The sequence below is a fragment of the Aquarana catesbeiana genome, linkage group LG13 (genome assembly GCF_042186555.1).
Source record: "Aquarana catesbeiana isolate 2022-GZ linkage group LG13, ASM4218655v1, whole genome shotgun sequence".
NCBI lineage: Eukaryota > Metazoa > Chordata > Amphibia > Anura > Ranidae > Aquarana > Aquarana catesbeiana.
This window is the reverse complement of record NC_133336.1, coordinates 171,251,149-171,395,327: the sequence shown is the minus strand read 5'-3', so window position 1 is coordinate 171,395,327 and position 144,179 is coordinate 171,251,149. Positions and strand designations below refer to the sequence as shown.

Below are 144,179 nucleotides of genomic sequence, written 5' to 3'. Positions count from 1 at the left end.
GCAGGGGCAGCAGGTTTTGGAGCCTTTTTTCAGGGTAAGTGGAGCGCGGGGCCATGGCCACAGTCATGGAAGGAGGCAGGTCTGCTGAAGAACATGCTCCTGTTGGAACTGTTCCCGGTGGTGTTAGCTGTGGAGTTATGGGGCGAGTGGTTCAGGAATTTAAAAGTTAGGTTTCATGGTGACAACTTGGGAGTGGTACAGGTGATTAATAAAGTATCGGCAGCGTCACCGCCGGTGATTAGGTTACTTAGACACCTGGTTCTGAGATGCTTACAGCTAAATGTTTTTATATACGCGGTACACCTCCCAGGAGTTGAAAACGTGGTGGCTGATGCTCTGTCTCGCTTTCAGTGGGACAGGTTCCGGGAATTGGCACCTGGGGCGGAGGAGGAAGGTGTCCCGTGTCCAGACTGGCTGTGGAAGATTGCCTTGGAGGACTAACAGACTGGATAAAACGGTCGGTGAGCGATACGACGTGGGCTGCATACAACAGGGTATGGCAGGAATGGGTATCTCTGCTGAGACAGGTACAGGTAGGGAATGCAGAACGGGATCTTCGGTTGTTAGTTTTATACTTTGTGTCCAGGAACTTAGAAGATGGGTTGTCTGTGTCGGGTATGGAGAAGAAGTTGGCAGGTTTGGCGTTTTGGTTGAAATTTCAAGGTTTGCCGGACTTTACGAAAGATTTTTGGGTCAGGCAGGGTATGAAGGGTTATAGGCGGGCCAAGCCGGGGAGGGACTCCAGGCGGCCTGTTTCGTTCCAGTTGTTGGGTCAGTTAGTTGGATGTTTAAACAATGTTTGCTCGACAGGATATGAAGCGGTGTTGTTCAGGGCGGCATTCGCCTTGGCGTTCTTTGGTGCATTTCGGATCAGTGAGTTGGTTAGCCCCTCAAAAAGAGAAAAAGGGGGGTTGGGGGAGTCAGACGTCCGATGTGGGGAGGACAGGTTGGCCATATTGATTAGAAAGTCAAAAACAGATCAGCGGGGCAAGGGTAAGACCGTGCAGGTTTTTGCGTTGCCCGGCTCTCCCTTGTGCCCAGTTAAATTGGTGAGTGAGTTTATAGCTATACGCCCGGGGGGGGGGGAAGTCCCCTTTTTAAGACACCAGGATGGCTCGTTTCTATCACGATTTCAGTTTAATGCAATTTTCAAAAGATGTTTGGGGGTATTAGGTCTAGAGGGTGAAAAGTTTTCATCACATTCATTTAGGATAGGGGCAGCTACGGAAGCGGTACGGTGGGGATTGGATGATGCAGCGGTAAAGAGGATTGGGAGATGGGAATCCAGGCGGTTTAGGTCCTATGTTCGCCCACAGTTAGTGATTGGGTAAAAAGTAAAAAAAAAAAAAAAAAAAAAAAAAAGTGTGAATAATATATATTAAATAATACTGTTATGGGACTGACTGTTAATATGTTTGGACGTAATGCGGATATATTGTGATAGGTGATAATTGTTGTTAATTTATGGGAGTTATTGATGCATTAGGTGTACTTTTTGTTTTGTTTTTTTTTTTTTGTTTGCTTTTCTTTGCAGGTCGTCAGCAATGCCTGGTGTGGATAGTGGGCCACTCGTACGTGTGTTGGGGGGCCAGGAGAGGTGATGCCAGACGGGATGGGAGACAATTGGGGTTTTCCAGGCAGGAAGTGTGTCTTAGGTGGTTTGGGGTGCCAGGCATGCTGTGGGGTAGGACAGTAGCAGAAGTTAATAAGTTCGCACGCCTGGACAGAGCGCCGGATGTGTTGTTGTTACATGTAGGGGGTAATGACCTAGGGCTACGGTCAATGTTGGACTTGGTAAAAGACATCAAGTTCGATTTTTGGCAGCTCAGGATGTCTTTTCCACATATGCTTATTGTGTGGTCGGACATTGTGGCGCGTACAAATTGGAGATTGGCCAGGTCGGTCGCTAAGATCAACCGGGCCAGAAAGAAGGTCAACAAAGAGGTTAGTAGTTTCGTGGTGAGGAATGGAGGGTTGGCTATACGTCACATGGAATTAGAGGTGGATACATGGAGATATTTGAAGGATGATGGAGTACACCTGAACGATGTGGGGATTGATTTGTGGTCATTAGGCCTGCAGGATGGGATACAACGAGCTTTGAGGGTGTGGCAGGGCACACAAGGGTAAGGTTTTACCCTGTGTGTGCTGTGGCGTGATGTTGGTCTTTGCGGGGAAGGATTAAACCCCAGATATTTAAGAGATCGGGACCCATCGCTAGTATGAGGCCCGTTGGTGAGATTTCAGCTAACAAGGGTTTTAGCTTGAATGGGTTATTGGGGCACTGCGGGCTATTTGTTGTTTGTCTCCGAGCTAGCTTGTCAGCTGGAGGCCTAATTTTGGTATAGTACCGCAGTGCCTGAGTGTTTGGGAGTTTTTAAGTTTGGTGGGTTTTTCCCTGCAAAGACCAACGGGATTTAAGGATGTTTTCAGGTGTTTTACAGGATTATGTTACTGTTGAGTTAAATTATTATTATTATTATTGGTTTATATTTTGAATAAAGATTATTGGCTGCTACGGCCAATATTTTACTCCATAAGGTTGTGGTCTCGATTATTGGGGTGAAGGTTGGGTATGCAGTGATGGGAGAAGTTGATAAAAGGGGTAAGCAAGTCTCATCGGTTATACAATAGTCAAGTAAGCCCGGAGCAAGAGACAGAAAGAATAGGCGTAGGGCGGGCATGACAGGGTTAACAGGGGAACTTGGTGATGAGGAGTTAGTTGTTAGGGGGTGTGTGATTGGACACTTTAGTGTAGGGGTGGAGCAGAGGTATTAGCTGGGTGAGAGATCCCGCCCCAGCTCAGTTGCGTGGAGAGGAGCAAGCGTCCCACCCTCCCTCCCTTAACATGTGGTATGATCTGTTATGTAAAGGTTTGTAGTTGGTCATGATTTTATGGTATAGCAAAAAGTCGTGGCAGTGGCGTGATGTTGGTCTTTGCGGGGAAGGATTAAACCCCAGATATTTAAGAGATCGGGACCCATCGCTAGTATGAGGCCCGTTGGTGAGATTTCAGCTAACAAGGGTTTTAGCTTGAATGGGTTATTGGGGCACTGCGGGCTATTTGTTGTTTGTCTCCGAGCTAGCTTGTCAGCTGGAGGCCTAATTTTGGTATAGTACCGCAGTGCCTGAGTGTTTGGGAGTTTTTAAGTTTGGTGGGTTTTTCCCTGCAAAGACCAACGGGATTTAAGGATGTTTTCAGGTGTTTTACAGGATTATGTTACTGTTGAGTTAAATTATTATTATTATTATTGGTTTATATTTTGAATAAAGATTATTGGCTGCTACGGCCAATATTTTACTCCATAAGGTTGTGGTCTCGATTATTGGGGTGAAGGTTGGGTATGCAGTGATGGGAGAAGTTGATAAAAGGGGTAAGCAAGTCTCATCGGTTATACAATAGTCACTGCACAAAATGACATTTTTAAAGGAATAAAAGTAATTTAAAACTGCCTGCGGCTTTAATGTAATGTCGGGTCCCTGGCAATATGGATGAAAATCAGACAAACGGCATGGGTACCCCCCCCCAGTCCATTACCAGACCCTTTGGGTCTTGTATGGATATTAAGGGGAACCCTGCACCCAAATTAAAAAAAGGAAAGGCGTGGGCCCCCAGGCCCTATATACTCTGAACAGCAGTGTACAGGCGGTGCAAACAAGACAGGGACTGTAGGTTTGTGGTTAAGTAGAATCTGCTTGTAATTTGGAACTGGTACATTTTTAAAGTGTATCTCCAGCCAAAAAAATTTATTTTTATGCATTTTGGAAAATATAGGGAAGGGTTATCACCCCTGTGACATTTGTTTTGCTGTCTGTGCACCTCTTCAGAAAATTTCACCTCACTTTTTGTCCCAATGACAAATGTTTTTGGACAATTTGGGGTTTTTAGTGGATCTAGGATTGGTGATAAGCATCAGTGAAAAGGAGAAACGTTTTTCCCATATTAACTCTTACAGGAGAGAATTTCCCTTCCTAGGGGTAGTTTTCATCTCACTTCCTGTTGTCTGCTTCCGTTTGCAAGTAGGAGTCATTTGTAAGTTGGATGTTTGAAAGTAGGGGCCTGCCCTATATACTCTGCAGAAATTGGGGCCTTAGGTGTTAGTGTTGCCACAACACTGTAAGCCCTCACAGTTACTCTTGGTGGGAGCTGGAACGGGCCCTGCTGTGAAATATTAGATCAAGAATTGTAATTACATGCACCTGTTGAACAGGGGCAAAAAAATTGGGCCTTTGGCGGTGGTGGTGCTGGTGCCACAACACTGTAAGTCCTCACATTTACTCTTGGTGGGCGCAGAAACGGGCCCTGCTGTGAAATATTAGATCAAGAATTGTAATTACATGTCCCTGTTGAACAGGGGCAGAAAAATTGGGCCTTAGGCACTGGTGCCACAACACTGCAACCCCTCACAGATACTCTAGTTGAGCGCAGCAACGAACCCTCCTTGCAAAATATTACATCAAAACTTGTAATTACACGCCCCTGTCAAACAGGGGCTGAAAAATTGGGCCTTAGCCACTGGTGGTGGCGCCCAGAACCAGAAATATTCTTATAAGCTATCAGCATGATCACTGAGGAGGAAGAGGATTGTCACTCAGCATAACAGGATAGTCATTCAGCATCAGCATAGGCAGTCTTGAAGGGATCTGATATTTCAAAAAAAATTATTTGGTTACATCAGCATCAGGTGCTTGGTAGCTGGTGGTGATCCAAGACTGATTCATTTTTATGAAGGTCAGTCGATCGACCGAGTCGGTGGACAGGCGCACCCTGAGATCGGTTACAAAGCCTCCTGCAGCACTGAATGTGCGTCCCGAAAGAACGCTGGATGCAGGACAGGCCAGTAGCTCAATTGAATACTGTGCAAGCTCTGGCCAGTGATCCATCCTCAAGACCCAGTAACCCAGAGGATTTTCGGTGGGAAAGGTGTCCAAGTCAGATCTTGCGCCTAGGTATTTCTGCAGCAGTTGGCTCGAAAGCTGGGACCGTCCAATTTGCCCCATGAGAGGACAGGATTCGGGAGAACATCTACAGTGGTTGTCGGCTGGCTCGTTATCTGGCAAGGAGTCCTGACGCACCGGTCCATCTGTGTCCCCTGGAGTATCCCTGTAGCGTTCCCTCCATATCTGCTAAGCCTGTTTTGACCCCCCTGAATAAGGGCGGTCACAGGCTTTCTGGTAAGCCTTTTATTCATCTATTCGGTGGTGGGCAACATTGATTATTGAAGATGTACCCCTGAAATCTACATTGCATCAAATACATTGCTTTAGACTTTTATGTACCTTCAAAAGTTTTCATTTACAGGAACTTTTTCTCACTTTTCTTAATTCATATGTTCACGTTTAAAAATAATTTATAATTTATACATATAGATCACCACTTTATATATTGATTTTGATTAATCTTCACTATTTTATCAACTGGTTTAGCAAATTTCACTATTCACTTCACATGTCCAGCGCTGCACTTTCTATATTATATTTTGTTTTTTGTGCCCTTATATCGGGGTTACAGTGCACAGCAGCAGGAATTTTTTTCATCTTATCACAATTTTTATGCACCTAGCGCAATTTCTTTTTCTTTAACATTCCTGCACCATGTAAAACAGACGCTGGCGATGGTTGCTGGAACCGATCATACCTTGGGGCTGCAGACTAAAAAATTGTCTGAACGCATCAGTCAGACGGCCACCTTCTCCACCGCACCGAAGCCTCAGCAACACGTTGTCTCCCAGTCTCTGGGAACGCGTTGCACAGACCTTTCTGCAAGGCCTCCGGAAGATGTTTCATCCTCTGCTCCCTCTGCGACGGCAAGATAAGGTCTGCAACCTTACCCTTGTAACGTGGATCAAGGAGGGTTGCCAGTCAGTATTGATCCCTCTCCTTGATACCACGAATACGAGGATCCTTCTGCAGGCTTTGCAGGATCAGGGAGGCCATGCAGCATAGGTTTGCTGAGGCATTCGGTCCGGAGTCCTCTGGGTCACTAAGGACGACATGAACCGCAGCCACCTCCTCCCAGCCACGTACAAGTCCATGGGTTTCTTGGGACTGTAAATGATCCCTTAAAGACTGCTGCTGATGCTGAGTGTCCATGCTGACACAATCCTCCTCTTCCCCCTCCTCCTCCTCATTCTCTTCCTGTGTGATCGGCGGGCATGCAGGAACACTGTCTGGATAAAGGGGGCCTTGAGAGCTAAGAAAGTCCTCCTCTTCCTGCCTCTGTTCTGCCTCAAGTGCCCTGTCCATTATTCCACGCAACGTGAGCTCCAACAGGTGGACAAGGGGGACAGTGTCACTGATGCATGCACTGTCACTGCTCATCGTGGCCTCCTCAAATGGTGACAGGACAGTGCATGCATCCCTGATCATGGCCCACTGGCGTCGGGAAAAAAAAACAAGCTCCCCTGACCCCATAGTCACACAGGAACTCATCGATGGCCCTCTGCTGCGTGTGCACCCGCCGCAGCATAACCAACGTTGAGTTCCACCTGGTGGGCATGTCACAGATTAGGCGGTTCTTGGGCAGGTTAAATTCCTTTTGGAGGTCAGCCAGCCGAGCACTGGCATTATATGACCTGCAGAAATGCACACAGACTTTCCTGGCCTGCCTCAGGACATCCTGTAAGCCCGGGTGTAAGTGGAAGTGTCCTTCGCGCTAATAGCGAGAAATAGTGAAAATGAGTGATTGTATTAATAAACGTGGTGTGATGATGTCTTATATAGACTGCGGCAAAATCAAAAAGTGTTCACATTACACTTCAATAAAAGATAAAAGTAAAAAGATCTTGTGCATAAAATCTATCACACATGTGATATTGAATAGTGACAAATAAATACAATAATTAAAAATCATGTGAAAAAATGAAAAAACAATTACACACTGATCAAAATAAATGGATACCCTAATAACGTGATTAGTGTTTAGGTAACTATGTATCCAGAAAAATATCAATTTAAAAGTGTAAAGTTCATATAGTGAACAAATGATGAATAAAACTTGACTAAGTGACAGGGTGAGTGAGCTGGGATCAAATATATAGGGTAGATGAATAAAAGAAGGGGAAAGAGAAAGAGGCCTGTTCCTGTTCTAGCAAATGCAGATACTACTCGTTGATCTCCCCAGCAATGCAGTGTCCTTGTCACTTCCTGTGAGCCCGGGCACAGCTGGGATCCTCCAGGCTGGACACTGCCCCCGCCTTCCCTCTCTCTCTCTCTCTCTCTCTCTCTCTCTCCCCTTCTTTATTCCACTGGGCTTGTTGAGCTTTGGTGGAAATTGTTTTAATAGGTATATCCTTACATGAAAAATGGGAAGGCAAAGAATTCAGCCACTATTAGATGAGAAAGCCTGATTACTACTACGATACACCATACAGTTCCAATAAAAGACACCTATTGATGCCTGAATAAATTCTTTTTGAGGTGAGAGTTCTGAGAGCTTGATAGTATCGGGACTTTCTACATGAAGATTATTATGAACTTTTATTCATCTACTCTATATATTTGATGCCAGCTCACTCACCCTGTCATTTAGTCACGTTTTATTCATCATTTGTTCACTATATGAACTTTACACTTTTAAATTGATACTTTTCTGGATACATAATCACGTTATTAGGGTATCCATTTATTTTGATAAGTGTGTAATTGTTTTTTCATTTTTTCACATGATTTTTAATTATTGTATTTATTTGTCACTATTCAATATCACATGTGTGATAGATTTTATGCGCGAGATCTTTTTACTTTTATCTTTTATCTGTAAGCCCGGGTACCTGCCCAAGAACCACTGCACCACCAAGTTAAGGACGTGAGCCAAACAGGGCACATGGGTCAGTTGTCCCTGTCGGAGGGCGGAGAGGAGGTTGGTGTCATTGTCGCAAACCACCATTCCTGCCTTAAGCTGGCGTGGCGTCAACCACCTCTGAACCTGCCCGTGCAGAGCTGACAGAATCTCTGCCCCGTGTGGCTCCTGTCCCCCAAGCACACCAGCTCAAGCACCGCATGACATCTTTTTGCCTGCGTGCTTGCGTAGCCCCTTGAACGCCTATGGAGCACCGCTGGTTCCAAAGACAAATCAGCACAGGAAGAGGCCATGGAGGAAGAAGAAGAGGAGGGGGTGGAGGAGAGAGGTGTGGCAAAATCACCACTAGTAGTATTTTGGAGGTGTGGTAGCAGAACAACCTCCAACACTACTGCACCCTGTCCTGCATCCTTCCCAGCTGCCAGAAGAGTCAGCCAGTGTGCAGTGAAAGATAAGTAACAACCCTGTCCATGCCTGCTGGACCATGAGTCAGCGGGAATATGCACCTTACCGCTGACCGCCCTGTCCAGCAAGGCCAAGACATTGCCTTCCACATGCCGGTAGAGAGCCGGAATCGCCTTCCATGAGAAAAAGTGGCGTTTGGGAACCTGCCACTGAGGAACCGCACATTCCACAAACTCACGGAAGGGGGGCAGAGTCTACCAACTGAAAAGGCAGCAGTTGAAGTGCTAGCAATTTAGCCAAGCTAGCATTCAACCGCTGGGCATGTGGATGGCTGGGAGCGAACTTCTTCCGCGGTACAGCAGCTGGGGCAGGGAAATTTGCCTGGTACAATCTGACGTCGGTGTACCAATAGCAGATTGCCCCCAAGTACTTGGCTGTGACACACCTAATTCTACACCTTCATTCCTCTCAGTGCAGGTCCCAGAGAGGACTGAAGGTATAGTGGGGTTGGTGATCCCAGCTGATGAGGAGGAAGGAGAGGTCCTCTTTGTTATTTGAGTGGGTCTTTTAGGTGCCAATGCCAATGAACTGCATGGCAGGTCGACACATGTCTGGTCAAGCATGTGGTGCCCAAGCGAGTGATGTTTTGGCCATGCGAGATACGCTTGAGACATATGTTGCAAATAGCAGCAGTGGGATCTGATGCACTAGTCGCAAAAAAGCCCTTAAGCTGGCCCCTGGAGGGCATCCTGCCTCGTTGGTGATGTGCCTCCTCCTCCTCCTTCTCCTCCTTCTCTCTCCTATCAGGCACCCATGTGGAGTCAGTGACCTCATCAACCCCTCCCTCCTCATCACTGGAGCAAAGCTGGCAGTATGCTTCAGCTGGGGGAACATGACTGCCAGATTGCTGTCCTTCTTGGGCACCCCCTCTCTCTGGGCTCACGTTACTGCCTTCCTCTAGCTGGGTACCATCATCGAAGCCTTCAAAACGCTGGGCATCCTCCTGGAGCATGTACCCAACAATGTGGTCAAACAGTTCAGGGGACTCCTCAGGAGGACATGTTGGGGCTAGGGAAGGAGTGACTAATGCCATTGAGCTGAGGGAAGAGGCCGCGTTGGCAGCTGCTTTGCCAGACAAAGTACCCCGAGCCTAGGTGAGAGAGGATGAGGAGGATGAGGACGGCTTGGTCATCCACTCTACCAAGTCTTCCGCATGTTGCGGCTCAATGCGGCCAACTGCCGAAAAAAAGGACAAGCATGTCCCACGGCCACGTGCTGATGAGGATGCACCATCTCCACGACCAGCACTGTTGCCTCTAGACACAGAGCCTGCTTGCCTCTTTTATTGGCTTGTGACTGTCTGCCTCTCCTTGTTGGCCTTCCAGACATACAAATGGCCTGCAGTGAGATGTAGCTGCACAAAGCTGGGATGTATATATATATATATATATATATACTGATACTGCAGCTAGCAGAATCAACTGCCTGCCTTTAGTATTATTAGTATGAGAACACCAGCAATTGTCTTCAGGTAGCTTTAGGTGCATACTGTGCAGAGGACACAGTACACTAACTGTAAATACTGTAGCTGCCTGCCTGTGGTATTAATAGGAGCAGAACAACAGCAATTATCTTCAGGAAGCTTTAAGTGCATACTGTGCAGAGGACGCAGTACACTAACTGTAAATACTGTAGCTGCCTGCCTGTGGTATTAATAGGATCAGAAGAACACCACCAATTTTATTCAGGTAGCTTTAGGTGCACACTGTGCAGAGGACACAGTGCACTAACTGTAAATACTGTAGCTGCCTGTCTGTGGTATTAATAGGAGCAGAACAACAGCAATTGTCTTCAGGTAGCTTTAGGTGCACACTGTTCAGAGGACACAGCACACTAACTGTAAATACTGTAGCTGCCTGTCTGTGGTATTAATAGGAGCAAAACAACAGCAATTGTCTTCAAGTAGCTTTAGGTGCACACTGTGCAGAGGACGCAGTACACTAACTGTAAATACTGTAGCTGCCTGCCTGTGGTATTAATTGGATCAGAAGAACACCACCAATTTTATTCAGGTAGCTTTAGGTGCACACTGTGCAGAGGACACAGTACACTAACTGTAAATACTGTAGCTGCCTGTCTGTGGTATTAATAGGAGCAGAACAAAAGCAATTGTCTTCAGGTAGCTTTAGGTGCACACTGTGCAGAGGGCGCAGTACACTAACTATAAATACTGTAGCTGCCTGCCTGTGGTATTAATATATGATCAGAACACCACCAATTTTATTCAGGTAGCTTTAGGTGCACACTGTGCAGAGGACACAGTACACTAACTGTAAATACTGTAGCTGCCTGCCTGTGGTATTAATAGGAGCAGAACAACAGCAATTGTCTCCAGGTAGCTTTAGGTGCACACTGTGCAGAGGACGCAGTACACTAACTATAAATACTGTAGCTGCCTGCGGTACTAATAGGATCAGAAGAACACCACCAATTTTCTTCAGGTAGCTTTAGGTGCACACTGTGCAGAGGACGCACTACACTAATTTGTAAATACTGCAGCTGCTTGCAGTACTGTACTAATAGGATCAGAAGAAAACCACTAATTTACTTCAGGTGGCTTTAGGTGCACACTGTGCAGAGGACGCACTACACTAACTTGTAAATACTAAAGCTGCCTGCGATACTAATAGGATCAGAAGAACACCACCAATTTTCTTCAGGTATCTTTAGGTGCACACTGTGCAGAGGACGCACTACACTAATTTGTAAATACTGCAGCTGCCTGCAGTACTGTACTAATAGGATCAGAAGAACACCACCAATTTTATTCAGGTAGCTTTAGGTGCACACTGTGCAGAGGACGCACTACACTAATTTGTAATTACTACAGCTGCCTGCGGTACTAATAGGATCAGAAGAACACCACTCATTTTCTTCAGGTAGCTTTATGTGCACACTGTGCAGAGGACGCACTACACTAACTTGTAAATACTACAGCTGCCTGCTATACTAATAGGATCAGAAGAACACCACTAATTTTCTTCAGGTAGCTTTAGGTGCACACTGTGCAGAGGACGCACTACACTAACTGTAAATACTGTAGCTAATAGGACTGATAGGATCAGAAGAACACCAGCAATTTTCTTCAGGTAGCTGTAAATACTGTAAAAACACTTGCCTGCCTGTCAGTAGGAAGAGAATAACAGGAACAGATCTAGCTAAACTGAATACAGTGTATATATATATATATATATATATATATATATACACACACAACACCTAGGATGTATATATATATATATACACAATACACTGTAAGTGCAGCTAACTGACTAGCCTGCCTACTCTATCTAACTTAAATCAAATGATACTGTCTCTCTCTCTGCCGCAGCAACACACTACACAAGGCCGCCAAGGAGAAGGAGAAGGGGAAAGGAAAAGGAGAGGGGAAAGAGAAGGGAAGAGAAGGGAAGGAAGAGGAAGGAGAAGGAAGGAAGGAAAGAGGAAGGAGGGAAAGGAAGGGAAAAAAAGGAAAAAAGAAAACATTTTTTTTTATCCTGCCATTAATTGAATCCCCCCCCCCCCTTTTTTTTTTAATACTGCCAAAAATTGCATCCCTCTTTTTTCATCAATTGTATCTTTTTTCTTTGTTCCTGCTATAAACTGAATCCCTCTTTTTTGATCCTGTTATAAATTGAATCCCTCTTTTCTGATTCTGTCACAAATGTATCCCCCCCTTTTTTTTGATCCTGCCATTATTGCATCCCTATTTTTTCATGAATTGCATCTCTGTTTTTTGATCCTGCCATAAAATCAATCCCCCTTTTTTGCGATTCTGCCATAAATGTAATCCCCCTCTTTTTTGATCCTGCCATAAATTGCATCCCTCTTCTTTGATCCTGCCATAAATTGCATCCCTCTTTTTTCATTAATTGTATCTTTTTCGATCCTGCCATAGATTCAATCCCCTTTTTTGTGATCCTGCCATAAATTTAATCCCCCTCTTTTTTGATCCTGCCATAAATTGCATCCTTCTTTTTTGATCCCGCCATAAATTGAATTCCCCCCTCCTTTTTTTTCTTTTGATCCTGCCATTAATCTTGACTTTAGATTTTGTTGCTACCACAAAGTATTTTATTTGAACATTTTGAACATTTTCCCTTCTTTTAAGGAATATATTTCTCCCTTGGAGTAATAATGTCCTAACACTTCTTTTTGGCTCAACAAAATAACTTTTTATATTGCCTTTCTTTCCTCTCCCTCTTCTCATGCTGGCTAAAAAGAGGTGTAGTCACTAACCACTTGAATATTTGGTGGTATCAATCAAATATGTTAATTTTCTGTGACACTAACCTGATAGGCCAATTTTGTAGAGATGGAGTTTGCATGTGTGTATGTGTGTATATATATATTTTGCCATATCTGCTTCAAACTAGCTACGACTAAGGCTATAGCCGAAACGCGTCAGTTTATTGTTTTATTGTCACTCTGTTGTACCAATAAACGACACTTCAAGGATTACAGTTTTGCCGACCCTCCTTATTACTGTTGCATTGGAGTGTGTTGGGACACATCGAGCCTCGGCACCTGTGCGTGGACCTGGTGTATGAATTGAGTTGTCCCTGCAGAGAGCGCTGTTGCCTTTCTTCTTTTCCATGCTTATATAGTGTGGGGCGTGTACTAAACCCCCTGAGCCATAATTGGCCAAAGCCACAGTGGCTTTGGCCAATTACGGCTCTCTGTACAGACGGCGCTGTGATTGGCCAAGCATGCAGGTCATAGTGCATGCTTGGCCAATCATTAGCCAGCAATGCACTGCGATGCCGCAGTGAATTATGGGCCATGAAGCGCCATTTGAATTTGGCGCGAATGGCCCATATCATTCGTAATTCGGTGAACATACGATGTTCGAGTCGAACATGGGTTTGACTCGAACACAAAGCTCATCCCTACTTCTTACTGTATTTGCAATGCTGAGGACAGCATCTGTCATAGGTGGGGGGGAGGTTGTAGCCAGGTGCCGTCTCTTTTCTCCACTGCAGGTGGCACTCAAACTGCGGCGTCATTGCAGGGGAGGGAGAGGAAGTCAGGAGGAGCCAGGCCACCTACTCTGTTCTATATTACTATACAGAACTGTGAGTGTTACTAGTCGGGGACCATTCCGTTGGGTCGTTTGTATTTTTTGGCTGTTACCTCAATACAGATTTTGTTATTTGCAGCTGGATCCAATGTATTTACTGCCACCACATCAGGTTGCACCCACCCACATGTCAGTCATGAGCACTACAGTGTATGTCCTAATAGGATAATGGTGTTGTGGTTGAAGTAGCCTGCAGTGAGGGCGTGTTAAACAACAAAGAGAAGCTGTTTTTGCTCCGAAAGTGTGCAGCACCCCTTATTTTTATCATATCCCCAAGGTGCATAAATCCTTGGATACTCCAGGTAGGCCAATTTTTGCCAGTACCAATAGATTCACCAGTGGCCTGTCAGTTTATATAGATCATTTACTACAGTCTATGGTCTGCCAATTGGCATCTAACATATCAAAGATTCTAGTCATATTATCGACACCTTACAAGGCTATTCCTGGCAGGATGGGTATCTGTGGGCCTCTTTGGATGTTGCTTCATTGTACACATCCATACCCCATGAGGTCAGAATCACTGCTGTACAATACTTTCTCACCAAGAATGGTGGGATGAATTCCAGACAATCTGAGTTTTTGCTCAATAGTATAGATTTTTGTTTACGGCACAATTATTTCACTTTTTTAGATCAGTTTTACCTCCAACGCAAGGGGGTATCTATGGGGGCTAATTTTGCCCCAGTGTACGCTATTCTCACTATGAGGTACTGGGAGGACATACACTTCTGGGCCAATAACCCCTTCTCTGAGCACATCCTCTTTTATGGTCGTTACATCGATGATTTCTTGCTCATTTGGAGTGGTGGCCCAGACCTATTTTCCTCCTTTGTTACCTATTGTAATAACAACACACTGGGATTATCGTTCACACATGTGCTAGATCCGAAAAAAAATAGTTTTCCTTGATCTGGTCCTATCTCATGACCAACAGAACATTATTACCAGTAATCACATTAAACCTACATGTGGTAATTCATATCTTCGTTTCAATAGTTGCCATCACCCAACGTGAAAGAAAAATATTCCCAATGGTAAATTTCATAGACTAAGAAGAAATTGCACAAAAATGGAAGATTACACCACACAGGGTGAACATATGCAGAGAAAGTTTGAGGAAAAGGGGTACCCCAGAGATTTGGTTATGAATGCTTTCCTTTTAAATAAGAATAAACAATCCAAAAACAGAGATAACACCTCCAAAGAAATGGAAAATACAGCTAGATTTGTGTCGACTTTCAATACTAAATATAGGGCTATATCAAAAATAATCTACAAACATTATAATATTTTAAAATTAGATCATTATTTAGTTCCTTTGCTTCCTCCCAAGCCCCAAATAACTTTTAGAAGATCACGCACTGTAAAAAACAATCGCTCCGATCAAGGTGGAAAAAATTGAAGAAAAGACCTCTGCTCGACATTGGGGCCTATTTCGACAACAGGACAGATATTTTTCAATGTCGAAAAAGAGGTTGTCTGACTTGCCAAATCAATTCTCATGGTTGTTCGAAGGTTGATCTGAAATTAAATGCCTTTACTGGTAACAAACAGTTTATTACACGCTCAACTGAATTTGTCATCTACGTTCTGCGGTGCCCATGCAGTCTCCTGTATGTGGGTCGTACGATACATACCCTGCGCACAAGAGTGGGTGAGCACCGTAGGCTTATTAAAAAGGGTTGTGTCAAACTGAGTATCCCACGCCACTTCCAGGTGCATAATAAAGATTTTGGATGCCTGGAGGTTTTTGCGATTGAGGCTATCCCCCAAGGGTACACTTACCGACAATGAGAGGATTTCCCTCCTGTGTAGGAGGGAAACTTTTTGGATTTATTTACTGGGCTCCCCTTGGCCCAGTACTTGATGTTCTTAGCATTATGTGACATCATATTGTAAGCATCTCTAGTCTTTTGGTCCTATGGCTATATTGATAGCATTATAGTACCACATGAATTGTATTGTTACTTCACAGCTATATGTGTGAATATGTACATGTGAGGGAATTAGCCGGGTGAATGTATTCACACATGGAGTTTTTTCATTGTACATTTGTTTGTCTATAATCCAGAGTTACTCTCATAACACATAATCAATTGGCGGCTTTATCTGGAGGAGTTGTCACAGGATGGTGTCCAGAGTTTTATTGCCTATATTTTTTTATTTATTTATTTTCCCTCTTATTTTCCCTTCCCAATTTTTATTCCAATTTTCATTATTTTTTATTTTTATTCAATCATCCTGTTATTATCTACAATTTCATTTATTGTTTATTTGTTCCTACCAATGTTATTGATTCGACTTAATTTATGTATTTCTCATTATCAGCTCATTACTATTACTATACAATTTATCTAGTATTCAGTTGAACATTCTGCAGGCTTTGTTCAAGTTGCAGGGTTGAGTGAGGGGTTAACATCACACTTGAAGCTTGTTTTCTCCACCCCCTCCCTATCCCCTGCAAAGTGTTTAAATTCCGCTTTTGCCGCTATTCCCCTGACCTTGAAAAAGCGCATGCATGCAAAACAAGCCATGGTGGACCTAGAGCTTGCGGTCCACCCCGACATATTGACATCCTGGTCACCTTCACTTCCTGCGTGACGTCCATGTCGTTCCAGCCAGCCTGCTCGGCTCTTGGTTCCATTCCCCAGCGGTGGATACTACACTACACCTCCCACAGCACAGCGGGGTTCACACCCACGATCAGCTATCGAGCTGACAGCTGCATATCCGGATTCTCCGCCATTGCGGTCCATCTTGGATACCGGTTTAGTCTGACCACTGGTTTAAGTTAGAAGCTGATCGGTTGATGTTAATCCCTCTTCACCCGGATGTCACAGTGGTACCGTGCCTTTTCTTTTACATTTATATCTACATTGACTACTTGCTTTTTATGATTGCCTCTGCAACCCCTGCAAGTTTTTAGCGTTAACAGTTGTTTATCTCTCAAATGTGCAACAAATAAATTTACTTTTTACTTGGCCAAAGTTCTGCAAGTTTTCATGCTTCACCCATAGAGCGCTGCTTCTTTGTTTTATTGGTGTTCTGAAATGTCTGTTGTGCTTGCAGTGGCAGTTGGGTTCAGGTAGCTTTTAATAGCCTATACCAACCCTTATTATAAAAATCAGTTAAAAATATCTGACCAGAACTTGTAATGCGGACTTTCCACAGACATGGATCAACAAAATTTTGGGTCAACAAAATGACAAAAGAATTAGCCAGTAAAGAGAATAGCTGTATACATACCTATTTGTTGGCCCCCTTTTGGTAAAATATCATGCTATCACAGTTGTCCAATTTTACACTTCCATCTGACTGGAATAGTGTGTCCCCCTCTGGCTGCTGTGGTTCCTTCCAACTGTGTCAGCAGGAGGAACCAGAGTGGCCAATAAGGGAACCCACTCTTCTACCAGCCTGAGGAGTCAAATTGGATCAGCATGGGATCTCTGCTACAGAGTTAAACCCCGTTAGGGTTGCCACCTTTTCTTCAAGCCAAACCCGAACATTTTAGTGGTGCACGGCACTGCGCTTACTTACCTCAACCCATTCACCTGAATGGGGCTGCGCTACAACCGCGTGCAATGCACATGGCTACAGCACAGTGGCATGGGGTTTTTAGGGATTTAAAACAGGTGGTGAGGAGGCAACATAACTCTTCTTCACCACCTGTCAAATACCTTCAAAACATGATCCACTATGGATCACTCTTCAGAGTGCCCTGTTACTCCATTTACACTTGTGGTTGGGGGAAAGTAAAAATTAGAGGCTGAGCTTTGTTTTGACTGCTACCCAACCATTCCCCTTAAGCTGAAAAGGCAGCAGAGGGGGATGTACACTTGCCACAGCCAAAATGTTTTGCATCACAGTGCGGCAAAACATGTCTGCACTGTTGGGTTCAGTGAGCAGTATTGCCTGCCAAATGTGGACCATTCAAGTGAATGGGGGCTTCCTGCATCCATGTGCAATACATTACATTGCGGGGCGATGCTGTGGGGTTTAAACAGGTGGTGAGGAGGTGATATAACACATCTTCCCTGCCTGTCAAATGTCCTCTGAAAAACAAGTCAAATGTGGATTGCTCTTCAAAGGACACCACAGCCATTCCAGTATATTCTGTGGAATCAGCTGGGGGCCAGGGGAAGGAACAGGACTATTTAACCCCTGGGCTCAAGCAGTTACCTTCTGTGTTTCTCTGCACTGTTCCATGTTTATCAGGCACCAGTGGTCTAATGCTTTTGAAGCGGTTCAGACACTTTAATCAGAGACCCAACGTCCACTTCATAAGGCAAAGTGACATGGAGGGGACAGGCAGAGTGACATGGAGGGGACAGGCAGAGTGACATGGAGGGGACAGGCAGAGTGACATGGAGGGGGCAGGCAGGATGACAGGGAGGGGGGCAGGATGACAGGGAGGGGGGCAGGCAGAGTGACATGGAGGAGACAGGCAGGATGACAGGGAGGAGGGGAGGGAGAGTGACATGGAGGGGGACAGGCAGAGTGACATGGAGGGGGACAGGCAGAGTGACATGGAGGGGGGCAGGCAGAGTGACAGGGAGGGGGAGTGGGACAGGCAGAGTGACATGGAGGGGACAGGCAGAGTGACATGGAGGGGACAGGCAGAGTGACATGGAGGGGGCAGAGTGACACAGAGGGGGACAGGCAGAGTGACATGGAGGGGACAGGCAGAGTGACATGGAGGGGACAGGCAGAGTGACATGGAGGGGGCAGAGTGATAGGGAAGGGGACAGGCAGAGTGACATGGAGGGGGGCAGGATGACAGGGAGGGGGACAGGCAGAGTGACTTGGAGGGGACAGGCAGAGTGACATGGAGGGGGCAGAGTGATAGGGAAGGGGACAGGCAGAGTGACATGGAGGGGGGCAGGATGACAGGGAGGGGGACAGGCAGAGTGACATGGAGGGGGGCAGGCAGAGTGACATGGAGGGGGACAGGATGACAGGGAGGGGGACAGGCAGAGTGACATGGAGGGGGGCAGGATGACAGGGAGGGGGACAGGCAGAGTGACACGGAGGGGGGCAGGCAGAGTGACACGGAGGGGGGCAGGCAGAGTGACATGGAGGGGACAGGCAGAGTGACATGGAGGGGACAGGCAGAGTGACACGGAGGGGACAGGCAGAGTGACACGGAGGGGACAGGCAGAGTGACATGAAGGGGGGCAGGCAGAGTGACATGGAGGGGGGCAGGCAGAGTGACAGGGAGGGTGCAGAGTGACATGGAGGGGGACAGGCAGAGTGACAGGGAGGGGACAGGCAGAGTGACATAGAGGGGACAGGCAGAGTGACATAGAGGGGGACAGGCAGGGTGACGAGGGGGCAGAGTGACATGGAGGGGGGCAGGCAGAGTGACATGGAGGGGGGCAGGCAGAGTGACATGGAGGGGGGCAGGCAGAGTGACATGGAGGGGGACAGGCAGAGTGACATGGAGGGGGACAGGCAGAGTGACATGGAGGGGGACAGGCAGAGTGACATGGAGGGGGACAGGCAGAATGACATGGAGGGGGACAGGCAGAGTGACATGGAGGGGACAGGCAGAGTGGCATGGAGGGGACAGGCAGAGTGACATAGAGGGGGACAGGCAGGGTGACAACGAGGGGGCAGAGTGACATGGAGGGGGGCAGGATGATAGGGAGGGGGACAGGCAGAGTGACATGGAGGGCGGAAGGCAGAGTGACATGGAGGGGACAGGCAGAGTGACAGGGAGGAGGGCAGGCAGAGTGACAGGGAGGGTGCAGAGTGGCATGGAGGGGGGCAGGCACAGTGACAGGAAGGGGGAGTGGGACAGGCAGTGTGACATGGAGGGGACAGGCAGAGTGACATGGAGGGGGCAGAGTGACAGGGAAGGGGACAGGCAGAGTGACATGGAGGGGGGCAGGATGACAGGGAGGGGGACAGGCAGAGTGACACGGAGGGGGGGCAGGCAGAGTGACATGGAGGGGACAGGCAGAGTGACATGGAGGGGACAGGCAGAGTGACATGGAGGGGGGCAGGCAGAGTGACAGGGAGGGTGCAGAGTGGCATGGAGGGGGGCAAGCAGAGTGACATGGAGGGGGACAGGCAGAATGACAGGGAGGGGACAGGCAGAGTGACATAGAGGGGGACAGGCAGGGTGACAACGAGCGGGCAGAGTGACATGGAGGGGGGCGGGCAGAGTGACATGGAGGGGACAGGCAGAGTGAGATGCAGGGGACAGGCAGAGTGACATGGAGGGGACAGGCAGAGTGACATGGAGGGGACAGGCAGAGTGACATGGAGGGGACAGGCAGAGTGACATGGAGGGGGGCAGGCAGAGTGACAGGGAGGGTGCAGAGTGGCATGGAGGGGGGCAAGCAGAGTGACATGGAGGGGGACAGGCAGAATGACAGGGAGGGGACAGGCAGAGTGACATAGAGGGGGACAGGCAGGGTGACAACGAGGGGGCAGAGTGACATGCAGGGGGGCAGGCAGAGTGACATGGAGGGGGACAGGCAGAGTGACATGGAGGGGGACAGGCAGAGTGACATGGAGGGGACAGGCAGAGTGACATGGAGGGGACAGGCAGAGTGACAACGAGGGGGCAGAGTGACATAAAGGGGGGCAGGATGATAGGGAGGGGGACAGGCAGAGTGACATGGAGGGGGGCAGGCAGAGTGACAGGGAGGAGGGCAGGCAGAGTGACAGGGAGGGTGCAGAGTGGCATGGAGGGGGGCAGGCAGAGTGACAGGGAGGGGGAGTGGGACAGGCAGAGTGACATGGAGGGGGCAGAGTGACAGGGAAGGAGACAGGCAGAGTGACATGGAGGGGGCAGGATGACACGGAGGGGGGGCAGGCAGAGTGACACGGAAGGGGGCAGGCAGAGTGACATGGAGGGGGCAGGCAGAGTGACATGGAGGGGACAGGCAGAGTGACATGGAGGGGACAGGCAGAGTGACATGGAGGGGGGCAGGCAGAGTGACAGGGAGGGTGCAGAGTGGCATGGAGGGGGGCAAGCAGAGTGACATGGAGGGGGACAGGCAGAATGACAGGGAGGGGACAAGCAGAGTGACATAGAGGGGGACAGGCAGGGTGACAACGAGGGGGCAGAGTGACATGGAGGGGGGCAGGCAGAGTGACAGGGAGGGTGCAGAGTGGCATGGAGGGGGGCAGGCACAGTGACAGGAAGGGGGAGTGGGACAGGCAGTGTGACATGGAGGGGACAGGCAGAGTGACATGGAGGGGGCAGAGTGACAGGGAAGGGGACAGGCAGAGTGACATGGAGGGGGGCAGGATGACAGGGAGGGGGACAGGCAGAGTGACATGGAGGGGGGGCAGGATGACAGGGAGGGGGACAGGCAGAGTGACATGGAGGGGACAGGCAGAGTGACATGGAGGGGGGCAGGCAGAGTGACAGGGAGGGGGGCAAGCAGAGTGACAGGGAGGGGGACAGGCAGAATGACATGGAGGGGACAGGCAGAGTGACATGGAGGGGACAGGCAGAGTGACATGGAGGGGGGCAGGCAGAGTGACAGGGAGGGTGCAGAGTGGCATGGAGGGGGGCAAGCAGAGTGACATGGAGGGGGGCAAGCAGAGTGACATGGAGGGGGACAGGCAGAATGACAGGGAGGGGACAGGCAGAGTGACATAGATGGGGACAGGCAGGGTGACAACGAGGGGGCAGAGTGACATGGAGGGGGGCAGGCAGAGTGACATGGAGGGGGGCAGGCAGAGTGACATGGAGGGGACAGGCAGAGTGACATGGAGGGGACAGGCAGAGTGACATGGAGGGGACAGGCAGAGTGACAGTGAGGGGGCAGAGTGACATAAAGGGGGGCAGGATGATAGGGAGGGGGGCAGGCAGAGTGACAGGGAGGAGGGCAGGCAGAGTGACAGGGAGGGTGCAGAGTGGCATGGAGGGGGGCAGGCAGAGTGACAGGGAGGGGGAGTGGGACAGGCAGAGTGACATGGAGGGGGCAGAGTGACAGGGAAGGGGACAGGCAGAGTGACATGGAGGGGGGCAGGATGACAGGGAGGGGGACAGGCAGAGTGACATGGAGGGGGGGCAGGATGACAGGGAGGGGGACAGGCAGAGTGACATGGAGGGGACAGGCAGAGTGACATGGAGGGGACAGGCAGAGTGACATGGAGGGGACAGGCAGAGTGACATGGAGGGGGGCAGGCAGAGTGACAGGGAGGGGGGCAAGCAGAGTGACATGGAGGGGGACAGGCAGAATGACATGGAGGGGACAGGCAGAGTGACATGGAGGGGGGCAGGCAGAGTGACAGGGAGGGTGCAGAGTGGCATGGAGGGGGGCAAGCAGAGTGACATGGAGGGGGACAGGCAGAATGACAGGGAGGGGACAGGCAGAGTGACATAGAGGGGGACAGGCAGGGTGACAACGAGGGGACAGAGTGACATGGAGGGGGGCAGGCAGAGTGACATGGAGGGGACAGGCAGAGTGACATGGAGGGGACAGGCAGAGTGACATGGAGGGGACAGGCAGAGTGACATGGAGGGGACAGGCCGAGTGACAGTGAGGGGGCAGAGTGACATAAAGGGGGGCAGGATGATAGGGAGGGGGACAGGCAGAGTGACATGGAGGGGGGCAGGCAGAGTGACAGGGAGGAGGGCAGGCAGAGTGACAGGGAGGGTGCAGAGTGGCATGGAGGGGGGCAGGCAGAGTGACAGGGAGGGGGAGTGGGACAGGCAGAGTGACATGGAGGGGGCAGAGTGACAGGGAAGGAGACAGGCAGAGTGACATGGAGCGGGCAGGATGACACGGAGGGGGGCAGGCAGAGTGACACGGAGGGGGGGCAGGCAGAGTGACATGGAGGGGACAGGCAGAGTGACATGGAGGGGACAGGCAGAGTGACATGGAGGGGACAGGCAGAGTGACATGGAGGGGACAGGCAGAGTGACATGGAGGGGGGCAGGCAGAGTGACAGGGAGGCGGGCAAGCAGAGTGACATGGAGGGGGACAGGCAGAATGACATGGAGGGGACAGGCAGAGTGACATGGAGGGGACAGGCAGAGTGACATGGAGGGGACAGGCAGAGTGACATGGAGGGGACAGGCAGAGTGAAATAGAGGGAGACAGGCAGGGTGACAACGAGGGGGCAGAGTGACATGGAGAGGGGCAGGATGATAGGGAGGGGGCAGGCATAGTGACATGGAGGGGGGCAGGCAGAGTGACATGGAGGGGACAGGCAGAGTGACATGGAGGGGACAGGCAGAGTGACAGGGAGGGTGCAGAGTGGCATGGAGGGGACAGGCAGAGTGACATGGAGGGGACAGGCAGAGTGACAGGGAAGGGGGCAGGCAGAGTGACATGGAGGGGGGCAGGATGACAGGGAGTGGGACAGGCAGAGTGACACGGAGGGGGGCAGGCAGAGTGACACGGAGGGGGGCAGGCAGAGTGACATGGATGGGGCAGAGTGACAGGGAAGGAGACAGGCAGAGTGACATGGAGGGGGGCAGGATGACAGGGAGTGGGACAGGCAGAGTGGCATGGAGGGGACAGGCAGAGTGACATGGAGGGGACAGGCAGAGTGACAGGGAAGGGGGCAGGCAGAGTGACATGGAGGGGGGCAGGATGACAGGGAGTGGGACAGGCAGAGTGACACGGAGGGGGGCAGGCAGAGTGACACGGAGGGGGGCAGGCAGAGTGACATGGATGGGGCAGAGTGACAGGGAAGGAGACAGGCAGAGTGACATGGAGGGGGGCAGGATGACAGGGAGTGGGACAGGCAGAGTGACACGGAGGGGGGCAGGCAGAGTGACACGGAGGGGACAGGCAGAGTGACATAGAGGGGGCAGGCAGAGTGACATGGAGGGGGCAGAGTGACATGGAGGGGCAGAGTGACAGGGAAAGGGACAGGCAGAGTGACATGGAGGGGGGCAGGATGACAGGGAGGGGGACAGGCAGAGTGACATGGAGGGGGACAGAGTGACAGGGAGGGGGGCAGGCAGAGTGACAGGGAGCGGGGCAGGCAGACAGGGAGGGGACAGGCAGAGTGACATGGAGGGGACAGGCAGAGTGACATGGAGGGGACAGGCAGAGTGACATGGAGGGGACAGGCAGAGTGACATGGAGGGGACAGACAGAGTGACATGGAGGGGGCAGACAGAGTGACATGGAGGGGACAGGATGACAGGGAGGGGGACAGGCAGAGTGACAGGGAGGGGACAGGCAGAGTGATATGGAGGGGGCAGAGTGACATGGAGGGGGCAGAGTGACATGGAGGGGCAGAGTGACAGGGAAAGGGACAGGCAGAGTGACATGGAGGGGGGCAGGATGACAGGGAGGGGGACAGGCAGAGTGACATGGAGGGGGACAGAGTGACAGGGAGGGGGGCAGGCAGAGTGACAGGGAGCGGGGCAGGCAGACAGGGAGGGGACAGGCAGAGTGACATGGAGGGGACAGGCAGAGTGACATGGAGGGGACAGGCAGAGTGACATGGAGGGGACAGGCAGAGTGACATGGAGGGGACAGACAGAGTGACATGGAGGGGGCAGACAGAGTGACATGGAGGGGACAGGATGACAGGGAGGGGGACAGGCAGAGTGACAGGGAGGGGACAGGCAGAGTGATATGGAGGGGGCAGAGTGACATGGAGGGGACAGGCAGAGAGACATGGAGGGGGGCAGGATGACAGGGAGGGGGACAGGCAGAGTGACATGGAGGGGGACAGGCAGAGTGACATGGAGCGGGGCAGGATGAAAGGGAGGGGGACAGGCAGAGTGACAGGGAGGGGGGCAGGATGACAGGGAGGGGGACAGGCAGAGTGACAGGGAGGGGGGCAGGATGACAGGGAGGGGGACAGGCAGAGTGACATGGAGGGGGGCAGGCAGACAGGAAGGGGGACAGGCAGAGTGACAGGGAGGGGGGCAGGATGACAGGGAGGGGGACAGGCAGAGTGACAGGGAGGGGGGCAGGATGACAGGGAGGGGGACAGGCAGAGTGACATGGAGGGGGGCAGGATGACAGGAAGGGGGACAGGCAGAGTGACAGGGAGGGGGACAGGATGACAGGGAGGGGGACAGGCAGAGTGACATGGAGGGGGTAGAGCTGCACAATTAATCGTTAAAAAATCGTGATCTCGATTCATCTCCCCTGACGATCTCTCCTGCAGAGGTTGCCGATTTTTTCATATAACAAGTGGAGAGACTATCTGCTCACTCAGCTGTCAAAAGAAAGCATCCAGGCCAATACATTTTAACCAAACTTCCTTCTTAGATCAAAGGGAAAGAACTTCTGTGTAAATAAATAAGCAGTCTGCCAAGTTTTCAACAACCTGTAAATGCAGGAAGTTTACCACTTAAAGTCTAAATCTTTTTCTGACACTTCTTTCTTAAGTTAAAATCAGTATTTTTTGCTAGAAAATTACTTGGAACACCCAAACATTATATATATATTAGCAGAGACCCTAGGGAATAAAATGGCAATTGCTGCAATATTTTATGTCACACTGTATTTGCCCAGTGGTCTTTCAAATGCAATTTTTTGGGAAAAAATACACTTCAATGAATGAAAAAAAAAACAAAAAAAAAACGAAACAGTAAAGTTAGCCCAGTTTTTTTGTTTTAATGTGAAAGATGATGTTACGCCGTGAGAATCGTGCGACAATCGTGATCTATCCTCTAAGCAAAAAATTGTGATTCTCATGTTAGCCAGAATCGTGCAGCTCTAGGAGGGGGAAGGATGACAGGGAGGGGACAGGCAGAGTGACATGGAGGGGGGAGGGGGGGGCAGGTAGAGTGACATGGAGGGGACAGGCAGGATGACATGGAGGGGGAAGAGTGACATGGAGGGGGCAGAGTGACATGGAGGGGGCAGAGTGACATGGAGGGGGGCAGACAGAGTGACAGGGAGATTGACAGAGTGACAGGGAGGGGGACAAGCAGAGTGACAGGAGGACATATGTTCTCGCTCATATACAGGACACTGTGGGGTTGATTTACTAAAGGGAAAAAGACTGTGCACTTTGCAAAGTGCAGTTGCCCTCTTCAAGAGCAGTTGCTCCAGAGCTTGGTAAATGAGCAGAAGCTCTGCTGACTTCTATTATCCAATCATGTGCAAGCAAAAATGCAGTTTTTTTAATTTTCCTTGCACGGGATTGGGTACTCTTTGCAAAGTGAAGCCTTACCTCATTTACTAAGCTCTGGAGCAATTGCACTTGCAGAGGGCAACTGCTCTCTGCAAAGTGCACAGTTTTTTTGCCTTTAGTAAATCAACCCCTGTGTGTTATGCTGGCACCAGCCCTGACTCCCAATAATCACAACACAGAGGTGATAGAAAAGAATCTGAAGAATTCCCCCCTCTCCCTCCCTCCTCAGATCAGTGTTTTTCTTCCCCAGCCCAGTATTGTAGATGTAGCTGATCCTGTGGCTGGTCTCCTACACTATCTGTCAGCTGTCTGTGTAATAAACTACATACTGTAGATGCTGATCGACCGATCATGGAGCTCCTATCCCCGATCCAGTGCGCTGTCCTCCAGTTCTCCACTGACATCCAAACACTGACAGGGCACTGCTGGCCAGACTTTATTCTATAGCGGTCTCCTCTGTAAAGTTGTCCAGGGTTCAAGTGCCCTCAGTGTCTGCCGGACACCTCTTCTCCTCCTGTAGGATCCTGTGCGTTGTCTGAGAAAGTCATGTGAGCTGTGCTTCCTGGCGGATATAGAAGTGGGGTCGGGACTGATTCAATTGTCCTAACAGCTGTATTAGCATAAGAACCTGTAGTAATGTTCCTGCCCGGCCCCCAGCTGAACAGATGGAGCTCTGAGCCACAGTGCGGTCTGGATCATGTGTCCGGGTTCCAGGCGGCAGGAGCCCCGGACATGTGATTTAAAATTACTCTAAACCCGTACTGTCTGGGTATATCCCGGACAGGTGGCAACCCTAAACCCCGTACACACGGGCTGAATGTTCACACTCTGGCTTTTCTCCTCACACATGCACATCATGTCTCATAGCAGGTCTCTGTGCAATATCACCAGGTAACTATCCCTGTGACTTCCTCTCTATCACCAAGACTGCACACCTCTTTGTTTTTCTTCACCCTTTCCCCTTTGGGGTATTGCATGATTTTCATGCGATTTTTCACTTTTTATTTTCTTTTCTCTTTGTGATATATGATTCCCTTCACTTTGTGTCTACTACGCTTTTCACTTTTTCAGGCAATAATGGGTGTTGGTTTATTACTTCATGAATTCTGTATGTATATACTGGTACTATTCACACATATTGGTCCAATATCATTTACTCTACAGACACACAGTATTTGAATTTGCATAACCTTTGCCTATTATGTTTGGAGGGTGTTCCTGGGGAAAAATTAATTAACAGAAAGGAGTTTAACTTCTTACGTATATCTCAGTTTAATATACCCACCTTTTACATCATTCCAAAACTTCATAAATCCTTACAAAATCCGCCCGGCAGACCCATCGTCTCTGCGGTGAATGGCCCTCTTGAAAAAACGGGCAAATTCATTGATGCATTAATCAAGGAGGTGGTTTATGAATTGCCCTCCTATGTGCAGGACACTGGTGATGTACTGTCCCAACTAAATGCCATGGTTCTGCCGGAAGGATCCCTTATGGTAGGTATAGATGTCGAATCTCTATATACATCAATTCCCCACCAATGGGGCCTAAAAGCTGTTCAATTTTTTCTTGATAAAAAATTCCCACTCCTAGGACATCAAAATGAGTTCATAGGTGATGTACTTGCTTTCCTGCTGGAACATAATTGTTTCCAGTTTATGGGGATTTACTACCAGCAAATCAGAGGTACCGCGATGGGGGCACCTTGGGCTCCCTCGTATGCCTGCCTACATCTGGGCATGTGGGAGGAGGAATCTGTCTATCAGTCACCAATGTACCTCCGCCACAGTCTTCTGTGGCTGAGGTACATTGATGACGTGCTTATGATCTGGGGGGGCACTGAGCAGGAGTAAGCGTCATTCATGGATGAACTTAATACCAACGACCGTAACATTAGGCTTACCTATACTGTCCATCAACATACCCTTCCATTTTTGGATTTGACTTTGTCTGCTGACAATGGGAAGATCAGTACAAAAACCTACAGGAAGCCAACGGCAGCGAACACACTCCTCCTGGCCACTAGCGACCATCCAAGATCCCTAATAAAAGGTATACCCGTAGGCCAATTCCTCCGAATTCGCAGAAACTGCTCTAGACAACAAGATTTTGACACGGAGGCTAGGGACCTGTACGGAAGATTTAGGGATAGAGGCTACTCCCACTCATCTATTAGAATAGCCAAAAAAAGAGCCCTCCAGACCGACCGCCAGCAACTTTTTACTAGGAGGAACCCTACGGTTCCCAAAGATAGACATGAACCCCCCAGAATTATTACCAAATACGGTGCCCAATGGAAACAAGTTAGGACCATTCTTAACAATCATTGGCATATTCTCTCTGGTTCCCCTGCTCTTGGTGAGATAGTGGGAGAACGTCCCCTTCTCACCGCTCGACGCTCTCGGAATCTAAGGGATCATTTGATCCACTCCGAATATCAAAGATCTCCTACCCAAAACTGGCTTACCCAACTTCCCCCTCTAAAAGGTATGTTCAAGTGTGGTAGATGTGCTATTTGCAAGTATGTCGAATGCACGGACGTGTTCACCGATTCTGACGGTAAGAGACAGTTTAAAATCTACAATTTTATCAACTGCAATACCACACGAGTAGTGTATATGCTCACATGCCCTTGTGGCAAAAAATATGTGGGTAAGACAAAAAGGAAACTAAAGGTCAGAATCGGTGAACACGTCCAAAGCATTCTTAGCAAAGATGACGAGCGTCCCATCCCTCTACATTTCCTCAATTTCCATGGGGGAGATCCCACTGGGCTTACTGTCAAGGGTATCTACAGGTTAAATCTTCCCCTCAGAAGGGGTGACTTCGACAGAATTCTCTGCCAGAAAGAGAAAATGTGGATATATACCCTTGACAGTATGTCCCCCCATGGGTTAAATAATGAGTGTAACCTGTCAGTGTTCCTCACTCCTTAGTTCCCCGTTAAGATTTATTACCCCCCCTTTCTTATCTCCATATATGTAATACATTTATTTAGAAACATATATGCCCGTTCCCTTTCTTTAATCACACTTTTTATTTCCTTATTCCAGCACTGTTTCTTTCTTTATTCTAATTTTTCTTTCTTTTTCTTTCTCCTTATTTTTTTATTTTTATATTTTTTTTTTTCTTATAGTAGTTTTTGTAATTTATAGAGGTGGTGCACCCACGGACCGGCCTGTCCTATCTATTTACTTAATGTTTGTTGTCTTCCGGTTTGAATGGCAGTCTATTCGTTACGCTGTTGCCAGGCCAACAGATAGCTGATGTAACTACGTTTGTAAGTGGGAGGGCTATATAAGTTGTTCGCTCTGGCAACGGCTCATGCTCTGAGGAAATCCCTGTGACGGATGAAACGCGTCAGCATGACGCCATCACGCTCCATCTAGCGTACACACAGACCCACCCACCAGCCCTGGGTATCCCGTCCGCCTTTGTAAGCTTTGTTGTACGGAACCAGGAAGCTGACGCTGATTCACGCCGCATTCAGGCGGCACGTCTTCACACGCCTCCGCTCCTCATTATGTCTGCTGGAAACTGAGTACACAGATCTACGAAGCCTTATTCAGTTGGCCTGATCTGGATGCAGCTGTTCCGCACTACCCTAGATGGTCTAAGTAGGACTGGAATGATCTGCATGCCTGCTGAACCTCGGTATCCCCGGATTGGTGAGACTGTATCTGTTCATGTTCAATCGTGACTGCTGTCACTATAGCTACACAGATGTCTCCCACCTACTGTTCAGTTTAGATGCTGTGACCACAACCGATGCAGGCATATCCATAGTTTCATATATGCACAGTCTCTACATTACCACCTACCCACCTCACTAGCATTGTACCATACTCAGCTGCCAGTGCCTTAACCAGCTATCCTCACGTGACACACCATAAGGCTTATTTAAGGCCTGCCACTGGCATCCTGTAAGGCGGACTCTCCTTAATTATACGGCTGCACACACCTACTTCCCAGCCTTGACCAACAATTTTGTTGAGACACTCATGAGACTTTTTTGTTATGAAATGCTCCATCTATTAATCAAGCTGGACGTTTTTGTGTGTGTTTAGTGGTGGCCATCTGTGTGTTGTTCTGTTCTTAGACAACGTTGTCTATTTTATTTTCTTAGTGGTGGTCTTTGGTTCACTTAATGTCATATTTTTTGATTTTGTGTTTGGTGTATATGTGGAATTTTTCAATTTCTATAATAAATTATTCATATTTTTGCTAATTTGCTGGTTCCTTGTTGACAAATTGTTTTTCCCTGGGTGGTACTGGTACCCATCCCGTCCCTCCCCCTTGGGTTCCCCTCTTTTTGTGATATGCCCCCAATTCAGAGGAACACACCCGGTCACCTTCATTAGACCCTATGGGTGTTTTGCAATTAGCTCCATCTACATACAGATGTTACTAGGATACTTCCCTCATCTGTTATTTTCAATACTGAATTAAGCAAAGTCTTTCGGATCATAGATTCTCCCTCCCTTTTTTTGTTCCTGGGGTGTGTTGGTGAGCTCGCTTCTTCCTTGGGTTCATTCCCTCACCTCCTGGGACAGACTTGCCTCGCAGATCCTGACTTGCAACACTGCTTATTTAGAACAATTTATACGTAATTATTCCAGGGCGATACACATCTTGTTTCCCCTTGCCCCTACCTTCTTTCTTACTATCTGGGCAAAACATTAGATCCTATTTGGTACTTTTTAAAATTTTTTTCAGATACGCAATGCGTTTGATCCTGATGAGTGGTAACTGGCCAGGAAACGCGTCGAGCCTATCAATGTCATCATATTCACAACTCATAGCTTGACCTCAACTGTGATTCATTTGTATCCTATAACCCATTTGTATCCATTACTCAATAAGCATTTGGCTTTTTATACTAGTTACTTCCATGGGATACTATGGGATTTCAGATGCCATCACCTTGTATATAGATAAAAATACTCATGTTCAACCATGCATCACATGTTTATGAGGTATGCTTTGTTTATGTGCCAATTAAACAGTTTTACAATTTCTCCTACCACGTGTCTTGTGCCTCACTCAAAATCCCCCAAAAAAACTTTCTTATGGGCTGAATGTCATGCAACATAATAAAAACTGGCCGTCATTCGGCCCATGTGTATGGGACCCGGTTTGACAGCAGCCGGCCAAACTGTCAGACGAGCATGCAGGAAAACTAGCAGTTGACCGGCTCCCGATTAGCGCTTTCAGCCAACGCCAGTTCTGGCGTGGTGGTGGGGGGGCAGTCTCCTGGTCAGAACACAACAGCTCAGCGGGGGGAGGTCACTGTACTAACATCATATTGTTAGTACAGCGGCTGCGTCAGGAGCTGTCAGGTTAATAATAGTGTGTACCAGGCATTACGTTTTAGCACACAGACAAGTAAAAAGTATATATAAAGTTGTTTTCTTCACTGGTTATTTCTTTTGTGATTTTAATGATTCTCTGTCATTTCAATAACAGAAACAGTCTCGTATCATGAAAAGATGTATTTATTTAACCGCTGGGCGGCTCTCGTTCTGGTGGACGTTATATGACGGCCCTCAAGAACGACCGCTCTTGCGCGCCCATGACACACCGCTACACCAGTCTCGGTAAAGAGCCTCTGACAGAGGCTCTTTACCATGTGATCAGCCTTGTCCAATCACGGCTGATCACGATGTAAACAGGAAGAGCCGTTGATCGGCTTTTCCTCCATCACGTCTGACAGACACGAGTAGAGGAGAGCCGATCGGCTGCTCTCCTGACAGGGGGGGGGTCTGTGCTGATTGTTTATCAGTGCAGCCCCCCTCGGGTGCCCACCCAGGACCACCAGGATGCTACCAGGACCACCAGGGATGCCACCACACTGGACTACCAGGTATGCCACCCTAGACCACCAGGGAAATGAAAAAAATGCCCAGGCAGCTGCCAATCAGTGCCCATCCCCAATGCCTACCAGTGCCAGTAGCGATGCCTATCAATGCCATCTATCAGTGCCGCATATCAGTGCCCAGCAGTGCCGCCTATCAGTGCCCAGCAGTGCCACCCATGAGTGCCCATCAGTGCTGCCTATCAATGCCCATCAGTGCTGCATATTAGTGCCACCCATCAGTGCTGCCTACCAGTGCCCATCATCAGTGCCACCTCATTGGTGCCGCCTTATCAGTGCCCGTTAGTGCCGCCTTATCAGTACCCATCAGTGAAGGAGAAAATGTACTTATTTACAAAATTTTATAACAGAAACAAAATAAAAAAATAAAAAAATGCAGAGGTGATCAAATACCACCAAAAGAAAGCTCTATTTGTGGGAACAAAATGATAACAATTCTGTTAGGGTACAGTGTAGCATGACCGCACAATTGTCATTTAAACAGCGACAGCGCTGAAAGCTGAAAATTGGCTTGGGCAGAAAAGGAGTGTAAGTACACTGTATTGAAGTAGTTAAAAATCTTTATAAAAAGATACAGCAGTAATCATAATGTATCAGCTTGCAGAAAGTAAATATATAGTAGTAAAAAGTTTAGAAAAAAAGGTAAACTTGGTATGCATCTTTTTCAGTTGCTAAATAAGTAGCTAAGGTACATACATATATTGAAGAAGACATATCCTTAGGATGTACTGTAGGTACAAGCACTCATTCCATGCACAAGTCCACCACAGTTAAAGTAGAACTATGGTCTCTCATTAAAACAATCTGTACTCCAGCACTCAATTAAAAGTACATTTGCATCTCTTTGGCAGAAGTGGCCAGCTATGCCAAGGTTTTAGCACCCCCCAGCTGCCGTCACAGCTGGAGGAGGTAGTTCACATGTTGTGCCTGCTTGCACTGTAGTGGGATAATGTTTTTGGGAGGGAATGGGGAATAAGGGTAGCGGTGGGGGTGACGGAAGTGAAGTGGCTAGCAGCACATAATAAGGGGTTTTAAATAATAGTAATAGGCTTACCCAATTTGAATTGAGCAGGGTGTGGTAGGGTCTGGCAAGGTGGGACAGGGTGGGGTCAACGGTGGTCTAGACAGAGAGGGGGAGTTGACTGAGGGTCAGTTGGAGTCGGGCAGACGAAAAGAAACTTTTGCCTCCCTCCCCTAAGGTTAAAATTTGTCGTCTCACCCCTCTCTTTTTTGGTGGCCTTCCCTATTGAAGCTTGGAAAGGGGTGGTGTACGTTAGTTGCGATAGTATTTTGTGATGGGATCTGATGGAGTCATAGTAGTGGGCAGGGGTCTCAGGGTTTTGAAGGTGGGCATGGCCAAAATTGTCTGTGGAGACTGAAGGGAGGGGCCCATCTTTGGTATGGGTACCTTCCCGAATAAGTGACGTCAGTAAGGCGATATGGGTATTGGGGCTGTATCAGGTGGTAATGTAGTAACTAATTGTCCCCAAGTCTGTGTATTTGCATATGGGGACCATGGAATGGAACTGGTGCTTGATACAGCTGATTCGGTAGACCATGCTTGCCTCCAAATACCTGCACTAAGTGTACATTAGTGGGGCGAAGTTTTATCTTCATGGAATGTGATAAAAGATGTATTGTTAATGGTGTTTTTTGTTAATAGAAGACTGCTATGGCCGTTTAAATCAATTCTACAGTGGTCGTGTCTTATTCATATAAGGTGGGAAGTCAAGTGTGGTCACGACAGCTGGTACCTCAGCAATACACCAGTCATGTTGCTGCAACCCTCCTACTGTGAGCTCTGCAGTGCCTGGGAAGGGGGGGTGTGTGAGACATAAATTAGCGAAGATTTGGCTCAGTTAGGGAGGGTAAAATAATTTTTTGTTCACTTTACCAGACTTGTGCATCATATTGCATGGATTTGGGGTTTGTTTGGGCTGTCATACAGAAGCCTTTAATTGTACTTAAAGTTTACTCTCAAGAAGTCTTGCCAGTTCCTTGTAACCATATAGGCTACATGTTCTCGTATAATGCATCAATGCCGGTGAAAAGGGCCCACGTTAGCAGGAACTGCCAGTGCTCTCATCAACGAAGGGTGGTGACGGTTCATGAGCTGCAGTAATGTCCTGCAGCTTTCGTTTCCCTGCTTCATAATCATTCTTAGTGTCTCTCTGATTTGCTCCTGCACCACGCCGGAGCTTCGTACATGGGCCACTTGCTCGTCTGTAAAAATACTTTGTGAAACAAGCTCATCCAAAATATAGTTCCATTCAGGTTTTGCTTTAATGATTGCAGCAAAATGTATTCTAAGAAACCCTGGAAAAAATAGATAAGAATGTGTTATGGTTGGACGTTCATAAAACTCATGATACATATTTAGTTTTTTAAGGCAGAAATATTGGCAGCTAAAATCAATACCTGATTGTGATACGTTTTATCTGCCAAAAATGATGTGCTTTTCTTCCTGGCACTGTGAGCCACAATGACACCAATATTTAAAGCTTCAACTTTACAGCTTCCTGTATCATCTGTCTGCTCATTTGACAATACATATATACAATACGATATTTACAATACATATATTTTCTTCTTATTAGAAGGCTTTGATCCTAGGTGAACGGCTTCCCCTGAGGAAGCCCAGTTTCAGGGTAAAACATGTTGGGATTCACACAAATGCCACTCTGAACATGAGGAATGTACCATATGAGTATGTGTTTTTATGAGGATATAATACCTTTAATTGATGTTTGAAAATAAAAATTTGAATACTTTTAATAGAGTCTATTGGATTCATTTTTAAACCACAGCTAAAAAAATCCCATAAACCTGCAACCATATCATTGGACAATACAAGACTCATTACAAAAGTGGCTTAGTGGTTAGCATTCCTGCCTTGCAGTCCTCAAGTTCAAATCCCACCAGGACACTACCTTCCTGGAGTTTGCATGTTCTCTCTGTACTTGTGGGGGTGCCCTCTGCCACTCCAATGACACGGTGGTAGGTTAATTCACTCCTGTCCAAATTGGCCCTAGTATATGTATCTATGTGATATAGGGATCTTAGAGCGTAAGCTTCTTGACGGCAGGGACTGATGTGAATGCACAGTGTGTAAAGTGCTGGGTAAATTGTCGGCACTATGCCTGTAATAAATAAAACTGCAGAATGAAATAATGGCATTGCCTATTTGGCTATGCAGTGTGGCAGAGGTGTGTGAATTACAGAACGGGCTGAGTAGAATTACTAATACTGTAAGTGCTGCAACTGTAGCTGACTATAGATCTGCTTTAAAAAAATCTAGTTTGGAATATCGTGATGAGGAGTTAGAACCTAAGTCAGGTTTTTATTTCTGTCTGTGTCCCCGCTAGGGAGCGTCAGCCTCGTGGTGTCAGGCTCGGTTCACACTACTGGAACTTGAAAGTCGTGCGACTTCCAGTGGGACTCTGCAATGTGACTTCATGCGACTTTCATGTTATGCAACTTTGGCTTTGGCTTAGGGTTGCACCGATACCACTTCATTAAGAATGAGTACAAGTACCGATACGTTTTTTCAAGTACTCGCCGATACCAATTACCAATACTTTTTTTTTTATGTCAAGTGACAGTGGCACTAATATGCACTGATGACATGTGGACTGTGTCAGAAGTTTTTTACTTTATTTATTTTTTTTACAATTGTATTATTTTAATAATTTTTACAATTTTTTACATTTTTTAAAAATGCTTTCTTTTTTTGAGTTAGTGTGTGTGTGTGTGTGGGGGGGGGGTGCGGTGTCAGTGTTTTTTTTTTTTTTATTTATTTTACAATTTAACCTTCTAAATATTTATTTATTACAATTCTTTATTTTATTATTTTTCAGTTTTTTATCAGCCCCGTTGGGGGGCTTTGGTGAGCTATCTCCCTTTTGAGACAGGGAAAGGGACTGAGGACACAGATTCCCCAGTCCCTTTCTCTGCAGCCTCAGTTGTACTGGAGAGGAATGGACAGGAGACAGAAGCTCCTCTCCATTCATAAACTGAAGCATCGTAGACACAGTTTACAATACTGAGTTATGAATGGACAGTCAGTGATCACTGACTCTGTTCATTCGGAAAAGGAAGGAGCCAGTAAATGACAGATTTACTGGCTCCTTCCTCTGCTCTCCATCTTCACAGATCTAGGACAATGGGGGCAGAGGAGCACAGAGGGGGATCGGAGCGTAGCAAGGGGGGGGACCGGAGCGGAGCAAGGGGAGGACCGGAGCGGAGCAAGGGGGGGACCGGAGCACGGAGGGGGACCAGAGTGGAGCACGGAGGGGGACAGGAACGGAGCACGGAGGGGGTCCAGAGTGGAGCACAGAGGGGGTCCAGAGTGGAGCACGGAGGGGGACAGGAGCTGAGCACGGAGGGGGTCCAGAGTGGAGCACGGAGAGGGTCCAGAACAGAGCACAGAGGGGGACAGGAGCGGAGAACAGAGGGGGTCCAGAGCGGAGCACGGAGGGGGACCAGAGCGGAGCACGGAGGGGGACAGGAGCAGAGCACGGAGGGGGACAGGAGCAGAGCACGGAGGGGGACAGGAGCGTAGCACGGAGGGGGACAGGAGCGTAGCACGGAGGGGGACAGGAGCGTAGCACGGAGGGGGTCCTGAGCGGAGCACGGAGGGGGTCCTGAGCGGAGCACGGAGGGGGACAGGAGCGGAGCACGGAGGGGGACAGGAGCGGAGCACAGAGGGGGTCTAGAGCGGAGCACAGAGGGGGTCTAGAGCGGAGCACAGAGGGGGTCTAGAGCGGAGCACGGAGGGGGACAGGAGCGGAGCACGGAGGGGAACAGGAGCGGAGCACGGAGGGGAACAGGAGCGGAGCACGGAGGGGAACAGGAGCGGAGCACGGAGGGGAACAGGAGTGGAGCACGAAGGGGGACAGGAGCGGAGCACAGAGGGGGTCTAGAGCGGAGCACAGAGGGGGTCTAGAGCGGAGCACGGAGGGGGACAGGAGCGGAGCACGGAGGGGGACAGGAGTGGAGCACGGAGGGGGACAGGAGCGGAGCACAGAGGGGGTCTAGAGCGGAGCACAGAGGGGGTCTAGAGCGGAGCACAGAGGGGGTCTAGAGCGGAGCACGGAGGGGGACAGGAGCGGAGCACGGAGGGGAACAGGAGCGGAGCACGGAGGGGAACAGGAGCGGAGCACGGAGGGGAACAGGAGTGGAGCACGAAGGGGGACAGGAGTGGAGCACGGAGGGGGACAGGAGAGGAGCACGGGGGGGACAGAAGCGGAGCACGGAGGGGGACAGGAGCGGAGCACACAGTGGCTGACAGGAGCACTGAGGGGGACAGGAGCATGGAGGGGGACATGAGCACGGAGGGGGACAGGAGCATGGAGAGGGACAGGAGCACAGAGGGGGGCAGGAGGAGCCTGGAGGAGCACGGAGGAGGATATGGGGACAGTAAGGGGTGATCGGAGCGTGGGGGTGGGGGGTGGGGTTTACAAGCACCGATCCCCCTGTATAGATTTCAATAAAGCTGCAGGAGGGAGAGGAGGAGAAGCGGCTGTCAGTTGCATTATTGAAATCTATACAGGGAGATCAGTGCTTGTAACTGCCCCCACCAATTACCCTTGACTGCCCAGGTATCAGATCAAGCATCGGAGCATTTGCCGAGTACAGGTACTCGGGCAAATGCTCGGTATCGGTGCAACCCTACTTTGTTTAAAAACCCTCTGAAGTTGGATAGTGTTGCATAAAAGTCGCATAGATTACAACAATGCTTGTGATTTTAACATTGCAGTCTATGGCACTACTGAAGTTACACCAAAGACACAAAAAGAAGTTCCTGCACTACTTTTCTAAGTCGCTGTGACTTGAGTCGCATTGATTAAGATGGCACCCATTAAAATGAATATGTTTTGACTTATCATGTGACTTTATGTGACTTTATGTGTCTCAAGTCGCATGATACGTTGCATCAGTGTGAATCCGGGCTCAGGGAGACAGAAAGTGAAATCAAATCCAAAATGTTAACGTCACAGAACAGGAAGTGAGGGGAAATGTTCTTATGAGGAACCCCGTTTGGGTGGCAATTGGCTATAAGAGAAATTCCCCTCACTTTTGAGATATTTCCTCTCGCTTCCTGTTGCATCTTTGGAACAGGATATCAATCCAAATCCCCCAGTGGCATACAGACAGCAATAGATAAACTGACAGGGCTTTTAAACCATTCCTATTTTATTCAAAAGGAAAAGATAATCCCCATCTAAGGCCAGCTATACAAGGGTTGCAGGAAAGAAATTTATATGATTCCCCCATCAACACAGACGGTGCTGACAGGGGAATCGGGTAAACTGTCCCCGCCGGAAGAAGACAGTGATTATCGTTAGCAGCCACTTGTGATAATTGGTAGTAAATCCAGCAGGCTGGTTGTACCCAAGTTGATCAATCGATCAATTCGGTACATTCAGCCTGCCCACTAACGGCTCCTACTGAACCGGCCAAGATTTGAACCTTATATGGCTGGCCTAAGAGCAGATCCCACCAGGGGAATGGTATTTCTCTTGGCTAAAACGACTCTTCTGCTTTCTGGATCTGGTTTGAATATGACTTTGGGATCAAGTCCCATCCACCTATCATCCCCTCTCAAGTGAAAGTTACCCTGTGGCTAAGGGTCTTCCCAAAATCTAGGGTGGGTAGGGCATAGTTCAAAGCTGGGAAAGTTAAGCCCTTAGGCTTCTTTCAGATGGTTTGATTGTCTTTTGGAGGGCGGTTGATAGGGAGCTGGGAGGCAATATGTCACCTCTTCAATACCTGTTTTAACCCTTATAGTAGAACTATAGGCAAAACTTTTTATTTCATTTTGCATAGAACAAGGAAGAGTTATAACCCCTGTCAGATCATCCTATTGTGGAGATTTACCTTCACTTCCTGTCCCATAGCCAAACAGGAAGTGAGAGGAAATCCCTCCAAATAAAAGGGAATCCCTTGGGGACCCCCAAGTCAACAGAACTAGTGTCCCCATTGGAAGATTTCCTCTATTACTTTTCTGGGGACAACCCAATATTTGGGATTTTCTTTTACTTTCACTTTCAATGCTAATGGTAAACAGGACAAGTAGAGAGAGTGACGGGGAACAGACAGCAATAAAAACGGACAAGCATTCTAATCCCTCTGCCATCTATCCAAAAAAAAAAAAAGCTTTGCCTTTAGTTGTGCTTCAAAAGGTTCAATCACCGTGTCACAATTGCCTGCATTGCAGTCGGTTACAGGGCAGTTGCAGCACCCATTTTACTGCTCCTTGGCCACCTATGTGAACTCCTTAGTAAGTCCTTAGTAATTAGGTGGTCTAGTTTTAGAGGAGACTTTTTTGGCTAATAAAATAGTAGCACCTCGTGGTGTATGTGTTAAAGCGGAGTTCCACACAAAAATGGAACTTCCGCTTTTCGGAACACTCCCCCCCTCCGGTGTCACATTTGGCACCTTTCAGGGGGGAGGGGGGTGCAGATACCTGTCTAAGACAGGTATTTGCACCCACTTCCGGCATAGACTCCCATGGGAGTCTATGCCTCTTTCCGTCCCGACCGCGCTGTCTGCTGGGAACATACAGCTCCCAGGAGAGAGCGGGGACCACTGGGGACGCGCAGCGCGACTCGCGCATGCGCAGTAGGGAACCGGGAAGTGAAGCCGCAACGCTTCACTTCCTGATTCCCTCACCTAGGATGGCGGCGGCAGCTGCCGAGAACCGAGCGGGTTCTCGGCGTCCCCTGCCGACATCGCTGGACCCTGGGACAGGTAAGTGGCAATGTATTAAAAGTCAGCAGCTGCAGTATTTGTAGCTGCTGGCTTTTAATATTTTTTTTTTTTGGCGGTGTGGGTGAACCCCCGCTTTAAATAAAACTTTTAAATTAGTGAAGCGGCTGACAGCTTTACTTTAAGAACCAGATAAAAAATAAATAAAAGAAACTTACTTTCAGCATCCTCAAAGACAATTGTTTCAACTGTAACACCATCCATAGTTGTGTCCTACGGAGAATAAAAAGATTTAGATAAATCTGTCAAAATTTGGTCAATGAAAAAGAGTCAGGCACAAACATATTCTGGGGTTTCACTGTATAAGGCTCTGTTTCCACTAGTGTGCCTTGTTGTGTGTCTTTGGACACATAAAGTCGCATGACAAGTCACAGCCCATTGATTTCAATGGCACCAGTTCCAATCTATACAAATTAACCTTGCAGCGACTTTGAAAAGGTCCCTGCACTACTTTGATGTGACTTTTGATACAACTTTGTCTCAGCGAGTGTAAAGTCAGATCAAAATTGCATCAAACTGGAACTCCAAAGTCGCACTTTAAATCGCGCGACTTTGGAGGCACACTAGTGGAAATGTAGCCTTATTCCCTCCCTTGCCAACATGTGCGGTATCTTCCTGACAAGCATTGGAACTGAAGAAGTAGCTTGGTGATATATGGATTGTCTCCAACATTACAGAACAAGTTCTATTGTTCTTTTTTTATTGATTTTTTTGGATATTGTAGTTTCTAATGAAATATTTACATATTGAGTGTTTTACATTTATTGTTAGATTTTTTTTTTTTGTGATAAATTTATAATTTTTTTGAAGTTGGGTTTAACCAATCTGTTAACAAAGTTTCCAACAACTAGATGGCACTATGAGCTTTACCTATCATGGGTTTATATTGGCGGTGTCACGTAAGGAAAAGATGTCTTAATTACCGGTAATACTCAACACCAGCGCTATTCTTTTTAGGCTAGTCATTTTTCATTTTAGCCATCTCAGTGTGATTAGATTGACTGCTTTTCTTTTCTATTGATAGGCAGTCTTTATCAGTAAATTGTTGAAACACTCCACTTCTTCCGGGTGGAATGCAGATGCGTAATTTCTTGTCTGACACTGGTGGTTTTAACTTCCGGTTTCCGTTGTTAATTGTTTCTAAATCAATTTCTAGCTTGTAGTATATATATGGCGACTCTCGTATACATGACCATGCCCCTGATGATGTCTGTTTGTGATGAAACTCGGTGGGAGGAGTGAGGTCATGTGACATTTTCAAGCTCAGCAGTTGGCCATCTTACTGGTTGGAAACATTGATCGCGTCTATTGGATTTACATGCGCTTAATTACTATGATGTTTGTGAGTATTTCTGGCTTGTCAGTAATAATTACTTGTCAGTAATACAGTGCAATTATGTTTTTTATGCCTATTTCCATGATGATCTGATGCGATGATAGCTTGTCCAAGGAGGATCCTACTGGTGTTCACACAATTTATCTCTCCATGTGTATGGTGATATCGAAGTGGATCATTTTTAAGCGCTGTTGACAGCTTTTGACTAAGTGGTCCATTCGTTGGGGTAAGAGTCAGTGTGAATTTTTCCCTCTTGGTGACGGATCCTTCCCAGTTCTTCTTTGTGTGGACTTGCACCCTTTGGACTGTTTTTATATGGAAATGCTTCATCTTTCTAGTATTGGGACTTTAAACTAGTGTTCAACGCTGCACTTGTGATTTATGTCACCATGATGATAACGTTGTCTTCCTTCCTTTAGTACAACATATAAGGAAGTATATCTACAGTACTTCTATCAAATAGCCTTGGATGCATTTCTATGTTTGTTCATGGTAACATTCTCAAAAGCTGAGCCTTTTATAGGACAGCTATCAAAAAACATGACTTTTGTTAAACTTCATATGGGTATACTACCAGCAAGTTTGCACCTAAACAATACAGGTGAACAGAAGTGTGACAGAGTCAGGCTAACATGATCAGAAGACCACTGAGAATCGTCTTGGAGATATTGCAGATGGACTGGACCACAAGACTAAGATGGTATGGTAAGCAGATCCTATCCTTGTGCTTTGGACCAGTAGCTTGTTTGTGCTGAAGACCGTGCTGGACTGACTGGATCAGTCACTGGTCGTGGGTGGGTTATTGTGTGGCTAAGTAAGATGTCCCTCCATTGTTGTGCCCAATGGTGGATACTGGCAGTGAACCCTCTTAGGGCTTGGGCTGCTGCCTTTCTGGTATGGCCTTAAGGGCGTTTCCACATGTAGACTAGGAATAATAGGAAAGGAGGTGTGCCCGATGTTTAAAAGAATGCAAATTCAATGGTAAATTAGGAGGTGTTTATTAAGAATAGCGACAAGTATATCAAGCTAATGCGTTTCAAGAGAAAAGGGCTCTCCCTTCTTCATAGCTGTTGCTGCACGCTATTAAATGGGAATAATTCCCATGCAGGTTGCCCCTGGAACCTCAGTCACTTTGTCAATTTTACCTCCGAAACCTTGCAAATATATAACTGTGTGGGAATCATTCCCATTTAATAGCGTGCAGCAACAGCTCTGAAGAAGGGAGAGCCCCTTTCTCACGAAACACGTTGGCTTTATATACTTGTCACTATTCTTAATAAACGCCTCTTTACTTACCATCGAGCTTGCATTCTTTTGCACATCAGGCACGCCTCCTTTCCTATTATTCCAAGTCTACTCGTGCTTTGGACAAGAATTTCTTTTACCATACATTTTTTTGCAAACAAGCAAATATCTGAGGAAATAAATGACATTATAAATGAAAATGGTGAAAACATGTGGGACCCATGGGCCCAATGTATCCAGAACTGAGTACATTCTCCAACTTGAATAGATCTAGCGCCAGGTGAGGACATCCAGACCTAATTCTCTTTATGTTTCCTTTCCCTTCTTTGGTTCTTTTTTTCTTTGCCTTTATTTTCTCACTATTTGTTTCTTCTTGATCATTGCCTTGCTTGATAAAGAGGCTTGAGTGGCCTTGAAATGCTTAGCTCTGCCCTCGGACATCCCAATGACATCACTTCTCCACCATCTTGTTGGTTTCCACTTCCTCATCTAAGCTGTCATTCAGCCTGATGTCCGTACTTTCCAGGCTGCAAGTTGTAGGAAGAGGCTTCCCATCCCAGATGCATGAGCTGACCACTTACGGATTACATACAAAAAGTGCCAGTTCTTCTTTCCATGAGAGTTTCTAATTTACTAGTGTTTCTTAGTAAATTTAATGTTGCACTTATTTTGGTACCCCCTGGTATGTTCTCTTGGTCCTGCAGGTGTATCCATCTACCCTGGTCTGAGGTTCCCTGTTGTCGTGAGATTGTCCACCAGAAACCCTTACTATGTGATGAGCCTGATTTTATATGAGTTGCCATTTATCCTTTCAATACAATAAATCTGTTAATATACTACACTCAGATTGCACACTGCTGCTTTTATCTAATGTGTATATTCATGTATGACTGACTGAAACCATTACTTGTGTTTCATAATATGTTGCATAACTTTTTTGAAATAGGCTTTCCTTGATTAATTGGCTACTACGGTGTCGTCTGATGCCTTATGGAAACTGAGCATTTCATATGTAGATTGTTATTATTCATTTGTCTATATTGAACTCCCTGCTAATGTCTCTTGCTGTTTATGCAAAACGTTTGTATCTTGTATATACTTTGACATTTTGAATAAAAAACATATTGAAACTAAAAAAAAAAACCCTTTAAAAATATTACTGTCAACATTTCAGGCAAATGAAGTTTAATAAAAACCATGTTCATTATGAAATCATTTAATAGATAGGTACTGTTATAAATACTGTTGGAATACCCAGCCTACTGCTGTTGGACTTACCCTTCTGGAGTTGTTGATAAACTGTTCTATCCTGGAAGCCTTGATGTCTAAAACAGAACAAAAAAGTTACAATACGTTTTCCATTAACATGTAAAATAACTAAGACATAAACCTGCAGTTCAGTAGTTTCATTGCAACATAGTGTAAGCAGGGACAGGCCAAATTTTGATCCATCTATGGCCATTTCTGTTCCAAAGAAGTCAATCTAATCATCAACTTCTCTAGAACTGGCTTGTTGGAAAATGTTCCTTTGATCAGCACGGCAGCCAATTGGCTATTCTAACAGTGGAGGAGTCCCTGCTATCAGAATACAGTAACACAGTTGGAAGAATTCCTTTATCCACCTCGCTTGTGTGGATGGTGGAATCCATTCAGTTTTTTTTTAAAACAGCCATCTGACTCATCTAAAAAAATGATTCATGTATGGCCTGCCTAAATTCAGCTTTACTGCCCTAAAACTATGATGTGGTATGTGCTTTGAGGTATAGCTTTTACCTAGAAAAGAGGTTTCTTAAAGGTGGAATGCCCTTAAAAGACATTTCTGGCTTAAAGAACTTGGAGAAAAAGTCAGTCTGGAATTTATTGGTCAATCATTATTGTGCCACTGAAATAATGGGAACAATATAGTCACTTATACACTGAATGACTTTGGTAAGATCATGCAACAACTGCTTCTATCGATGCAAGCAGGGCAAACATCCCTGGTAATAATTTTAGAGGAATAGTTGTCAAGGTGTATTTTTTAGCCAATCACTGTTGATTCCCCAAGATGAAGCCAATATCTTTGGTGTCTACTCCTTCTCTACTCTGTGTAATCTTGTGTTTATTGACTAGCTTAATGCAAAATTAAACTACAACAAATTTACTCAACGGCTACTGAGAATGTAATTATGCAAATATTGACTTCAGGTCAGAAAGTCAAGCTCTGTAATGCCCTATTCCATCTCCAGTGTTTTGCTATTGAACCGTGAAGTCCTCATCACACCAAATTATTGATATTGAGGTGCAGGAGGAGGAAGTGGGCAAAAGCCCAGGAATTTGACCATGTGACCTCAGCTGTAGAGGTTCAGGAAAATGATGTTCTGACAGTGAGCCGATAAGTGATTAGACTTGAACTTTCACCCTTCCCTTCACCTTAGCTTATGACCAAATGTCTGTGCATTTGGATGCATAGCTGGTTGACATGGGGGAACCACAGCAGCATTTTCTGAGAGCCAGGTAAACACGTTTTTGTTTTACAGATAACAGGGCTTTTATACTGCTTAATGGTGTAAATATGGCAGAATAGAGGTGGTAATATTGCTACAGACCTGCACTGTGACTTAAGTGTATGCAAACCACGATTTTTTTTTTTAATAGAGTATGGAAATGGCTTTTTCTGTGTCTATCCCAATTCTGATATTTCGCTTCACTTTTTGTCTCAGAGACACAAAAGGAAGAGATATACCCTTCAAAGCCAGCCGTAGACAGCTCAAACTATGATCGATTCCTGCTGAATCAAGTAAAATGTGAACTGTGGATGACTGGCCCTGTTGGCACCACCTGGCTTGACAAAAGTCACTTTGTAAATCGACTGAGCTCGGTGAAAAATCCAGCCAAACAGATGCAGTCACTGTTCATGTATTCATGCAGCTGAGAAAAATGCCGCGGCTGAGTAAATACAGTAGGCGGCTTAAAGATTCCTCCATCCATCCTGTTTAGCGTGGATTGGAGAATCTACACATGCATAGCCATGCTAGCCTTAGGCATTCACTGGAACAGGTTTAATCATCTCTTGTTCCTGTGACATTTATGACATTTTGGATTTCTTAGCACTTTACTAGAGAGTTTGGTATCCGGGACCAATAGTGAGGATGGATCTCCCAAGAAAGAGCATATTGTATGAATGACAGGCCACTCAGTGCCCAATCTGTGTTCAAAGGCAAATAAAATGTTCAACATCTATCTATTCTTTCTTCAAATTTCAAGGAGGCCAGCTTAAAATAAAGCTGGCTAATCTAAGTACTGTAGCTGTTGGAGTGCCTTTTCAGCCCCTAAAACCCAGGGTAACACTAATATGCAACTTCTGAATTTGACATAGAAAATCTATTTCAGTCCACCCTTTGTCCACTCATGCCTCACTATTGGTATCTCGGAGTAATAAGTGGCCACACTGACTAATAGTAAAGCACTTATGGGCTTTCAGCACCCGCTGCTGGTTTAATTGGTTTACTAGTGTGCCAGGTTTTCTTTAAATTGACACTGACAGCAAAAAACTATCAGGGTGTTCATATCAATAACATGTATGAAATTAGACTGATGCTGCCCTTGATATAGCAACTGTAACAGTTTATATTAACAATGCTGTAGTTCTCTTCCAAAAGTAGTCTTTCTGTACCAGACAGCCAACATGGTTCTCTCCCCCAATGGGTTGTAGACCACTACCTGTAAAACCACTGGCACCCTTCAATGACAGCATGGAGCATATGTGTTGTGTAAAAAAAATTTAAATTAAAGCAACATACTACTGTTTAGGCCCCTTTCACAGGGACTGGACCGATCGGGTCCGCATGTCAGTTTTGGATTGGACCATCCATTGCCCTCCATGGAGTGACGGGTGTCAACGGACCTGTGTCCGTTTATACCCTACCGCCCATAGAGGACAGCTGGCTGTGTCTGCTCTGCATAAGGGGAGTGGACATAGACAAGCCATCTGCCTGCTTAGCAGGGATCAACGAACAGATTTCCTGCTCAGCAGATGGACTCCCAACGGAGTCTGCCACATGTGAAAAGGGGGACCCCCAAAATGCCCTATTTTTTAGATTGTAATAAAATAAAGGTGAATCTGGACCTCTTAGCAGAGTGGTGCTTTCATTTAATTTTTTTGTTACATTACACTGCAAGCCAAGCAGACTGTGGAGATCCTCCAGGGGTAGAAGCTACATGCCCAGGAACCAGATATTTTACACCAACATCAATACCTTTAGATAACACCAGCAATATAACACAAGCACTATCTTTTCACTTTCCTCAACTAGAGGATGTGTGTCGGAGAGTGCCTGCAAACTCACAACAATGCACAGTTATGCCCTGTACACGCAATCACACATTCCGACAACAAAATCCATGTTTTTTTTCTCGACGGATTTTGGCTCAAACTTGTCTTGCATACACATGGTCACACAAAGTTGGTCGGAAATTCCGAACATCAAGAACGCGGTGACGTACAACACGTACGACGAGCCGAGAAAAATAAAGTTCAATAGCCAGTGCGGCTCTTCAGCTTGATTCCAAGCATGCGTGGAACTTTGTGCGTCGGAATTGTGTACACATGTTCGGAATTTCCAACAACGGATTTTGTTGTCGGAAATTTTGAGAACCAGATCTCAAATTTTGTGTGACGGAAATTCCTATGGAAAATGTGTGATGGGGCCTACACACGGTCGGAATTTCCGACAACAAAGGTCCCATCGCACATTTTTCATAGGAAAATCTGACCGTGTGTACGGGGCATTAGAGTTTTCTTTGCCAAACATCAGAAACGTGTCACTGGAAGTCTAATGGTGCATGTATGTACAGTACCTCTCCAGAACATTATGGGTTACCAGCAGTGTAACAAAGTCCGAGTAATCTAAGAAGCATTGAGATGGAGTAGTTTTGGAAACAATACTGTCATTCATGCAGCCTCTGTGCTATCACTATAAAGCCCTGGAGGATTTACTTGCAGTGGCCAACCAACCTGATGACATCAAGACATGGGATGGGGACAATAGGAGCTGTCTGCTACATGAAGCCTCTAATACTCTTAGAAGTTTGGATTGTGCCAAACTTCTGAACTCAATCTAGAAATAACCCAGGGCTTGGGCTGATTTTTACCATAAAGAAGTGCTCATTGTTCATTTTTTTGCTGTCACAAAATGATTATACCTAGTAACGCTAAAATTGCTCAGAGACGCTGTTACACTTACTGACCTGCAGGCATTGGATTCTGTTTGGGACTGTCCATTTCAAAATCCTTGTTGGAAACCTGAATAAGAGAGAGACAGAATAAACTTCAGCACGAAAATAAAAACAGAGGAAAACTCTATATATATATATTTATATTTACAATGCCTCTCTGTAAATTTCTTTCAGCCAATGAGCTGTTATTTGGGGAATTCTATACCCCAAGCCTGTGATCCTACAAGGCACAGTTTCATAGTTACATCAATCAAAGTTTTTATTGCCATGTGTGCTTCCATTGTAGGGGAGGATTTGGCTGAGGAGCAGGGGGTTGCCATAGGTCAACGGGCCAATACATGTTCTGCTGGTACACCGAGATGATATGCTCTACCATTCAGACCTCAGTCAGCTGTGAGTGACAGCTGTTGGGCTCCCTGTACTTATCTGTCCCTATCTGCTCCTTGGTCAGGCTTGCAATCCCAGGATTGAGCAATGGGTTTCAACATTTCTGGCTCTGAAGTTTTATGCAACTGAATGCAGACCCGGGCTGTACAACATCTTGGTGATAGGGTATAGCTAGTTGGAGAAATAATGGTAGTTGAATCCTTAATAATACTTGCTTTACCAAAAATAAAAAAATAAAATAAAAAAGCTGGTACTGTAAAAATGAAAAGGGCTACAAAATATGATCATAAACAGCAATCATTACCCACTTTACCTAGCTGCTTTGTTGATGTCAACGTTTTCAAAGTACTTTAAGTGACAGCACCATGATCTCCTGATTCAAGCAAGGTCCTATGATGCACCCTTAATGCATTAAATGAGGCCCACCATGACTCACAAAAGGGAAGAAAGAGAGGCTGGTGTCAGGGGAAGCACACCTTCATGACCATTCAATGCTACAAGGGGCAGCAGTCTGTGAGGATAGGTAGAGCAGGGATGCTATGCCTCAGCAATTACAAAAGAACAGTAGGAATTAGTACTTACATTCAAACTAAAATTTTAGAATATATGAACCTACTCTATGGAAAAATATGCATAGTTTGTGAGATCCACTTGGTTCTAAAAGTTCACGCTCTGAATGGGCACCAACAGTGACATCTTACTTCAAAGATGACATACTGATGTGCGTAACTGGGGAAAAATGTGCCTTAGACTTCCAGGGGGAATTGGGGCAGAGCCAACAAGCAAAATGTGTTAATAGTAGTGTGCGCATGTAGCATGCAATATTCAAATTTAGGAATAGTGTGCAATGGCAAATTGAACGATTTAACAGTGGCACATGTAGCCCCCCTTGTCCTAAGCAGCGGCTACTAGCCTAAATTTAGTTTTTGGCTGTGCAGTAGTCAGCCCAGACTAATTGTGTAGAGCTTTGCCTGGTCTTCCCTAAACTTAGTAGGGTTGTGATTTCGCAATGTCACCGGTAGGGATGAGCCGAACACCCCCCCCCGGTTCGGTTCGCACCAGAACCTGCGAACGGACCGAAAAATTCGCATGAACGTTAGAACCCCATTGACGTCTATGGGACTCGAACGTTTGAAATCAAAAGTGCTCATTTTAAAGGCTAATTTGCATGGTATTTTCCTAAAAAGGGTTTGGGGACCTGGGTCCTGCCCCATGGGACATATATCAATGCAAAAAAAACTTTTAAAAACGGATGTTTTTCGGTAGCAGTGATTTTAATGATGCTTAAAGTAAAAAAAAAAAAAGTGAAATATTCCTTTAAATATCGTACCTGGGGGGTGCCTATAGTATGTCTGTAAAGTGGCGCATGTTTCCTGTGCTTAGAACAGTCCCTGCACAAAATGTCATTTTTAAAGGAAAAAAAGTCATTTAAAACTGCTTGCGGCTTTAATGTAATGTCGGGTCCTGGCAATATGGATGAAAATCAGTGAGACAAACGGCATGGGTACCCCCCAGTCCATTACCAGGCCTTTTGGGTCTTGTATGGATATTAAGGGGAACTTCGCACCCAAATTAAAAAAGGAAACAGCAGTATATAAGCTCTGTACTCTGAACAGCAGTATACAGGCAGTGCAAACAAGACAGGGACTGTAGGTTTGTTGTTAAGTAGAATCTGTTTGTAATTTTGAACTGGTACATTTTTAACGTGTTTAGCTCCAGCCAAAAAATCAATTTTAAGCTTTTTGGAAAACATAGGGAAGGGTTATCACCCCTGTGACATTTGTTTTGCTGTCTGTGCTCCTCTTCAGAAGATTTCACCTCACTTTTTGTCCCAATGACAAATGTTCTTTTGAAAATTTGGGGTTTTTTGTGAAACAAGGATTGGTGATAAAGCATCAGTGGAAAGGAGAAATGTTTTTCCCATATTAACTCTTACAGGAGAGAATTTCCCTTCCTAGGGGTAGATTTCATCTCACTTCCTGTTGTCTCCTTCCGTTTGCAAGTAGGAGTCGTTTGTAAGTTGGATGTTTGAAAGTAGGGGCCTGCCCTATATACTCAGCAGAAATTTGGGCCTTAGGTGTTGTTGTGGCCAAAACACTGTAAGCCCTCATAGGGCCCTGCTGTGAAATATTAGATCGAGAATTGTAATTACATGCCCCTGTTGAACAGGGGCAGAAAAATTGGGCCTTTGGTGGTGGTGCTGGTGCCACAACACTGTAAGTCCTCACTCGCTCTTGGTGAGCGCAGAAACGGTCCCTGCTGTGAAATATTAGATCAAGAATTGTAATTACATGCCCCTGTTGAACAGGGGCTGAAAAATTGGGCCTTAGGCACTGGTGCTGGTGCCACAACACTGCAACCCCTCACAGATACTCTAGTTGGAACGCAGGAACGAGCCCTGCTGCAAAGTATTGCATCAAACATTGTAATTACACACCCCTGTTAAACAGGGGCTGAAAAATTGGGCCTTAGGCACTAGTGCTGGTGCCACAACACTGCAACCCCTCACAGATACTCTAGTTGGAACGCAGGAACGAGCCCTGCTGAAAAGTATTGCATCAAACATTGTAATTACATGCCCCTGTTAAACAGGGGCTGAAAAATTGGGCCTTAGGCACTAGTGCTGGTGCCACAACACTGCAACCCCTCACAGATACTCTAGTTGGAACGCAGGAACAAGCCCTGCTGAAAAGTATTGCATCAAAAATTGTAATTACACGCCCCTGTTAAACAGGGGCTGAAAAATTGGGCCTTAGGCACTGGTGCTGGTGCCACAACACTGCAACCCCTCACAGATACTCTAGTTGGAACGCAGAAACGAGCTATGCTACAAAGTATTGCACCAAAAATTGTAATTACACGCCCCTGTTAAACAGGGGCTGAAAAATTGGGCCTTAGGCACTGGTGGCGGCGACCAGAACCAAAAATGTTCTTACAAGCTATCAGCGTGATCATTGAGGAGGAAGAGGATAATTATTCAGGATAGTCACTCAGTATCAGCATAGGAAGTCTTTGAAGGGATCTGAGATTTCAAAAAAAATTATTCGGTTACATCAGCATCAGGTGCTTGGTAGCTGGTGGTGATCCAAGACTGATTCATTTTTATGAAGGTCAGTCGATCGACCGAGTCGGTGGACAGACGCACCCTGTGATCGGCTTTGTAACCTCCAGCAGCACTGAATGTGCGTTCCGAAAGAACGCTGGATGCAGGACAGGCCAGTAGCTCAATTGCATACTGTGCAAGCTCTGACCAGTGATCCATTGTCAAGACCCAGTAACCCACCAGAGGATTTTCGGTGGGAAAGGTGTCCAAGTCAGATCTTGCCCCTAGGTATTCCTGCACCATGTAAAACAGACGCTGGCGATGGTTGCTGGAACCGATCATACCTTGGGGCTGCGGACTAAAACATTGTCTGAACACATCGGTCAGACGGCCACCTTCTCCACCACTCCTTTTTTGACTGACCGAAGCCTCAGCAACACGTTGTCCAGAAACAGGAGTTTGTAACCTCCCAGTCTCTGGGAACGCGTTGCACAGACCTTTCTGCAAGGCCTGCCGAAGATGTTTCATCCTCTGCTCCCTCTGCAACGGCAAGATAAGGTCCGCAACCTTACCCTTATAACGTGGATCAAGGAGGGTTGCCAGCCAGTATTGGTCCTTCTCCTTGATACCACGAATACGAGGATCCTTACGCAGGCTTTGCAGGATCAGGGAGGCCATGCAGCGTAGGTTTGCTGAGGCATTTGGTCCGGAGTCCTCTGGGTCACTAATGACGACATGGTCCGCAGCCACCTCCTCCCAGCCACGTACAAGTCCATGTGTTTCTTGGGACCGATCCCTTAAAGACTGCTGCTGATGCTGAGTGCCAGGCTCCACCTCCATACTGACACAATCCTCCTCCTCATCCTCTTCCTGTGTGATCGGCGGGCATGCAGGAACACTGTCTGGATAAAGGGGGCCTTGAGAGCTAAGGAAGTCCTCCTCTTCCTGCCTCTGTTGTGCCTCAAGTGCCCTGTCCATTATTCCACGCAGCGTGTGCTCCAACAGGTGGAAAAGGGGGACAGTGTCACTGATGCATGCTCTGTCACTGCTCACCATCCTCGTGGCCTCCTCAAATGGTGACAGGACAGTGCATGCATCCCTGATCATGGCCCACTGGCATGGGGAAAAAAAAAAACCAAGCTCCCCTGACCCTGTCCTGGTGCCATAGTCGCACAGGTACTCATTGATGGCCCTCTGCTGCGTGTGCAGCCGCTGCAGCATGGCCAACGTTGAGTTCCACCTGGTGGGCATGTCACAGATTAGGCGGTTCTTGGGCATGTCACAGATTAGGCGGTTCTTGGGCAGGTTAAACTCCTTTTGGAGGTCTGCCAGCCGAGCACTGGGATTATATGACCGGCGGAAATGCACACAGACTTTCCTAGCCTGCCTCAGGACATCCTGTAAGCCCGGGTACCTGCCCAAGAACCGCTGCACCACCAAGTTAAGGACGTGAGCCAAACAGGGCACATGGGTCATTTGTCCCTGTCGGAGGGCAGAGAGGAGGTTGGTGCCATTGTCGCAAACCACCATTCCTGCCTTAAGTTGGCGTGGCGCCAACCACCTCTGAACCTGCCCCTGCAGAGCTGACAGAACCTCTGCCCCAGTGCGGCTCCTGTCCCCCAAGCACACCAGCTAAAGCACCGCATGGCATCGTTTGGCCTGCATACTTGCGTAGCCCCTTGAACAGCTATGGAGCACCGCTGGTTCCGAGGACAAAGCACAGGAAGAGGCCATGGAGAGAGGTGTGTCACAATCATTAGTAGTGGCATTTTGGAGGCGTGGTGGCGGAACAACCTCCAACACTACTGCACCTTGTCCTGCATCCTTCCCAGCTGCCAGCAGAGTCACCCAATGTGCGGTGAAACTTAGGTAACGTCCCTGTCCATGAGTCAGCGGTAATATGCACCTTACCGCTGACCGCCCTGTCCAGCGAGGCCAAGACATTGCCTTCCACATGCCGGTAGAGAGCCAGAATCGCCTTCCGTGAGAAAAAGTGGCGTTTGGGTACCTGCCACTGAGGAACCGCACATTCCACAAACTCACGGAAGGGGGCAGAGTCTACCAACTGAAAAGGCAGCAGTTGAAGTGCTAGCAATTTTGCCAAGCTGGCATTCAACCGCTGGGCATGTGGATGGCTGGGAGCGAACTTCTTTCGTGGTGCAGCAGCTGGGGCAGGGAAATTTGACTGGTACAATCTGACATCGGTGTACCAAAAGCAGATTGCCCACAAGTACTTGGCTGTGACACACCTAATTCTACACCTTCATTCCTCTCAGTGCAGGTCTCAGAGAGGACTGAAGGTATAGTGGGGTTGGAGATGGTCCTCTTTGTTCTTTGGTGTGGGTCTTTTAGGTACGCTTGCCAACGAACTGCATGGAAGGTCAACATATGTCTGGTCAAGCATGTGGCGTCCAAGCAGGAGATGTTTTGGCCATGCGAGATACGCTTGAGACATATGTTGCAAATAGCAGTGGTGCGATCTGATGCACTCGTCTCAAAAAAGGCCCACACCAAAGAACATTTGGAATAACGCGCAGAGACAGCAGCGCCCTGCACATGTGGAGCTTTGGGGTGTGATGCAGTCAGTGTGCTGCCCTTAGGCTGGCCCCTGGAGGGCATCCTGCCTCGTTGGTGATGTGCCTCCTCCTCCTCCTCTCTCCTATCAGGCACCCACCTTGAGTCAGTGACCTCATCATCCCCTCCCTCCTCATCACTGGAGCAAACCTGGCAGTATGCTGCAGCAAGGGAAGCATGACTGCCAGATTGCTGTCCTTCTTGGGCACCCCCTCTGTCTGTGCTCACGTTACTGCCTTCATCTAGCTCAGTATCATCATCAGAGCCTTCTAAACGCTGGGCATCCTCCTGGAGCATGTACCCAACACTGTGGTCAAACAGTTCGAGGGACTCCTCAGGAGGACATGGTGGGGCTAGGGAAGGAGTCACTGATGCCATTGAGCCGAGGGAAGAGGCCGCGTTGGCAGCTGCTTTGCCAGACAAAGTACCCTGAGCATGGGTGAGAGAGGATGAGGAGGATGAGGATGGCTTGGTCATCCACTCGACCAAGTCTTCCACATGTTGCGGCTCAACACGGCCAGCTGCCAAAAAAAAGGCCAAGCGTGTCCCATGGCCACGTGCTGATGAGGATGCACCGTCTTCACGACCAGCACTGTTGCCTCTAGACGCAGAGCCTGCTTGCCCTTTTTTATTGGCTTGTGACTGTCTGCCTCTCCTTGTTGGCCTTCCAGACAAACTAATGGCCTGTAGCTGCACTAAGCTGGGATATATATATATATATATATATATATATATATATATATATACTGATACTGCAGCTAGCAAAATCAACTGCCTGCCTGTAGAACAGCACCAACCTTCTACAGGTAGCTTTAGGTGAACACTGTGCAGAGCTCGCAAAAAAATACCTTGTAGCTTATTTAGCTGCCTGCGGTAGTGATAGGATCAGGAAAACACCACCAACCTTCTACTGGTAGCTTTAGCTGAACACTGTACAGAGCTCGCACTACACTAACTTGTAGTTTTAGCTGAACACTGTGCAGAGCTTGCAAAAAACTAACTTGTAGCTTATTTAGCTGCCTGCGGTAGTGATAGGATCAGGAAAACACCACCAACCTTCTACAGGTAGCTTTAGGTGAACACTGTGCAGAGCTCGCAAAAAACTAACTTGTAGCTTATTTAGCTGTCTGCGGTAGTGATAGGATTAGGAAAACACCACCAACCTTCTACAGGTAGCTTTAGCTGAACACTGTGCAGAGCTTGCACTACACTAACTTGTAGTTTTAGCTGAACACTGTGCAGAGCTCGCAAAAAAATAACTTGTAGCTTATTTAGCTGCCTGCGGTAGTGATAGGATCAGGAAAACACCACCAACCTTCTACAGGTAGCTTTAGGTGAATACTGTGCAGAGCTTGCAAAGAACTAACTTGTAGCTTATTTAGCTGCCTGCGGTAGTGATAGGATCAGGAAAACACCACCAACCTTCTACAGGTAGCTTTAGGTGAATACTGTGCAGAGCTTGCAAAGAACTAACTTGTAGCTTATTTAGCTGCCTGCGGTAGTGATAGGATCAGGAAAACACCACCAACCTTCTACAGGTAGCTTTAGCTGAACACTGTGCAGAGCTCGCACTACACTAACTTGTAGCTTTAGCTGAACACTGTTCAAAGGACGCACTACACTAACTTGTAGCTTTAGCTGAACACTGTTCAAAGGACGCACTACACTAACTTGTAGCTTTAGCTGAACACTGTGCAGAGGTCGCACTAAACTAACTTGTAGTTTTAGCTGAACACTGTGAGGAGGACGCACTACACTAACTTGTAGCTTTAGCTGAACACTGTGCAGAGGTCGCACTACACTAACTTGTAGATTTAGCTGAACACTGTTCAGAGGACGCACTACACTAAGTTGTAGCTTTAGCTGAACACTGTGCAGAGGTCGCACTACACTAACTTGTAGCTTTAGCTGAACACTGTGCAGAGGTCGTACTACACTAACTTGTAGTTTTAGCTGAACACTGTGAGGAGGACGCACTACACTAACTTGTAGCTTTAGCTGAACACTGTGAGGAGGACGCACTACCGTAACTTGTAGCTTTAGCTGAACACTGTGCACTACACTAACTTGTAGCTTTAGCTGAACACTGTGAGGAGGACGCACTACACTAACTTGTAGCTTATTTAGCTGCCTGCGGTAGTGATAGGATCAGGAAAACACCACCAACCTTCTACAGGTAGCTTTAGGTCAACACTGTGCAGAGCTTGCAAAAAACTAACTTGTAGCTTATTTAGCTGCCTGCGGTAGTGATAGGATCAGGAAAACACCACCAACCGTCTACAGGTAGCTTTAGCTGAACACTGTTCAGAGGATGCACTACACTAACTTGTAGCTTTAGCTGAACACTGTGCAGAGGTCGCACTACACTAACTTGTAGTTTTAGCTGAGCACTGTGAGGAGGACGCACTACACTAACTTGTAGCTTTAACTGAACACTGTGAGGAGGATGCACTACCCTAACTTGTAGTTTTAGCTGAACACTGTGCAGAGGTCACACTAAACTAACTTGTAGCTTTAGCTGAACACTGTGCGGAGGACGCACTACACTAACTTGTAGTTTTAGCTGAACACTGTGAGGAGGACGCACTAAACTAACTTGTAGCTTTAACTGAACACTGTGAGGAGGATGCACTACACTAACTGTAAATAGTTTAGCTGCCTGACTGTGGCATCAAAAGAACACCAGCAATTATCTTCAGGTAGCTGTATATACTGTAACAAGACAAGCCTGCCTGTCAGTAAGAAGATAAGAAGATAACAGGAACAGATCTAGCTAAACTGAATACAGTGTGTGTATATATATATATATATATATATATATATATATATATATATATATATATATATATATGTAACTTAAATCAAATGACACTGTCTCTCTGTCTATCTCTTTCAACGCCGGAACACACACTACACAGGGCCGCCGTGCAGGTGGCCTTATATAGTGTGGGGTGTGTACTAAATCCCCTGAGCCATAATTGACCAAAGCCTCCTTGGCTTTGGCCAATTACGGCTCTCTGTTCAGACGGCGCTGTGATTGGCCAAGAATGCGGGTCATAGTGCATGCTTGGCCAATCATCAGCCAGCAATGCACTGCGATGCAGTGAATTATGGGCCGTGATGCGCCACACGAATTTGGCGCGAACAGCCCATATCGTTCGCAATTCGGCGAACAGACGATGTTCGAGTCGAACATGGGTTTGACTCGAACACGAAGCTCATCCCTAGTCACCGGTAGTTTTACTGGTATCGCTGGCCATAGTATGAGATTTCATAAAGAAAACTGAGTTATAAATATTTATATTTCCTTCAGCCAACCAAGTAGGAGGTTTTAGGCCACTGGTGCATCCTGGGAAGGAAATAAATATTTGGGACAGATCATATGCTCGCTCTTTTTTTCTGGGCTGAAGCCTGGCAGGGTGCTGCTGGATGGAGCTCTGCTGTTAGGTCCTATAACCTGTTTGGGGCCTAACATGAGCGGAAGTGGTCCTGAAGCTGTTCCAAGGAGAAGATCCAGGGGAGGCCCCTTGCTGGAGAAAGCCAGGAGGAAGGTTGGTCTCAGAAGGGCCTGGTGACTCACTCGGAGGACATAATGAAATTTGGGAATGTGCTTACACTGTTGCCAACTTGGATCATAGAGATGGGCTCAGGCATTTTCGGATCGTACTTGCCAAAAAGCCGTCACTGCACACCGCCAATCATAGGCAGTGAGGCATTTTCCAGTCTGCAGCTGCACATACACATGCCTATGATTGGCGATGTGCAGTGATGGCCTCCTGACAGATATGATCTGAACACGCCTGAACCCATCATTATTGGCTTAAAGGTTCTGACACTGTGAAGCTGGACTTTGATCTGGAGAGTCTGTAAGTGATACACATGGTATCTGAGACCCCTAACCCTCATCTCCTCTGACTGTTCTACTATAAAACTTTAAAAAGACAAAGTGACTGGTACCCAATGTTCTGTCTCAGTCCCCCATTTTAGCCATGGACTTAGCCCTTGGGTGAAATGCTAGCCATCCCTTGCCTCTGGAGTTGCCATCCTGCCTTTGGGATGTTGGGGGGTGCTACACTCACATAGTGAGCCAAGGTAAAATATTACAGTGAAGTTTGATAGTGAATGGCCTGCAGGTGAATAAATTATAGTAATATGGCCCTCTAAAAATAGCAAGCTTGATAAAACACAGCTACAAATCGTTACAGTAAGTGGCAAACATGGCAACATGCAGACAATTAATAGATAATGGTAACCAAATGCAGACAAGAAATGGACAATCCATATCTTTTGCTAGAGACAAATAGGCAGTGATGACAATATGCAGGCACCAAATGGAGAATGGTAACAATAATGGCTAATTGTGAGGATACTAGGCAACAACTGGGACTCTGGGTAAAAGCTGGAGAGATCCAATCTTTGTTGATATCTAGTGGCCATAGCTATTTGCTCTAAAGTATATGACACAAACTATATTATGCCCCAGACTATATGGTGTCAATGTCCACCCCCCCTCCTTTAGCTCTGGTGGGGCATTTGTCCTCCATGAACCAGAATCACCCCATCCTCTTCGGAGCAGGGGCGGATCCAGGGGGGGGCAACGGGGCAATTGCCACCCCCGAGAAATTTGTTGGGGGCCTGGCAGATGAGAGAGTGGGTGGCTCCGCGAGCCGCTACGCAGGTCTACGCAGGTCTACGCAGGTCTCTCCGCGGGCGAACCGGGCGGGGTGGTTTGCGAGTAGTCAGCGTGAGTTGTGGGCGGGTGGGCCGGGCTGCCGTATCAGTGTGTGGGCAGCTCGGCGTGAGCGCACAGCTGGCTAATCAGCTAACCGAAGGACGGGGAGCAGAGAGATAAGATCACCTCTCACCGCCCTGCATCCCTGCAGTAACCAAGTTCCGCCCTCACTGTGCAGGCAGCGTGAGCAGCAGAGAGATTGCATTATCTCTCTGCTGCCTGAGTCCATGACACAACAAGAAACAGACAAAACACCACCTTAGCAGGCAGGTGACTATCCGCAAATTGTGGCAGGTGATGTGGCAAGTGACGTGGCAAGTGGACAATCCGCAAGGTGTGGCAGGTGACGTGGACAATCCGCAATGTGTGGCAAGTGACGTAGCAAGTGACAATCCACAAGGTGTGGCAGGTGACGTGGCAAGTGACAGGTGACGTGGCAAGTGGAGAATCCGCAAGGTGTGGCAAGTGGAGAATCCGCAAGGTGTGGCAAGTGGAGAATCCGCAATGTGTGGCAAGTGACGTGGCAAGTGACAATCTGCAAGGTGTGGCAGGTGACGTGGCAAGTGACAATTTGCAATGTGTGGCAAGTGACGTGGCAAGTGACAATCCACAAGGTGTGGCAGATGACGTGGCAAGTGACGATTCGCAATGTGTGGCAAGTGACGTGGCAAGTGACAATCCGCAAGGTGTGGCAGGTGACGTGGCAAGTCACAATCCACAAGGTGTGGCAAGTGACAATCCGCAAGGTGTGGCAAGTGACGTGGCAAGTGACAATCCACAAGGTGTGGCAAGTGACAATTCGCAACGTGTGGCAGGTGACGGTGGAAAGTGACACACTCTGGGCTCCCACTGATTCTGCATTATGGTGAGTTGAACCATTTAATTTTATATTACAATGTAATAATAGAAATAATGCGCTTCAATCATCCTGACACCATAACAAGCATGGTGCAGTGATGGATGAAGCGCCAACATCAGCCATTTCCCAGATAAATTGCCCACAAAAAAACGTATTTCTGACAGTGCGCCTCCCGAGACAAGACTCTGGATCCGCCCCTGCTTCAGAGTTTATCAAAGTTGCCATATTAGCTGTAACAGTTGTAAATTCTTTTGTACCCCCCCATAACAGATTGTACCTTAGAAAAATAGTCTTTGAGTTTTTTCAAAACATCAAAAACAACATCCAAAATGTCCTCGGCATATTGTTTATTCATCTTCTCTAGCCAGTTCGCACATTCTGCAAGATAATCATGAAGACAATCAGAAATATGTACTCTTAAATCAGTGCTCTAACATCATACATAGTAGAAAAATGCACTGAATAGTAAAAATGTAGAAAGAAAAAATAGTATGTAAAATTTAAAGAAAATGGGTGCTAAAATGAAATGTTCATACAGTTAGTTGGTGCACTGAATACATCTATGAAAAATAGAAAAACGGCATAAATGCATGCATTGTATATAAGATAAGCTATCTGCAGGTATGATATAATCTAATATAATATTGTATTTTAATTAGAAAGTGTTGTAGGGACTTAAAGGGTTAGTTCCTTTAGATAAAAACAAGGATAATATGAATGTACTAATGCGCAAACCAATTACTAACACTAGTGAGTAGCTGCCAACACAAAATATGTTCCCATACGGTGATAATTAGAAATATATGTGGTGATTTCTCAGTGACCAAAGTGCTAATGCTATATAAATCCTCAAAAGATAATGAAATCATAACCAAATATACACAAACAAATAAAACAATTCATCAATAGTCAGAATAATAAAGTGCTAAGTGCAAGAATCTTCAATGCAAAAATAATTCCATAAATAAATGTTGTCAATCACAGTGCGAAGTAATGATATATAATCAAAATATATTAGTGCAATAATATTCAATGAGTTCATAAATATATGTAAAGTGCAATAACACAGTGCAATAGTAACTTGTAATAACACAAAAGTCCATAAAGTGCTTGGTGCAGTAAATCTTCAGTGCACGGAGTAGTTCATAAACAGTGTCACCGATCACAGTGCAAGCCAATATATCCAATTCCTAAATAGTGCTTTCACCATTCGTGTGTAAAGTGTGCTCCAGCTTCTTACCTCAAAGGAAGACCCCTATGGGTCTAATCTCATTTGTGATGAATCTCTCATATGTATCCACAGCAGTAAGCTCTTTCCTTGTAATTGATTTGAACTGTTTCTTATCTAATTATTGATTTTATTTTAAGGGATGGTTCAAGATACCTATTTTATTTTAATTTTAATATTCAACCACTAGACACTGCTATTTGTCATTTATGATTGCTTACCTGTCATTGTTCATCTTCACCACTAGATGTTAGAGAGTGGTTTTAGTCTTGTCATTGACCATCTTTACCACTAGAGTTCCTTCGCTATTGAGATCCTGAATTTTTAGATGTGAGGAAGTTACCACCAGATGTCACTATGGGATTGCGATATTCAGAATATATGCATTTTATTTGATTTTATTAAATATCTGTTTTATTAACTTGTATCTATTGCTAGATAATATACTGTGTTATACATTATACCTGTGTTTAATTTGAGATGTTCCGAATAACCGCGATTGTTGTTATGGCAACAAAGGACTGTATTTAGGCCGGCCTGTATCTGAGAACACCGCTGGGCTGATCTAGCAGAGAATTACAAGGAAAGAGCTTACTGCTGTGGATACATATGAACACTGCCCCTTTTATTATTAACTCCTTTTTTTTCTTGGTTGGACTAAGTAATAAAGGAAGGTAAAATAAGTCATGCATGAATGCATATTATGAAGTCCTTACCAACAAAGCTTGGTCGTTTATTGGACTCATGATGCCAACATTTCTTCATCATCTCTATGGCATCTATCCCAGCGATCTCAGTTTTGCACTGATCCAGATATTTCATTGGGGGTCGGTTTTTATTGAGTACACAATTCTTAATTATAATTTCATTCTTAACTAAACACATAAAGACATTGAATAAAATAAAATATTAAAAAAGAAAGATTTAAAAATTTTGTAAAATGAATATAGACATGTGCAGAATGGAAAAAGGTGTTTCGTTTCGGATAGATTCGTTATGTTACTACGGTAATTTAGTTTCGTTATGGAATTTGCTAAGTTTGGTTTCGGAATTTGTTTAACCACTTGGCATCTGTGCTATGGCCGAATGATGGCCACAGCGCGGACCTGAATTCCCGGGAGGCCGTCATGTGACGGCCTCCCCTGTGCACGCGCCCTGCTGGCGCGTGCCGAGCACGCTGTGATCATCGAGTCACTGAGACTCGGGTGATCACCGATCCAAGTAAGGGGCCGGTCCCGGCCCCTTACCATGTGATCAGCTGTCAGCCAATGACAGCTGATCACATGATGTAAACAAAAGTTCGGTAATCGTTTTTTTTGATCACCGGCTCAGATGTGAGGGACATCGGTCCCGAAGTGGAAGAGGCACATCTGCCTCATCAGTGCCACCTAATAGTGCCACCTAACAGTGCCCACAGTGCCCCCTAACAGTGCCCACAAGTGCCACCTATCAATGCCTACAAGTGCGACCTATCAATGCCCACAAGTGCCACCTATCAATGCCCACAAGTGCCAGCTATCAATGCCCACCAGTAGTGCCAATCAGTGCCACCTAGCAGTGCTGCCTATCAGTGTAACTGATCAGTGCCCATCACTGTCACCCATCAGTGCCCATCACTGCCGCCTCATCAGCATACATCAATGAAGGAGAAAAATGACCTGTTTTAAATTTTTTATAACAAAATATAAAAAAATATATATATATATTTTTTTAATGTGGTTTTTTACATTTTTTTTAACAAAAAGTGAAAACTGCAGAGGTGATCAAATACCACCAAAAGAAAGCTCTATTTGTGGTGAAAAAATGATAAAAACTTCATATGGGTACAGTGTTGTATGACCGCGCAATTGTCATTCAAAGTGCGTCAGCGCTGAAAGCTGAAAATTGGTTTGGATAGGAGGGGGGTTTAAGTGCCCAGTAAGCAAGTGGTTAAGTTTAGTTTTCGTTAAATTTTATTTAGTTTTTGTTAGAAAATTAATAAATGAAATTAATTTTAACGAATTTCAACTTTTCAGAACGATTAGAATTTGGATTGGTCGAAAAACAACCGATTCGTATTCTGTGTGAAGAAATAGCTGGTTGTTAAGCAGCGGGCCAGGAAGCTGCCCACCCGGGTCCTCAACAATCATGAGTCATCATCTGTCAGTGGGCTTCCCCACTGACAGATGAATGTAAAGAAAAGGATGCCGTCAAATCCCCGGCAATAGAAAAATGTTAAAAATGTTTTTTTTCAAAACTGGCGTAGGGTCCACCCTAAAATCCATACCAGACCCTTATCCGAGCATGCAGCCCGGCAGGTCAGGAAAGGGGGAGGGATGAGCGAGCACCCCCCTCCTGAACCATACCAGGCCACATACCCTCAACATGGAGGGGTGGGTGCTTTGGGGCAGGGGGCTCTGGCCACCCTAACGCACCTTGTCCCCATGTTGACGGGGACAAGGGCCTCTTCCCGACAACCCTGGGCTGTGGTTGTTGGGGTCTGTAGGTGGGGGGCTTATCAGAATCTGGAAGTCCCCTTTAACAAGGGGGCCCCCAGATTCCGCCCCCCTATGTGAATGGGTATCGGGTACATAGTAGTACAGACAGTTTTACTAAAGGATTTTTGACAAATCCTTTAGTAAAAAATAAAGAACATTTCCCCCGATGTACATCTGTCGTCAATCACGCCGCCCATTGACCAGAAAAAAAAATTGGTCTCCTCCTGCAGTCTCCTCCGTTTGACATTTCTTTTATAGGGTAGGGCGGGGCCACCTGTCATACGTCACCTGGTGGCACCGCCCCTTCTGATGTCACGGACCCAGCAAGCACCAGCCGTTTTTTCTATTGCCGGCAATTTAAATGTCACTTCATGCATTTCTTTTTCTTTAGAAATGTCATTATTGCTGCAGCATATTCTATACATGCTACAGAAGCGCCACTTTACAGGCAGACTAAGGGAACCCCCCAGGCACTATATTTACCCACTTACCTGTACGTCGGTCCGTTCATGTGGTATTGCGGGCACGGGAGCACTCCCGCGGGTCTGGCGGACTCGATGTCTGCCAGCCACTCGCGATTGCGGTAAAGAGAGGCGGAACGGGGATCTGTTTATGTAAACCAGGCGGATCCCCGTTCTGACAGGGGACAACTCAGAGATCTGCTGTTCCTAGTGATCAGGAACAGAGATCTCTGTGTTGTCCCAGTAAGCCCATCCCCCACACAGTTAGAACACACCCAGGGAACACAGTTAACCCCTTCCCTGCCAGTGTGTGTATATACATTGATCATTTTTTTAGCACTGATCACCGTAATAACGTCACTGGTCCCCAAAAAGTGTCACTTGGGGTCAGATTTGTCTGCCTCAATGTCGCAGTCCCACTAAAAATTGCAGATCGCCGCTATTACTAGCAAAAACAATAAAATAAATTAAAAGTCCCTAAATCTATCCCCTATTTTGTAGACGCTATAACATTTGCGCAAACGAATCAATATACGCTTATTGTGATTTTCTTTACTAAAAATATGTAGCAGAATACATATTGGCCTAAACTGATGAATATTTTTGTTATTTTTTTTGTATATGTATTATAGCAGAAAGTAAAAAATATTGTTTTTTCAAAATTGTCAGTCTTTTTTTGTTTATAGTGCAAAAAATAAAAACCACAGAGGTGATCAAATACCACCAAAAGAAAGCTCTATTTGTGGGAAAAAAGTTTGGGTACAGCGTCGCACAACCGCCCAATTGTCACTTAAAGTGGCGCAGTACCATATTGCAAAAAATGGCCTGGTCATAAAGGGGGTAAATCCTTCCGGGGCTGAAGTGGTTCAATTATTTTTTCATTTTTATTGTTTCATTTAACCCACTTTAAATGAAACAATAGAAATGAAAAATTCCTTTAAATATAGCCTGAGGCCCCTCTTAGTCTGTCTGCAAAGTGGTGCATCTGTAACATGTATAGCACATGCTGCAGAAAAAATTGCATTTCTAAAGAAAAAGTAAATTCATATTTAAATTGGCTAACGATTACAATTGCTGGCACCCGGCTATTTAAATAAAAAAAAAAAAAAAAAAAAGGAAGAAAAAAAAAAAAACAGCGTGCTGCCCCCCCAAGTCAATACCAGGCTCTTCAGGATTTTAGAGGAACCCCACGCCAATCTTTTTTTAAAAAAAGGCGTGCGGTCCCCTCCAAAATCAATAAGCCCCCAGATCCTGACCCATTCACCAAGAAAGTGTCAAAAAATAATAAAAACACAGAGACAGTTTTTGACAAATCCTTTATTAAAAAAAAAAAAAAGTGTCCTCCAATGTAGATCCGTTGTCAATAACGCTGTCCGCCGACCCGAAAAAAACCCAAAAAAATGCTCTTGCCGACTCGGATGCACTATGCCTATTGCAGGCTCCTCCATTTGACAGTTCTTTTATAGGGAATGCTGGTGCATGCTGGGTCTGTGACATCAGAAGGGGCGGTGCCACTAGGTGACAGACAGGTGCCCCTCCTTACCCTATAAAAGAAATGTCAAAAGGAGGAGACTGCAGTAGGCATAACATCTCTGTATCAAGAGCACGTCACCTGGTGGCACCGCCCCTTTTGACGTCACGGACCCAGCATGCACCAGTCCGTGATGTCAGAAGGGGGGCGGTGCCAGCAGGTGACGTAGACAGGTGGCCCCGCCCCTTCCCTATAAAAGAACTGTCAAACTGAGAAGCCTGCAGTAGGGATAGCGCCTCTGTGTCGGCGAGAGACATTTTTTTTTCGGGTCAGCAGGCGGTGTGATTGACAACGATCTACATCGGGGGACACTTTTTTATTTTTTAATAAAGGATTTGTGAAAAACTGTTTGTGTTTTTATTATTTTTTGACACTTTTTTGGTGAATGGGCATGGGTATCAGCATGAGGACAAGGTGTTTTGGGGCGGGGGGCAGAGCCCCCCCTGCCCCAAAACATTTACCCCCCCATGTTGAGGGTATGTGGCCTGGTATGATTCAGGAGGGGGGCGCTTGATTGTCCCCTACCCTTTCCTGACCTGCCGGGTTGTGTGCTCAGATAAGAGTCTGGTATGGATTTTGGAGGGGGCCCACGCCATTTTTTTAAAAATTTTGCCGTGGGGTTCCCCTAAAATCCATACCAGACCTGAAGGGCCTGGTATGGAGTGGGGGGGGGGGACCCTGCGCCGTTTTTGTAATAATTTTTTTATTGCCGGGCAATTGCCAGCATTCTTTTCTTTACATTCATCTGTCAGTGGGGAAGACCGCTGACAGATGATGAATTATGGTTGTTAAGGACGTGGGCAGCTGGCTTCCCAGCCTGCTGCTTAACAACCAGCGATTATCTCCACACACAATTTGAATTGGTCGATTGTTTTTCGACCGATCTGAATTCTAATCTTTGAAATTTGAAAAGGTGAAATTCATTAGAAAAAATAAAAAATTAATTCATAACGGATTTCGACAAAATTTGTTACTATTTCATTCGGAACCAAACCAAAAATTTGTCCGAATTTGCATTCGGACCGAAATTAATTTCACATGTCTAAAAATGATGAAATGGCTGGGACATACCGGGATAAGGCTCGCGACCTGACAATACTGACCAGGTTAGGATGCCAAAGCTGAAACACAATGGGAAAGAGTCAATATAATAATCAGATGACCAGCATCATAGTTACCTGTCCTCTAGAATATTCTTTGCCGCCTCTGCAAAATCTATACAGATGTATACATCGCTACTGGACTTTTAGAGCATAGCCATTTAGAGCAGGTTGCTGCTCAAGGCTCCACCAGGTCCTCTTATTGTACTGTATGTAGCAACCGTTTACAGTGCAGACAAGGACAGAGCTCATCCCAGCTCTAGACATCTAAAGGAAAAGGTAAAAGTCCTGGAAGTCGCAAATCTCTGCAAAACCCCGTGAGAAGGTATATGAGAGCCTAAGCCTGGGGTCCAATCAGGCTACACCCCCCCAATGCGTTTCATTCCGCCCACAGAGCTTAGTCATATGACGGCTGTCATACACCTTCTTACATGGTTTTGCAGATATGTGCAATTTCCAGGACTTTTACCTTTTCTATTGTTAGTTTTTATTGTTGTTTGTGTCTCCTCTGGGTAGCTGGACCCTCTCTATATGTCCTGGGGAAAAATGTCACCAAGATAGGATACTGTATAATGGGCAATTCAAAATTATAGTTATTACCAGGAGGGGAGTAAAAATCTTTAATTGGGGAAATCTGTTTGAAAGACAACAATCCTGGCTGTGTCTCCAGGACAGGAAGTGAAGGAATATCTCTCCAACAGGATACAGTCAGTAAAAAATAAACCGACAGGGGTCTCAACCTATATTTACATGATTAGTCAGGTTGAAAAAAAAGGACACAAGTCCAACTACTTCAACTATGAGAAGAAAAAAATAGAAAACCACAACTAATTCAGAGAAGAGCAAAAAAAAAACCCCAATAAAGCATGATCCAATTTGCTCGAGCAGGGGGAAAAATCCTTCCTGATCCCCCAAGAGGCAATTGGATATTCCCTTGCAATTTACATCTAAATGTTATTATCCAGTTATATTTAATGCATTTAGTTATGCATCCATCTCTTTTTTTAAAACTACTGGGCTGGCCACATTTTCACAGCTCTTACTGTGAAGAAGCCTCTAATCTGTCCTCATAGCTGAGGTCCTCCATGCCTCTTATTAGTTTGGGTTCCCTTCTCTGCACCTTCTCCAGTTCCCCGATATCCGTTTTGTGAACTGGTGCCCAAAACTGAACTGCATATTCCAAATGAGGTCTTACTAATGAGTTGTACAGGGACAAAATGATATATCTCTCTCTGGAGTCCATACCTCTCTTATTACAAGAAAGGATTTTGTCCGCTTTGGAAACCGCAGCTTGGCGTTGCATGCTATATTTAAGCTTATGATCTACCAGAACAACCAGATCCTTCTCCATCATTGATTCCCCCAGTTGTACTCCTCCTAGTATGTATGATGCATGCATATTCTTGGCCCCAAAGTGCAAAATTTACATTTATCAACATTAATCCTCATTTTCCACTTAGTTGCCCAATTGCACAGTGCATCCTGTAAGGACGTTATTCTACTACACAGCTTGCTTTCATCTGCAACTCTGAAATTGTACTTTTGATCCTAGACACAATATCATTTATAAATAGGTTAAAAAGTAAGGTTACCAACATTGAACCTTGGGGTACATCACACCTTAGACCATTCAGAGTATGAATATCTAATAGCCACTACTATGACTATGGCCTTCATGACATTTTTCTCTCCATTTACAAACTGAATTTACTAAGCCCGTTGACCTTAATTTTCACATTAGCCATGTGTGGAGAACCGTCTCAAAAGCTTTTGTAAAATCCAAGTATACTACGTCCACAGCCACTCGTTTCTTTAAGTTTCTGCTTACTTTCTCATAACAATAAATCATATTTGTATGAGAACCTTAATCTTTTGTAAATCCATGCTTGCTACCGCTTAAAATATTGTTTTTTGGCGAACACTCCTCTATGTGATCTTTTATTAAAGTGGTTCTAAAGGCAGGTTTTTTACCTTAATTAATTTAAGGTAAAAATCCTTCTGGGTGTAGTTCCCCCCCAGCCCCCTTTATACTTACCTGAGCCCCATATCGAACCAAAGATGTGCATGAGAGCAGCGGCTCTCTCGGGCCTCTCTCTTCTCATTGGCTCACACAGCAGCGGGAGCCATTGGCTCCTGCTGCTGTCAATCACAGCCAGTGAGCCAATGAGGAAAGAGCGGGGGCAGGGCCGAGCCATGCTCTGTGTGTGAATTGACAATGTCGAGTCTTCTCAAGTGCCCCCATGGCAAGTGGCTTGGGGGAGGATTGGTAAGTAAGTATATTGGTAAGTATAACATGTTTTTTTTTGTTTGTTTGTTTTTTTATTACAACCTCTAAAAACACTTTAAACTCTCAAGTATATTCCCGACTATAGAAGTTAAACTAACTGGTCTGTAGTATTTTGATAAAGACTTTAACCGCTTTTTAAATATATGCACCACATCGGCCTTACGCCAATCCAGTGATGCTATACCAGTCATTAAAGAGTCTCTAAAAATGATAATAATGGCTTTGAAATAACAGAGCTCAACTCTTTGAGGACACGTGGCTGTAAGGCATCTGGTTCAGGTGCTTTATTCACATTTATTTAGTCTAAATGTCTCTGGACCGTGTCAGTTTTGAGCCATTGTGGATCTTATGGGGCTACTATATATCAATACAATCCCCATTAAGGACTTGAGCTCCCCTGTTATCCTTTATAAACACAGAGCTGAAGTTGTTATTTTAAAAAAATGCCTTCTCTACGTTCCCAGTCACCAAATTGAAGTTATCTTGAAAAGGCCTTCATGGTCAGACCAAATCTTTTTTACTGTTAATGTGTTTGGGGTTTGTCGTACACTTTTTTTGCAGACTGTCAATTGTTTTGAACTTTTGTGGCCTTGATTTCCTTTTTACATATTATGTTATATTCTTTGTAACTTTTAAATAATGATAGTTTTCCTTCATGTTTATATTTTTTCAAAAACGTTGCAAGTGAGCCGCATAGGTTTTATTATTAGCCTTTTACGTGTATTGCCCATTGCAATATACTGTATTTTGCAGTGTGTTTACCTACAGTCAATTTGAAGCATTCCCATTTCTGTTCTGGGTTCTTTAATGACAACATTACCTCCCAGTCAGTCTTAGTGAACAGTCCTCAGTCTATTTCGACCCTTACCCACTCTATCCAAAATGAGAAAAAAATGGCTATACATACACTTTAATACAATTGTATGTGTAGCACCCTCCTAGTATAGAGTAGGTTGCTAGGCAGATTTAGTAAGCTCCATTGTAATCAGAAAAGCAGAATTTGAATATTAAGAGCTGCTCAGTGTTTCACAGGCTACTGCTCTGTTACTTCCCCCTGTCTTCTGGAGGATTCTAAAAGTATAGTGGGACTCCAGCCAATCAAGCACAACCTAGCTGTCTTGGTCCATGTTGGAGCCAATGACAAAATACATGGAAGGTAGAACCTCCCTAACTGCTTCCCACAAGGCCACTGCATATAAACGGCCAGATGGGCGCTTCCTCTATCGGAGTGGACGTTCCTAAACGTCCTTCGGAAGGAGCGGGGTCGTGCAGCCGCACAATCCTGATGCGCTCATGTCCCCCGGACACGCCGCATCTCGGATCGGATTTTGTGGAGAAAAAACAAAAACTCTTCCATTTTCCAAACTATTGTGGGCAAAAAATGTTAACTTAAAAAAACTCACTATGCCTCTTACTAAATACCTTGGACTTGTCATCTTTACAAAAAGGGGTCATTTGAGGGGTATTTGTACTGTTCTGACATTTTAGGGCCTCAACAAATGAGATAGGCCATCAGTACATCAGGATTGATCAATTTTCAATGATACGTAGCATAGCTTGTAGACTCTACAACTACAAACCTATTATCGTACACTTATCGGGATTTTTTTTTACCAAAGACATGTTGCAGAATACATTCTGGCCTAAATTTATGACAAAATTAGTTGGATTTCTTTTAAAACAGAAAGTAGAAAATATTGTTTTTTTCAATTCACTTATATCACAAAAAATAAAAATGCCAGTGGTGAATAAATACCACCAAAAGAAAGCTCTATTTATGTGAAAAAAATCATAAAATTCACTGGCTACAGAGAAGCTACACTAAATTTACTTAGCATCCTAAACCTAACTAAGAGGGTGCGACAATTGATTTTAAGTGGTTGTAAACCCTCTCCTATACCCAGTGAAGTGAAGCAGAAGACACAGCACTTAGTTATTTGGAGAGAGATAAGTAACACTAGAGATATATGTGCTTAGGTCAAATTTCATGTATGGGATTTACAACCACCTTAAGCCTTGTACACACAGTGGTCGGAGCCACTGTACTAACAATCCGATATTAGTACAGTGATCTCCCCTGCTGTTATATTGTGTTCTGACAGGGGGACCGCCCCCCCCCCCCCCCCACCAGAACAATGTGGTCAGCGCTTTCAGCCTTTGGCTGAGAGAGCTGATTGGGAGCCGGTCCGTTGCTGGTTTTCCAGCATGCTCATCCGACAGTAGCCAGCTGCCATACACACGGGCCAAATGTTGTACTAGGCTTAAATAAAAGTCCTTTTTTGTATTAAGAGAGGTGTGGACTGCAGAGAGAGAGAGAGATCTTGTAACCCCTGTACAAATCATTAGTAAAACCTCATCTGAAATATGCAGTTCAATTTTGGGCACAAGTTCTCAAAAAGAATATTGGGGAACTGGAAAAAGTGTAGAGAAGGGCAACCTCGTGGAATAGACCTTGTCTGGCCAGTTTAGTAGATTGTTTTAAAAAAGAGCAAGATGCATTCCTAAATACACAAAATATAACGGGATATTAAGATGTATAAGTAATAACACCAGAGATTGCTGATCCAGGCAATAACTAATTGTGTCATGGGGGATCTCCCACTGGAGCAAATTGGGCCATGGTTTTTTGCCTTCCCCTGGCTCAACTGTGGGTATAGGATTGTGCATATTGGGGTTTTATATTTGTTTATTTATTTTTTTATCCGTTTAACTAAATGAATTTGTCTTTTTTTCAACCTGACTAACTATGTGAACATATGGTGCATCTGTGCAGCTGTTTTGTAGCCTTGCTATTCTATCCCACTTCAAACCTGCTCCAAACATTTTTGAGTCAGATAAGGAGACAAATAGGGCTGCATGGAGACAGATATATTCTCTACAAGCATTATTACAGGTTGAAAACACCTTTAGGACTTTAGCAGCCTCAAAAAATTTAACTAAATATTTATTTTATTTCTGTACTTTGTAATATTATATTTAGTTGGTCCTGCTTGCTTCAAAGGCCTCTCCTTTTCTCTTGTGTGTTTTTTTTTCCACTCTGTTTCTTGGATACCCATCAAAAACATTGCTCTGCATTGAAGGTTTACCAAACCCTCTATAAGACTCACCTGTAGACATCAAACTCTTTAGTGGGTTTATAATCACCAGGTTCTAAGGCCTCCGGAGGCATATAGGAAAGTGTACCAGCTTTACTGGATAAAACTGATGTTTCAAGTGTGGCAAGGCCAAAATCTGTCAACTAAAAGAGAGGTGAGTTCAGCTTTTAGAATATCTAAGCAGATAAAAGTCATGACTTTAGAGTACACAAGAAAACTTTTCATTCACATGTAGCGGTCATAATATATGTATAACTTAATGTTATGTTATATCTTATCATCTGGCGCCATCTAGCGGCCAAAATATAAAAGGACTGCATCTTTATTCTTTTATTATTCAGAAGTTGACATGGAAGTGTTTTGTTTGTCTACATTTGGACATTAACTTGACCTACCCACAATGCTCATTAACTCCCATGAACCTCAGGGAACAGAACTGCATTGTGGGAAGATGATAAAAGGGCTGGGAGCGGCCATCTTAGGGCTCTTGGACACGCATGGCCAGCCTGGGAGGATCTGTGTGAAGTCTCCAGCACAGCGCGGTCTACCTCCACAGGAGAGCGATCCGAGCAGCAGTGATGTGACACACCAGAGAGCTGGACTGACGGCGGGGCAAGACTGGGAAGGAGCCAGAGGAGCCTGTCGGAGTCATCTGGGAGTTCCAGAGCGTATCATTTTGTGGAGTGGAGACAGAACCCTGTACATAAGAACGGAGTCTTCTGACAACACTGTCCTGGTTGGGTGAGAGGGCTGTTGCCCAAATGTTTCTTGATGCACTTTTACACATCCGTCTACACAAGACAGAGTTGCTGGGACCCATAGTTCCACAAGCAAAGTCAAGAGGATTTAGTACTGAGTCACTGGCATCAAAGTTAGTTATAGTGCTGCTGCACCAGAACTTTGCTTCTACATTTCAGCCTACTTTGATCACGAGTCATTAACCCTTAGATTACAAATTAACTTTATTTTCGCTAGCAGAAGAAAGAAGAAAAGAAGGACTGTTTAGAAAAAAATTGAAGGCCTTGTGTTCCTTTACTATATTGGGGTAATGTGATACTAAATACGGGAGCTCTCTAATTGTTGTATTATACTTTATCAAGTTAATCTTTGATTAAGTATAGTTATAAAGCGTGCATAGAATAGGATAGTGATCATAGTGAGATTCATTCACTCTGACGGTTATCCTATTTACTTTATTACATTTCTTACAAATTATTTCAGACTCTTTATATCCTTATAATATCTTTGTGAGATAAAGTTCAGTTGACTGTCAGGTCACGTTGGTCTACAACCATTGTAGTACTCCACTTTAAAGCAATTACAGTAAACAAAGATTTACTTAAGTATAACTGTGTGAGTGTTATTTCTTTTGTATCATCAAGCAAGTGGAGATCAAGGTAAAGACAAACAGGTATACTATAATGTGCACTGTGAATTTGCCTTAAGGTTTTGTTTTGACCGCATACTATTACACATGATGGAACCTGAAGTGTCAGAGGTAAGGGTAGTTCCGAGGGTCTGGGAAGGCCAGTGGGAAAACAAACAAATTAGCAGCTCCTACAGGGGTAGTGCGCTTCATGGAGGTCCCACCGAGATTTCCCAACTAGAATGCCCGAATAGGCCAGGAGAGGAAGTCATGAGCTCAGCTGCAGCTACTCAGTGGAGTCAAGAATTTGGGAGTGTAGTCCAGAAGACCACTATACTGAGACTCCCAGGAGACCAATGGTTTGATGGAGAGGTGCGACTACTAATGCGGAAAGCAGTGCCCAGACAAGGTTGCTATTTGTTAGACTTAAAACAGAATGTACAGGAAAACTTTACTTACGCCCTCTTAGAATGGAAAGAAGCCACCCCGACAGAGTTCCAGGGAGGGATGGTGAGCCTAACTGAGGGCCTGGATGGAATGGTAATCCCAATCCAAGAATCAGAAGAACAGCCACCAGCAACACCGCCAGGGAGCCCATTGGCAAGGAGTTCAGAGAGAGGCAGCCCAAATTCTGAGTGCCCGGGGTTAGAAAAGAACCTAGAGCCCAAGATGCCGCCAGCGTCTTTTTACCTAGACATGAGTCGTCTGGTGGACAGCTTGATACAAAGTCACCAGACGTCCACGAATGAGAAGTACCGGAAGCTACCCATATTCTACCGAGGCCAGAGGGAGAGGAAGATTTTGAGAGTTGGATGGATCAGGCCACTCAGGCTTTGGAGGATTGGAATGTCCCGGGACATTTAGCGAGCAGGGGGATAAGTGAAAGTTTGCTAAGTCCAGCAAATATCAGCTGATGTTATTAGGAGTCTCCGTAGAGGGAAGCCAGACTGTGGTGCTAAAGATTACATTACAGCCCTCTATGCTGTGTATGGGAAGATCGAAAATTTACCTGATCTGATGCATCGGTTTGAGCACACTCATCAGAAGATGGGAGAGAAGTTGTCCGCATACATTGTCCGTATAGACCAGATTTTACATCAGATCATTCTGAAGAAGAGTGTTGACCCTCGGGAGGCAGATAAAGTCAGATTAGACCGGACTTTAAAAGGGGCCAGACCAAACCACCCCATTGCCCTTCGGTTGCTCTTAAAAGGCGCTGGTGAGATTCCTTCTTATCCTGAATTGATGGGGTTAGTGAGAGAGGAAGAAGCTGTCTTGGAAGAAAAGGACAGGGAGACCCGGATGGCCAGAGATCCCTTGCAGAGAAGTGGAAGGGCCGCCGCACAGTCATTATCCGTGTAAGGTATGGAAGATGTGGATGCAGAAGAATGCTGGTGGGAAGAACCCCATTTGCCTTTGAAAGGGGAGTGCTTGTCAGCACCAACTCGACCAAAGTCGACTGAGGAACAACTCCCGGCTAAATCTCTGCTGCAGCAAGCATTGCTCCGAGTGATGGGGGCACAAGCCAAGAGCTCAAGTGAACGAGTGGATAGCCGGAGATGCTATCAGTGTGGAGATTCTGGGCATCTTCAGGCCCGTTGCCCACGGAAAGAATCAGATGCTGCATTACTGAGGGAGCTGATCAGGATGTTGAAGATGCTATTGAAGGAGCAGCCAGCGGGAAACTTCAGAGGGTCTCAGTGAAGGAGTCAGCTGAGAACCCTGTAAAAGAACAAAGCTCCAAAGGAAAAGAAAGGAAAGAGAGGAAGTCCCAGAGTCTACGGAAAATGGGTGAATGGACAAGTAACCCGACACCGGGGTCAGGGGACCGGGAGCAGAAAGTCAATGCCTCACCAGTTACTAAAACTCCAGTTGGGCCTTGTCAAGATGCAAGCAGGGGGACCCGCTCCGAGAACACAGCTAAAAGAAACTCTAACACTGCGCCTAGGATTGGCGACCAAAACTCTCAACCTAAAAATAAGAGACTAAAGAAGAAGAACCACCTTGTCAACAAGAGGGGGCAGTCCGAGAGTTTTCCCGAAAGGCTAGTAGGACCATCCCCCATTGTGTCTGTACAGATATAAGGAGTTTATACACAGGCTCTACTAGATACAGGAGCACAAGTTACTCTGTTGTATCGAGATTTTTATGATAGACACTTAAGTCATATTCCCATCCAAAAGTTGGAGGAGCTCGACATCTGGGGGATCAGAATCACCCGATGCCCTTATGATGCGTATATCCCCATACAAATATCTTTTGGGCTGGCGGCTGTAGGAAAAGAGGAAACCTTTGACACGCTGGTGGTGGTGTGCCCCAGGCCCCCTGGAGCCAGGCGGTATTCCATACTGGTGGGGACGAATACGGATCTCGTGCGGAGGCTGCTGTTTGCTGTCCTAGACACTGAAGGGGGTGACACCCGCTAGATCCACCCACAGTTACTACAAGCTTAACGTCGAGTGGTCAGAGAGAAGGAAGCCCCGAGAAAAGAAGTGGGGCCGTTGTGGAGCTTTGAGGGTAAAGCAAGGACACTAGGCCGGGAGAGGTTGCTCAAATGAAGGCTACCGTAAAACTAAAGTGGGATCAGCCGGGACCATTTGTAGTTTTGGAAATGGAAGAGAAAGCCCGAGCAAGAGGCCTGGAGATGGTTCCTGAATTGGTTCCCACCTGGAATTTGTACCGAATAAGGAAAAGAATGCCCATCCGACTGAAGAACGTGACGGACCAGCCCATCATGCTGAGGCCTTGGATGCTAGTGGGACAAGTTAGTGCGGCCAATCCTTTGCTCCCAGAAGAGGTGAAGGGCGAGAAAGATGGTCAAGGTCTGGAAAAGGAGTTACAGCACTGTGCAGAGAACTTGCCTTCTCAGTGGCAGGAAAGGGCGAAATCCCAGTTGAAGAGGTGGGAGAAGTTGTTCGCTCAAAATGATTTCGATGTGGGGTGTGCCAAAAGTGCTAAGCACACGATTCGCCTCCAGAAAGACAAGCCATTCTGTGAGAGAGCCCGGCGAGTACCGCTTAGCGACCTGGAAGACCTATGAGAACGACTGGCTGAATTAAAAAGGTCGGGGGTAATCCAAGAATCCAGAAGCCCATACGTTTTCCCCATCGTAGTGGTGAGAAAGAAAAATGGGTCCCTTCGTATGTGCATTGATTACCGCACTCTGAATCGGTGTACGATACCTGACCAATATACTACCTCTCGTATTGAAGATGCGCTGCAGTGTCATACAGGGGCCAAGTGGTTAAGCGTGTTGGACCTAAAGAGTGGGTATTACCAAATTCCCATGCATCCGGCGGATCAAGAAAAGTATAGCATTCATATGCCCATTGGGGTTCTACGAGTTCAGCCAAATACCTCAGGGTCTGTCGGGGGCCCCCGCCACTTTCCAACGCCTTATGGAGAGGACAATCGGAGACATGAACCTAGTGGAAGTTTTGGTGTATCTGGATGACATTATCGTGTTTGGGAAGACCCTCAAAGAACATGAGACCCGCCTGGAGAAGGTGTTCTCCCGGCTATGTGAGGAGGGGTTGAAGCTGTCGTTAGAAAAATGTCAGTTCTACCGGACCTCGGTTACATATTTGGGACATGTAGTCTCAGCAGGAGGAGTTGCTACTGACCCGAAAAAGTTGGAAGCTGTTACCAGCTGGCTCCGGCCAAGAACAGTCACGGAGTTGAGATCCTTTTTGTGGTTCTGCTCTTACTATAGAAGGTTTGTGGAGAATTTCGCCACTATTGCCTGACCCCTCAATGAGTTGTTGCACAAGGTAATGGAAGAAGACGAAGGGTCAGGGTTGAAGATGAAGAAGGGCGGCATTCGAAGAAAAGGGGAACCTGTACAGGATCAGTGGACTCACTCGTGTGAAGAGGCGTTTAAGAAACTGAAGAAGGATCTGACAGAAGCTCCTGTGCTGGCTTATGCTGACCCCAGTTTGCCTTATGAGTTACATGTAGACGCCAGCAGAGTTGGATTGGGAGGGGTGTTGTATCAGCATCAGGCTGGGAAGCTGAGGCCTATAGCTTATGTGAGCAGGAGCCTTGCCCCCTCGGAAAAGAATTATCCGGTGCATAAGCTGGAGTTTCTGGCCCTCAAGTGGACGGTGGTCAACAAATTGAGAGACTATTTGTATGGGGCTGAGTTCACATAAAAACTGACAACAACCCCTTGACCTATGTTCTGACCACTGCCAAGTTGGATGCCACTGGACACAGATGGATAGCAGCGTTGGCTGGATTCCGGTTCAGTTTGAAGTACCGGCCTGGAGTGGGAAACCGAGATGCAGATGCACTGTCACAGAAAAGAAGACCCAACAGAATGGACCTGTGTGAGCGAGGAGGGAGTGCGAGCTATGTGTCAGGGTCTGGAGAAGGAAGGAAGTGGAAGGGTGGCTGCCGAATACATAGGGGTTCATCCATTAGCGATCCCCAGCCGATATTGTGGACTAGCCCACGTGAGGGGAGAAGGTTTGCCGCAGCTGTTGAGAACAGATTTGAGATTGGATCAAATGGAGGACCCAGTGGGCGGATTAGTGGGGCATGCATTGAAGAGTCAGAGTCCTGAATTGTTACAAAAAAGTCAGGAGCCCGAGGCGAAAATACTACATAAGGAGTGAAATCGACTGATGCTTAAGGATGGTGTTCTGTACCGCAGTTATTTCACTGAAAAAAATGAAAAAAGGCGGCAACTGTTTCTCCCAGAAAAACACCGGATGACTGTTTTAGTTTCTCTGCATGATAAGCACGGTCATTTAGGAGCAGATAGAACTCTCAGGCTGGTTAGAGATAGATTTCACTGGAGCAATATGCGAAAGGAGGTGGAAAACTACTATCATTCTTGCCTTACTTGTATCCAGAGAAAGACTTTGCCCCAGAGAGCGGCTGCCATGGGTCATTTCAAAGCCAAGAGCCCCTGGAGTTGGTGTGCATTGACTTTCTGTGCTTGGAACCCGATACAGGTGGAAGAGGCAATGTTCTTATAATAACAGATCATTTCACCCGATATGCTCAAGCTTATCCCACCAAAGATCAAAAGGCCAGCAAGGTAGCCAAGGTCCTTGTGGAGAAGTTCTTCATACATTATGGGTTGCCTGTAAGGATCCACTCAGATCAGGGCAGAGACTTCGAGAGCAGGTTAATACGTCAGATGTGTGTTCTGTTGGGCATTAAGAAGACTCGCACCATACTTTATCACCCTCAGGGTGACCCTCAACCAGAGCGGTTCAACAGGACTCTACTGAACATGCTGGGAACTTTACAGTCTGACAAGAAACAGCATTGGGAAACCACATTGCAGCATAGTCGACGCATACAACTGCACAGAGAGTGATGTTACTGGGTATTCCCCATATCGCTTAATGTTCAGACGAGAAGCCAGACTTCCTGCTGACCTGATTTTTGGTACGTCTTTGGATGATGTCCCTTTCACCTCACATAGAGGGTACGCAGATCGACTGAGGAAGAACCTAAGACAAGCATATGAACAGGCAGTAGAGCATGCTACCGTTAGGGAGTCCCGGACCAAGCGGAACTTTGACGCCAGAGTGAAAATTCACGACTTGCAACCAGGAGATCGAGTTCTACAACCTTCGTTGTATGTAAACGAGCCCCTGGATTGCCAGTATATCAGATTCGACCAGAGGGAGAGTCGGGGGCCAAAGAAGATGTGGCATAGAAACCACTTATTGCCACTGTCAGATGCTGTGAGAGTCCAGAAGCTGCTCAGACATCTCCTGGAAGATTGACACCGGCTGGTACCCGTTCAAAAGGGAACAAGTTACGAGAAACTGATGGAAGCGATGAGTCTGGGGACGAGTATGAGTATTCGGAGAATCTGAGTTCAAGATCATTACCAGGAAAATGTTCCTAATTTTTACTGACAGTCTACTGACTGCAATGGTACCAGCTGATTGGAGAAAAGCCAATGTAGCACCAATATTTAAAAAGGGCCCAAAATACATCCCTGGGAATTACAGACCAGTTAGCCTAACATCAATAGTATGTAAACTCTTGGAGGGGATGATAAGGGACTATATACAAGATTTTAGTAATGAGAACTGTATCATTAGCAGTAATCAGCATGGATTCATGAAGAATCGTTCTTGCCAAACCAATCTATTAACCTTCTATGAGGAGGGGAGTTGCCATCTAGATAAAGGAAGGTCCGTAGACGTGGTGTATCTGGATTTTGCAAAAGCATTTGACACAGTTCCCCATAAACGTTTACTGTACAAATTAAGGTCCATTGGCATGGACTATAGGGTGAGTACATGGATTGAAAACTGGCTACAGGGGGCAAGTTCAGAGGGTGGTGATAAATGGGGAGTACTTGGAATGGGTTAAACAGTTCAATCTCTGTATTTGCGGACAATACTAAACTAAGCAGGGCAATAACTTCTCTGCAGGATGTGGAAATCTTGCAAAAAGATCTGAACAAATTAATGGGGTGGGCAACTACATAGCAAATGAGGTTTAATGTAGAAAATGTAAAATAATGCATTTGGGTGGCAAAAATATGAATGCAATCTATACACTGGGGGGAGAACCTCTGGGGGAATCTAGGATGGAAAAGGACCTGGGGGTCCTAGTAGATGATAGGCTCAGCAATGGCATACAATGCCAAGCTTCTGCTAACAAAGCAAACAGAATATTGGCATGCATTAAAAAGGGGATTAATTCCAGAGATAAAACAATATTTCTCCCGCTCAACAAGACTCTGGTTCGGCCTCTCCTGGAGTATGCTGTCCAGTTCTTGCACCAGTCCTCAGGAAGGATGTACTGGAAATGGAGCGAGCACAAAGAAGGGCAACAAAGCTAATAAAGGGTCGGGAGGATATTAGTTATGAGGAAAGGTTGCAAGCAGTGAACTTATTCTCTCTGGAGAAGAGACGCTTGAGATATGATTTCAATTTACAAATACCGTACTGGTGACCCCACAACAGGGATAAAATGTTTTCGCGGCAGTGAGTTTAACAAGACTTGTGGCCACTCATTAAAATTAGAAGAAAAGGGGTTTAACCTTAAACTACGTAGAGGGTTCTTTACTGTAAGAGCGGCAAGGATGTGGAATTCTCTTCCACAGGCGGTGGTCTCAGCTGGGGGCATCGATAGTTTCAAGAAACTATTAGATAAGCACCTGAATGACCACAAAATACAGGGATATACAAGGTAATACTGACATATCATCACACACATAGGTTGGACTTAATGGACTTGTGTTTTTTTTCGACCTCATCTACTATGTAACTATGTAAATATGTAAAAATCTAGTGAGCTGGCCAGAACCAGCTCTTGAGGGAGTCTTTTCCACATTTTCACAGCTCTTACTGTGAAGAAGCCTTTCCGTATTTGGAGATTAAATCTTTTTTTCTCTAGACGTGCCCCTTGTCCTCTGAGATGGTCTTAGAATAACTCAACACTAGTTCACTATATGGACCACTTAATCTCCTCTTCTCAAGAGAGAATAAATTCAGTTCAGCTAATTTTTCCTCATAGCTGAGCTCTGCCATGCCTCTTATCAGTTTGGTTGCTGTTCTTTGCACTTTCTCCAGTTCCCCAATATCCTTTTTATGACCTGGTGCCCAAAACTGAACTGAATATTCCAGATGAGGTCTTACTAACGATTTGTACAGGGGCAAAACGATATCTCTCTCTCTGCAGTCCATACCTCTCTAAATACAAGAAAGGAATTTGCTTGCTTTGGAAACCGCAGCTTGGCATTGCATGCCATTATAAAAGTGGATGTAAACTCTCACATATACCCAGTGAAGTGAACAGCCTCAGATGATACACAGGGATGAAACAAATCCTCCTACATAAGTTTTACATGTGTATCTGCTGTCTTCAGCTTTATGAACAGTTTAAACAGTTTAGAAAGTGCACGTCCTGTTAGAATTTTCTCTGCCTGATTTACCTGTGGGTGTGGATTCTTGCCATACACTGTGAGACAGCTGATTGGAGGAAAGGCACACACCCCCTCTCCATATAGGCAGAAAAAGGAAGACACAATGCAGAGCTGTGCTGTGAATAGACTAGCTCTCTGCTACTCTATTTATAGCACCCACCCTGACAGAAAATTCAGCCTGGTTTTATCACAGTTGACAGAGAACTTGTCAGAAGTTATCATGCTGATAACAGAAGAACGGAGCAGGAGAAAGCTACGGGACTTAGGGCTTTGAAGAGAGATAACAAAACACTGCAGATATTTGTGCCCAGCTCAAATTTCATGAATGGGGTTTACATCCACTTTAAGCTTATGATCTACCAGAACATCCAGATCCTTCTTCACCATTGACTCCCCCGACTGTTTTCCTACTAGTATGTATTATGCATGCATGTTTCTAGTCCTCAAGTGCAGAACTTTACATTTATCAACATTAAACCTCTTCTGCCATATAGTTGCCCAATGAAACAGTGCATTGAGGTTGGCTTGTAAGTTGGAGACATCCTGTAAGGTCATTATTCCACTGCATAGCTTGCTGTCATCTGCAAAGACAGAATTGGTGCTTTTAATCCCAGACCCGCTATCATTTATAAATATATTAAAAAGTAAGGGTCCCAGCACTGAACCTTGGGGTACACCACTGATAACCTTAGACCATTCAGAGTATGAATCATTAACCACTACTCTGTAAATGGATAGAAAACTGGCTAAAAGACAGAAGCCAGAAGACAAAAAAAAGATCTTTCCAAACCTGTAGACTTTAACTTACACATTAGCCAGGTTACATATACTGTACATAGTTACTGTAGTTGAAGATTTATGTGCAGCTGGATAATACTGATTCATGGAAGCACATTCAAAAGTTATCCTTTTTTTTTACTTTTTGGGACACTTAAAGTGATTGTAAATTATCACCTTGTGAAACAATCCATTCACTTTAAAATAGAAATGAAAGGCAAAACATTTGTGTTTTTTTTATAAGTGATCACATTTCCTCTGTTCTCAGCTGCATAAGAGCTGGGGGGAGGAAAAGCAACAGCACGCTGAGCTTGCCAGTGAATGACTGTGCAGTGGGGTGTGTTAGGACAAGTCTGATCATTGGAGGAGAGCAGGCTAAGTTCCCAGCATAGTTAGAGAACTGACCACTGTGTGCTCTCCTGCTTAGTGTGGTCAGTTTGTAATAGGAAAGCAGAGGGACTGGCATGAACACCAGGGATTTCACATAAAGAAAGCAATACAAAGAGAACAGGATACTTTCTCATACAAGTACATGGTACTGTATGCAAAATGCACCCTATGCACTTGCACTTCACTGGAAAAAAAATGCACCCTGTGCATTTTGTTTCTGCAATTGTGCAGACCATAATCAACATTTTATGGGTCCTATAGGTGTGGATTGATTGGATTGATTGTGGGTGATTGCCTGTTTCAATATGATAGATCTTTACACTCTTGGGAGGAGAGTAAGTTTAGCGCAAAATCAGCCCGCAGGAGGCATTAACCTTAGCGTCACACTTAACACAGAAGAATTTATCATTATCTTTATCTTTGTGTTATAAAATCATCTTAGTAGTTCATATATATGCTTGTGACATCTTATTGATACATATGTATGGATATTTGATTTCAATGTTGCTTATCTGATTTGTACTGGATCATTATTATCTCAATAAACTCTTTAGAGTTGTCCAGCTTGTTGGATTCTCCACCCCATCACACTGTTCAAGGAGGAAACTCCCTATGATCCATAGAGGTGGCCTATCAGACAGATGGACTGTGGGATGTGCCAGGCAAACAAAGTAATAGCTAGGAATGTTTCCTGCCTGCATGCACTGCCGAGGAGGTGCAGGCCTACTTTCCAACCTGCCTCCCAACTAACTGATCCCATAGGTACCAGTATGCAAAATATAGCTGTAGAGAACAGCAGAAGTTTGTGCTCTCCAGCTTTACCTCTATATCAGGGGTCTCCGAACTACAGCCCTCGACAAGATTGTATCTGACTGGAAGCAACTCTGTCTGTAAAATAAGGAGATCAGTGCATTCACTGCCAGTCAGCCATGACCCTCCACTCGTTCCAAATGCAGATTTTCCCCGCCCCCCTGCTCTGATTGGTTGCTAGGATTACCAGCATCTTAGAAACCAATGATGTGTTTGCCCCTCCCCCAAGCACTTACAAGTGGTCCTGAAGTTCCATTGTTCAGACCTGCCCCACCTCCCGGCTTCCACCCTGCTGCTCTGCCTTCTGAAAAGTAAGTGGGAACTCTGCTGGGCACACATGGATGTAAGATGTGGACTCCTGGATGTACAGGGGTACTCTGCTGGACACTCTAGGATGTAAGGGGAGGTCTTTTATGGGCACACCTGAATGTAATAGGATAACTTGCTGGGCACTCCTGGATTCATTCATTACATTTTACATTAATTTATAAAAACAGATTTTTTTTTTTCAGCCCACCAATATTTGTAAAAAAAATACCATGTGGTCCTCTTACTGAAAAGTTTAGTGCTTTATATTTTTATAGCATAATGAGAAAATTCAAAGCACTACAAAAAATTGTCAGTATTACTAACCCGAACATTTAAAAACGGGTCCAACAGGACATTCTGGGGCTTGAGATCGCAATGAATTATAGGCGGTGTAAGACTGTGGAGAAAAGTCATTGCTAGTGCCACTTGGTGAAGTATCTGAAATCTCAAAGCCCATGGGACGAAGTCTTCATTGTTGTTGAATATGTTGAAGAGTAAGTGCAGTGAACCATGATGCATATATTCCATCACCAATCCATACTCAACGCTGTTTTCAACCTTTTTTTCATATGTGGCCAGAACACGAAGCACATAGGTGTCATTCGCTTTCAACATCATGTCTTTTTCATTCATGAGATTTTTAAACTTTTCGCTGACAAATAGAATAGAAAAATAAAGTTAAAAAACATTGATACTGATGTAGCCAGCTATCTTACCTGCAGTTACAGAAGACACTTTGCAACATTGCTTCAGTGAAGCTGTTTCCCTCTAGTGGCAGCAAAGACTCTGTGTCATCACATCCTGCCAAAGAGTGATTACTAACAGGAAGCAAAGCATACAGGGAATTGTAGTTCCAGGACTCAAGCTTCACATTGAGATTGCACTGTTTAAGGACTACAACTTCCAGACTGCTGAGAAGATAAGGGGAGACTGCTGGGAGAGGTTATAAAAAGGCTGGTCTAGGACTAGATCACTCTCTTGGAATCCCAGCCTAGACCTGCTAGCAGTGACTCTGTGTGTCTGTATGTGCTGTGGCCGAGTCACGGCCTGCGCAAGAAAGAGTCATCAAGCGGGTATTCAGAGGAACATCTGCGGACAGCATCGCCTCCACATCTGGCAGCGCTCTGGAGGCCGTTCCTGCTCCATCCACGCTACCTGCACATCAGATCCGGGTGGGCCGCGGTGTGACGGAGGTTGGACGCCATCCCCTGAGCCAGGACCCAGAGGGAGATCCTGAAAAGCCATCACCATCTTCATCACTACCTGCAACCTCAATTACAGTATCAGTGAGTGGGCACCTGCCCATTTAATCACAGACACTGCATACAGACACCATTGTTTTTGTTCACATCTCTGGTATTTGTAGTACCACCGGATACAAGCTCATTTAATCCCAAATACACTGTATTCAGGCAACATTGCCTTACCAGTGCCCACATTTGTAGGAACACTTACACCCTGCTGAACAGTCACTGCCTTTCATCAACCTTACCAGGATACTGCTAGCATCCTACATTCCACTTTGCCTTACCAGCATAATTTCAAGTACACTTTGTTTATCCTACTCAACAGGACACCAAGGGCACCAACGCCAGCCTAGTCAAAGATCCTGGATATCTCCATTGTGAGGACCCTTTGTGTTATGCCCCGTACACACGATCGGACATTGATCGGACATTCCGACAACAAAATTTATGGATTTTTTCCGACGGATGTTGGCTCAAACTTGTTTTGCCTACACACGGTCGCTCAAAGTTGTCGGAATTTTTGATCGCCAGTAATGCGGTCACGTACACCACGTACGACGAGACTATAAAAGGGCAGTTCAGAACCAAGCGCGGCACCCTTTGGGCTCCTTTTGCTAATCTCGTGTTAGTAAAAGTTTGGTGAGAGACGATTTGCGCTTTTTCAGACTCGTGGCTTTCAGATCATATTTCTGCTGTTCAGTTTGTGCTTGTGGGTTTGTATCTGGTCTTCAGTGCATGCAGCGAGTACAATTGACTTGTCGTTGTGTTCGTGTTTGTTCGTTACTGATTTTCAGGTCGCTCTTCACAGGCCTTGCTGTTCTTCAGTGCGTTTTGTTACTTCGTTCTGAGCAGCCGACCGTTTTCTAGCCATGTTGCGTATACATACTCCTCGTAGAGTTTGTGCTGTGCGGGGGCTTGGTGTTGGGGTCCTTACCTTGACACAAGCCCAGTCCATGAACAGGGCGAGGAGGAGTTCATGGACCAAGAACTGGTTGCTCCAGCGTGACCAGTTCTGTCACATGCTTTTGCTCCGTGAGAATAATCCTGATGATTTCAGGAACTTTCTCCGGATGACGGACCCCGTATTTTACCGTTTGTTGGCTTTGCTGACCCCCTATATCAGCAGGCAGGATACCTGCATGAGGCAAGCCATCACTCCGGAGCAGAGGCTAGTCGCCACCCTGCGGTACTTGGCGACGGGGAGAAGCCTGCAGGACCTCAAGTTCCCGACAGGCATCTCCCCCCAGGCTCTGGGGATCATTATCCCAGAGACCTGTTCTGCCATCATCCAGGTCCTGCAGAAGGACTATATTAAGGTAAGATTTTTATCCTTTAATATCACATTTTATTGTATTTAATGTTTGATAATGTAATGTATTTCTTTCCTCATTCCCTAATTGCCATGATTGTAATATGCTGTGAATGTCCCCTTTGTCCTCACGCATGCATGCTGGATTTTTATGTACATTTTTTTTTTGTCCCTCACACATATTTGCCTTCACTTACCTCCCCAGCATGCTCTCCTGGTCCTATATTCACCTCATGTAGTCACTTAACAACGTATTTTGTCAGCTCTATAGTAGTGCTTTACCCTAAATACCCCCTAAAATTTTGTAAAATGTTATTTGTGCTTTAAATTCTGGCAGAGTGCCAGAGGCTTTTTTTTGGTGTCCCAAAGTCATTTGGAACCCTCCCTCCCCCCAACTTCTAACTCAGCTTACACCAATCATCTATCTGCTGACTTTGCCAAACCCATACACACTATACCCACCTCTTTTGTGGTCAGATTTATGGATGAATTCCCCAAAGCATGTAGTGCAAGGGCCTGCCTGAATACTTTAAAATGGTACTGTTTAAAGTTTTAGTATCCTATGATTATCTTGATATGTAATAGCAGAATGTACAAATGTGCTAAAATGTGTACAGTGTGTATTTATCTCTTTGTATTATGACACTTCTTACCTGTCCAGTGGGCTGCCAATAGTATATAGTAAGGAGGGGCTGACCAAAGTAATATACATTATTTATGCATTAATCTCTCAATGAAGTGGAGAGGGTTACCTATCCAAAACATCACCCCCCCATAAAATGTTATGGGGGGGGGATCTGATAGGTGGACCTTATACCTTGGTCTTTAAATGCTCCCTAAAATAAATGTTATACTGATGTTGGCCAAGAATGTTTGTGTCTAATCTGCTTTCCATGTTTATGTGCAAAATGATTAATTTTTTTTTCTTGTTTGACTCCACAGTTTCCTTCCAACCCACAGGAATGGCAGACTGTGGCCTCCCACTTTGCCCAGCGGTGTGACTTTCCTAACTGCGGAGGGGCAATTGATGGGAAACACGTCCACATCGTCCCACCACCCAACTCGGGGTCATACTATTACAACTATAAAGGGTTCAATAGTATTGTGATGTTGGTGGTGGTGTCGGCTACTTATGAGTTCCTGTATGTGGACGTGGGGAAGAATGGTCGGATGTCCGATGGTGGAGTCATCGCCCAGACGGAGTTCTACAGGCGTCTCCAGAATGGCAGCTTGGACTTGCCACCTCCAGAAGACAATGTGGAAGGACTCCCATTCATCTTCGTTGCGGATGAAGCGTTTGCGCTGGGGGACCATCTTATGCGGCCATTCCCTATGAGGACCCTCATCCCGGACCAGAGGGTTTTTAATTACCAGCTGGCCAGAGCCAGAAGAGTGGTGGAGAATACGTTTGGAATCATGGCCAGCCGGTTCCGCCTATTTCTTACACCCATACATATGGCGGAGTATAAACTCAATCATATCCTGACTTGCTGTGTTCTCCACAACTTTTTAAGGAGAAATTCTGCCAACTATGCTGCCTCAGTTGGGCCTGAGGCCGGAATTTGTGTAAATGAACCAACCCTGATGGCACTTGAAGCTGGCCATCCTGGCTTGCCCCCCCTGAGTGCCTGCAAGGTCCGTCTAAGATACCTTGAATACTTTGCGGGTAGGGGGCCATCAATATGCCAGACAATGTCTGATACATTTTTAAAATAAAAATATCATTTTAACTACTAAAATATTTGCTGACATTTACTGCTTGTGTTTCTTTTAGCTGACCCTGACAGAAATGTGGGGAGTCCTGAAAATGGCGTGATTGTGTAACATTAGAAAGCACTGTTGGGTGTTATTTACTAAATGCAAAGACACTTTGCACTACAAGTGCACTTGAGCCTGCACTGATACTGCACTTTAAGTGCTAAGTGCATTTAACCTTAGGAAATAACCCCCATTGTCACTGAAAACACCAATTTTACCACAACAAAAGTTTTGGAGCATTGAAACAATAATCCACACATTCTTGATTAACAATCTTTTTAATATCAGCACAATCACATGTGCATTTATAAAAGGTTTTTAAAACAAACCAACATGTTTGTTGTATAACAATTTTTTGGGTCACATTAATAAAAATAGAAATGTCCATTTAAGGTAAAACAGGCATGTTTAAAACCCAACAACGAATACACAAATCTGGAACTTACAAAGTTCAACTTTTGTAGAAATTGAAGGCAATATCAGACATGAGTATTTATAAACTGTGTTTGATATTGCGTGAAGACACCCCTGGAAAAGCCAAATTTTGAAGATGCACACAAATTGCCAAATGTCAACATGTGCTAGCTGCCATCACGGAGGATCAAGGGATGTGTTTTGGGGGTGCAACCCCTTCCTCTCAGCTACTTTATTATTGAGGAAGGGGTTGCACCCCCAAAACGCCTCCACTGATCTTCCGTGATGGCAGATAGCACATGTTGACATACTGTGTGCATCTTCAAAATTTGGCTTTTCTCAAATATCTCCAAAAAAGTGAAAGATTTTAAAATAAAAAAAAACACAAAGAAGTTGGGGATTTGGAGGTGTTTTAAACTCTCCCTAAAACATCAATGATGTTCTTCATTTTTTTTTGAACATCATTGATGTTTTTCTGGATGTTTTCCAAGTCCCTATTACACCCCATGATCTCCCCGATCAGGATCTGTGCACTTTCACTGGTGAAATGACCTGGATCCACAACATCACGATCACCTAAAAATATAGAAACAAAAACACACCATGTATTATAAATATGCCGGCGTCCATCTCTTACCTGAGCCTGTGGTCGCAGACACTCACCTGATGTGGTGACTATTTCTACCACGTCTCCTTCCTCCTCCTCCTCTGCTTGTCTTTGGTGGATTTTCACATCTTCCTGAGGTGGGGGGTCTGTGGTCTCCTAGGATGAGTGGTGTCCTCAGAGTCTTTTCTCCCCTATGTCCAAAAAAAGTATACTTAGCACACAGATATTTGATGGCAGAAATAGGACTATGAAACATTGCTTGTGGGGTACAATTGTCTGTTTTGACATTGTTCCAATATGATGCAAAATTTTTGTCACTTTGTCAAGCTTGAATACTTACCTGTTTGTACAAGCTTCACAGATGGAGACACCCCTATAGTATACACTGGAGAACCTGTGTGGGAACCCCTAATAAAAAGGGTGTTCTTGTGTCCCACACTAGTGCTCCAGCGTCCAGATGTGTAAACAGCTGCTGAGTGTCCTCTCCTTACACAGAATCTAGTTTGCATTTCATTCTAGTTACAAACCCATCTAGACACCAACATTTATTTAACAGAAGTATGCCTGAAAAAATGTTTAGAACTGCATCTGGACAAAACGTGGTGTTTTCTATGCCGAACAAACGAATAATGTGCCCATGAACATGAAAGTTGCAATTTTAAACTCAACAACAGTTAATAAAAGCACATGGAGCAGAACAAATGTAATAAAAATAACGAAGAGGAACACAGGACAACTACTTACTTTTTTGCAGCACTCTCCTGATCCTTCTGTACTGCTCATGCTCTCTTAATTTGAGGTCCGAACAACGCTTCCTGAGCTGATCCTTGGATCACTGTACCCCAAAATTCCGGTGCAGACTCTTGATTACTTTTGCCCTTATCTTGGCCTTTCTGACATTGGGGTTGGGGTAAGGTCCATACTTCCCGTCATAGTCGGCCCTCTTCAGTATGTCGACCATCTCTAACATCTCCCCAAAGGACAAATTTCCGATGCCTTAAATCGCCTCCTCCGGGATCGGGACGTTTCTGGCTCCGGGCTTTCCTCCTCCTCCTCCTCGTTGCTGTAATTATCAAACACCTGCTCTTCTCTCTGCCATGTGCTCTTCCCCACTGTGCCGAACGAGAAGGGGCGGGGAATAGACTAGAAAGAACGTCAGGGGCGGGCGGAGTTTCACGCATGCGCAGTGTATATAAAGCGTAACATGCGTGCGTAGTACGTACGATCTGTGAGAGGAGGAAGGAGTATCGGAGGCGCCGATTGTGATAACGAAGGTAAGATTTAAACTTGGGCCTATACTGCTTATAGATTGAGGCCTATATTCGGACAAGATTAGGAGACTTTAGCCTGACATTAGGGTTTGTCTTGTGCCTTGCAGATAAAATGGATGGCTTCAATGACCACAATTTCCTCCCCCTGTTCATAGACAAATACAGGGAGCTGCCCTGTCTGTGGCAGGTGAAACAGTATAATAACAAATGAGGCAGGCAGCGCTGGAGAAACTGCTGGAGTTGGTAAAGCCTGTGGTCCCCACAGCAACCATCCCCTATTTAAAAGCCAAAATTGGTGGCCTGAGGAGCACTTATCTTAGGAAGCGCAAGAAGGTCACGAATTCCCAGAGATCCGGAGCTGCAGCAGATGATGTTTATGTCCCCCAGGCTGTGGTACTATGAGAGACTTTGTTTTCTGTCAGACCAGACTGGAGTCAGGGAATCCCTCTCAACCCTTCCTTCCACTCTTCCTTCCACCCTATCTTCCACCCCAGCTGAGGCTTCCAATGTCCAACCTGGGCCTTCCAGCCAGCATGGCTGCCACTAAACTCAAGGACATGCAGGAGGGCCAACGCCTCATGTGTGGAGGACATTCTTTACAAAACACTAACTAAGGGGGTGAGGGGCAAAATCACACCCAAAACCCACCTGTGGGAGTTGAACCATCCTCCTCCTCCTGCCACAACTCCACCACCACAGACACAGCGTGGAAGGAAGACCAGAGAGTGATGACCTGGGTTCAGTCTGGTCTGACAAAAGATGCAGCCTCTTGTATGACCACAGCCTGGGACCATATATGTCATCTGCTGCTGTTCATGATCTCTTGGACTTCTGGACCAGACTGCACTCCCTTAGATAAGGACTCAGGCCACCAATTTTGCTGTAAAATAATTGATGTCTGCCCTGGGGGTCAAAGGCTTCGCCAATTTCTGCTGTTTCTCCAGCATTGCCTCCCTCTTTGTTTGGTTCTGAGCCCTTAATAAAGGAATTTTTGTTTCAATTATACTTGCCTATGTGTGTTTTCCTTCAAAAAGTACAGTTTGTTTGTGAGGAGGCAGGTACATTTTAAATATACAATGTGAAATTAACAAGAGACATAGCCTGCTCTCAAAATTTGTGTGTCGGAAAATCCGATGGAAAATGTCCGATGGAGCCCACACACGGTCGGAATTTCCGACAACAAGCTCCGATCGCACATTTTCCGTCGGAAAGTCCGACCGTGTGTACGGGGCATTACTCTTTCAGTATCAGTAATTTAGTGATTTCACTGAATACCCATTAAAGGGGAACACTCACGTTAATTGTTAAATTGATCATTTGCATTTGTGGCCTATTGCCTCACATGATCATTGCCTAGGTCTGTGATTTCAGGATTTGAGGGAAACAGACTGACCGTTGTTAACCACTTTAATACAGGGCACTTATACACCTTCCTGCCCAGACCAATTTTCAGCTTTCAGCGCTGTCGCAATTTGAATGACAATTACGCGGTCATGCTACACTGTACCCAAACTAAATTTTTATAATTTTGTTCCCACAAATAGAGATTTCTTTTGGTGGTATTTAATCACCTCTGGGATTTTTATTTTCTGCTAAACAAATAAAAAAAAGACAAAACATTTAAAAAAAAAAGTTTTTTTTTGTTTCTGTTACAAAACCTTGTAAAGAAGTAAGTTTTCTCCTTCACTGATGGGCACTGACGGGGCTGCACTAACGGGCACTGATGGGCACCAATGAGGTGGCACTGACAGGCGGCACTGATATGCAGCACTGATGAGTACACATAGGTGGCACTGATGGGTACTGAAAGGCAGCATTGATGGGCACTGATAGGCGGCACAGATGGGCACTGATAGGCATCACGGATGGGCATGGATGGGCACTGATAGGTGGCACTGATATACAGCACTGATGAGTACACATAGGTGGCACTGATGGGTACTGAAAGGCAGCATTGATGGGCACTGATAGGCGGCACAGATGGGCACTGATAGGCATCACGGATGGGCATGGATGGGCACTGATAGGTGGCACTGATATGCAGCACTGATGGGCACTGAAAGGTAGCATTGATGGGCATGGATGGGCACTGATAGGTGGCACTGATGTACACTAATGGATGGTACTGATGGATGCCAATCAGTGCCAAACAATAATGCCTGCCAATCAGTGATGCCCATTGTGGGCACTGATTGGCATCCATTGTGGCCACTGATTGGCATCCCTGGTGGCCATGGGAGGCATACCTGGTGGTAACTAGTGGTGGGCATCCCTGGTGGTCCTGGTGGCATCCCTGGTGGTCCAGTGTGGGCATCCTCGGGGGGGCTGCACTGATAATCAATCAGCACAGACCCCCCCGTCAGAAGAGCAGCCGATCGGCTCTTCTCTACTCGCGCCTGACAGACGCGAGTGAGGAAAAGGCGATCAACGGCTCTCCCTGTTTACATCGTGATCAGGACACGGCTGATCATGTGGTAAAGAGTCTCCGTCAGAGACTCTTTACCTAGATCGGAGTTGCGGTGTAGCAGACTGACACACCGCAACAACAATTGCCGTGATGTGCGCCACCGGGGGCGCGCAGCGGCTTGTTATCCTGAAAGATATCATATAACGTCCGGTCAGGATAACACAACCACTTTGCCGCCGTCATTTTGTTATATAGCGGGCGGCAAGTGGTTGAGCCAGATCTGTTCCCCTTTATGCCAGATTGCATAGGCAACTTTAGCGTAATTTAAGTTGTTTTACTGTGCTATTTTGAAGTCTGCATTTGGTTTTGATTTACACCGATAAAGATCACAGTTTGCTATTCTTGACTATTGAGTTATCAGATTACTGTTTGATTGTGGAAAGTCTCCCAGTAAACAAACTTCCTGTTCACTAAATTTGTGTCTGTTATTACTGTGTTTGCAAGTACACTGTTTGCTAGGCGTGCCAGAGGGGCTGGGACAGTTCTTGGGGTTGAGAGGCAGAGTACGGAACCAACTATACTTTTTTGTCCGCCCAGGCGACTACTCCTCTTGCCCTAGGCAGCCCCTCCCTGGCCAGCGATCTTCTGGGACACAACACAAGTTTCAGAACATTGGCTGGCTAATGGCAGAGCGCAGCGCGACTCGCGCCTGATCGTGAAGCCGTAAGCTGTTATGGCCGGGTGCCCACAGTTACTATGACTGCACCGAGGAGAGGAGGGGGAGAGGAGCGAGCTTCCGGGCAGCCGCATCGCTGGACCGTGGGACAGGTAAGTGTCAGTTTATAAAAAGTCAACAGCTTTTTGTAGCTGCTGACTTTTAATAAATGAAAAAAATGGGTGGTACTCGGCTTTAAACAGCTCCTCGGGTGCTAGCGCTACACTACAAATCCAAATAAAGTTGGTGCAACAGGTGATAAAGCATCTGTTTTATAAGGAAAAAAAAAGTTAATCTTCACAGAAGTTCAGTGTCCTGTGCTCTCTGCCTGATTTATCTCAGAGTCTATTTAACCCTCCTATTTCATGTCTTAAAGAGGTTGTAAACCCTCTGGATTTTTCACCTTAATGCCTTCTAGGCATTAAAGTGGTGTTCCCATTATAAAAAAAAAATAAAAGTCAGCAGCTACAAATACTGCAGCTGCTGACTTTTAATAATCGGACACTTACCTGTCCCATGGTCCAGCGATGTGGGGGATCAAAGCCCCGCTTGTCTTCCCCTCCGTTCGGCGGCGCCGGCATTGTAACTGTGTTGCTTCACAGCCGGGTACCCAATGCGCATCTGCGAGCGGCGCCGCACGCTGTGATTGGCTGCGCAATCATCTGGGACCTGTCACATGTCCCAGATGATTGACAAGAGGGAGGGGGCAGAGCTGAGCCCTTCCTGTGCTGAGGGGAAGTGATGTCACAAGCCCAGGCACTGAAGGAGGCAGACTACGAGGGACCCCTAGCAACAGCCATTTAGAGGTGAGTAAAAAAAAAAAATTCCAAATGTTTTTCTTTTAATTTTTTTAGGCACATTCATGAATTTTTTTTTTTTTTTTGGGTGGAACACCACTTTAAGGTGAAAAACCTTCTGTAGTGCAGCACCCCCCCAGAGCCCCCCTTTTACTTGTGGAAGGAGGTGTATGGAGGGCGCGTGATCAACTGCTTACATCAAAAAATATTTGGTTTAATCATGTATAATGGAATACAAACAAACAAACAAATAGATAAAACCATCTGAATAATACAAATAATACTTTCATATAAACAGGTAACAAAATATACACTGAGGGTTTAAAATGGGGATATGCCCATGTAGAGGCAGATGTTTTAAAAAAGGCTGACGCGTTTCGAGGGTGACCTCTTCATCAGAGCCTGAGAGAACGGGAACACAGTGACGAGAATGAGCACAGCAGCTCCAGCCGCTGTCTCGGGTCAATATTGGATAGATTGATAGCAGCAGCAGCCAATGGCTCCCGCTGCTGTCAATCAAATCCAGTGACACGGGAGCCAGGGGTTGGGGTCGGGTCCTGCTATCTGTGTCAATGGACGCAGCAGCAGGACTCGGGAGAGCACCCGCATGAGTGCCCCCTTGGAATGCGGGTCTCTGAAAGGGCACTCGATGCAGGGAGGAGGCGGAGCCAGGAGCGCCACTGAGGGACCCCAGAAAAGGAGAATTGGGGCCACTCTGTGCAAAACCCTTGCACAAAGGAGGTAAATATACCATGTTTTTTAAAAACAAACAACCTTTACAACCCCATTAAGCTGGCCATAGATTGTTAGTATTCTTGTTCAGTCTGGGGGCTTAATGAAAAAAATTAACACCCACGAGCAAGGTGGATGAAGAAATCTCCCCTTCCCTTCGAGACATTGTATTTTGACAGCTGCATCCGTCCTTGGCTAGCTGTAGAACTACAAGTCAATTAGCACCTATGCTTCTGAGCTGCAGACAGTGGGAGTAGTTGAGTAGTTTAGGAACATAAACTAGGCAGGGCTTTTGGGCGGAGCCAACTCGCCTGATGCACATGGGGCCTTTTTGCTTTCTTTCACTCTTCTCCTTCCGCCGGACTCTCTGCTGTATGCACTCGCTAATACCCAGGACGAGGCAGACCGAATTCATGTGAGATCAACATTATGGTGGTAGGTACCCCGTCTTAGACCGAGCCATACACCCCGGTGTCTCTGTATCATAACCTGACGCTGTCATACAAGTGCCTCTTGGTCCCACAATACATACAACTGCTAAGGATGCAACATTTAAAGGAGACACCAGAGAGCAGTGTCTCATTCTACCAGTCCAGCTTAACTCTGCCACCTATCTCCCAGTGACAGAATGGGTTTAGGTGCTCAGGGTTCTGTGCCACCTAGACGGCTGTCTGGGTGGACGTGTGTTGTGCTGCCCTGGGCTGCTAAGCCAGAGCCTGCTGCCTATCCTAGGGTCATCTGGCTGCTAGGCTGTCTGAGGGCCTATCCAGAAGCAACAGAGCAGCGTAGGGTTGGGATTCCGGCTTGCAGTCCAACCAGAAGTGACGGTTCTGCCGGCCGCAGAACCTGTCGTGGTCGGAGGTAGAGGGGAAGCTGTTGCCACTAAGGGACCATCCTCCGTACTACCGGGGACCACTGTGAGTAGCGGAAGGAAGTACCAGAGTAGTATTCTCACCAACCGTGAGACGGTGAAGAATTGGGAAAGTTCAGCAGACGTGAAGCCAGGGACCCAGCCAGTGGAGGTGACGCTTGCAGAGCAATATCGTGTGTCAAGCCAGGGACTGAGCAGGCTAGTGAGGTGACGCTTGAGGAGTATCTGTGAGTGCCAAGCCAGGGACACAGCAGGGACGCAGGGGTGCCGCTTGAGGAAGATACTGAGTGAGAAGACTGGAAGAGCTCAGGGGATCCAGTGGCAGTGGATTGGTAAGTCTAGTAAAAGACTAGGAGCTCAGTTGAGTGAAGATCTACAATAGGAGATTGTAGAAGAAGTGAATAAGTTCATTACCACCTTTGTTAAAAACTGTTTCAAGATTGTTGCTATAGGAGACAGCGGTTCTACTCACGCAGATGTGGTGTCCTGCTGGATGCCTTTCCCTGCGTGGCCGTCTACCTATAGAAGTCTGGGAGTCTGCTAAATTAACATTGCAATTACTAAAGGGTGTCCTGGCCCTAACCCTCTTTCCCACTGTTCTGTTTAAGAGACAATAAATCTCTTTGCATTCAAGAAGTGTCTGATGCCCATTAATCTACCTTGCATTGCACCCACCATGCCTCGTAACCCATTCTACACAGAAGGATTTCAGCTGTCCCTAACTCTGGAGGTCATTATTAGGCCTGGAGAGGCCTGGGACTTGGCTACATGATGAAGAAATTAGATTTTTTAAAACATTTTATTGGATGTGTTTTATAGCAGAAAGTAAAAAATATTGTTTATTTTTCAAATTGTTGGTCTTTTTTTGTTTATAGCGCAAAAAATGAAAAACCGTAGAGGATATCAAATGCCACCAAAAGAAAGCTTGGAGCAGCAGCTGTCTCACTAACCAGCTTTTCAACCTACTTACAGGCTGACATCATTCACAAAGTGAGTTCACAAAAATGTTGTGTGTCAGTCCACAAAATTGCTGCTCCCCGCAAAATGGAATTAAAACTTTTTTTGCTTTGGTACACGTCCCTCAGGGCATTGCCCAGCCCCCCATGCCCATAGTGTGACAACCTCTGTCTTATTACCCTAGAAAATGGCCATTACAGATTTTGTACCTTAAGCTCCCATTAACTTCAAGGGTTTGAATTAGGACTTTCCAGGAAAATTTCACTGATGTACCCCTAATTAAAACCAATTTACATTCAGCTCATCACTACACAGTAAAAGTACACAATATTACCAAAAGTATTGGGACACCTGTCTTTACATGCACATGAACTTTAATGACATCCTAGTCTTAGCCGATAGCGTTCAATATTGAGTTGGCCCACCCTTTGCAGCTATACCAGCCTCAACTCTTCTGGGAAGGCTGTCCACAAGGTTTAGGAGTGTGTCTATAGGAATAGGAAAGGGCCATCACCCAACCTGTTCTCACAAAGTTGAGAGCATGAAATTGTCCATTATGTCTTGGTATGCTGACGCCCTAAAGTGATTGTAAAGTCTCATTTAAAAAATATAAATAAATAACAAACATGTCATACCTACCTGCTCTATGCAGTTGGTTTTGTACAGAGTAGCCCAGATCCTCCTCTTCTCAGGTCCTGGCCCCTCCTTCCTGTTGAGTGCCCCCACAGCAAGCAGCTTGCTATGGGGGCACCGGAGCCAAGTTGCAGCTCCTTGTGTCTATTTAGACACGGAGCCCTGACCCGCCTCCGTCCACTCTCTCTTCTAAATTGGCTAACGGACTTTGATTGACAGCTGCCGGAGCGATAGCTGCTGTGTCTCAGCCAATCAGGTGGAGAGTCCCAGAGCAAATACAGTGTGACAAAATATTGCAACAACCACCATTTTATTCTCTAGGGTCTCTACTAAAGAAAATATATATAATGTTTGGGGGTTCTAAGTAATGTCTAGCAATTTCTAGCAAAAAAAAAAAAAAAAAAGATTTTAACTTGAAAACAACAACTGTCAGAAAAAAGTTTAGTGTTTAAGTGGTTAAACGTTCCTAATTTACATACAGAAGTCTATTCCTTTGATGTAAAAGACAAATTGATACAATGTTTAGACTTAAAGCGGGGGTTCACCCACACCGCCAAAAAAAAAAAAATATTAAAAGCCAGCAGCTACAAATACTGCAGCTGCTGACTTTTAATACATGGCCACTTACCTGTCCCAGGGTCCAGCGATGTCGGCAGGGGACGCCGAGAACCCGCTCGGTTCTCGGCAGCTGCCGCCGCCATCCTAGGTGAGGGAATCAGAAAGTGAAGCGTTGCGGCTTCACTTCCCGGTTCCCTACTGCGCATGCGCGAGTCGCGCTGCGCGTCCCTAGTGGTCCCCGCTCTCTCCTGGGAGATGTGTGTTCCCAGCAGACAGCGCGGTCGGGACGCGAAGAGGCATAGACTCCCATGGGAGTCTATGCCGGAAGTGGGTGCAAATACCTGTCTTAGACAGGTATCTGCACCCCCCTCCCCCCTGAAAGGTGTCAAATGTGACACCGGAGGGGGGGAGGGTTCCGAAAAGCGGAAGTTCCATTTTTGTGTGGAACTCCGCTTTAACATGCCACTGATAGAATGTTATAAAACTTGTCAGACTGCCCAGACTTTGACTTTTGAGGGCTGAGAGCAAGAGAGCAGAGAGAAAATTCTATGCATACCAAAGATCAGGAAGATCAGGAAACCCTTTGTCAAGATCGCCACGGGGAAAAAAATCGCGATAACGAATCTTGACGATTAGAGAGACTTGTGGGTAAATCCGCACAGCTGATGTAAGTACAAGAGAAATTAACTGAAGAGTGAACTGCTGCCCCTACAGATATACTATCATCCAAGTGAAGTATACTGAAGTTGATGAAAAGGGGATGTGGGTGTGGCGCTGTTGTAATTAGTCAATATATGATTTCCCCTATTTTGGTATTCTGCTGTGTTAGCACCCTTTACAGTGTGCCAAAGCATACCTAGAGGTATGAGACGGTAAAAAGAAAAGAAAAAAACATACCAAGGGGATATTCAAAAAAGCATTCCTTGCAGTAAATGTTAGTTGCAATTATATAGGTAATGAAAAATCTAAGGGAGATGGGGCTGATTTGATTATTCAAAGTAGCACATGCCAAGGGTGGTGGAGCAATAAAATGTGCTAAAGTGCTATACCCTCTGCATAAAACCAATATTCATGTTCCACAAAGCTATATGCATATGTCATCACATAGGTATAAGAATGGATGGGGTATGCAGATAATATGACACAAATAAATGAAATGAAAAAGTGAAATAAAAGTGACCTTGTTCAATGAACGTTAAAATAAATGAAAAAACTTTTTTGTGTGTTACACCCTCTGGCAGGCGTTAAATCAAAGTGTATGAACCAGGTAATGAAAATAAAAATGGGTATGGATTGGGATGTGTTGTACCCTCTGGTGGGTGCTCACCAGTGTGTGGAGTGTTTGCCCAACTAGGTTGGACCTAGTACTAAGATGGTGATCAAAATAATCAAAATAATATGAAATATTGCAATACATTTAGGTAACATAGATGCAGTGACTTGTGCTTAAAAAAGTGTCCAGTGCTTGCTGTAAAATAATTGCTTGGAAAAGGTGATTTAAAAAAAAATTCTTAGTTAAGTGACAACCACTGATTCATGCTCATTATCCGTGCTCCTACTGTGAGTGCACTCACCGGATAGCCTCATCCCCCCAGGGGTACTGCGCGTTCACAGTATCTGCCACTGTGTAGCAATTCCTGGAGCCTCTGGTCCATGCTTATAATGTTTGGCGATGTTATTAAACGTTTCCCATATATAAAAGAGAAAGGATGCCCATAGTGTAAATCTGTATTAAACGTTATTTATTTATTGAGAATAAGAAATGTACTCACATTTAGTATGGGTTTAAAGAGCATGTAAACAATAGAAAGAAAATGGATGCCGTCAGTTTCATGTTCTCGGCTGACCGGACAGACGTCAACTGGAGCATCTGTATGATGAAACGCGTAGGTCGGGGTTATGAACGTCTTTGCAACACTTCCGGTCAGCCCAGAACAGGAAACTGACGGCATCCATTTTCTTTCTATTGTTTACATGCTCTTTATACCCATACTAAATGTGAGTACATTTCTTATTCTCAATAAATAAATAACTTTTAATACGGATTTACACTATGGGCATCCTTCCTCTTTTGGGGATTGGTCAGGGCTCCCACATGAGCTGCCTGCCACTCCAGTTCCAGGCCCTGCCCCTCTTCCAGAACCTTCTCCCTGGAAGCAGGGGAGGCGCCCCAGAACTAGAGCACAGGTGGTCACCAGTGTTGCCAACCCCCCGAAATGAAATTTACTGGCAGAACACCAAAATTTACAAACGGCACCAATTTTTTTTTACTGGCAAAAAACCATGAAATTTACTGATGGATCCACATTCTTTACTGGCGCTGCAAAAAAATACCTAAAATTACTGTTTTTAGTGCTAAACATATTTGAACTATAAACACACAGATAGTGTTATTAGCAATGTGTTTAAGTTAAACAAAAGTCAAAAAACATATTTCTCAATTTACATGAAGGTCAGGATACTATAACCAAGCCAGCACAGAGTTCTCCCTTACATCAGAGTCTGCAGGATGGTGACCAGAGACCACCTTCCGCAGAGTGAATACACTAAGGTAAGGGGGGATTATTAATATAGGGGGAACCTTTATATCAGTGCCCCTTATATTATTGTATTCACTCCCCCTTACATCAGTGACCCAACTCAGACTGTCCTGGCCTGTCACTGACCTCCTCTCAGGTGCACCGTGCAGGGCTCAGTCAGATGGCTCCAGCTTGACGGCTCTGGTTTTATTCTATAGTCTCCTCTCCACAGTCCACACATGTCTGTCTCTTCCCGTAACCCCCATCCCGGCGGCGCTCCCACTCTTGACTCCTTTCTAGGATCCCCTCAGAGATTGCAGACATGATAAAAGACAAGAGATGGTCAGAGGCTGCGGACATACTACAGAAGGTGGACAGAGGCTGCGGGCATATTACAGGAGGTGGACAGAGGCTGTGGACATACTACAGGAGGTGGACAGAGGCTGCGGTCATACTACAGGAGGTGGACAGAGGCTACGGACATACTACAGAAGGTGGACAGAGGCTGCGGGCATACTACAGGAGTTGGACAGAGGCTGTGGACATACTACAGGAGGTGGACAGAAGCTGTGGACATACTACAGGAGGTGGACAGAAGCTGCGGACATACTACAGGAGGTGGACAGAGGCTGCGGTCATACTACAGGAGGTGGACAGAGGCTGTGGGCATACTACAGGAGGTGGACAGAGGCTGCGGGCATACTACAGGAGGTGGACAGAGGCTGCGGGCATACTACATGAGGTGGACAGAGGCTGCGGGCATACTACAGGAGGGGGACAGAGGCTGCAGGCATACTACAGGAGGTGGACAGTGCGGGCATGAAACAGGAGGACTGACTTGCCTGTCCTCTCCTCCTCCTTGGCTGTGGCTGTGTGTGTGACGACTGGCACTGGTCATAATGTTATGGCTCCCCATAGGAAGGTACAAGTGCTGTCCATCCTGTACTACTCATCACCCCCACCCTCTGCAGCAGGCATGCCCTGTGATAAATAAACGAAGTGTCATTACCAGGAGGCAGAGCTCACAATCCATGCTGTGTGTAACCCGCCCAGGCCCGGTCTGCCCTATACACTTGTCGGAGGCACCCCCGCATGGAGAACGAATGCCACCCGCAGCCGCTTCTTTCCATTAAAAAATGGCGCCAGGTGGCGTTATTGCGTTACCGGCCGAGCATGTACGAACTTTCCCGAGCCCGGCCGGCTTCGGAATGGCGCATGCGCATTTGAATGGTCGGCTTGCAGCCATCTTTTTTACGGGCACCATTGCCCGTAACGGACATTTATGGGCACCCCGAAAATGGGCTTTACTTTATGGGCTGCCCATAAATCTACGGGCAGTTGGCACCACTGGTGGTCACACCCACTGCTACTCTAACCACTCCCAGACCCCAGATCAAAACAGACAGGCCTAGCTTGTAGCATAGGCCTGCCTAAATTTGCCTGTGCTGACAGTCCCTAGTAAAAAAACTATTACTAGCACCTACCTATTGGTAGAGGGTGCTACATAATTTTTACAGGTATATACGCTGTCTTCATCTTTATATACTGTTTAGAAAGTTCACATCATGTTAGGAGATTTTCTCCTCCTGGTTAGCACTGCAGTGAAGCCTGAGCATACAGCCAAGTCAGCTGATTGGAGGAAAGGCACACACCCCCTCTCCTCATAGGTAGAGACTTTCAGCTATACACCCCCTCTCCTCATAGGTAGAGACTTTCAGCTCTGTTTGTTGAATCGTCAGGGCTCTGCTAATCTATTTATAGCATCCTCCCCAACACAAAACTCAGGCTGCTTTAATCACATGTGACTGAGAATTTGTCAGAAGTTATCAGGCTGATAACAGAAGAACGGAGCAGGAGACAGCTACAGGAAATGGTGCTTTGAAGAGAGATAAGAAGACACTGCAGATATATGTGCCCAGCTCAAGTTTCATGAATCGGGTTTACATCCACTTTAAGGTAAAAAAATCTTCTGCCTTTACAACTCCTTTAAGAGTTCCTTTCACTGGAACTAAGGGGCCAAGCCCAACCCCTGAAATACAACCCCACCCCATAACCCCCCTCCACCAAATGATTTGGACCAGTGCACAAAGTATAGTCCATAAAGTTATGGATTAGCGAGTTTGGGGTGGAGAAACTTGACTGACCGGCACAGAACTCTGACCTCAACCCGATTGGGATGATCTAGAGCGGAGACTGCGAGATAAACCTTTTCGTCCAACATCAGTGCCTGACCTCACAAATGCGCTTTTGGAAGAATGGTCAAACATTCCCATAGACACACTCTAAACCTTGTGGACAGCCTTCCCAGAAGAGTTGAAGCTGTTATAGCTGCATAGGGTGTACCAACTCAATATTGAACCCTACGGACTAAGACTGGGATGCCATTAAAGTTCATGTGCGTGTAAAGGCAGGTGTCCCAATACTTTTGGTAATATAGTGTCAATTCCTTTAAGAAAAAAGTGCAGTTATTGCTTGTTAGCAGCTTAATTTCTGTGTAAGTGACAGGGAGACTTCTGCTGGTCACGATATGTATATGTGTACATATATGCATACAATGTATACCAGTACTATGTGTGTGTAATATATTTTCATACAGTGGTTGCCACTTACCTACTTTGGCCACGTAAAAACTTTATGGCGACATCCCTGCCCAGCTTCTTGCTCCTTCCTTTGTAAACTGTCCCAAATCCTCCCCACCCCAGCTCATCCATCATCCCCAGGTCTCCAGCTTGCAGTGGCTCCATGTCTCCCCACTATAGTATCCACCGTATGCCTCCTGTACACATCCAGGGACCCCGATCAGCAGCACCTGTGCGTTGTGCCTTGCTTCTCCTCTGAACACTGGATGAGGGCAGTTCCACTGATGGCAAACTGTTACCGAAATCTAGAACAGAGAAGAGGAAGTTGTCAGGTTTGTGTAATGTAATCCTTCCCTGTACTACAGCCATGTGTCATTTTTTTACCCTAAAGGTAACTGTTGCTTGTAAAATTACACAGACTATAAGCTTGCCATACACATACAGATTTTTCTGGCTGAATCTCGACAGATACCTCCATCCACTCTAAACTTTGTTCTGGCTATTGTATTTTGACGTGAGAATAGCAAGGTATCTATGAGATTATCCACGATTTGAACAGGCACCTGTGACACTACACAGTCAGCTGACTCTAGCGCAGGAGTGTGTTTTCTTTTCTATTGTATTTTGGCACCTAGTCCTGCTATGTTGTGTGCTGGGACTTGTAGTTCTACATAGAGGACAAATATACATATAATATGCTGGGACTTGTAGTTCTACAAAGAGGATAAATATTCTGGGACTTGTAGTTCTACATAGAAGACAAATATAATATGCCGGGACTTGTAGTTTTACACAGAAGACACATATACATATGTAGCACCCTCTAGTACTGTGCTAGAGAGGTTAGGTAAATTTAAGCAGGCCTAGCTGATTTATAGGCCTGTTTGTTTTCATTCTGGGTTGGGAGTGGCTGAGAGTAGTGCTGGGTGACTCACAGGTGACATCACTAGGACTTCCTTTCTTGAAGGTTCTAGTGCTTTCTGCAAAGAGAGGCTGGAGGGGGGGTGGAGCCACCTGGGGTGTTCTGGGGAGTCCTGACCTATCTCCAACTTGGATTGGCAAGGGCCAGGCCTCCTTAAAATACCCAGGGTCAGCCCAGCCGGGGGGAAGTTGTCTGGTGGAAGAGTTGGATTGAGAGAGAGTGCTGCGGCTGTCCGGGCCTTTGAGGGAGCTCTCCAGTCTGGGGGGGGGTGACCTTGGGCCTGGGCTTGGGTGCAGTCGGGACCACTTTCAAGAACACGTGAAAAGGACCTGGACCGGAGGCACAAGAGTGAGCAAGGAGAGGACAGCGGGAGAGTGCACTGCTGAGAGACTCCAGGGAGGACAACTGGTCGCAGCCAGGGGGGCTGGTGAGTTAGGCACAGTCAGGACTGGGGAGGCACACCTGGGAGGACTGGGAGCTTGCAGTCCAAGAGGTGTGCAGAACCAGGAGAGTGGACTGTGGAAGGGGCAGTGTAAGGGGGCAGTGGAAGGAGGCAGCTTCAGCCAGGAGGGCTGGCAGGGCCTGAAGAGAGCTAACTGGGATCAGTAGACATAGTTAGGACAGCTAGCACAAGGACTTTCTACCATTTTTCTCTGCTACACCACAGGGGCCCACGGTCCTTGCCTGCAAAGGGCGGTTACTAAGGCCTGGCTGAGCAAGTGTCAGGCCTAACCAACATTATGTGTTAGCTGATCCTGGGAACCAAGTGATGTGCTGGAGGTGACTAGTGTAACAGTTTGCAGCAAGTGATGTGCTGGAGGTGACTAGAGTAACAGTCTGCAGCAAGTGATGTGCTGGAGGAATAAGGAGTGATAAGCTTCAAGCAAGTTTGTGCAGGAGGAAGCTGAAGAAGTATGTACAGGGAGTGTACATAGTTGTCCCAAAACCAATTGCTGATTATCCGCGTTGGGCGCCCATGTCTCCCATTCCCATCCAAGTTATTCCCGTCAATAAAATACAAAAAAAAAAAACAAGTTCACTGACTGCTTTATGTCTCGGAGTGTCTGAGAGTGAATGCAGGGCTGGGCAGGGTGACAGACAAACCACATCACTTAGCCCCTGCCACTACACATATACTATGCGGAGACTTGTAGTTCCACATAGAGGACACATATACATTAAGTATGCTGGGACTCAGGGCCAACTTTGGACATCTTAGGGCTCTGTACAGTCTACTTGACAGCATATGTCAATCTTATTGGTACCTGGGATCAGGCGGAGACTGCAGTCATGTGAAGAATCTAACATTAGATCAATTCCCCAACTTAGAGATGAGCTTTGTACAGTGTTCACTGTGTACAGTAATAAAGTGCAGAGTTCCTCTGAAAATCGACTTGTCCCATAACATCACACATTGTAACTTGTATGTTTGCATTAAGAGGGATGTGCTGAGCCTGCACCCACTTCACCAGACCAGTTGCTCCATGAGGTAAGAACAGATGGTGCTGGAGTTACAACCTCTTCGGGGTCCAATGTCTGGGACATGATAGCCTCAGTTGAGGTGGGACATTATCAAACATAAGAGTGCTCCAGGATACTATAACAAACTTCTCTGGGAAAACGGGTGAAGGCTATGGGGACTCCGGTGAGACAAGTGAAGCTGCAGCAAGAAAAGCTTCCAGGAGTAGCAGTAAGGATATTTCTTGGTTAGCAATAGCAAGACCACAGTGCTGGTGATGTCCAAGAGTGGCTCGGAAGGCACTGTATCCTGTCACTCTGGGTGCCAACAGGGCAATGACAAAGGTGCTGGCAGAGTCCTATGGACAGGTGGTAAACTGTTCCACATCCTGAACAGTCGATTCTCCTGTAACAGGTGGATTGGCCAACAGCTCGACCCTGGGTTCCTTGGGGGAGGCCAACCCAGATGCATCCTTACCGATGTCAGAGGTGAGCAAGGCAGGTGGGCTTGGAACCCTGATAGACACAGAGGGGCTGGAAGGAGCAGATGGCATCCGAGAAATTGGTAGTGCATCAGAGCTAAGATGGGATGGTTCCATCGTTCCTTCCAAGCGGGGGGGCCACCAGCATAGCCTGATGAAGGAGCATGCATGCTCCGAACGCGAAGCACCGCCCGCCTCACCCCACTCCCGGAAGTGAAGACGCAGGTCAGCACAGCGCTCCACAGAGGATCCATGACAGACATCCTGGCCGCCCGGAGGCTCTGAGGACCCTCGGCACCACCGGAACAGCTACCAGGATCCAGGTCACAGGACTCACATCCCAAGAACCCCCCCACTGGCCCGTGACACCCACATCCCCCGAGAGCACGCGGATGAAACTACTTTACATGCTGGTTTTTAGCAACTCAAATGTGAGTGTTTTTATCTATTGTAATAAATATTTTTAACATACATGCTGCACTTAGAGGGCGCCGTCCTTTCTTTTTTATTGTTCCAGAGCTTCTTCTAGCTTTTATAGACTGGCTGCCTTCCATTTATTCAGCATCATTTTATCCTTACATGGACTAATACCCGAACTTGTTGTGAAACATTAACCACCACCATCAAGTTCCCCCTCTCAGGAACCCCCAACCCACCCCCTTCCCCCCACCATTTTTAGTTATATGTACACGGCTACCTCCATTGTGCGCCATATTAACCCCTTGAATGTTTTTTATACTCACGGGCATTCACTGGACCTTATCTCATGTTCACTTGATTTACCCTAAATTGAATAATTCTTATTTATACATTATTTGGCTTTTAGGTCCCTTAAATCATCTTATATACAAACCCATGTTTGATGTGTGTCTTTCATGCCTGGCTACTCCCCTTCCATTCCAATTTTGACAAACTAAACTTTAAATTCAATCTTTTAGGTAAATATTTGAATGCTCCACACTACCTTTTGTTAGCGCACCACTAGGTCACATTTTTCACTTTCACCTTTTTTCCCATACCATATTTGGGGTACTCCCTCCATTCAGTCAGCCCCTCTTACACTTTGTTTTCTGTTGGCAATGTGGTCATTGTGCCACATTTTCACTTCCATTGTGATTTTTCTCTTTTTCTTGAGTTCTGGGTGGTTCCAGCTCTGTCCTATGTTTGGTTTTGCCACTCATTCGTCTTGTTCCCGTTTTGTTTTTTGGACCCATTCACCCACGCTCACTCCCTTTCTAATGCCGCGTACACACGAGCGGACTTTACGGCAGACTTTGCCCGGCGGACTGGATTTCGACAGACAATTCGTTCGTGTATGGGCTCCAGCGGACTTTGTTTTCTCAAAAGTTGGACGGACTTAGATTTGAAACATGTTTTAAATCAATCCGTCGAAATTGAGTCCGGTCGAAAAGTCTGCTCGTCTGTATGCTAGTTCGACGGACAAAAAGCCACGCTATGGCAGCTATTGGCTACTGGCTATGAACTTCCTTGTTTTAGTCCGGTCGTACGTCATCACGTACGAATTCGACGGACTTTGGTGGATTGTGTGTAGGCAAGTCCGTTCATTCAGAAAGTCCGTCGTAAAGTCCGTTGAAAAGTCCGCCGGGCAAAGTCTGCCGTAAAGTCCGCTCGTGTGTACGCGGCATAAGTCACTTTCATTCCCTCCCCCCTTACCCTCTCACCTGCACTTCACCCTCTCACCTCTTCACAGCTGTACTATTCTTACTCCCTTCATGTCACTCTCCCCCCCCCCCTTTTGTTTCCCTTTCCTAGTCTCTTCTTGCTTGTCTTGTGGTGGTGGTTTTGTGGTATGTGTTTGTGGTTTATTTTCTCTTGTTTCTATGTTTATCTTGTCCTTCCTTTCTAATCTCTTTCCCATACTCATTTAATTTGATATCTGTCACTTACGGTTGTCATCACCTTTGTAACTCTCACATTTTCTTTCACTCTCTTTTCTTACTTACTGTCCACAATCACTTGTCACACACTCTTCATCACCTGTACACTTTCATAGTCTTCAAGTAATTACTAGCTCTTGACACAAGAATACTTTATTTAATATATCATTATTATAAATTTCCACAGTGACTTGAGGAGAGTTTGGTCCTGTTCTCGGTTCCTGTTTCCTCCCTGCTCCCTTACCTGGTGTGGGCTCAAGCGCGGCCTCTTGTAGGCCCCCTGTCTGGCCTTTTGGGTGTCTGTCCCCACCCATGCGCGGGGGGGGGGGGGGGGGGCGCGTGAGTTCTTGCCGCGTCGCCCGTATCCTTAAGCAGCTTTTAGGCACAACATTTGGGAGGCTATTTCTACAATCGACAGTGGTAAATATAATTAAAAAAAAACACTAATTAAATCTTAATGCTTATATACATTGTTGCTTGACCTGTACATGTGTTTATTCATATAATGTATTTCTCTTTAGAGTTCTCCCACTCTTTCCCCCAGAAGAAGACCTCTACTGTTAATGGTCGAAACGCATCAGTTTCTCAGTATGACTATATATACCTATATCATGCTATGTTCTTTATATATATCCAACGGCTATATTATTATGTATTGGCATTAGCCTCTATCACAGAGTTCATATCTTAACATATATCCATGTCTTTGTATGTTACTACTTTTTTCAATACATTTTTATTTTTCTAATTTATTTTGAATTTTTCACTGCAACACAAAACCCCACAGGGAAACCTTTCCTTTTTATACTTTTAGTGGTCTTTTCTACTAGGAAGTTCAGCAATGCCATGTAAGGAGACTTAGGAATGGACATTCCTGTAGTCTTTCTGATTATTGTAAAAATCCTGTTCCAGAACCCTCTTATTTTGGGGCATTCCCACCATATACAGTATCTCACAAAAGTGAGTACACCCCTTACATTTTTGTAAATATGTATTATATCTTTTCATGTGAGAACACTGAAGAAATGACACTTTGCTACAATGTAAAGTAGTGAGTGTACAGCTTGTATAACAGTGTAAATTTGCTGTCCCCTCAAAATAACTCAAAACACAGTCATTAATGTCTAAACCGCTGGCAACAAAAGTGAGTACACCTCTAAGTGAAAATGTCCAAATTGGGCCCAACTAGCCATTTTACCCCCCCCCCCCCCCCAGTGTCATGTGGCTCGTTAGTGTTACAAGGTCTCAGGTGTGAATAGAGAGCAGGTGTGTTAAATTTGGTGTTATTGCTCTCACTCTTTCATACTGGTCACTGGAAGTTCAACATGGCACCTCATGGCAAAGAACTCTCTGAGGATCTGAAAAAAAAAGGATTGTTGCTGTACATAAAGATGACCTAGGCTATAAGAAGATTGCCAAGACCCTGAAACTGAGCTGCAGCACGGTGCCAAGACCATACAGCGGTTTAACAGGACAGGTTCCACTCAGAACAGGCCTTGCCATGGTTGACCAAAGAAGTTGAGTGCATATGCTCAGCGTCATATCCAGAGGTTGTCTTTGGGAAGTAGACGTATGAGTGCTGCCAGCATTGCTGCAGAGTTTAAAGGGGTGGGGGATCAGCCTGTCAGTGCTCAGACCATACGTCGCACATTGCATCAAATTGGTCTGCATGGCTGTCGTCCCAGAAGGAAGCCTCTTCTAAAGATGATGCACAAGAAAGCCCGCAAACAGTTTGCTGAAGACAAGCAGACTAAGGACATGAATTATTGGAACCTTGTCCTGTGGTTTGATGAGCCCAAATAAACTTATTTGGTTCAGATGGTGTCAAGTTTGTGGGGTAGCAACCAGGTGGGGAGTACAAAGACAAGTGTGTCTTGTCTACAGTCAAGCATGGTGGTGGGAGTGTCATGGTCTGAGGCTGTATGAGTGCTTCTGTCACTGGGGAGCTACAATTCATTGAGAGAACCATGAATGTCAACATGTACTGTGACATACTGAAGCAGAGCATGATCCCCTCCCTTCGGAGAGGGACGCAGGGCAGTATTCCAACATGATAACGACCCCACACACCTCCAAGATGACCACTGCCTTGCTAAAGAAGCTGAGGGTAAAGATGATGGACTGGCCAAGCATGTCTCCAGACCTAAACCCTATTGAGCATCTGTGGGGCATCCTCAAATGGAAGGTGGAGGAGCTTAAGTTCTCTAACATTCACCAGCTCCGTGATGTTGTCGTGGAGGAGTGGAAGAGGACTCCAGTGGTAACCTGTGAAGCTCTGGTGAACTCCATGCCCAAGAGGGTTAAGGCAGTGCTGGAAAATATTGGTGGACAAAATTTTGACACTGTGGGCCTAATTTGGACATTTTTACTTAGGGGTGTACTTAATTTTGTTGCCAGCGGTTTAGACACTACTGGCTATGTTTTGAGTTATGTTTAGGGGACAGCACATTTACACTGTTATACAAGCTGTACATTCACTACTTTACATTGTAGCAAAGTGTCATTTCTTCAGTGTTGTCACATGAAAAGATATAATAAAATATTTACAAAAATGTGAGGGGTGTACTCACTTTTGAGAGATACTGTATGTAACATGGTGCCTTGTGAACACCCTCTGAAACATAGGGGGGAGGTTGACGGCTACAATTTTGCTAATCTGGTAGGAACTAGGTACCACCGCGTTAGAACTTTTAGGTCTGCCTCCATCAGAGACATATTGAGGATTCTTCAGTTTGAACATGTTATCGCTCTGTGCCAGTCATCCAATTCCCATTCCTGGTTAAGATCTTTCTCCTAGGCCAACATATAGCTCGGTTTAGTGTGTACTGTAGAGAGTGACTCATATATCGTCGTTATCCCTCCCCTCTGCTCCGTAATCTGGCCGCACCATTGTTTGTATGGTGTGATGCTGGGTGGTAAGGGTTTGGACTTCCATATGGAGTGTAAGTAGTGTGATATTTTGTTGAAATCTAAATTTTTCAGTCGTTGTCATTTCAAGTTTATTGATGCAGTGGTTTGGGGTAAGCAGTCCTGTTGAGTTAAAATAATGACCAATTCTGTACAACCCTGCCTGGTGGGATTTGGAGTTCATGGTAGAGATGGGCTAGAAGACGAATCAGAGAAACCAACTCTGGATGAACTTTGAGTTTGTCCCATTATGTAAGAGAGAGAGAGTGAGTGTTGGAGCGGGAATCGCTGGTCGTTTTCTTGGGTGACTCCACATCAGGTAGTCCAGTGTTATTTGTGGTACTGCTTCTCTTTCCATGTGTACCCAACTGGGTTTAGCAGTCCAAGAGTAGACAATTGATATCTGGGCCAACTGGGCAGCTTGGTAATACCAGAGTAGGTTAGGTAATCCCATACCCCTTTGTTTCGGGCCCCGAAAGAGGACCCCTTTTGCTAATTGGTGCCCCTTTGAGCCCCAGACAAAGGCTATAATCTTCGCCCGGAAGCGTCGCAAATGATTAATGGGTATGGGTAGGGATCGAAAAAGGTAGAAGATTCGTGGAAGCAATGTCATCTTAATAGAGTGCACCCCCCCAACCATGACAGATGGATTTGCGTGACTGGTCTCGACTCAGTTTCCAGTTTTTTATATATTAGTGGGAAATTGGTCGCATATATTTCATCTATCCTGGATGGGAAGTGCACACCCAGATAAGGAATAGTAGAATCACTCCAGGAAAAAAAAAGTGACTCTTCAGCTGAGAGACTAGTGAATTTGGCACATTTATGTTAAGGGCTTGTGATTTGGACATATTGACATGAAGGCCTGAGATGTTTCCGTTTGGTAGAGAGATAAGTGGTGATGTAATAAAAAGGATCAGATCATCTGCAAAGAGTGCACAATTCTGTGCGTGGGCCACAATGTACACCATGGGTATCCAGGTGATTCCTTATTTGCTAAAGTTTCAATCGCTATTGCGAAAAAAAAAAATCAGAAAAAGCTCAGAATAGTAACCCTAAAGTCGTACTCGGGCTTCGGAAGTTGAGTATAAATCTCTTAAAATTACATAGTTACATAGTTAGTCGGGTTGAAAAAAGACACAAGTCCATCTAGTTCAACCAAAAAATAATAAAAAAATTAAATCCCATATACACAACCCTATACCCACAGCTGATCCAGATGAAAGTGAAAATGTTAGTGAAGTTCTGGCCGAACCCCCAACGCTGTAAAATATTGAATAGATAAGGCCAGGAAACAGTCGAAAGCTTTTTGTAAGTCTATAGATAAAAGTAGTACTTCTTGAGGGGGCGTGGTTTGACCTCGCTGGAAGATGGCTGCGTAAAGCCAGAGCTCCCGCCGCTACAGGTTGAAATCTTTATCCCACGGAGGTAAAAATGCCCCAGACTGCTCAGATACCATGGGGACAGCTTCCCGCAACTCCTCGGCATCCCGCTCCTGCTCCCCTCGCGAACAAAACGAGGGTTTGAGCCAAAACATCCCGGAGATGTTCCGGAACCAAAGAGGCAATATGGCGTCTTCCCACCACGGACAAACACAGGCCGCATCCCCGCCGTTGCCTGGAACACCACCCGCTCCTCCTACGACGTACAACGGGTACGATGGGCTCGGGGGAGAACAGTATCCCTCCCCAGCAGCAACTCAGCATACACGATCTGAAGACCATCGCTGCAGACATCAAGGATACCCTGTCAGCCGCTGTCTCAGAGCTGCGGCTAGATATACACTCTTTGGCTGACAGGGTTCATGAGGTAGAGCGGATCTCAGCGTAAAATGACACGGTCCTCAGCATGGCTACCAGGAGGGTGGACATGCACACCCTCCAGCTCAGGGAACTCCAGCGCCACATGGAGGACCTAGATAACCGGGGTAGACACCATAATCTGCGGATCCGCGGCCCATCCGAATCGGTGGACACAGACCAGCTCACTCCCACTGTCACTGGCCTGTTCAACAACCTCCATAACCGGCCAGTGTAAACGGTGATCGATATGGAAAGGATTCATCGAACTCTCCGGCCCAAGGGACGAGACACAGATCCCCCAGGGACATCATCTGCTGCATAGTGGATTACAAGCTAAAGGAAGAAATACTAAGAAAGGTGAGAAGCAGAATACAGCTCGTCTATGAACGGGCTGACATTCAAATCTTTCAAGATCTCTCTAACATCACGCTGCAGCACCGCCAGGACCTGAAACCCCTGCTAGACACCCTACGCCCCAAGGTAATCCATTACAGGTGGAAGTTCACCTTCTGTCTTTCGGCCACCACACAGGGCCATACAGCGCTCCTGAAAGTTCCAGAAGATATGCAACACTTCTGTGAGACTTTAGGAATGCCAATGGTCGAAGTTCCAAACCAGTATGCGGAATTCCACCGTACAATCACAAGGAAGAACACCCACCAAGAAGAACCCATGGATGCGCAGGACACCTAGATGAGTCTGCACTGATGGGCACTGATGAGACTGCTCTGATGGTAGCCTCATCAGAGCAGTCTCATCACTGCAGTTTCATCAGTGCCCATCAGAGCAGCCTCATCCATGCCCATCAGAGCAGCCTCATAAGAGCAGTCTCATCAGTGCTGTGTCATCAGAGCAGTCTCGTCAGTGCAATCTGAACAGATAAATCTCATTAGACCTGTCCTGTCAGTGCAGTCTCATCAGTGCAATCTCTTCAGAGCAATCTCATTATAGCAGTCTCGTCAGTGCAGTCTCATCAGTGCAATGTTAACAGAGCAGTCTAATCAGTGCAATGTCATCAGAGCAATGTCATCATTGCAATCTCATTAGAGCAGTCTCGTCAGTGTAGCCTTATCAGTGCAAACTCTTCAGAGCAGTGTTGTCAGCACAATCTCTTCAGAGCAATCTCATTAGAGCAGTTTCATCAGTGTAATAGTAGTCCCATTCCACCTGCCTGATCCCATAAGGAAGCCGACCAATCACAGGCAGTGAGACATTTCCCAGTCTGCAGTTACAGAGACCAGGAAAAAGTCTCTCTGCCTGTTATTGGCGGTATGCAGTGTCGGCTTCCTTGCGGATCAGGCAGGTGGGATGGGACTACGACCCTGAACACGCCAGAGCCCATCTCTAGTAGTGAGAAGGACCTACCTGGTCCTATTCATGCCAGCCGAGCTCTGCTCACTATGGGCTCATCAAGCAGTACTGCCAGGCTCCAATGATCGACTGGGCTGCCTCTCCACGTTCTCCTGCATCTGCCATGCCCCTGCCACTCTGGCACGTTGATTCTCAGACCGGGACATTGGTCTGATTTCTGGGAATGTCCTGGGCAAATCGGGACTGTTAGCAACTATGGGAAGCCGATGCTGTGGGGCGCATCGTTACTGGGCTCCCCGATCAGACTGGAGAGCCTGGTAAAGGGGACCCATTCCGCCGCCTCTAAAAGCAGCTGTATAACTGCTAAGATCACTTCACCTGATAAGGAATGGCTGTGAACATTTTTATACAAGATGATGCCTGTAGCTGCAGGGTAGGCATCATCCTGGTATAACTACTTCAACCCAAGGATGTGACGTCCTATAGGCAGGACATAGATAAAAGTGATTGAGGGGACACACTGCACCCAGGGGAGAGAACCACAGACCCTGCTAGTCCTGAGCCCTGAACAGGAGGACTGCCTGTACCCCCCCGCCTCCTATTGACGGCCTTGCGTATTCTGGGACTTGTGGTTCTAGATACAGAACTAATATAGTATACTTGGGTTTGTAGTTCCACATAGAGAATGAAGATTCACATAGTATGCGAGTACTTGTAGTGTAAATATCAACACAGAAAGCTGGTGCTTGGGTCACCAATCTCTTGCTGCCGTGACAAAAGGAACAATGACTATATAAAGGCTGCTCACCCCTCACTAAAACAGCATGAGATAAGCACCTTGTAAAAACTACAGAGGAGAGCCACGCCAAGTATACAGTTCCATTAACCCTTTCGCTGCCATGTCAGTATGTCGTGTGGACCTGACAGCGGGGGTGTTTACATTCATTCCCTGATGCCTGCAGCCATTGTGTGTAAATCTGGTACCTGTCAGGGTGGAAGCATTGGTGCAGCTGGGCTGCCACCCGATTGCTTCCACACACCCTCAGCATTGCCCCCCCACTTCCACACACCCCCAGTATTGCCCCCCTTCCTCGACCATGTACCCTAAGCTCCGCTTGCCTTCCGTTGGACCCAGGACCGGCATAGCGGGGGCCACCGAGTAGAGGGGAGTGAGCAGAGTGGACTAGGGTTGCCACCTCATCCCTTTAAAATGGAACACATAATAATTACACAGGTTCTGTGGCTCATTAACCCCTTAGCGCCGACTGTATGCACATATGCAGCCTCGGATTTAGGGGTTATACCGGGATGATGCTTGCAGCTGCAGGCATCACCCCGGTACCGTTTTCTTAGAGCGGGCGGTCAGCTCTTTAGGGATAAGAATCGATGCAGCTAAAAGCCGCTCGGCCATTATCCTAAAGAAGCGGGAGGGGACGTCCACCGCCTTCCGCCGCTCTTCCCGGGCCTCCCATCCCACCGGGAGACGCGATCTACAATCCAGCACTTCCGCCAGCTAGGCCAAGACTGGAACGAACCAGGAAATGGCTTTCTTAAAGTCTCCTATGTAAAAACACGGAAGTGATGTCACAATGTCACTTTCTATTTACTCGGCTGCCAATGGCACTGATTTTAAAAAGATGACAGTATTCAGAATTGCAGTTTTTGCCCATCTGAATACTTTGAAGTGCAAAGGAGGGATTTGGGGTCTTTTAGACTCCCGATCCCTCCATAAAGAGTATCAGTCACCACCTAATGCTGTCACATGGGATGTTTACATTCCTTGTGACAGCAATAAAAGTGATCAGAATACTTTTTTTTTAAGTCACAACGTAAAAAAATGAATTAAAAAAGTAAAAAAAATAAAATAAAAATGTTTAAAGTGCCCCCGTCCCCGCGCCTGCATAAGTAAACGATGTTCAAATCACACAAGTGAGGTATCGCCGCAATGGTTAGAGGGAGAACAATAATTCTAGCAAAAGACCTCCTCCGTAACTCTAACCTGGTAACGGTTACATTTTTTTAACCACTTAAGGACCGAGCCTCCTTCTGAGATTTGATGTTTACAACTTAAAAACATTTTTTTTTGTTAGAAAATTACTTAGAACCCACAAACATTATACTTTTTTTTTTTCTAACACCCTAGAGAATAAAATGGCGGTCCTTGCAATACTTTCTGTCATTTCTGTCATACCGTATTTGCGCAGCGGACTTACAATTACATTACATGGACCTAATTACATTTTTTTGGGATTTTTTTTAAATTAAAAAATAAAACAACAGTAAAGTTAGCCCAATTTTTTTTTATATTGTGAAAGATAATGTTACGCCGAGTAAATTGATACCCAACATGTCTCACTTCAAAATTGCACCCGTACGTGGAATGGTGACAAACTTTTACCCTTAAAAATCTCCATAGGCGACGTTTAAAAAATTCTACATGTTGCATGTTTTGATTTACAGAGGCAGTCTAGGGCTAGAATTATTGCTCTCGCTCTACTGATCGCTGCGATACCTCACATGTGTGATTTGACCTCTGAAATATGAGATTTGGGGTCAAAAAGAGCTCAGATCTCATATTTACACAAAAAAAAAAATGGCCCTTTAAGAGCTATGGGCGGAAGTGATGTTTTGACGTCGCTTCCGCCCTGCCATGGTATGGAGACAGGTGGGGGCCATCTTCCACACACAGAAGAGAATCCGATCGCCTCTGCCGCTGGCTCCGGTAAGCGGCGGAGGGCACCAGAGCGTGGCGGGAGGTGGGGGGTGCCCTCTCCCACCGCCAATAAAAGTGAACTTGTGGCGAATCTGCCACAGAGACCACTATTATTGGAAACCAGACCGCCGGCCGAAGAAGAGGATACCAGGGTTATGGTACAAAAGTGCATTTGAAAGACCGCTGCACAAATACCGTGTGACATAAAATATTGCAATGATCACCATTTTATTATCTAGGTTTTCTCCTAAAAAATATATACTTAATGTTTGGGGGTTCTAACTAATTTTCTAACAAAAAATACAGATTTTAACTTGTAAGCAACAAATGTCAGAAATAGGCTTATGCTGCATACACACGGTCGGAATTTCCATTAAAAAAAGGGTGATGGGAGCTTTTGGTCGGATATTCCGACCGTGTGTATGCTCCATCCAACTTTTTCTGTCTGAATTTCTGCCAGCAAAAGATTGAGAGCTGGTTCTCTATTTTTCCATTTCTGACGCGCAAAAAAACACGCATGCTCGGAAACACTTCGAGGCATGCTCAGAAGCACTGAACTTCATTTTCTCGGCTCGTCGTAGTGTTGTACGTCACCGCATTCTTGACGGTCGAAAGTTTAAGAATTTTTGTGTGACCGTGTGTATGCAAGGCAAGCTTGAGCAGAATTCCATCGGAAAAACCATCCAAGATATTTCCGACGGAAATTCCGCTTGTGTGTACGGGGCATTAGGCATGAAGTCACCTGGTGTCTTATCTGCATTAAATTAGCCTCAGAACCCATGTAATTCATATGTGTTTGGGTTTAAAGGGATGAGGTAGCAACCCTTGAGTGGACACACATACGCTCTCCTCTCCTCCTTGTTGCTGACCTGGAAAGTGCCATTTTTTAGTGCCAACCAAAGCAAAACAATATTAAAAGTCCTAAGAAGCTGAATAAGTTGCACATTCCCTAACGGGCAAGGCGCATTGTGTAGAGACCATAATAGCTGACTCACCGAGGAAGGTAGGTGGCAAATATTCCTGCTGCTATACTCATCCAACCAGGTTCCACTGAAGGAAGAGGTGTCCCACCACAGGATGTATCTCCAAGGTGTTCCTAATGGCCAGAGTTCAGTACGAAAAAACAGAAACTGAAAGTGATATGGTTCCTCAAGCAGGAAATGATGTAAACTGCCGGAAAGCCAGCTAAACAAGCAAATATTTCTGCTGCTATACTCATGCAGCACAACTAGTTTTCTCACAGCGAAAAAGAAGGGGGAGGAGGGGGGGGTTAAGACAAGGAGAGGCCGCAGAACAGGCAGAAGGGTCAAATTCAAAAAAGCGAAGGGAAGAACAGTAAATCAAGGAATATTTAATTTAACCAACTCAATACCGGGCACTTTTACCCCCTTCCTGCCCAGACCAATATAATTTTGTTCACACAAATAGAGCTTTTATTTGGTGGTATTTAATCACCACTGGGTTTTTTATTTTTTGCTAAATAAAGGAAAAAAAAAGGTTTTCTCTGTGTTATAAAAGTTTGCAAATAAATAATATTTCTTCATGAATTTAAGGCCAAATGTATTCTGCTACATTTCTTTGGTGAAAATAACCCAAATCAGTGTATTATTTTGTCTGTAGGAAAGTTATAAAGTGCACAAACTATGTTTTATATATATATATATATATATATATATATATATATATATATATATATATATATATACATATATATATATGAAAATATAATAATCCTGATGTACTGATGGCCTCATCTCATTTTCTGAGGCCTTAAAAACGTCAAGACAGCACAAATACCCCCCAAATGACCCCTTTTTTAATGTAGACAGTCGTATTTAGTAAGAGGAATGGCGAGTTTTTTAAAGTTGTAATTTTTTGTTATTTTTTTTAGAAAATTAAGAAATGTAAAATATACAGTGCCTTGCAAAAGTATTCACCCCCCTTGGCTTTTTACCTATTTTGTTACATTACAGCCTTTAGTTTAATGTTTTTTTAATCTGAATTATATGTGATGGATCAGAACATAAGTCTAAGTTGGTGAATTAAAATTAGAAAAATATATTCATAAAACTATTTTTCAGAAATAAAAAACTGATAATTAGTATGTGCGTATGTTTTCACCCCCTTTGTTATGAAGCCCATAAAAAGCTCTGGTGCAACCAATTACCTTCAGAAGTCACATAATTAGTGAAATGATGTCCACCTGTGTACAATCTAACTGTCACATGATCTGTCATTACATATAAACACCTTTTTGAAAGGCCCCAGAGGCTGCAACACCTAAGCAAGAGGCACCACTAACCAAACACTGCCATGAAGACCAAGGAACTCTCCAAACAAGTAAGGACAATGTTGTTGAGAAGTACAAGTCAGGGTTAGGTTATAAAAAAAATATCTAAATCTTTGATGATCCCTAGGAGCACCATCAAATCTATCATAAGCAAATGGAAAAAAACTCACAGACCGGCCAAGGAGGGCATTAATCAGAGAGGCAGCACAGAGACCTAAGGTAACCCTGGAGGAGCTGCAGAGTTCCACAGCAGAGACTGGAGTATCTGTACATAGGACGACAATAAGCCATACGCTCCATAGAGTTGGGATTTATGGCAGAGTGGCCAGAAGAAAGCCATTACATTCAGCAAAAAACAAAATGGCAGGTTTTGAGTTTGTAAAAAGGCATGTGGGAGACTCCCAAAATGTATGGAGGAAGGTGCTCTGGTCTGATGAGACTAAAATCGAACTTTTTGGCCATCAAAGAAAGCGCTATGTCTGGCGCAAACCCATTACATCACATCCCCACAGTGAAACATGGTGGTGGCAGCATCATGCTGTGGGGATGTTTTTCAGCAGTTGGGACTGGGAAACTGGTCAGAGTTGAGGGAAAGATGGATTATGCTAAATACAGGGATATTCTTGAGCAAAACCTGTACCACTCTGTGTGTGATTTTATGGCTAGGGCGGGGGTTCACCTTCCAGCAGGACAATGACCCCAAACATACTGCTAATGACCCCGAACACACTTTGACACTAGTCAAAGCCCAGACCTCAATCCAATAGAAAATCTGTGGTCAGACTTAAAGATTGCTGTTCACAGGCACAAACCATCCAACTTGAAGGGGCTGGAGCAGTTTTGCAAAGAGGAATGGGCAAAAATCCCAGTGGTAAGATATGGCAAGCTCATAGAGACTTATCCAAAGTGACTTGGAGCTGTGATAGCTGCAAAAGGTGGCTCTACAAAGTATTGACTTTAGGGGGGTGAATAGTTATGCACATTGACTTTTTCTGTTATTTTGTCCTATTTGTTGTTTGCTTCACAATAAAAAAAAAGCATCTTCAAAGTTGTGGGCATGTTCTGTAAATTAAATTATGCAATCCATGTTAATTCCAGGTTGTGAGGCAACAAAACACGAAAAATGCTTTTGCAAGGTACTATATATATTAGGGCTGTTACTGATTAAAATTTTCGTGTTTGATTAATCGATTTTTTAAAATCGATTAATCGACTAATTTTGATTAATTATAACGCACATACAGATTCAACTATTTGCCGAATGCAGTAAATCTCTTTGACATACCCCAAAGCTTGATGTCAGTGAAACTATGAGGTATACTCTTTATGACTGTCCTAAATGATGCTTTAACCACTCGTATCATATGTGTTGCCAGCATTAGTTAATGATTACCAATGTAGGCCTGTGTTTTTGTACCACTTAATGCATTGGAAGATAAATATCATTAACCTCAAGTGGGGATGGTTTATGTCCTGCTATACATTTTGTTTTGGGCTGTGATCATATGCACTTTATACTATGTATATGAGCGGGTAAAAACCCTTTTCTTTACTTCTGAAATTAACACTGTAATTAGGAGTAAATGGGTTTTCCAAATAAGAGACTTGAGGTCCAAACTTCAGAACAGTTTAGAATGAGCTGAAATTATTCCCTGTTTATATCTGGCATCAGATGGCTTATTTTTAACATTCCAGGCTTTAATTTGAACCTCTGAAAAGAGCCACAGAAATCCAGATATACCAAGCCTGGAACAGGCCCTCTCTTTTATTTGGAGCCCGGGAAAATGTATGGGGGAGGGAGCGACGGAGAAGGCGGACAGAGCTAAAACCTGTGATGTTTTTATACCTCAGGGAAACCATAAACTTGCTCTCTCTCTGTCTATGAACGAAGCTCTCCCAGCTGCAAAAATACTCAATGGTCAGGAAAACACAACGTCTCGTTTTATTCCAGCTTTGAACGTTTGTCGTGTCATGTCTCCTTAAAATATCATACCATTCAAAAAAAAAGAGAGAAATATAGGCAAACACAAACATTATTAAATCTACAGAGAAGACATTCCTGCCATGGAGGCACTTGGGGAAGGGGGGAGGAGTCCAGTGACGTCAATGTCCGTGACGTCACCGGATCTCAGACAGAACTCCCTGAAGACCCAGAAGCCAGCGGAGAGGTGAGTACCGATCAAAAGAATTTTGATCGATCAAAAAAATTAACGATTAATCAAGAAATTCATCGTTAATTTCCGCAGCCCTAATTTTTATATGTACCAAATATGCAATATATATTTTTTATCTATGTACTAAATAAACAAATATAATTACTTTTAGTTGGTTTACCAGTGTGCCTTTAAAGTCCAATTGTTTAGTTCTCAGTTTTTTCTATATCCATTATTGGGACGTTGGCACACTAATATCTGTGTACTCACAGTGTCACCTTGTGAAAGTACACATCAAATTCCAAAAACTTTAGTCATATTTAGACAACTAAAATGTCCAGTACATTTTAGTCATTTAAAATCTAATAGGTTTAGTTAAATTGAAATGCATTATTTAAGCATTTCTCTACAATTTCCAAACTCATTATATACTCCTGGAATAAAAAAAAAAAATAACAGTATGTTATTATTTATGGTATAAAGGTTCTGAGGAAGCCTGTAAATGTTGCACAGTGCTCTGGATGGTGGTCTGAGGAGGCCTGTAATGCTGCACAGTGCTCTGGATGGTGGTCTGAAGAGGCCTGTAATGCTGCACAGTGCTCTGGATGGGGGTCTGAGTGGAGGTCTGTAATGATACACAGTTAGGGTTGCCACCTTTTCTTTAAGCCAAACCCGAACACTTTAGTGGCCTGGGACACCTTTGGGTGCCCCCCAAGGAGAGTAGCAATGTGGTGGGCATAGCATGCCACAGCGAACATTTGGTTTGGCCAAATTGCTCTTGCTGACATCATTGACCTGCCCCCCAGTAATGCCAAACCTGCCCCCAGACAGCTGCTCGAAGCTCCAGAACAGCAACAGATTTTTGTGTGACTATGCTGGTTACTTGGGGAGGCACAACCCGGTCTGAATAAAGTGTCCGGGTTTCAGTCCGCCTGAAACTAAGACACATGATTCAAAACCCGGACTGTCCGGGTGAATTCCGGACAGGTGGCAACCCTATACACAGTGCTGGATGGTGGTCTGAGAGCAGGCCGGTAATGCACAGTGCTCTGGATAGTGGTCTGAGGAGGCCTGTAATTCACAGTGCTCTGGAACAGTGGTCTGAGAGGCCTGTAATGCTGCACAGTGCTGGATTATGGTCTCAGGTCTGAGGGGAGGCCTGTAATGCACAGTGTTCTGGATGCTGGTGGTCAGAGGAGGCCTGTAATGCACAGTGCTCTGGATGGTGGTCTGAGGAGATCTGTAATGTACACACTCACTGTGCTCTACTCTGGACGGTCGTGAGTCGTAAATGGGACTCTCATCAGGAGGCCTGTAATGCACAGTGCTGCTCCTGACAGTCGTCTGCGGAGGGCTCTAATACAGCACAGTGCTAATTGCTAAGTAGTAGGCATGCTACGGACTGGCTTGCTTGCTGGGAGTGGAAGCATTCAAGGGCTCTACACAGGCGAAACTCTCAGGAAACTGGAAGTTCATGACGGTAAACATCCCTCCCTCACATGTTCGTTTTGTTTTCACTTGTTAACTGAAATGGAATTGATTTTTATCATAGTTTTCGAAAGTGGAAATGTGATGTACTTTTCGTTTCGTTTTCGTCACTGTAAAAAGGCTGCTGACGAAAATTTTGCCGAAAAAAGTTTTCGTCTACAAAATTAACACTGATGTGAAATACAGTGATAGTAACAGACCTTAATAAGTGAGGTGAAAACATGCTCTATCCATGCAGAGTAACAGTGATTTCACTCACGCTCCCCTCCAGAACTGCAATTACCAAATATATATGACCCCTTATTTCTAAGTAGGTCAAATAGCGCTGTTTGGTAATGGTTCCTCAAGTTCCAGGTAGCGGTCGTTCCCTTCTCCAGGTTCCCTATAAGAACTTCTTTCTCATTCCTCATACAGTGTGACCATGCAGAGTAAACGGACAAGGGCAAACATCCATAGTGTTAAACCATACATTTATTTGGTAAAACATTAAAATGATGCTGACTGCAAATAGCAGGCAATGCAGCTTTAAAAATCACCCTGTCCGGGGCGCCCTGCATTCCATGGACCTGAGAACACAAAACCGGAAGTTACAAAAGTGGCTCTGCCCAATCCGTTTCATCATCGGCGTCATCAGGAGCAGACTGCAGAAAATGTAGGGGCATGACATGCTATGGATAATTTGAGAAGACGTACTACATTTCAATTAGGAAAAACATGGTGTGAGTATGAGATAACAGATCCTATTTGTGATACAACACATGTATATACGTTGATCTGCCCATGTGGGTTAATGTATATAGGACATACTTAACACACTCTAAAAAAGAGAATTGGTGAACATCTACAGAATATTTTAAAGGGATATAACACCATAGTGTCTCAGACCATTATAGGTGTTTCCATACTAGGGATTCCTCCTCACTTCAATTTTGGGGTGTTGAGAGGGTATTTTCCACCTGGAGGGGTTCTAATAGGGTTAGGGAGCTCTCCAGGAGGGAGACAAAATGGATTTATACCTTACGGACTAGGTCTTCAGAGCGTGTGAATATCAAATTTGATATTAATTGCTGCATTAGCAAATATTGATTAGGATATGTCTTTGAGGGGTCTTTGATGGGTTTGATTAAATCCTTTTATTAAATATAGCTTATTTCTCTGTGGGGATTTGGATTTCATTTTTATTGATTATTTAGTTTTCTTTCAATGTTTTTGTATTAATATGCTAATCATTTGAAAGGTTTATGTGAATCCTCCTTCAAATGACCCTTGTACCATAAATTTTTCTTTTTTTATTAGGTGCAGTATATAAGAGGATAAAATTAGGGTTAAGGGTACAGATGGACGTTGTTGTCAATTTGATCCTGTACAAAGCCTATCGCAGGGGATGTTAACCATTTCAAGCTGCAAGCATTGACATAGATGCATGATGTCTGATGATTTGGCTGTTTATTTTTATTCTATTAATGGAAATTGGCATATTAAGGGTTTAACAACATAGATGGATAACATTAAGTCTAAAGCTCTTTTTGTTGCATACCATTTATGGCATTTATTATTGAGCACTGTGGTAAAGAAACGGTTAAGGCTGAGGATGGGGAATATATTAAAGCTGGGTTCTTGAGCTGTGTAGCCACTCCCTGTGACAAAGTTGAATATGACAAAACACGTTGGGGTGTGGTTATGCGGCAACCGGATGTGATGCTAGGACAGGAAGCTATCATGTACCTGGTAGCAGAGACTGATATGATGAGGAAGGCCTCTCTTATACCTCTGACTTGGATCCCTGTTAAACGTGTAAACAGACGCAGGCATATGGCACGAGTGCCTGTAAGTCTTGCTAGTAGCAGGGCAGGTGTCCACACTGGGCATTGCTACAATATGTGTGATTAGATTTGAACGCGTGAGATCACCTTTATTTAAATATTTGATTGAAGTGCTATGTGAACACTTTTTGGTTTTGCTGCTATAGTTTTAGATATCACTACACATATTGAGTTCCTTTCACTTTTTTGTGAGCTTTGCACACAATTTTACAATTACTCACTTTTAGCGCGAAGGAGACTTTTACCTACTTTTTAGTCACTCACATTCACTCACCTTTGCTGCTATAATGGATGTCTTTTCATTCATGGAGAATAGAAATGTTAATTTAGATGATATTTTTAATTCACAAACTAAATCACGAAACACTGATTTGGATAGTTTAGTAAGAAAACTGGGACACCATATGGAGAAAAAAAATCTCCCTATGATGGGACACCAACACCTTTGAAAGGTACTGTATTTATCGGCATATCGGCATATAACACGCACTTTTTTCCACTGAAAATCAGGGGAAAATCGTGGGTGCGTGTTATAGGCCGATCCCCCCCCAATTCTGTGTGATCGGAGCGATCGCGGCGATTGCTGCGATCGCCGCCAACATACACAGCTGTGTGTAAATTCAAATATGGCGCTGAGACTGCAGGGACTCGGCGGAGCCGAGATACACATACCCGAGAGTCCTCGGCTTTTCTCGGCGCCGCGCACAGTCCCGCCCATAAGGCGGGACTGGGCGGGACTGTAAGCGGCGCCGAGAAAAGCCGAGGACTCTCGGGTATGTGTATCTCGGCTCCGCCGAGTCCCTGTAGTCTCAGCGCCATATTTGAATTTACACACGGCTGTGTATGTCGGCAGGGATCGTGGCGATCCCACAAAGCTGCACTGGGGCAAGGCTGCACTGAGGCAATGCTGCACTGGGGCAAGGCTGCACTGGGGCAAAGCTGCACTGGGGCAAAGCTGCAATGGAGAAAAGCTGCACTGACATGGCTGCACTGACATGGCTGCACTGACAAGGCTGCACTGGGGCAAAGCTGCACTGACAAGGCTACAATGGACACTGGGGCAAGGCTGCACTGACAATTCTGCACTGGGGCAAAGCTGCACTGACAAAGCTGCACTGACAATTCTGCACTGGGGCAAAGCTGCACTGACAAGGCTGCAATAGACACTGGAGCAAGGCTGCACTGACACTGAAAAGGCTGCAGATGGACACCGATAACGCTGCATTGATGGGCATTTTAATGTAAGTTTTTCTTCCTTAAACTTTACTCCTAAAAGTTTTTTTCCTTAAAATTCCCTCCTAAACTTGGGGTGCGTGTTATACGCCGGCGCGTGTTATACGCCGATAAATACGGTATATAAGAGAAAATATCGTTCCTAGGAGATTACGGTGGGTATTACCACCAAATGACGGTCTAATTGATAAGGAATCAATGGATGAATGGTTTGAATTTTTTAATGGTAAAAGCATAGAAGGCCTCAAATTTTTATTGGGAAGAAAACTTAAGAAGACTAGAATACTAGAACAACAAATTTAAGAAATCAAACTTAAATTAGAACCGTATAAAGAATCGTCAGATTTTAAAAAATTAGCAACACAACTCAACAAGTTTACTAATTACTAAAGACCTTGAAGTACAGCAACGCAAAATGAAGAAATACCAACGGGATATAGAAGACTACAAAACAGATCAAGTTTTCAAATGGCAAAAGAAAACGGATCCAACACCGCCGTAGTCCACATATTCTAACCCAGAGAGAGAAGTTAGGATACAGGATCCCACGGTGGCATATACACAAAATCCACCTAGATGGGACAATAGAGATGCATATAATGAAATCAGGCCACAACATGAAATGAGAACACCCCAACATGAATAACGCAATACCAATAATTATGGACAATGCACCCCAAGACAATAATGGAAAAAACCCTATAAGAAAACATTCAAAAAACCATACAACAATTGGTACAACAACGAGAGAAATCAGAGAGATCCCAACAGACCAATATACCCCTAGGATCAATATAGAGGGCCAGACAGAACACCAATATCTACCTACAATAGATTTGATCCCATTAGAAGTTACCAAGACCAACAATATAATGACTCACGATACTACCAGAATGAATATGAGTATAACCAACAGCGTAATTTTTTAGAAAGAGAGAGGAGAGACCACTCCCCACGAAGGCAACCACAAGATCCTTATCCCTCTCCGAGGAGACGTCCACAAGAAGACAGAATAAGAAAGTCCCCAGAACGAAGAGAGGACACCGAACGGGAAAGAGAATCCAAACGAAAAAGAGAGTAGTGGGAGAGAATGTAGTGAATCTTAGTGGCCTTACTATCTCGACTGATGAACTATCAGTATTAGACAAAGGATTAAAGCATGCAGCAGTTAAAAACTTGAATAAATTTGATACCTATATAGGGATATTGAAATACATTAGAAAAGTCAATGTGAAAAAATATTATCTATCCAATCCCTATAATACCATCAATACAACAAGAAATAGTACCACAATGGTCACACATAGCACATTACAGAATAATTCAGTATTTAATCTACAAGTTTCCGACAACCAACACATTGAAGTGTTTAAAAAACTAGTACTCAATGATTTAGAATCGCTAGAAGTAAAAAAAGTGTCGGATCCAATACACATTAAGAATGGCATTAAGTCTCTAAAGGAAAGAAAAGACATCATAATACGTCCAGCAGATAAGGGAGGAGCAATTGTTATACAGTCTAAACAACAGTATCAAAATGAAATAGGAAGACAATTGCAAGATGAAAACACATACACCAGACTATTGAGTAATCCAACCAACAAATACAAAAAAGAACTAGAACATCTTATTAATTTAGGAACAAAGAAAATATATTGAATGAAAAAGAATCAAAGTATCTCATACCTCGAAACATGTAGAATACCAGTTATCTACACTGTTCCAAAAATTCACAAATCACTAGATAACCCACCGGGCAGACCAATCGTGAATGGTATAGATTCCCTCACATCTAGTGTGGGACAATATTTGGACCACTTTATACAACCAGCAGTACAACATACACCTGCTTATTTGAAAGACACAAAACATGTGCTACAACTTTTAGATACAGTACCGGTCCTTGAAGGTAGAACAATTTTAGCCACGGCAGATGATAATTCCTTGTATACCATAGTACAACACCATGATGCGTGCTCAGCAACAAAGTGGCTCCTTAGAAACTATAGTAATTTGATGTGTAAACAAAGAAAATATCTAATCAAATGTTTAGATGTCTGTCTGAAGTGCAACTATTTTTGGCACGACCAAACATATTATAAACAAGCCACTGGCATAGCAATGGGAGCTAAATTTGCACCCAGTGTGGCTAATGCCTTTATGGCACAGTGGGAAGCCCAATCAATCTATGAAAATACACCAGCAGAACTCACGTTATATAAAAGATATATCGATGATGTGATCATTGTCTGGAACGGTGATAGACAGAGATTAGAACAGTTTCTGAATAAACTAAATGTGAATGATAAGAACATACATTTGTTATGGAAAATAAATAACAAATCAGTGGAATTTCTAGACTTAAACATCGTTCTAGAAGGAGATAAGTTGGTCACCAAAACCTTTTTAAAAAATGTAGATGCCAACAGCTACCTTTCCATAGACAGCTGCTATTATAAACCATGGCTATATAATATTCCAAAAGGACAATTCATTAGAATTAAAAGAAACTGTACAAAAGAAGACGACTACAAAGAACAAGCTGGACAAATTGGAACCAGGTTTAAGGCAAAAGGTTATGAGGATGCATGGATAGAAGAACAAATCCAACAGGTCAACAAAATGGATAGAACTAAAATGCTGGACAATAATCCCAAAAAAACATTCCAACAAGAGACACCAAGCATAGTCCTGGATTATAATGTGCAATATAAAGAAGTATCAAAGATAATCCAACATCACTGGCATATACTCCAAAATGACAGAGATCTGAAAATTGTACTACCAAACCAACCCAACATCATATATAAGAGAGCACCTACCATTAGAGATAAGATAGTAAAATCAATAGTAGAACCTCCCCCAAAAGCACCTTATGCCTTTTTTTCAGGAAAAGGATTCTTTCCGTGCAGAAACTGTTATGCATGCAGACATGCTAAAAAATTCCAAGGTAAAAGAACAGATTTCATAGCAACTACCACAAAAGAGACCTTTAGAATTAATGACTTTATTGGATGTCACACAGAGGGAGTAGTATACATGCTACAATGTAGCTGTAACCTCCAATATGTAGGTAGGACTAAGAGAGCCCTCAAAGTTAGAGTAAAAGAGCATTTCCAAAATATCATCAAGGGAAATCCCAAACATAATGTATCCAAACATTTTGCATTAGTACACAACCAGGACCCAACACACCTCCAATTTTGGGGTATAGAAAAATACAAAGGGTCATGGAGAGGTAGTCACAAAATAAGAACCATTAGTCAAAGGGAGTCCTATTGGATACACACTATGCGCACTTTAGTACCTAGAGGTATTAATGTTGAATTTGATTTAAACTGTTTTCTTAGCAATTTTTAACTAATTACATAATATGTTGGTTTCATGTAATGGCCATTCACATGTATGACATATAGGCCTTTATATAACTCATTTTTAATACACCTTTTAACATACTCCTACATATTAATTATTTTTACCAGATTTTATCAATTATACATTCACATTATTATAAGTGTTTTTTAAATTTGTCATTTATTCATTAATACGTATCTATTAGGGCTACTTCTTACGAATAAAGGTTTATGACTGATACGCCCACACTATACACTTTTTTATTTAATAGATATCCCTTCCTAAATTGCCCATCTTAATTATCGGTACCTATATTTTTTAAATGCATAGTTCAATATACACATCGTTGCCATATACCATCATTGATGACAATACTAACTTGATCTACTAAAACATGGCCGCCATATATATCAATTCATCTCTCTATAAATGGCCACACTTAAACACATTAGCGGGCTACAAGAAAATGGCAGCTATAATACTTCCGGTAACACGATATAAAACTCATTCCTCTCTGACCAATCTGGTTCCCCAGATGAAGTCACAAGCGGGAGGGAGTGGCGGAGCACAGACGTAACCAGAAGTCTAGTAAGGAGGCCCTCTGAACGCCGCTTTTTGCTGTACTTGCTTGTTTTTAATATTTTAAATGTAAGAGACCACTTTTTATCCTTAATAAATTACTACTCTTAATGAACGTACTACACCATCAGAGCCCCTCTGTTTTTTCTTCTCCTTTCCCCACCGGGCCGCTGTGCCCTGGAGATAAATCTCTTACTAGGCGGACAGTTATATCTCAGGTGGAGAGGAATGGAATTTAACCTTATTTAGTGGAGAAGAACGACCAGGAGGCTATAGTGACGTAACCAACAGATACTATATCATGATGCTTATTTACCAACAATATTAAGGTGAGGGTTCTGAGAGCCTTAAGTTATTGCACAATTATACATGAAGATCTACATGAAGTCTGACCTATCCAGTCATTTTCACACTGAGGCACCTTGAAAGGGCAGAACAAATCATCTGCTGTACACCCTTTGAACTTGCACTAGTTTTGCACCTAATTGGAACACTTGATTAACGATTTGATTATCTTATTCATTTTTATTGCTGTTTTTTTTTGATCCGTTTCACTCAGAATTTTTTTTTCTCACATTGTTGTATTTATTAGACATTTTTAATTGTACACCAATTGCTACAATATGTGTGATTAGATTTGAACGCGCGAGATCACCTTTATTTAAATATTTGATTGAAGTGCTATGTGAACACTTTTTGGTTTTGCTGCTATCGTTTTAGATATCACTACACATATTTAGTTCCTTTCACTTTTTTGTGAGCTTTGCACACAATTTTACTATTACTCACTTTTAGCGCGAAGGACACTTTTACCCACACTGGGCATGGGAAGTCGTCAGAGGGCTTCAGTAAGCAGGCAAGCTGGTAGGCAGCAGATTGAGGCAAGCTGGTACTGGCAAAAGTGGGCAACTGAGATGGTTGCTGGTAGCAGACTGTAGGTCATCCGGAACCGAAGGATGGTAGATGTGTTCCATTGACAGCTGGCAGAGTAGCAGAGTTAGACAGGCCAGATCATACACAGACAGGATGGACAGGGTGCAATGAACAGGCAGGAGTGTGGTCAGGAAACAAGCTGGGTCTGGAACTGATCAGAGAAACAGGAGCCAATAGAACAGACAGAAATGGAGGTCAGAGGAGGTCAGTACAGGCGGAGTTCAGAGAGTGGACAATACAAGCCGGATACACAGGAGGCTGAAGACAAAGCAGCACTGGCCCAGTTTAAATAGCCTGTTTGGCGCCAACATCTTTCACATGAGCGCCAGCGCGTACAGGTATGTGCATGCGCATTAGCAAGTGTCAAATTTCTATAGGCACGAAAGGGAACATGTATTAATTTGTGCACAGAAGTTCATCCAGAGGAGCCATCTTGTCTATTGCATGCCCTTCCTTACAAAAGCGGAAGTGGCGTAGTGACCATCTCAAGTAGTCTAAAGGTGGTGAGATAGTGGCCTGATGCCATTTTTATGTGATGAGCTATATTATTAGGGTTTTAAATGTGAGTGGTTTTCTTTTAATAAATGGATGTAATTTGAAATACTACACCATTAAAGGTGTTTTTTTTTCCTATATGTTTTAAAAACTTAAGAGCCGGATAAAGGAGTTGGAGGAGTCAAAATTCCTGAGGTGGAATCTAAGAGGGAGAAGGACCTATACATTCACTTTGGTGGTGGATTCATATTTATTGATATTATTGAGAAGAGACAAGGCACTTTTTTGGCCCTTTATGGATGTTTGATTGAAGGACTTACAGTATTTATGTTTGCTTTTTATATAATTTTTTTATTTGCACTACTGTAGAATGTTATTGGGTGTTCAACAGTGATGATTTTTCACCTTTAAAAAAAAAAAAAAACTCCAGGTAAACAGCAAAAATATACCATTGAATATTTTAACAAATGATTTATAATTCTGTACAGACAATCGGTTTATTTAAACACATTCAACAGCTATATACTAGACAGGGGGCCTAGATATCTCCTGATCAAACAATTCATCCTCTTGGTTCAGCAGTTCTAACAGAGAGACATTTATTATTTTCTGATCTATAATGCCATCTAGTGGATCTTTATAAAGAATGTTCCTAAGAAATTGCATTACAAGAATTCCATTCGCTTTCATTGAAACAGAACATTGTGAAAAAGAACCTGGCAACAAAGGAATATGGTACCAGCAAATACTTATTTGTTTTTGAAGAGGAAGTGTGGGAGCGCCAAACAAAAGGGAGTGAAGACAACACATTCAGGGACAATTTACACCTCTGTGTGCATTAAAGCAGTATTAAATGCAAAAGCAAACATTTATTATATTGCAGCTTACAAATTCTTAGATGTGATGGCTGCATTAGTTTCTTTTTTATGCTTTCTTTCCTTTATTTTAATCTGGTGATCCAGCCAGCAAGTCTGTTGTTTTTCAAAAGCACAAGCTGTCCAGCAGATTGCATCAACATCACATGGATGAGACAAACCACTTAACACTGGCAAGGATGATTACAATGATCAGATTTTATTTATTCATGCAAAACCATTACCCCTAAAGGAAAAAAAAAACAGTTTGCTGCAACCAATTATAAAGTGTGAGCTGGAATTTGGCTTCAATTTGCTATATTCTGGACCAGGCCTTTTTCTCACATTTGCTGTTTACAAGTTTAAATTAGTATTTTTTTATTAGAAAATTAATTAGAATCCCCAAACATTATATATATATATATATATATATATATATATATATATATATATATATATATTTAGCAGAGAACCTAGAGAATAAAATGGCGGTCATTGCAATATTTTACATTTGCTACACTGTATTTGCGCGGCAGTGTTACAAACGCAATTGTTTTGGAAAAAAATACACTTTCACGAATTAAAAAAACTAAATAGTAAAGTTATCCCAATGTTTTTGTATGACGTGAAAGATGATGTTATGCCGAGTAAATAGATACCTAACATGTTGTATTTCAAAATTGCGCACGCCCGTGGAATGGCGTCAAACTACGGTACTTAAAAATCTCCATAGGCGACACTTTAAAAATGATTACAGGTTACCTGTTTAGCTTTACAGAGGAGGTCTTTTGCTAGAATTATTGCTCTCGCTCTAACAATCAAGGTGATACTGCACATGTGTGGTTCTGAACACTGTTTACATATGTGGGCACAACTTATATATGTGTTGCTTCTGCGCGCGAGCTTGGAGGGACGTGAAGCTTATAATTTTTTTTTCTTATTTATTTAACTTTTTTTTTTTTTACACTGTCCCTTTAAAAAAAAATGTTTTGGTCACTTTACATACCTTATAATAGGAATAAAACACCCCTTGTAATAGAAATAAGCATGACAGGTCCTCTTTATTGCGAGATCTGGGGTTTAACCCCTTAATGACCAGACCATTTTTTGCACTATGCAACTTTAGCTGGCAATTGCGCGGTCGTCCGATGTTGTACCCAAACAAAATTGACGTCCCTTTTTCCCACAAATAGAGCTTTATTTTGGTGGTATTTGATTGCCTCTGCAGTTTTTATTTTTTGAGCTATAAACAAAAAAAGAGCGTCAATTTTGAAAAAAAACGCAATATTTTTTACTTTTTGTTATAATAAATATCCAAAAAAACAAACAAATTTCTTCATCAGTTCAGGCCCATATGTATTCTTCTACATAAAAAAAATTGCAATAAGTGTATATTGATTGGTTTGTGCAAAAGTTATAGCGTCTACAAAATAGGGCATAGATTTATGGCATTTTTATTATTATAATTTTTTTTACTAGTAATGGTGGTGATCAGCGATTTTTAGCGGGACTGTGACATCGACAAGATCGGATACACTTTTTTTGGGACCAGTGATATTTATACAGCGATCAAAGCTAAAAATAGTCACTGATTACTGTATAAATGTCACTGGCAAGGAAGGGGTTAACACTAGGGGGTGATTAAGGAGTTAAGTGTTCCCTAGGGAGGTGTTTCTAACTGTGGGGGGATGGGACTGACAGGGAGTAGAGAGAGATCGCTTTTTCTGTTCACTAGGAACAGACAATCTCTACCTCCCTATCAGATCAAGGCTTTACATGCACAGATCCCCGTTCTGGCTCTCTAAGGAGCGATCGTGGGTGAACAACGCGGGTTCCAGGCTTCGCGCTGCGAAGGCGCGCTCCCCTTATAGCCCATAAAGTGCCCGACGTACAGCTACGGCGATTTGCGCAGGGGAGCCAACCTGCCACCATATAACATCATTTTTGCCGCTACCGACGGCTCCGGTAAGCAGGGAAAATGACCGGGGGGGGGGGGGTAGGGTGACCACATTTCCAAACTGTCATTCAGGGACACCCCTCAACATGCACCGGTCGGTGACATCAAAAGGGGGCGGTGCCTCCTTGTGACGTCGCTGGGTGGCCCCGCTTCTTACCTATTTAAGCATTTGTTTCGTGTATGTTAGCCCAACATTGCAGGCGGCCACTTAAGAGTCACAGAGTGTAATTGTTCTTACAATGTTGGGCTAACATACATGAATCAAATGCTTTTTTATATCTAAGGCACTAAAGTTGTATATAAAATCCCATACTTTATACTACAAAGGGAATACATCAATAGTATGCAAGCTCTTGGAGGGGATGATAAGGGAACGGTATCATTAGCAGTAATCAGCATGGATTCATGAAGAATCGTTCTTACCAAACCAACCTATTAACCTTCTATGAGGAGGTGAGTTGCCATCTAGATAAAGGAAGGCCCGTAGACGTGGTATATCTGGATTTTGCAAAACCATTTGACACAGTTCCCCCATAAACGTTTACTGTACAAAATAAGGTCCGTTGGCATGGACCATAGGGTGAGTACATGGATTGAAAACTGGCTACAAGGGCGTGTTCAGAGGGTGGTGATAAATGGGGAGTACTCAGAATGGTCAGGGGTGGGTAGTGGGGTTCCCCAGGGTTCTGTGCTGGGACCAATCCTGTTTAATTTATTCATAAACGACCTGGAGGATGGGGTAAACAGTTCAATCTCTGTATTTGTGGACGATACTAAGCTAAGCAGGGCAATAACTTCTCTGCAGGATGTGGAAGCCTTGCAAAAAGATCTGAACAAATTAATGGGGTGGGCAACTACATGGCAAATGCGGTTCAATGTAGAAAAATGTAAAATAATGCATTTGGGTGGCAAAAATATGAATGCAATCTATACACTGGGGGGAGAACCTCTGGGGGAATCTAGGATGGAAAAGGACCTGGGGGTCCTAGTAGATGATAGGCTCAGCAATGGCATGCAATGCAAAGCTGCTGCTAACAAAGCAAACAGAATATTGGCATGCATTAAAAAGGGGATTAACTCCAGAGATAAAACGATAATTCTCCCATTCTACAAGACTCTGGTCCGGCCGCACCTAGAGTATGCTGTCCAGTTCTGGGCACCAGTCCTCAGGAAGGATGTACTGGAAATGGAGCGAGTACAAAGAAAGGCAACAAAGCTAATAAAGCCTCACCTACTATGTAACTATGTAATACAAATAACCTGGGGATCTGGAGTAAAAACTGGACATACACTGACCTACCTGTCCACTACACTGACTCTTACACTGACCTACCTGATTCCTACACTAACAACTACACTAACCTCCCTGATTCTTACACTGACCACTACACTGACCTACCTGACCACTACACTGACCTACCTGATCCCTACACTGACCTACCTGATCCCTACACTGACTACTACACTGACCTACTGGGGGGGCTTGTCACATCCACAGCTCTGAGGGGCTCATGCTGGGACCTGTAGTCCTTCATTAGGAAGATGAGGTCAGTGGCAGTGGGGGGTGGGGGTGGAGGAGTGGCAGTGCTTGAGAGGGGGGGTGGGATAACTAACTCTCACCTGTTAGTCAGTGTCCACTTGGGAGGAGAGAGGGAGTTGGTGAGGGTGAGAGAGATAGTGTGAGAGAGAGAGAGGGGGAGGGGGTGAGAGGGGAGTGAGGGTGCGAGAGAGGGGGGTGGGTGATAGTGACCCCTATACCTTGCCTGCAGTCCCTCCTGTGCCCCCCTGTCTGTGGGTAGCTGTGTGTGATGATGCACCTACCTCCCGCCCATTCTCATCCTCTGGGCCCTTGGTCAGCCTGTCTTCCTTCTTGTTGATGAGAGTAACAGCTAGGAGAGAAGGCTGGAGAAAGTGTGCAGGCTCTGGGAGGTTCTGGGGATGCTGCACCCACTGCTGCGGTGAGGTCTTCTCCCACTCCCTCCTGGGCTGTTGGTTCTAGCCAGCCTCGTGCTGCTCACTGGGGCCGCCGCTCGCTGTTTCAAGATGCTGCTGTCAGCGCCGGCTTCAGCTCCGCTTCCGCTTCCGCTGCCCTGCACCCCATAGCCACTAGACCAGCGGGACTGTCACGCTCTAGGCTCATAGCATGACAAAGGGGTGGCGGCAGGGATCAGCTCAAAGGGAAGCTGCTTTGGGCCCCAGGAGCACAAGCGCGGAGGGAGGAGAATGTGAAATCCTTTCAACGCTGGGCAGGGAGGGGGTCACAGCCGTTGATAGACGCTAGGCGGCTATAGCAACCAGTGATCAGGAGTACAGTCAGGTGGAGGTGGAGCCAGAGCCAGCGCTATGGCAGCTCAGTGCGCCCCTGTCCCATGAATTCCTGAATGTTTCCAGTGTCAGTTTCATTCCGGGACACTGTATTGCCCCGGAATGAAGGTGCCTGGGACTGCGGACAGAGATGTCAATTACAGGATAGTCCTGGGCAATCCAGGGCACATGGGCACCCTAGGAGGGGGGCACCTCTCCCGCTGCCCATAAAAGTGACCCCGTGGCAAATCCGCTGCTGGGACCACTTTTATGTAAAAGAGAATTGCCCACTATTTAAAAAAAATACTGGGGATATGGCAGCTAGGTGCTGCCATAACTACGATATATAACGTCCCATTAATGATGTATATATACAGTGGGCATTTCGGAAGAGGTTAAAACTGTATTGTGTTTAAAATGTCCATTCCGTGCCAAAATGTATTATTACATGTTATTTTATACATAGATAAGAAAGGGGTGGTGTGAGATGTTATTAAAAACTAACAAATAGAAATATGTTATTAAAAGCTAACAAATAGGAATATATTATTAAAAGCCAGCGAATAGAACAAAAGTAAAACATTGAGAGGAGAGGGGGGAATAGAGACAGAGAGAGCTTCTAGCAGAAGATTGTCTGTGTGTTAGGTGAACACATTTCAACAGCGCAAACAAAATGGAGTCTCTTGTGCTTAAATGAACAATACAGTGAAAGTCCATATAAATTTAACACTCCCCTCCCCCCAGACTGACAATGCTGCTGCCTGTTGTGCCTCCTGTGCTCACTTATCCAGAGTTGTGTTTCACCATACCTCCCAACATTTTGAGATGGGAATTAGGGACACCTACTGGCAAATGTATGTAGGCATAGGACATGCCCCTTGCCACACCCCCTTAAAAGGAGAATTAACCAGAGTGCTGGGGAGGATATCTGGGGTGTAGAGGAGTCAAAGTGCTGGGGGGGGGGGGTATCTGGGGTGTAGAGGGGTCACAGTGCTGGGGGGATATCTGGGGTGTAGAGGGGCCATAGTGCTGGGGAGGCATCAATCTAGCAGATATATTATATGCACAGGACAGCTTTGTTACTTTATGTATGTAGTATTGCCCCACTGTTTCTTTGGTGTACAGAATGATTGTTCATATAGTTAATACGGAGCTCCACCCAAAAGGGGAAGCTCCGCTTGTCTGTCTCCTACCTACTTGATGTCTATTTACCTGCGCTGTCTCCATTGTAGGGGCCCCAGAGCATTACTTTGCCCAGGGGCCCATTAAGCTATTAAGACGGCCCTGGCTGTAACCACTGGCTCAACCAGTATTTAATGAGGACACCACTGCAAGCCACAAATGTGAATTTTGCTGGAGCACCTATACTCTACCATGCTACTCTAACTTCTATTATACCTGGATTTGTAAAAGTACATCTGTATGCAGAGGTCAGCTTCTAACATGACCTCACCCTCTGCCCTATTTGGTGTTGGCTGGGCTCAGTGGCGGCTGGTGAAGCTTTAGGATGGGGGGCGCCAGACCCCGCCCTTCCTTTTTGACCCCCCCACTTGGTGAAAATTGGCGTGGTTTCGGTGAATAGTGGGCGTGGCTCTAAGGTGGTGTGGTTAGCGTCTGAGATGAACGAGGGATGGAGGGAGAGGGAGAAAGGGATGGAAGGACAGCAGGCCCAGCAGGCCCAGATCCTACACAACAATAGAAATATGTGTATTCTAGAAAGTTTAACAATCAGCATCTAAAGATACTCAAAACGCCTGGTGTTAGCACTTCAATCATCCGGGCACCATGGTTGTTATGGTGTCAGGTTGATTAAAGCACATTATTTCTATTATTACATTGTAATATAAAATGAAATCATTAAACTCACCATAATGCAGAATCAGTGGGAGCCCTGAGCGTGTCACTAGCCACATCACCTGCCACCAGATGCCATCAGGTGTCCCCAAAGGTACTTTCATCAGGTGCCCCCAGCGAAGTCCCTCCTTACATACAGCCTGTGTCCCATCAAATGCAGCCTGTGTCACATCAAATGCAGCCACATCAAATGCAGTCTGTGTCACATAAAATGCAGCCTCTGCAACATAAAATGCAGCCTGTGTCCCACCAAATGCAGCCTGTGTCACATAAAATGCAGCTTGTGTGACATAAAATTCAGCTTATGTCACATAAAATGCAGCCTGTGTCACATAAAATGAAGCCTGTGTCCCACCAAATTCAGCCTGCCTGTGTCCCACCAAATGCAGCCTGCCTGTGTCCCACCAAATGCAGCCTGCCTGTGTCCCACCAAATGCAGCCTGTGTGACATCAAATGCAGCCTGCCTGTGTCCCACCAAATCCCCCTCCCCCCCGTTCTCCACGGGTACTTACCTTGCTGTGTTGTCCTCTCCTGCAGTGTCTCCTTCCACTGGCAGCGGCGATGGAGGAGTCCGCTCCTCATACTTCCGGTTTTCTCTCGGGCGCAATGGGAGAGAGAAAACAGGAAGTGACATCTAACTCAGATGTCAGTCAAACCGCCCGGCCGTAGTAATAGATACTCAGTGCTTTGGAAAGCGCCGCAAGGCGGGCCAAAATCCCGCAAATGAAGCGCCGCGTCTGCAGGGACTCGTGATTGCATAGACGTGGTGCTTCCCATAGTGCACTGTGTCCGGCGTCCAAACACAGTGGACTTAGGGACTTTTTTTGTATTTTTTTTTTAAAGGGCCAGTTTAAATTTTTTTTTTGTGACTGCCTGGAGGGGGGGGGGGGGGGGGCAGCGCCCGTGAGCCCCCTATGGTCGGGCCACCACTGGCTGGGCTCCTTCCTCAAAGAGTCCGCTCCTCATACTTCCGGTTTTCTCTCGGGCGCAATGGGAGAGAGAAAACAGGAAGTGACATCTAACTCAGATGTCAGTCAAACCGCCCGGCCGTAGTAATAGATACTCAGTGCTTTGGAAAGCGCCGCAAGGCGGGCCAAAATCCCGCAAATGAAGCGCCGCGTCTGCAGGGACTCGTGATTGCATAGACGTGGTGCTTCCCATAGTGCACTGTGTCCGGCGTCCAAACACAGTGGACTTAGGGACTTTTTTTGTATTTTTTTTTTAAAGGGCCAGTTTAAATTTTTTTTTTGTGACTGCCTGGAGGGGGGGGGGGGCAGCGCCCGTGAGCCCCCTATGGTCGGGCCACCACTGGCTGGGCTCCTTCCTCAAAGAGAAGGTAAAAAAGAGAAGTTGTATGAGAAGAAGTGTTTCAAAAAATTACTGTGCTAAAAAAAGAAGTTAAGGATAATTTTTTAATGAAAATATTGTAAGTACTTGAATTTTACCTGATATCAGCCCTTTGCAATCCACTGTGTATTGCTTTTCAGAGGGGCGGTAGGAACTGCCGCCATTGTGAACCTAGCCTAAAATAGCAAAGCATAAATAGGGACAACAAATATAAAAGTAAAATGTAATGCCAGATACAGTTAGTAGGTAGTTATAATAAAAATAATACATCTAAAATGCAATAATGTATGCAAAACTATTAATAATTGTAGCAATGCCCCCTCTGGGTCTTTTTGATAATGCATGTTTTCCTATGTCGCCATGACCCTGTGAACTCTCCAGCCCCTCTGACACTCTAGGTGCAGACATGTTGTGTATACCTTTAAATGACGCACAGACACAAAGCAAATAGTTTCAACTCTCTCTGGCTTTACTTATTTGAGATGAGAGGTTTAAACGAGAATTATTCAGCCAAATCCTGGGTTCAGCCAAGACTAGGTTAAAATAACACTTGCAGCAATAACAATTAGCAATGACACATGAATGAAACAATATACACAATCACCATGGGATATTGTAGGAAAGCTATCAATGGATATAAGGAAATATGTCTTTTTTAAAGGGGAACCCCGGGTTGACCTATAATACCTTTATCCTTAAGAGTACTGACAAGACTGTCCTAAAAGCAAGGCCTTGCACTGTCTTCATCGGCAAAGTTGGAGCTCATAGAACAAAGATTCCTGGCTGCAGCAAAGTGATGATAAACAATGCAAGATAGCAAATCCCAGTTGATAGCAATACTATATGTAATCCATGCAAATGTCACATGTGCACTGTGTTGAAAGTGTAGTACGCCTTGGTTGTGTGGCAGGTTGGTGGATGGGGAGACTATAATACTGTTGGTGTTGAAGACGAAACCTCCCCCTCTGAGTCAAGGGATGAGCTCCTGCCAGCTTATTGATATACACTTATCTACTGTATGGCCCCCATAAAATTGATCTCATGGAATGTCAGGGGCCTCAATGATAAAATCAAACGCTCCCTGGTTATGGCATTTCTCAAACAGCACAACCCCCACATATGCATCTTACAGGAAACACATTTGGTGGGTAGCAGGATTATGAGCCTGAAAAAGCAGTGGGTGGGGCGATACTATCATGCTACTTACTCATGCTATGCCAGAGGAGTAAGTATCCTGATACACAAATCTCTGACCTTCGAACTAGATGTTAAAATTGACCCAGAGGGCAGGTATGTGGTAATACATGCAATTATAGATACTCTTGAAATGTTGATTGTTGGAATATACATACCTCCGTCTGCTACCATCTCTTTGCTGAAGGCCCTGGTCCCCATTCTGTCCACCTACACAACATATAACCTTATTATAGCAGGGGATTTTAATATGCTTCCGAGTTCTATCCTAGACAAACTGGCTTCTGGCACTGTCGCGGACTCCCCTCTGTCTAGGTGGGCATCTATATATGGTTTGACAGATGTCTGGAGATGGAAGCACCCTGCGGAAAGTGCTTTCACCTGCCACTCAAGCTCTTACCGCACCCTGTCGCAAATAGATTTGATTTATGCCAGTGGGGGGCTCTTGCCGAGATTGACTAATGTCAAGATCCTCCCAAGGGGTATATCGGATCATGCTCCTATGCTCTGCTGCCTTCAAACGTCCACTCCACCCTCGGATAGAGTGTGGCGGCTCTCCAGGTATTGGATTTCTGACCCTACTATAGAATATGAGATAGATAAACTTACCTCTGAATTTTGACGGCTGAACGGCCGCACGGCCTCCTCGGAGGCGACATGAGATGCTTTCAAGGCCTACGTTAGGGGCTGCTATCAGTCCTCTATCTCCAGAGCCCGGCGAAATGCGGCTGTCGCTATAGAGGAGGCTGAGAACAGGGTGAGCGCCCTGGAGTCTCAATATATCCTCTCTAAAAACCCAATCAAATGCTTGGATATGCAGGCTGCCTACCGTGAAGTGGTTCTCCTGCGGGTGACCAAGGCCAAAAAGAACCAATTGGCACAAACACAGCGCATCTTCGAACAGGGTGAGAGGACTTGGCGACTCCTGGCCTTGCTGGCAAAAGAACAATGACCATCTACTAGTATAGCCTGCATTAGAGTTGTGACTGACCCACAGGCCATCAATGACCACTTTGCCTCTTATTACGAATCCCTATACTCGACCAGGGCATTATACTCGAAGGAGGAACTAGGGGAATATCTGGATCAGATTGTTTTTCCCAGACTGACTGAGGTGGCTAGGGATAGATTGGATAGCTCAATAACTCTCAAAGAAGTGCAACAGACTATAGGTACCCTGCAGGTGGGGAAGACTCCCGGGGCTGACGGCTTGCCAACGGAGTTCTACAAACAATATAGTGAACAATTAACGCCCAGACTGCACGACATGATGGCTAAGGCCCTGGAGGGAGGTGTTCTTCCTACCTCCATGGCGGAGGCAATCATCGTGGTGATTCCCAAGCCTGACAAGGATCCTGAACTATGCACATCATACCGACCTATATCCTTCCTAACGCTGACATTAAGATACTTACCAAAATACTGGCAGGTAGAGTGAATGACGTTATCCTCACCCTGATCCATGAGGATCAGACGGGATTTATGCCTGGTAAAGGGACGGATATCAACCTTAGGAGGCTGTATACGGTCCTGGCGTCCACGGACTATCTCACTCCATCGGATGCAGTGGCTTCTCTTGATGCTGAAAAAGCATTTGATTCAGTGGAGTGGGTCTATCTATGGGAGGCCTTACGCCGGTTCGGTTTCGGGCCCAATTTTATCTCATGGGTCCAGGCCCTATACAGTTCTCCGAGGGCTAGAGTCCAGAAGGGGTCAACCCTCTCTCCACCCTTCCAGCTCTACAGAAGTACGCAACAGGGGTGCCCCCTGTCCCCTAGACATGTGCGATTAGTTTCGTACGAATCGAAAATTCGTACGAATTTCCGTAAATTCGTACATTCGGGAGGATCCGAAATACGAATTGCTATGCTTCCGAATTCTGTACAAAATACGAAATTTAGTTTACGAATTTCGGATCCAAATTCCTAAAGAACATTCGTAATTGTTACGAAAAGTTAACGAACCTAAAAGTTAAACACCCAGGAAGTCAGCACAGCACAGGGATGGTGGGAGCCCCTCATAATGATGAATTCATCATAACGAACATTCGTAATTGTTACGAAAAGTTAACGAACCTAAAAGTTAAACACCCAGGAAGTCAGCACAGCACAAGGATGGTGGGAGCCCCTCATAATGATGAATTCATCATAATGAACATTCGTAATTGTTACGAAAAGTTAACGAACCTAACGAAAATTCATATTTCGAACGAAATTTTGGACACGAATTACGAAATACGAATTGATTCTAATACGAAATGGAACAAAACAAATTTATTGACGGCACACATGTCCTCTTCGCGTTGGCCATTGAGCCGATGGTGATTCTCCTGCACTCTTCAGAAGCGTTGGATGGGATTTCCATAGGTCCGGTACAAGAGAGGGTCTCCCTATACAATACTCTCCTATATCTGCGTAACAACAGGGACTCCCTGGGGGTGGCCTTGTCTATCTTAGATCGGTTCGGTCGTTTTTCCGTCATTTGCATTGACTGGGGCAAGTCGGTTATATTCCCGCTGTCCTCTGCAGACATAGCACTGCCAACCAATACCCCACTGACAATGGTCTCTCAGTTAAAATATTTAGGTATCATTATACACAAGGATCTATCACAGTATATCTACCTGAACTTGACCCAGTGGTTTCTCCCCTGTCTGGGAGATGTGCTGCCTGGAAAACACTGCCCCTTACTCTCGTTGGCAGGGTTAATTTATTCAACATGTCAGTTTTACCTAAATTCTTGTACCTCTTTAGACAGACCCCGACCCCCATCCCCTCCTCTTTATTTAAAAAAATTGGATAGTATTATCACCTCCTTTCTCTGGCTCGAAGGGACGCCTAGGATAGCGAAAGCGACACTGCAACTTACAACCTCCTTGGGAGGCATGGCCCTACCATGTCTGATTAAATATTGTTGGGCCGCGGTCCTGGTCTCGGTAGGCTGTGGCTCTCGGAAGAGCCGCTCAACCCAACCGCCACTCTCAAAGCGGCTCTGTTGGGCTCATATGCCGAACTAAGGAATTTGGTCCACCGTGGACCCCGGTACAATGCCCGGATTACCACTCCAATGAAAACCACATTGAAGGTGTGGAACACTGTTAGGTCCAAGATTGAGGAACAAGATACTTGGTCCCCATACACCCCATTATGGGGCAATCCTCGATTGCCACATTTTGCAACCATTCCTGATCCAGTGCTCTGGGCGTGGTTTGAAATTACGTCACTGGGGGACATAGTGTCCAATGGCAAACTCCTTACCTTTGATGTTCTAAAAAGCACCCGAAATCTGCCCAACCGTATGCTATTTAGATACCTACAACTTATGCTGTGTACACACGGGTGGACTTTTGGGCATCAAAGGTCTGACGGTCTTTCCGACAGACTTTCGACGGACTTCCGACGGACTTTCGAACGAACGGACTTGCACACACACAATCACACCAAAGTCCGACGAATTCATACGTGATGACATACAACTGTACTAAAATAAGAAAGTTAATAGCCAGTAGCCAATAGCTGCCCTAGCGTCGGTTTTTGTCCGTACTAGCATACAGACTAGCGGATTTTTCAACCGGACTCGAGTCAGTCAGAAAGATTTGATACATGTTCCAAATCTAAAGTCCGTCTGATTTTCGACCGAAAAAGTCCGCTGCAGGTCCGATGAACCCCACACATGGTTGGATTGTCCGAAGGATTTGTTCCTTCGGACCAGTCCGGTCGAAAAGTCTGCACGTGTGTACACGGCATAAGACATGCATTTCAGGCTCAATTTCCACGAACCGTTAGGTTATAAGCGCATGTGGTAGAAACCTTGCTGAGGGCCTCGGAAACGGAGAGGACTTTATCTGCCCTCTACTCCATCCTGGCAGGATTGGATACCTCAAAGGTTTCCCAGCTGTTTTCTGCATGGCAAGCGGACATTCCAGCGCTGGCTGACGACGACTGAGAAGAAGGCATCCAACAGTATATCCCATTAATGATATCGGCCAGAGACCATCTCACACAGCTAAAATTTCTACATCAGGTCTACTATTCCCCTGAAAAATAAGCTAGAATATACAATGACAGACAACCAACCTGCCATAGATGTAGTTGGTACCTTTTTTTTATGTGGTGTGGTCGTGCCCGCAACTGAGGCCTTTCTGGACGGGGGTGGTGGAGGAAATAAACTCCATAGGTAAATTGCGGGTTCCCTGCGATCCAATGCTGGGTGTCTGCGACACGTTAGAGGCCCCGTAATCTAAGAAGCTATTCATATTTTACGCTGCTTTTTATGCTAGGAAAGCAATCTTGCTACAGTGGAACAGGCCCCTTCCCCCCACGGTCCAACCATGGCAGTCCTTGATGGATTTGGCACTGCCGTTATGCAAGCTAACGTATATGGGACGTAACTGCCCTGAAAAAATTTGACAAGTTATGGGCGGCATGGGTCCGTGAACGAAGGTTGCCTCTGGACTAGGACTCAGAACAAGGTAGTACAGAAAAACTGGGACAGATAGATTTGTACATATGGCCTAGTGATGGCGACTCCTGAATGAGGCGGAAGTGAAACTCCCTTTCTCCTCCTTTTTCTCTCTTCCGCTCTTACTTTTTTCCCCCCTGGATCCCCCCTTTCGATTCCAGTGAGAGAGAGGACATTTAAACATGCATTGCACCAACACTACACTAACACCAGTACACATAGGTACACTTGCCCCCCCATCACCCCCGATTGCCCCCCCAGTTAACCCTTACACTCCCTGTCACTGTGTCACGAATTGCAGTTTTCAGATTTTTCTCTGATCACTACATTGGTGTCATTTGCGACTGACATAAGTGTTAGGGCAGTTAGTGGTAGCCCCTGTTAGGTCTAGGTTACCCCCCAATAAAGGTTTAACACCTTGATCGCCCCCAATTAACCCTTTCACCCCCTGTTGCCAGTGTCACTAATCGATCGCCGTATTTGTGTCACTGGTGACGATAGTTAGCCAGTTAGGTGATTAGTTTCACCGTCAGGTTTTTATAGTGTCAGGTACCCCCATATATACTACCTAATAAAAGTTTTAACTCCCGGTTAACCCTTTCACCCCGTCACTAATCGATTGCGGTATTTGTGTCACTGGTGATGCCAGTTAGCCAGTTAGTTTCACCGTCAGGTTTTTATAGCCTCAGGTACCCCCACATATTACTTAATAAAGGTTTTAACCCCCTTAATGCCCCCTAGTTAACCCTTTCACCCCCTGTCACCAGTGATCACTGTATTAGTGTTACGGGTG

General features: G+C 45.3%; 2 protein-coding genes across 3 annotated transcripts in view; one reads left to right on the top strand and one right to left on the bottom strand.

Moving 5' to 3' along the window:
• The window catches only part of LOC141116441 (uncharacterized), a 1,633-nt gene extending 223 nt beyond the window's left edge, over positions 1-1,410 (top strand). Inside the window, exon 1 of the mRNA XM_073608720.1 lies at positions 1-1,410. This exon is cut by the window's left edge and continues 223 nt beyond it. Within this exon, the coding sequence (XP_073464821.1) occupies positions 618-1,331 (714 nt within the window). The 5' untranslated portion in view covers positions 1-617 and the 3' untranslated portion in view covers positions 1,332-1,410.
• A 30,216-nt stretch (positions 1,411-31,626) lies between these two features.
• LOC141117367 (receptor-interacting serine/threonine-protein kinase 3-like) lies at positions 31,627-116,305 on the bottom strand. 2 transcript variants are annotated; one of them, XM_073610200.1, is made up of 11 exons: positions 116,062-116,304; positions 101,605-101,878; positions 82,524-82,851; positions 70,657-70,787; positions 65,234-65,283; positions 60,410-60,568; positions 58,743-58,843; positions 46,883-46,937; positions 42,932-42,978; positions 39,231-39,285; positions 31,627-33,618 (listed from the first exon to the last, which is right to left on the bottom strand). In XM_073610200.1, the coding sequence occupies exons 2-11, from the start codon at positions 101,736-101,738 to the stop codon at positions 33,338-33,340; spliced, it is 1,341 nt and encodes a 446-aa protein (XP_073466301.1). In that variant the 5' UTR covers positions 101,739-101,878; positions 116,062-116,304; the 3' UTR covers positions 31,627-33,337. The 2 variants fall into 2 exon arrangements, with proteins under 2 accessions (XP_073466301.1, XP_073466303.1); XM_073610202.1 differs by lacking the exon at positions 60,410-60,568 and having other exon boundaries at positions 116,062-116,305.
• Between the last annotated feature and the right edge of the window lie 27,874 nt (positions 116,306-144,179).

Excerpts from the sequence above, each read along its gene's own strand:
- LOC141117367 (XM_073610200.1), bottom strand. The coding sequence starts at position 101,738 with ATGGAGCCACTGCAAGCTGGAGACCTGGGGATGATGGATGAGCTGGGG. Across the intron at positions 65,284-70,656 it reads AAAGAGTTTGATGTCTACAG|CTTTGGCATCCTAACCTGGT; the intron begins GTGAGTCTTATA and ends ATTGTGTTTCAG. Across the intron at positions 33,619-39,230 it reads TGTCTTTGAGGATGCTGAAA|GGTTTCTTAGAATACATTTT; the intron begins GTAAGTTTCTTT and ends TATTTTTTCCAG.